Below are 144,179 nucleotides of genomic sequence, written 5' to 3'. Positions count from 1 at the left end.
GACCTGCTTCTCCAATTTTATCAGTCCCACACTACAAGGCAATTTTAATACCTTCAGGGCATCTAAGAATGGGTAATAATTGTCTCCCAATTGAAATAAGTTCTTTTGATCTAAACGATGTCTTTATAAAGCCCAACAAAAACTGTGGGAGGTACAGCACCGCACCCCACCTCCTCACATTGCAATTATGTCGAAGATAGTTCAGTTCTACCTTCTAGATACAGTCATTGCAGGGCAGGATCAGTGGGAATTCTATACCTCAGTCCTTCAATTCTGTAGCGAGCAGACATTAGCAGCACTCTCATAACTAAATAGTAACCAAGCTACAGTAATGAGCAAGAGAGTAGAAATAGTTAACCTGACAAGCTTCCCTTCCAACTATGTCACAGTGAAAATAATGGCAAGAATGATCAGGATAGCCTTTGGGCTACCTTTAATTGAATACCACTTGTTTTGTTAAACTTTTCCAATGCCATATTCCATACTGACAGTCTACGCAGACACTTACAAAACAAAATTGTTCAAAGTAATTATTCAAGTTTTAATTACCACAAGCTTCTCATTCACGCCACTGCTTTACAAAACTTAGATCTCATTTATAATAAAGCATGTAGTTAATACTCAGCACAAATATCAGACAGACGTGTAGAGGCAGCCAGATTGCACACAGCAAGGTCCCACAAGCAGCAATGGGATAAATTGTCTTGACTTAGCAGGTAAGACCATGAATGAACACCTCATCCAAAAACCAGCACCTCTGACAATGCAGCACTGCACTTAAATGTCAGCCATGTCAAGGTTATGTGCTTAAGTCTTACTTTTACAGCTTTAATGAGGGTCTCTGCACTGATATGATCATCACAGTCAGGGACTTCATACAAGAAGATCTCCTTGGGGTGGGCCTCCCTTCCCAATAGTTTCTGCTTTGTTTTGGGTATTTCATCAATACGAGCAAACCACTGGACCACTGCAGACTTGGTGAGATGTTGTTGGGTACCTGGTGAGGAAAATAAACCAACACCAATTACGAGGAATATGAAAAACTGAAGCTCGAAATGTTTCAAACAGTATATTAAAAGGAGAGACCAGGGTGTGAAGTTTCAAATTAAATTATCTTCAACACAACACTGCCATAAAGATGAATTCCTACTTTGCACAACTTTTGTTTTGCTAGTACAGTAAACTGATATTAAATAAATATTACATACATTCCTGGTACTGCTGCATAACTTTCAATAGTTCACAGTAAAGTGCTAGGAGAATGCTACGTGTAGATGCCAAAAGGCACCAAATATTCATGAGCAAGCCTTGAACCGAATATTTGTCTCACAACTAATATTTTTTGAATAAATGATTATTTCCTGTAAATGCGAGGCGACTTTTCAGTCCATTACAAACATTCAAAGCAGAAGCGTACATGGTTTCCTTACCATCCTCAAACAACTTTAGCAGTTTAGCTACATACGGTTGATCCTCATCATCACTTTTGACAAAAACAAAATCTCCAATGTTGATGCAATGTTTGTTAGAAGTTCCTTCGCATTCTATCTGAATACCTCTAAAGAAGCAAAAATATGTAATTTTACAAATACGGAGTACGCAAAACATATTATGTCCCTTCTCAACAACTAACATGCAGAAATTGTACAAGAAATGAATTTGCAGCAAACATTTCTCTGCAAGATAGGAACATAGGAGTAGGAATAGACCATTTGGCCTTTCAAGACTACGCCACTATTCAATAAGATCATGGCTGATCTGGTTGTGGTCTCAGCTCCACTTTCCTGTCTGCCTCCCCATAACCCTCGACTCCCTTGCTTTGCAAAAAGCTGTCCAGCCCTGCCATCAGCCGGCTTTCATTACTTCCTGCGGAAGAGAATTCCACACGCCAACAAACCTTTGGGAGAAAAAAAGTCTCATCCCTGTCTTAAAAGGGAGACTTCTTATTTTTAAACTATGACCCCTAGTTTTAGTCTCCCCTACAAGAGGAAACATCCTCTGGGTATCCACCCTTTAAAGTCCCCTTAGGATATTATATGCTTCAATCACCTCTCATTCTTGAAACTCCAATGGGTAGAGGCCTAACCTGTTCACCATAAGACAACCCCTTCATTCCAGGAATGAATCCAGTGAACCTTCTCTGAACAACTTCTAAAGCTATATCCTTTTTTTAAAATGAGACCAAAGCTGCACAGTGTTCCAGGTGTAGTCTCACCAAGGCCCTGTATAGTTGCAGTAAAACTTTCCCACTTTTATGTCCCATTTCCCTTGCAATAAATGCCAACATTCCATTTGCCTTCCTAATCACTTGCTGTACCTGCATACTAACTTTGTGATTCATGTACTAGGACACCCAGATCCCTCTGAGCCACCAAGTTCTGCAATCTTTCTCTATTTAAATAATATACTACTTTTCTATTCTTCCTGCCAAAGTGAACAAGTTCACATTTTCCCACATTTTTCTCCAACTGCCAATTTTCTGTCCACTCACTTAACCTGTCTACATTCCTTTGCAGACTCTCGACCTCCTCTTGACAACTTGCTTATTTTCCTACCTATCTAGGTGTAATCGGCAAATTTAGCTAGCATATATTCGGTCCCTTCATCCAAGATATTCGGTACCTTCATCCAAGTTATTAATATAGATTGTAAACAGTTGAGGGCCCAGCATTGATACCTGTGACACTCCATTAGTTACAGCTTGCCAGCCGAGAAAGACACATTTATCACTACTGTTTCCTGTTAGTCAACCGATCCTTTATCCATGCTAATTTGTTACCCCCTACACCATGTACTCTATCTTGCGTCATAACCTTTGATGTGGTACCTTATCATATGTCTTTTGGATGCCAGCAAGGATTACATGATAATCTCACCTTCAGTTAATAGCAACTTTGCGATTAAAGGTTTTACAATTGCAACTCTACCATTTTTACAGAAAATGCTACTCTATTATCACCCTGCACTTAAATATCCTGTAATCAACCACTGGGAAACAGGTGGAGCAACATACCACTCAAATGGGAGTTATACAATTTCTCATGTAATGAATTATCATTCCAAAAAAGGGAGAAGAGTCATATGAAAACCAAAAGTAAAAAAGCACCATGGTAATTTTGGAATATAGCAGACAACTAAAATACAGGCAAAGTGTCAGTCATGGGTCAGAGTTATTTTCTACCAGAGTCAAGAGGTTATGGGTTCAAATACCACTCCAGAGGCTTTGCACAAAATCATGGCTGCCATCCCAACGCAGGGCTGAGGGAGTGCAGTACTGTCAGAGGTGTTGTCTTTCGGAAATGACATTAATCGGAGGCCCTGTCTGCTCTCTCAGGTGGGTGTGTAAGACCCCATGTTTATTACAAAAGAGCAGTGGAGTTTTCCCCGGTGCCCTACCAATAAAATCTGTTAATTGAAGCAAGCAGCTCTAAAGGTTCAATTTCTATCTTTGAGTTTTGGGAGAATGAGCTCAGTGATAAATACGTTATTGCTCAATCTCCCAGAAAGTCTGTAAAAGTGACATGTTCAAAATGTTAATGTTCCAGTACTATAATCCTAGACAGTTTACAGCTGAGGGGTATATAGCTGAGATTTTCCAACTGGGAAGTAAATTTAAGTGTAAATCCACACAATGTCACTTTGGATGCTTAAAACATGAAGATGTCAAAAAACTTGTAAAATGGACATGTGGCCAGCAAATTAACTTCAATATAAAAGTGTGAGATAGTATATATTGGTCAGAAGAATAAGGAGGCTGAATATTCCTTGGAAAATATGTTTCAAAACGAGGTAGAGGACAAAAAGATCGGCGGTGGGGGTGGGGTGGTACAGATAGGCAAAACATAAAGTACATAAAGTAGTGACACAAGTTAGCGACGCTATAAAAAAGAAAACAAAGCACTGGGGTTCACTTCTGTGGGTATGGAATTGAAAAGCAGAAAAATTATATTACTTTGATCAAAACGCCCTTGGAGTATTGTGAACTCCACATTGCACAATGGATATAGAACCAAAAATTATTTACTAGAACATTACCAAAACTGAGACGTTATACCTAACAGGAATGATTGAAAAGACGGAGGCTCTTTTCTCCAGAAAGACGACTGATGGGTGACCTGATAGAGAAGGGAAAAAAAGCTTGCATTTCTAGAGCACGTCTCACAACCTCAGTATGTTTCAAAGTGCTTTACAGCTAATGGAGTACTTTTGAAGCGTAATCACTATTATAATGTAGGAAATTGAGGGATAAATATGGGTCAGGATACAAGGGGCAGTTCCCCTGTTCTTCTTCAAAATAGTGTTATTGGATCTTTTATGTCCACCTGAGAAAGTCTTGAAGAAAAATATTTGCCTTGAAATGTTAACTGTCCACGGATGCTGCCAGACCTGCGGAGTTTTTCCAGCACATTTTTATTGAAGGTCGACAGGGCCTTGATTTAGCAACTTCATCCAAAAGATGGCACCTCTGACAGCACAGCACTCTCTCAGTGCTTCACTGGAGCGTCACAAGATTTTTGTGCTCAAGTCCTGGAGTGGGACATGAGCCCACAACTTTCTCACTCGGAGATGAGTGCTACCCACTGAGCCACAATTGGCACCAGAGGTCTTCAAGATGATGAAAACATTTGATACGATAGCCACTAGCAAATAAAATCAAAACTAGGGGCCAGCAATACAAGACTGTCACTAATAAATCCAAAATAAAATCCAAAAAGGGGTTTAGGAGAAACTTATTTACCCAATGTTGTTAGAATGTAGAACTTGCTACCTCAGTGAGTAGTTGAGGCAAATAGCTTAGATGCATTGAAGGGACTGCAGTGGTTCAAGAAGCCAGCTCACCACCACCTCAAGGGCAATTAGGGATGGGCAATAAATGCTGGCCTAGCCAGTGATGCCCATATCCCGTAAATGAATTTAAAAAAAGCTAGATAGCTAGGAAATAAAAAGGAATAGAAGGACCTGTTGATGGCATTACATTAATGTTCATGTGGTGCATAAATATCAACATTGGTCTTTGGGCCAAATGGCCTGTTTCTGTGCTCCAAGTACTTTGACCATTTGCCAGATGCCAATCTTCAGTCAATTTGATGCACTCCACGTGATATCAAGAAATCACAATGCATTGGATACTGCAAAGGCTATAGAACCTGACAAAATGCCAGCTACGCTACTGAAGACTTGTGCTCCAGAACAAGCCGCACACCTAGCCAAGTTGTTCCAGTACAGCTACCTGATAAAGTGCCAACACTGGCATCTACCTGACAAAGTGGAAAATTGCCCAGTTATGTCTTGTCCACAAGAAGGATAAATCCAATCAAGCAAATAACCGCCCAGTCTACTCACAATCATTAGAAAAGTGTTGAAAGGTGTTGAAAGGTGTGGTCAACAGTGCTATTGAATGGCACTTACTCAGCAATAACCTGCTCACCAATGTTCATTTTGAGTTCTGCCAGGGTCACTCAGCTTCAGATCTCATTTGAGCTTTGGTCATGAACAGAGAGAGTGACTGTCCTTGACATCAGGGCAGCATTTGACCGAGAGTGACATCAAGAAGCCCTAGCAAAACTGAAGTCAATGGGAATCAGGAGAAAAATTTCCATCGGTTGGTGTCATACCTAGCACAAAGTAAGATGGTTTTGGTTGTTGAAGATCAATCATCTCAGTACCAGGATATTACTGCAGGAGTTCCTCAGGGATTGAGACAGGGTCCTACCATCTTCAGCTGCGTCATCAATAACCCTCCCTCCATCATAAGATCAGAATACCCAGCCTCTAACCTGCTCTTGTAGCCATAGTATTTATATGGTTGGTCCAGTTAAGTTTCATGTCAATGGTAATCCCCCAAGATATTGATGGAGAAGGATTCAGCGATGAAAATTCCTTCTGATTTTTACTGATGATTACAGTGTTCATTATGAATCATCCATGACTCCTCAAATACTGAAGTAGTCGTGCTCACATGCAGCAAGACCAGAACAACATTCAGGCCTGAGCTGATAATTGACAGCAGCATTGGCACCACACTGGTCAATTATAACCTCCAACAAGAATGAATTTGATCATCTTCCCATGACATCTAACATTAGCATCGCTCAATCCCCTATCAACATCCTGGGGGCAGGGCTACCATTGATGGCATGTAACTGACCTCCTGACTCCCCAACACCTGTCCACCATCTACTAGGCACAAGTCAGGAGTGTGTTGGAATACTATCCACTTGCCTAGATGAATGCAGCTCCAGCAACACTCAAAAAGCTCGACACCAGGGGACAAAGCAGCCAAGCTGCATCCAGTAAACATTCCCTCCCTCCACCGCTGACAGTGTCATCAGTGGCTTGTAGTCAACTCCTTGTTATCTGAATATCTCCAAGCTGAGACTTCATTGCCTTCTGTGGGTGCTCTCATGGCTCCAAAATCCACGCAAGTATGGACATCCACAGAACTGGCAGTTCGTGTTGTTATTGTTAATACTTCGGGGAACTTCTGCAGCTGCGTAACTTTTGGCCTTCCTCTGGGCATGTTGGATGTTGTGCAGCAGTGTGTACCATCTACAAGATGCAGCAACTCACCAAGGCTCCTTAGGCAGCACCTTCCAAACCCTACGACCGCTACCACCTAGAAGGACAAGGGCAGCAGATGCGTGGGAACACCACCACCGGCAAGTTCCCTTCCAAGCCACACACTATCCTGGCTTGGAACCACATTGTCATCCCTTCACTGTTGCTGGGTCAAATTTTTTTTCATTATTCATTCACAGGATGTGTATGTCGCTGGCTAAACCAGCATTTATTACCCATCCCTAACTGTCCTTGGGAAGGTGGGGAAACCTTCTTGAACCATTGAAGTCCATGTAGTGTAGGTACACCCACTGTGCTGTTAGGAAGGGAATTCTAGGATTGATCTGGCTAGTCAAAGGAACAGCCATATAGTTCCAAGTCAGAATGGCGAGTGGCATGAGGGGAACTTGTAAGTGGTGGTATTCCCGTGTGTCTGCTGCCCTTGTCCTTCTAGATGGTATTGCTCATGCATTTGGAAGGTGCTAAGGAGCCTTGGTGAGTTCCTGCAGTGCATGTTATAGATGGTATACACTGCTGCTGAGCATTGGTGGTGGATGGAGTGAATGTTTGTGGATGGGGTGCCAATCAAGCAGGCTGCTTTATCCTGGATGGTATCAAGCTTCTTGAGTGTTATGGGAGCTGCACTCATCCAGGCAAGTGGATGGTATTCCATCACACTCCTGACTTGTGCCTTGTAGACGGTGGACAGGCTTTGGGGAGTCAGGAGTCGAGCTACGCGTCGCAGGATTCCCAGCCTCTGACCTGCTCTTGTAGCCAGTATTTATGTGGCTAGTGCAGTTCAGTTTCTGGTCAATGATAGCCCCCCAAGATGTTGATAGTGGTGGTAATGCCATTGAACATCAAGGGTAGATTCTCTCTCTTGTTGGAGATGGTCATTGCCTGGCACTTGTGAGGCACAAATGTTACTTGCCACTTATCAGCCCAAGCCTTGCTGCAAATGGATATGGTCCACCTCAGTATTTGAGGAATCGAGAATGGTGAACAAATCATCAAACATTCCCACTTCTGACCTTATGATGAAGAGAAGGTCATTGATGAAACAGCTGAAGATAACTGATAGGACACCAAAATCCTGGAACTGTGGATGTACCTACACCACATGGACCGCAGCAGCTCAGCACCACCTTCTCAGGGGCAATTAGAGATGGGTAATAAATGCTGGTCTAGTCAGTAATGCCCGCATCCCACGAATAGACTAAATAGAAATATAGCCAGTATACGGTAACATTAGGCGATCCTGATGGTCACATTCCCAGATTTCAGTCTCTGAGGTGCAGCTATCCCATAAATTACATTCCCTGCAAAGGGAGGAAGTACAGTTTTGACTCACTCATAATCTGAATGCCGCAGTTTGCGATTCACATGAAGAGGTTTTCCTGCCCAGGTGTAAACGTATCTTTCACGCTCCTTCAACCTGGTTAAATATTTGGTCATTTCAGGTGCGATTATGTAAAGTTCAGGTTATAAAATATAAAAACTGAAATAAAATCTCCCGCCTGAAGAACAGCGGAACTAATTCCAGCCGGAATCTGCTCTGAAGAAAGTTTAAATTAAAATACACTTGTAAATATTCGAAACACAGTTAAAATCCGCTCCGATCCAGCCGGTTCTTGGCTATTTCCTCCCGCGCTGCGCTCCAGCTCCGCTACTTCCAGCCCCAATGTTACATTTTCGCGCCATTCCGGTCAGCTGAGGCATTGCGAAGCATTCTGGGTGCATTTAAATTAATCAGAAAACACAAGAGGCGTCGGGATGTCTGCCCGGCCGCGGGGGGCGCTGTGGCGAGATGTCTGCCCGGCCGCGGGGGGCGCTGTGGCGGGATGTCTGCTCGGCCGCGGGGGCCGCTGTGGCAGGATGTCTTCTCGGCCGCGGGGGGCGCTGTGGCAGGATGTCTGCCCGGCCGCGGGGGGCGCTGTGCGGGATGTCTGCCCGGCCGCGGGGGGCGCTGTGCGGGATGTCTGCTCGGCCGCGAGGTGGGGGGCGCTGTGGCGGGATGTCTGCCCGGCCGCGGTGGGGCGCTGTAGCGGGATGTCTGCCCGGCCGCGCGTGAGGGGGGTGCGGGAGGGCGGTGCTGTGGCGAGATGTCTGCGCGGCCGCGGGGGGGCGCTATAGGGTGGGATGTCTGCGCGGCCGCGGTTGGGCGCTGTAGCGGGATGTCTGCCCGGCCGCGCGTGATTGCGGGGCGGGAGGGCGGTGCTGTGGCGGGATGTCTGCGCGGCCGCGTGGGGGCGCTATAGGGTGGGATGTCTGCCCGGCCATGGAGGGCGCTATAGGCGGGATGTCTGCCCGGCCATGTAGGGGCGCTGTGGCAGGCTGTCTGCCCGGCCGCGGAGGGCGCTATAGGCACGATGTCTGCCCGGCCGCGAGGGGCGCTGTGGCGGGATGTCTTCCCGGCCGCGGGGAGGGCGCTGTGGCGGGATGCCTGCTCGGCCGCGGGGGGCTCTCCACTGGATACTAACTGAGGCGCCGCAGTGCTTGCCGGGATTGCAATGGCGAACCGGACTGTGAAAGATGCTCATAGCATCCATGGGACCAACCCGCAGTATTTGATCGAGAAAATCATCCGCACCCGCATCTATGAATCCAAGTACTGGAAGGAGGAATGTTTCGGGCTGACAGGTAGGGAATTGGGCTGGGGGATCAAGCCCTGTGCTTCAGGACATGATTGTGGCTGAGGGAGGTCTGGGCCGCTTGCATTGCGGACTGGAGCAGGCTCTCAGTTGCACTGATGACTTTTCATATTTCCAGCAGAAACCCCGAGCTTCAACCTGTTCTGGTTTGTGAGTAGAGGCCGCAGTGCTTTTGATCATTGCTTTTCAGCTGGTTTTGGATTTTCGGAACAAGAATTAAAGCTGGTTGCCGAGCTTGAGTGTGAAGAGAGCGGGGTTTTATATTAAGAGTGAGATTTCATTCTTTTAACACACCCACACCATCAACATAGTCTCGAAGTAATGTTTGACAGCACGAATGGAGGTTGTTTGGCAATAATAGAAAGGAGGCATAGGTTTGCAGAATGGACAAACATTTGGACGGTATAACTTAATGAGGTTCTATCAGTTAATACATTTTGGGGAAAAAATTAGGAATGGCATAATTCGCAAGCACAGATGGGTCTAAAGTAGAATTTCTTTTTTGAGTGGAGTGATGCCAGCAGTTTTGAAAGGGATTGTGACTGACAAAAGGGAGCCCTGAAGGCCAACTAATACAGGATTAGTAAAGGGAGTTGAATGAACAAATTGAGGGAATAGAACAAGTGGTGGGTCTCATGACTAAATTTCAAGAGGGCAAGAAACTACAAAAAGACTGCAGTGCAGCACTGGAGTGACAGAAAACAGGTTTTAGGGGTAAGAAATAAGGGAAAAAAGAGAACCCACTCCCTCAAAACCCTAAGATGAAAGCAAAATACTGGGGATGCTGGAAATCTGAAACGAAAACCAAAATTAGCTGGAAAAACTTAGGTCTGACAGCGTCTGCGGAGAGGAACACAGTTAACGTTTCGAGTCTGTATGACTCTTCATCAAAGTTCTGATGAAGAGTCATACGGACTCAAAACGTTAACTGTGTTCCTCTCCACAGATGCTGTCAGACCTGCTGAGTTTTTCCAGCTATTTTTGTTTTCCCTCAAAACCCTTGTTTCTCTAATTTAGACCTTATACAAATCCTTTTATTCCCTTATTGATGGTGATCTTTAGTCACTTGAGTCCAGTTCCTGCTCTGTCTCTCCATTTCTTTTTCCACCTTCAAAGGTTTTCTCAAAACACATTTTTTCATTGAGCTTTCTCTGCCTCACTTCCAAATTTTCCTTGTCATGGTTTGACATTCCCTATTGCAGTAGGACATTTTCTACGTTAAAGGCACCAAATACATTCAAGCTGTTGTTGCTTCTCCCCAGATGACCTGGCATGCAGCACAGGAATTATCCTGAGATTGCTCCCTGCATTTTAACTTGATGCCTAATTCCTCAAATGCCCATTGTAAGTTTTCCAACCTGTTCTCCTTGCATCATTGAACCTCAATATTCACTCTTTCTTTCCAACATCTTCCCCATTACGTCATTTACCCTTCTTAAGGCAGTAGAGTTTCTGTAGTGCTGGTCATGATTGTTTACAATTCTGTTTTTTCCTCTCAAAAATCATCCACATCTCCACTTGCCCTTTGCAACATTATCACTTTAATACAGTAACTATTGCTCAACGGTACACCATACGTATATAGACATCAGGAATTTCCTGCAGTTCTACACCTAACTCACTCTCTTTTCTGCATGTTTCCTCATGTTCACCACCCCCCACACTAGCCACTGGGACCCTTCCTCTGCCTTACTTTTCCTCTCTTGTTGCAGGCTGGCTATTCTTTTGTAACTTTGGGAACCCTTCCTACACTGTTGTAATGTGGAGTCAGACTGTGTAAGTTCAGTAACTTCGAGAAAATGTAATTTCTACCACCCATTGTTAGCTTAGATGTTCATAGTTCTGGAAACTTTCATATTGTGTAAGTTCCACATGACGTTTATTTCAATTTTTCTTCCATCATAAATTGACACATATTTTGGAAACTCAAATAACAAAGTATTTTCAAGATAATAACAACAAATTGTGTATAAGCAAGTTGTAAAACATCCCAAAGAACAATAAGGAGCATTATTAAGTAAAATTTGACATTGAGCCATATGAGAGATTAGGGGAAGGTGACCATATTTTGGGCAAAGAAATAAGTTTTAAGAAGCTGTCTTAAAGAAGGAAAACAAGGTTCAGAGGTGAAGTTTGCAGAGGGAATTCCAGACCTTATGGCCTTGGCAGCTGAAGACGCAGCCTCCAATGATGGAGTGATTAAAATCTGGGGTGCTCAAGACTGCAATTGGAGAAGTGCTGATGTCTGAGAGGGTTGAAGGAGATTACAAAGCTAGAGAGGGATGAGGCCATCGAGGGATCGGAAAAACAGGAAGCAAATTTTCAAATCTTGGTATTGCTCGATTGGGAGCCAGTGTAGGTCAACGAGCACGAGTGATGGATGAACGGCATTTGGTATGAGTTAGGATACGAGTTGCAGATGTTTGGATGACCTCAAGTTTATAGAGAGTAGAACGTGAGAGGCTGAACAGGAGTGTGGTGAAATAAAGCAGCAATATTATGGAGGTGGAAATAAGTGGTCTTACTGATAGCATGGATATGTGGTCATAAGCTCTCGGGGTCAAATATGACACCAAAGTTGTGAGCAGTCTAGCTCACCCTCAGATAGTTGCCAGGGAGAGGGATGTAATGGGTAGCTAGGAAATGGAGTTTCTGGTGGGCATCAGAGACAATGGCTTAGTTTTTACCAATGTTTAGCTGCTTATCTGGTATTGGAGCTGTCTGACAATTTAGAGACAGTGGAGGGTTTGAGAGAGGTGGCGGTGAGGTAACAGCTGGGTGTTGTTGATGTACACATGGAAACTGATGTGTTTTCGGATTTTATTGTCGAGGGAAGCATGTAGATGAGAAATGAGGCGGTGGGGTGGGGACAATGATAGGTCCTTGAGGGACACCCGAGGTGACAGTGCTTGGGTGGGAAGAGAAACCATTGTGGTGATTCTCTGACTATGATTAAATGAATAAAAATGGAGCCAAACAAGTGCATTCTCGCCCAACTAGGCAGTAGTGGAGGATGGTGTGACCAACAGTGTCAAAAGCTGCAGATAGGTCGAGAGGGCCAAACTGGGATATTTAGCCTTTGTCACAGTCACATAGGATGTCTTTGTGACTTTGATAAGTGAGGTTTTATATTGTGGCAGGAGTGATTGGAGTTCTGGGAAAGATACACAGGCATTTAAGAGGTGACAGTATGTTCAAGGACTCTGGAGAAGAAAGGGAGGTTGGAGGTGGGGTTGTAGTTTGCAAGGATGGGAGGGCTCAAGGGTTGCTTATTGATGAGCCAGTTGCACTTGTGTTAAATTCCAGTTCAGACCAAACTTTATTTACTCAGCTGCATTTTCACTGTTAGCTTACACCTTCTTTGTTACAATCCACACAAGTCTAGTGTAACATGTTTCTAAGTAACTTCATTTGTTTAGGTGTTACAGCAGATTGATTGAGAAGTTGTCTTATGCTGTAGAAATGTTGTAACAACCATTTCTTCTTTGCTTCTTAGCGGAATTGGTTGTGGACAAAGCTATGGAACTGAAATATATTGGTGGCGTCTATGGTGGGAATATTAAGCCTTCACCATTCCTTTGTCTGACCCTTAAGATGCTTCAAATTCAACCCGAAAAGGATATAATTGTTGAATTTATAAAGAATGAAGATTTTAAGTACGTATGATTTATATACGATTAAATCACTTGTAAACTTATCAATTCCAATGTTCATTGTCCAATTATGGTCTAAAATAGAGGTCAAGGTGGTGAGTATGCTGAAGTATAAACAATTAGCCACAGTTCCTGGTTCCAGTTACTGTTTGGTGTTCCCTGATGGAAAATGCGCATATGGTAACTATGATGAGAACAAATTCATGCTTGGCTGCAATGCAGTTCTTGGTTGAATATACAAGAAGAACACCAATTTGAGGCAGCTGTGCATGTGAAATATCTGTTCTTCAGCATGCGCTTTCAGGAATGGAGGTGGAATAGTCCTGAACCCGCTTTCCAAATATGATGAAACTACAGAAAATAAAATTTGATAGTCTTTATTATGGGGAGGGATGAATTAATGAGCATTGGAAACTAGTTACCCTGTGTAATGACATCAATTTGTCATAAAACCTCCAGTGCTTTCCATGTAATATTTTATCAAGTTATTTTACTGTGCCTGCTTTCCTAACGCACAGCCAAGTTCTTTGGTATCTAATGTTATTAGATTTTGTAAATGAAGGAACATGTTTTACAAATGAAGAACTTGGTAACTGAAGTTTAAGATCTTTCAATTTGTTTTCATCCCAGGTATGTCAGACTGCTGGGTGCATTGTACATGCGATTGACGGGCTCGGCCATTGATTGTTACAAATATCTGGAACCACTCTATAATGATTATCGGAAAGTGAAGAGGCAGAAGAGAGATGGAGGTAAAAATTGCTCCAGCTATGAGTAAAAGTGAGATCTAGTTGTTTTCCAGAATTGAGTGCCTTGTGGGGTGAAACTTAGAAAGATTTCTTGTTTGGAGCAAATGTACTTCAACAGTAATGATAGATTGCAATGATATGATATTGCTTTATTCACAATAGCTTACTTAATAGCATATCAATTTCTAATCTCAGTTCACTCACAAATATTCACCCTCAGTACTTTCATTTTTGAGTGTTAAATCCTTGAAAATTATTGCAATCTCCTTGATGGACGTAAGCTAAACCAGTTCAGAGATCTGGTGATTTGAATCCCGCTTGATGATCTTGTATTAAGCCAATCTACTGTAAAATTATTTTTCTTTTACTTGACATTGAAAATTGCAGGTAGAGGATAAGTTATGAAATTGCCTCAAATGCTTTAGGACCTAGATTTAATTCTAGCTGTTTGAGACTATTAACTTTCTTCCCAAGTTAGTCAGTTCTTAAATGGCACCAATGAGTGCTCACTACTTTACTTATGAATAATTTATAAATTAAAATGAAACTTCAGGTTTTGATGTATTATTTTTGTTTATCTTTTTTTTTCTCCTCAAGAATTTGAACTTATTCACGTGGATGAATTTATGGATGAGTTACTCCATGAAGAGCGAGTTTGTGATATTATCTTGCCCCGACTTCAGGTACAGATTATATTGAATATGAAATTCTGTATGTTCTGTTCTCTCCAATTAATTGTATTTAACATTAGGGAAGTGAAAATATTGACCTCTTTTCCCCTCAACTCTTATTGAAAAGTATCAGGTGGGATTAGGATTGGACTCGGCTACAACACACCACTGCCTTCCCCACCCCACCCATGAATGAATAGCTTGCTAACATTTAAACTGTAAGCTCACACATAAACGGTGGCTACTATGACAAAGCACCAGAGGGCTGATGGTGCCCATAAAGCAGAGGAGAGGAGAAAATCTGGGGTCAGAATTGAATACGCTAAATTGTGTCTTGCAATAAAACATCGTTTTTCATTCTATAGTTAATGCCATATAATTTTTTTAATATTGAAGGAATAGTTTATTTTATGTGGTACATACATGATTCCTTTAAGATAAATCTTAACTACTGACATTCGACATTTGCAGACATCATGCACAAGGAACATGATCACTACTATTATATGATTTCCTGTGGGTTAGGACCTGAATAACCAAGACCAAGGGCAGTCTTTAAATCAAGCATGATGAGAGGTGGTGAGAGGGTGTAATTAGGCAAAGAGGCAGTATCAGAGGAGGTGGTCTTAATGCTGGGAAGCTACTTTAGGGTGTTAGGCTGAGATCAATATCAGGGGTTGTCACATAGGCCTGAAAAATACCTTGGAGTGAGAAACCGGGGGCCAGGAAATGATGTTTGTCAAGTGGGGTGAGCTTGAGGACCTGAAAGGTACCTCGTTGTTATAAAGAAGACGTTAAAACTGAAACTGCAGCATCACAAACTACCACCTTAATGAGCAACACCTCAAATATGACTGGAATCACTAGATGTGAGCATAGTTAACACTGAAAGCTTATGGACATTGCTGACATCAGATTTTTAAACAGGTAGGTGACAGGACATATTGATTTTAATGATTAGTATTTGTCATAGAGAGGCACAGTTTATAGAACTAATAGAGGGTGAAGACTTCACACTAGTGAACCACTTACTTACCTTCCTATCTCTTTTAATAGATCCACAAACTACATAAGATTTACTTTTTTTTGCATAAATGCTCATGATCTTCTAAAATAGTGGAACAAATCTTCAAAATATTGATCGTCCTCATGTCTTCTTGTTATATCAGTTCTGTGCTGGCATCACGTGCAAAATTTGTTTTGTTCGCTTGCTAGATTACAACTATATCTGTTACTGTAGGTGAGTAAATTGTCAGCACTCTGAAGGATGCATATTTAATTGGGAAAAGGCTCTGACACTACTCTTGTTTGCATAAGAGACTGAGTTCATTTCCTGTTCCAAATAGGGAAGTTGCCTGGCACAGGTGAGCCAGTTATATACAAGGTTTTGATGTAAGTGGAAAAACTAACTTCTACACTTTACACTGGCTAAGAAGAAGGAGTAGTTGAAGGATGAATTACTGTATGCACTCTGTTTAATTTGACTTTGTCTGTATCCAAGCTGCATGTCTACATTGTGACTTTAAACCAACATGGCACCAGCATCCTAACTGGGTAATCTCTGGGTTGAATGTCTACTTTTTATTTTACTGTGTTCTTTGGACATGGGCGATGCAGCCCATCCCTAATTAAACTGAGATGTTGGTGGGCCTTCTCCTCTAATCACTGCAATCCTTGTGGTAATGATGGTGTTAAGAAATTCTAACATTTTATTCATGCCAACAAAGGAACCAAGTCAGGTTGACTTGTGATTTGGAAGAAAGCTTAGAGTTGTTGGTGTTCCCATTGTATTGTTGCCATTTTCCTCTGTAATAGAGGTCACAGGGCTAGCCGGTGCTATCAGGGTAATCTTATTAGGTCGATACAGTGCAAGTGGTTAACACTGCAGGCGTAGTGCATACACTGGTGATGAAGGGGTGGATACTGAGATCAGTGGCAGGGGAGTCAGTCAAACAACTGTTTTGTTCATAGTATCAAGTTTCCTGACTCTTTCAGATGCTCCTTCCTTCCAGAAAGGATGTGAGTATTCCAGTACATTCTTTACATGAACCTTTATAGCTGGAGGAGAAGCATTGATGAACTTGGCAATGGTGCACCTGTGGTTGGGCCTTTTCTTGTTGGAAGTGGTCATTGCCTGGCACTTGGGTGATGTTCAATGTTGCCTCTCACTTGTCAACTCAAGCCTGAGTGCTCTCCAAGTCTCGCTGTAGGATTGCATTGACTGCTTCGTTATCAGAGGAATTGCTAATGGTAGTAAACATCAAAGTCATCAGCAAGTAGCCCCCCATCTGATCCTATGATCAATTGAAGATCATTGGTATGTTTGACGGTGATTGGGCTAAAGAGGCTGCACTGAGACAGATGACAGAATTGCTTGTGATTTTGTCTGATCAAATAACTTACCGTTGCTTTCTTCTGGAGTCTCAAATGAATGGTCACTTGGGCAGGTACCCTATATGACTCTGTTCAACAATAGAACCATAGTCCATTAAGAGTCTTGCCTTCAGTATTTGGAAGGGGGAAAGAAAATTGTGGGGGTGGGTGACAGGAATCCACCCCACGATAGTAAGTTAATGCTAGTTTTATCCTCTGAAAATCCCATAACTTGGGATTCTGTAGGTAGAAAGATAGTAACAGTAGTTTGCATAAGTGCAACAATGGCTTGAGTTAAGTGTTTCTTGATACTGTAAACATATTTTTGAGGTTTTTTTGTATGTAAAAAGGTAACCCTTTGCTAGATGAAATTGCTATCCGCAACATAAAAATAAGCCTTTAACATATTCCAAATATCCATTCTATATGTTATGAATTTTGTAGCTACAAAACTTTCATTATGCTTGAGCAATTTGTAATAATTGGTGTGAATCTGCTTTAAAATAAGTTATTTTGATCGTCTAGAAACGCTATGTGTTGGAAGAAGCAGAGATGCTGGATACACGAGTCAGTGCATTAGAGGAAGATATGGATGATGTAGACACCAGTGAAGATGAAGATGACGATGATGATAAGGTTTATATACAACTAAAGGGTGTATTCTAAATATTATATATTTGTCTTTATTGTTTTAAAAAAAACTCACTTCAACCTCTTTCCAGGGGATGTATTTAATGTCCTTTCATGCACATTTAAAACATAATTTTTTTTCGGAACAAATTGTTTGGCCCAAACGAAGCTGTTCCATTAACCTAACTTTTAATCAAACTTTGGTCTTCCTTCCAGCATGCTTTAGAACCGAATGCATACTGCATACCTAAGAAATGATCCATCACATTTGTAGCCGTAAAAGAAAAGCTTATGTATTGTTACTAAACTGCATAATTTCCTGTCGATCCATATTTCTTTTAAAAATAGGACTGATACATTTAAATATTTCTGAACTTCAAAACTAACTTGATTCCAGCATAGCTTAAAACTACATTTGCCATTTTTTAAAAAAAAGAAAAAATAAACACTTGTGCCAACTTGATGGTTTTTTTCAAATGGACCCTTTCAGTTCTCAACATGTTTGTGCCAGTACTTTTCTCTCAATATTTATAACGATTTTTTTGAATGACCTTCAGTCTTCCCTGCCTTCTCTCCTCAACCCACCTGTATCCCATCTCCCATTCGGCCAGGCAAAAAACATTTCCTGAGTTTCTATTTGAAAGTAGCTTTTAAAAGCAGTTACATTTTTAAAACTACTTTTGTTTACATAATTAATTTATGTCAACTATGTCATTCACCTGATTGCAGTGTTTTGTGTAATTTTGATTGTCTATGTACGTATTCAGTACAGGATGAATGGCAAAATGTATTATGTAAATGTTAATTTGCATTCATAATTTCCTGCACATTAAATGTCAATAACCTCCAGGGTGACAGAGTTCCATCACCAGAGCCTCCACGACGAGGCTACCGTGATCTTGATCGGCCTCGAAGATCCCCATCTCCACGATATAGAAGAAGTCGAAGCAAAACACCAAGGCGGTAAGAAAGCAGCTGCAGTCTTAACTTTTTAATAAATGAAATAAAATACAAAATGCTGAATATTCACAATCAATTCAACAGCATATGAGAAAAGGAAAGAATAATTTGCATTTCAGGTACATTTCAAGACCCTGTGTATTTCAGTATATATTTTTTCAGATTTACAGTATTTTATCTAATTATTTTCTATAAGTTACGAATTCGTGGTGATACTTAATTATGCTAGCAAGTTGTGGTAAATCTTTTCTTTTAAGATGTATTTTGTTGGTGTTTAGAATTTATCAGCAGTGTCAAAGCATGCAGATACAAGAACAATTCATAACAAATTTGGGAAAACAGACCAACACAAGTTAAAGTTACAATTATTGTAATAAAGATACGTTTTCCTTTACATCATGCTAAAGGAATTATTCAAAAGTAATCAAATTCTTAATCTTGTATTTTACAGGCGAAGCAGGTCCCCCAAGAGAAGGAGGTATGGCGTTTTTTTAATTCATTGTCATTTATAGGTAGTAAATGCAACCATTGTTTTTATTTCTCATTTGATGTTTTTGTTTTACTGAAGCCCATCACCACGTCGTGAAAGACATCGCAGCAAAAGTCCCAGGCGTCATCGTAGTCGATCTAGAGACCGTCGTCACAGATCAAGATCTAAATCTCCAGGTATAATTTTTTTTACTTGTTTTCAAGTCAACAACTTGCCATTTTCACCTCGAGAATGGAAGCTTGTAGACAGCCTTTATGTTTGGTGACTAATGTCTACAGAGAAACCTGTAAGAAGGATTGTCTTCATGTGTTCTCCCTCGTAATTTATTGTGATAGATGATGGATAGTCTTTTAAGGTGATATTTGTTGTAACTGACTGGCTTCTTGTGTTAGTATTTAAAGGAAATGTAGATATGGTGTCTATGGAGTTCTTTGTTAATGAAATCCAAAATTGACTGGGACAGCCTACACCTAAAAATATCTTGAGGGGAGATTAACCAGAACTGTGGGCAGGAGTTTAAATGAATGGATGGAAGAGGGAAGCAATAAAGAATATACAGTTTGAAGGAGAATGTAAACCTAAATGTACTGAATGGTTGAAAGGTTAAAGAAGGAAAGCAAAATAGGGAAAATTGTCACATCAAGGAAATTCAAACTAGAATTGCAAACTATACACAGTTTAAAAAACAAAATTGAGAATCAACATTCACTGATTAAATAGAAAGTCACTACATTAATAGGAGTGACTGTGCCAAAAATCCTAAAATGTTTACTTATTTTAAATTTTCATTAATTTAAGCTTGTTATGTGCATTATCCGTGTGGTATGTTCTAGATGCTGTGTGTGTCTGGGATGAACACATATGCACTAAATAAGCCCAAGTACTTGTGCTTGAGTTTAAAGTTTCTCAGCTTGTTTATGTGTATGATAGCGTGGTGGTTATGTTACAGATCAGCAACTGCCAAAGGCTCAGATTCATGTCCAGAGAACATGAGTTCAAATCCCACCATGGCAGTTTGAGATTTTGAATTCAGTTTTTAAAAAAACTTCGTGTAAAAGCTGGCAGCACTAAAAGCGATCACAAAGCTGGTGATGGCTATAAATATGGTTCAGTGATGTCCTTTATGGGAAGGAAACCTGCTGCCCTTACCTGGTGTGGACTGTATGTTACTCCAGTTCTACACAAATGTGCTTGACTCGTAACTGCTCCCTGAAGAGACTTTGGGGATGTTTCTTAATATTATAAGTGAATTGCTATCTTTTTTGCGGGGTGCGGTGGGGGGGGGGGGGGGGGGGGAGAATGTGTTTTTGAGAACTGTAGAGACACTGTTTTGCCATTTAATGTGTGTTTCTGTCACTGATACTTATTACATTTTTCAAATAGGCCATCACAGAAGCCACAGACATAGAAGTCATTCTAAATCACCTGAAAGGTATTATTATTTTTAGACTTTTTTTTTTCTAATTAACTCATAGAGTGAATGCATTATTTCTAATAATTTTTACACTAATTTTAGATCAAAGAAGAGTCACAAGAAGAGTCGACGAGGAAATGAATGAAGGTGGTATATAACTACAAATACACATTTCCAGTGTGTCACAAGACCTATGTGTAGATATGACTGATATATCCTAGTCTTATGTTGACAATTTGTGTACTTTTTGTTCATTCTGATTTTAAGATGCAACAATTCCACTTGACATGAAAAAACTATGGTAAAGCTGTTCTACAGCTTTCAAGAGCGGGCAGAAGATTGACATTACTGCTAATATTTGTGAATATGTTGAGTGCTTTCTGAAGAAACTAGTTTTTATTAGCGATGATTTAGGTGAAATTTTGGTTGTAAATATGGAGCAAGTTCATTGCTTAATAACATTTGGTAAACTTGATTATTAGAAGTGATGAATAAAGCAATGGTTGTACAAAGATTTACTTGAGACATGTTATATTCCATTCTTAAGTCTACAAATGTTAAATGTCAAAGTTCAAACTGTTTCAAGAACCAAGAACAAATACTGTGGAAAAAGTTAATGCCATAAATGTCCTGTGTACTAAGGCACACTAGCAATTGTGAAAACTAGCTGACCAATCACAATATGATTGTTTCTCATTGGCAAAATTCAGGTTAGGAAAGCAAAAAAAACCTATTATTTCTTTTGGGATGTTAGAAAAATTTTGTAACTATTTAAACCTTTTGTATATGCATGCACATTAAACCTGTCCAAAAGGCCACCTTTGTATATTGAGCAGTGAAGGTTCAAACCAGCAATAAATGATCATTCAAATTTGAAGCTGTTTCATTCTTCAGTGTTTTATTTTGTCTCACTGAGCTAGGCATTGTTATACTACTACAGAAAACATCTATGGTTTCTAGAGTTTTATCAAGATCTATAAACAGTGGAAGTATATTTACCTCCCTCTAGTAGTCAGGTCTAGAGTGAAGAACAGTCTTCTACCAGTAGTGTTCTAACACTTGATAAATCAAAGATTTGAGAAAGAAAGAACTTCTATTTATACAGCATGACCATAGAGCATCCAATTGTGTCGGTGAAGTACTTTTAGAGTCTAGTCACTATTGCAATGTGATAAACATGGCAACCAGTTCGCACACAGTAAACTCCCACAACCAGCAATAAGATAATGACCAGATTTTTAAAAATTATGTTTTAATGATGATATTGGCCCAGATACGAAGCAATTCCATGGACTCTTTTATATCCACTTAATAGGACAGACAGGTCCTGGTTTTAATGTCTCATCTGAAAGACAGCACCTCAGACAATACAGTGCTCCCTCAGTACTGCATTGGAGTGTCAGCCTAGATTGTGTGTTCAAATCTCTAGAGTGGAGCTTAATCCCATTCCCACCTTCAAACTGATGGAAGAAAATGACAGAAAGAGTTCAGCTGGTCCACTAAGCTTGTCCCATACAGTCTTCTTGTAATTAAGCATTATGACCCCAATACTCTCACCCACCAGCAGCCATAGGAGAGGCAGAAAATAAACATTCCTAAAAACTTAGACAAGTTCAGGGAAAAAGATTTCTTGGAAATTCCTACTTCCAAAGACGGTAAGGCACATTGAGAATCACTATTAACCCCTTCTAATATCCATGTTAAAGGGTCCTTGTTCTCTCCCTGATTACATTCCAAAACTACATTGGCTGTGAAGTGCTTTGGGGTCATGAAAGACACTAGGTACATTTAAATATGTTCTTAAACACAGAATATTAATAATATGAGATAGTCGTTTGGTAGTACAGAACTTGAGTATTGCTGAAAAAAAAAGAGATGTCTTAAGTTTTTCGTCTTGCACTCATCAGGTCACTTTGCAAGAATACCAATATAAGGGGAAAACAACAATTTATACTATGTGAAGAAAGTGCAATGCCACATGCCAATCAATCAGCATTCTCATTGACCTAGGCACCGGAAACAGCTACAGAAACTCAGCCCTGTCGACCCTGTAAAGTCCTCCTTACTAACATCTGGGGGGGCTTGTGCTAAAGTTGGGAGAGCTGCCTCACAGACTAGTCAAGTAACAGCCTGACAGTCATACGGAATGATACCTTACAATGTCCCACACGCCACCATCACCATCTCAGTGCAGGACAGACCCAGCAGAGGTGGTGGTACAGTGGTATACAATTAGGAGGGAGTTGCCCTGTGAGTCCTCAATATTGATTCCAGACCACATGAAGTCTCATGGCATCAGGTGAAACATTGGTAAGGAAACCTCCTGCTGATTACCATGTACCATCCCCCCTCAGCTGATGACTGAGTACTCCTCCATGTTGAACACCACTTGGAGGAAGCACTGAGGTTGGCAAGGGCGCAGAATGTACTCTGGGCGGGGGACTTCAATGTCCATCACCAAAAGTAACTCGGTAGCACCAGTATAGACCAAGCTGGCCGAGTCCTAAAGGAGATAGCTGCTAGACTGGGTCTGTGGCAACCTTCAGTTGGTGAAGGAACCAACGAGGGAAAAACCAATTTGACATCATCCTCACCAAACTGCCTGCCGCAGATGCATCTATGCATGACAGTATCGGTAGGAGTGACCACTGCACAGTCCTTGTGGAGACGAAGTCCCGTCTTCACATTGAGGTTGCCCTCCATCATGTTGTGTGGCACTATCACTGTGCTGAGTGGGATAGATTTTGAACAGATCTAGGAACTCAAGACTGGCTAACCATGAGGCGCTGTGGGCCAAGAGCTGCAACAGAATTGTACTCAACCACAATCTATAACCTCATGGCCTGGCATATCCCCCACTCTACCATTGCTACCAAGACAGGGGATCAACCCTGGTTCATTAAAGAGTGCAGGAGGGCACGCCAGGAGCAGCACCAGGCATACCGAAAAATAAGGTTTCAACCTGGTGAAGCTACAAAACAGGACAACTTGCTTAAGAAGCAAGTGATAGATAGAGCTAAGCAACTCCACAAACGACGGATCAGATCTAAGCTCTGTTGTCCTGCCACGTCCGGTCATGAGTGGGGGTGGGCAATTAAACAACTCACTGAAGAAGGTGGCTCCACAAATATCCCCATCTTCAATGATGAGGGAGTGCAGCATATCCAGTGCAAAAGATAAGGCTGAAGCATTTGCACAATCTGGAGGCATAAGTGCTGAGTGGATGATCCATCTCGGCCTCTTCTAGAGGTCCCCAGCATCACAGTTGCCAGTATTCAGCCAATTCGGTTCACTACGTGATATCAAGAAACAGCTGAAGGCACTGGATACTGCAAAAACTATGGGCCCTGAAAATATTCCAACAATAATACTGAAGACTTGTACTCCAGAACTTGCCGTGCCCCTAGCTAAGCTGTTCCAGTACAGCTACAACACTGGCATCTACCCAACAATGTTGAAAATTGCCCAGGTATGTCCTGCACACAAAAAGCAGAACAAATACAACCTGGCCAATTACCGCCCCTTCAGTCTACTCTTGATCTTCAGTAAAGTGATGGAAGGGCCCATCAACAGTGCTATCAGGCGGCAAGGAGCCCTAGCTTGGTGAGTTCCTGCAGCACATCTTGTAGATGATACACAGTGCTGACTATGTGGAGGGAGTGAATGTTTGTGGATGGGGTGCCAATCAAGTAGGCTGCTTGCACTTGTCAGCCCAAGCCTGGATATTGTCCAGGTCTTGCTGCATTTGGTTGGGCCTAGGATACTACGCTGAGTAACTGCTGCAGTGATATCCTGAAACTGAGGTGATTGACTTCCAACAACCACAACAATCTTCCTTTGTGCTAAGTATGGTTCCAACCAGTGGAGAGTTTTACCCCTGATTCCCGTTGACTCCAGTTTTGCTAGGGCTCCCTGATGCCACACTCGGTCAAATGCTGCATTAATATCAAGGTCAATCACTCTCACCTCACTTCTGGAGTTCAGCTCTTTGGCCCTTGTTTGAACCAAGGCTGTAATGAGATCAGAAGCTGAGTGACCCTGGCGGAACCCAAACTGAGCATCAGTGAGCAGGTTATTGCTAAGCAAGTGCTGCTTGATAGCAAAGCTGATGATCCCTTCCATCACTTTACTGATGATCGAGTAAAGACTAATGGGGCAGTAATTAATGGGGTTGGATTTGTCCTGCTTTTTGTGTACAGGCGGACCTTTCCACATTGCCGGCTGGATGTCTGTTGTGGCTGAACCGGAACAGCTTGGCGAGGGGCATGGCAAGTTGTGGAGCACAAACCTTCAGTACTATTGTCAGGGCCCATAGCCTTTCTGTATCCAGTGCCTTCAGCCATTTCTTGATATCATGTGGAGTGAATCGAATTGGGAGAAGACTGGCATCTGTGATGCTCGAGACCTCTGGAGGAGGCTGAGATGGATCATCCACTCGGCACTTCTGGCTGAAGATTGTTGCGAATGCTTCAGCCTTATCTTTTGCACTGATGGGCTGGGCTGCTCCATCATTGAGGATGGGGATATTTGTAGAGCCTCCTCCTCCAGAGAGTTGTTTAATTGTCCACCACCATTCACGACTGGGTGTGGCAGGACTGCAGAGTTTAGATCTGATCTGTTGTTGTGGAATTGCTGAGCTCTGTCAATCAGTTGCTGCTTATGCTTTGGCACACAAGTAATCCTGTGTTGTAGCTTCACTAGGTTGACACCTCATTTTTAGGTATGCCTGGTGCTGCTCCTGGCATACCTTCCTGCACTCTTCATTGAACCAGGGTTAATGGTAGAGTGGGGGATATGCTAGGCCATGAGTTTACAGATTGTGTTCAAGTACAACTCTGCTGCTGCTGATGGCTCACAGCGCCTCATGGTTGCCCAGTCTTGAGCTGCTAGATCTGTTCTAAATCTATCCCATTTAGCACAGTGATAGTGCCGCACAACATGATGAAGGGTATCCTCAATGTTAAGATGGGACTTTGTCTCCACAAGGACTGTGCAGTGGTCACTCCTACTGTCATAGACAGCTGCATCTGCACCAGGCACATTGGTAAGGATGAGGTCAAGTATGTTTTTATCTCGTGTTGGTTCCCTCACCACCTGCACGCAGACCCAGTCTAGCAGCTATGTCCTTTAGGACTCAGCCAGCAGTAGTGCTACCAAGCCATTACTGGTGATGGACATTGAAGTCCCAGAGTACATTCTGCGCCCTTGCCACCCTCAGTGCTTCCAAGCAGTGTTCAACATGGAGGAGTACTGATTCATCAGCTGAGTGGGGGTGGTACTTGGTAATCCATGTTTGGCCTGATGCCAGCATTACTGCAGCTCATGTAAGCCAGACCAGGTGAGATTTCATTCCCTAAAGGGCACTAGTGAACCAGGTAGGTTTTTATGACAATCAACAATGGTTTCATGGTCATTATTAGATTCTTAATTCCAGATTTTTTATTGAAGTCAAATTCCACCATCTGCCATGATGGGATTCAAACCCAGGTCCCCAGAGCATTACTCTGCGTCTCTGGATTACCAGTCCAGTGACAATACCACTATGCCACCGTCTCCCCTCCGTACACCCTAGTGACATCCCACCATCCTTTCTTGGCCTTGTTGCAGTCTTTGTCTTGGCTATTGACACCATCCTGCTCCAACGTCTCTCCTCTGATATCAACTCAGAAAGATTGCCTTCACTTGGTTTCGCTCTTAACTATTGTAGCCAGAGAGTGTCCAGCAATAGCACTTTCTGCCCCACACCATCATTGAAGTGCATCAAGAATCTATGCTTGGCTCCCTCTTATTCCTCATATAAAAGGTACCAATCCCCCCAGCAACATCACCCAAAGATGTACCTTTGGATTCCCCAGGTATGCTAATGACACCCATTATCTATCCACCGTCTCGACTCCTCTGCTGCTTCTGTTGTCAGCAGGCTAGTCTGACACCTGGTCTTGGCTGAGCTGCAATTTTCCTACAGTTAAACATTGGAAAGACCAAAACCATCATCTTCAGCTCCTGTAACAAATTCTGTGCCCTTGCTGAAGACACCATCCCCCTCCTTGGGCCTTATATCAAGTTGAAATTGATTGCTCCCAACCTTGGTGTCCTATTTTACTTGAAACTGAGCTTTGTTTCCCACATCCTTGCCATCTCAAAAAAGCACCTATTTCCATCTTTGTAACATTATCTATCTCTGCCCCAGCCAGCAACAATCTACAGTTAGGCCTCACTTAAAGTTGTGTTCCTTAAAATCACGACTTTTAGTGAAAAAACTTTAAGTGAATCAAAGGTTCTCATAGGAATCAATGTTAAAGCCAGAGTTAGGTTCCTTTGGACATTTCTAGCCTGGAAAATCCCACGTACAAGTTGAAATATTGTCCCGTACATGTGTAAAGTAAAATAAATCACCAAATATAAAATAAATACTGTATAAATTCAAATTAAATATCAGCAATCTTTCTTTCTTCTTAGGCAGTCCCTCAGAATCGAGGATGATTTATTTCCACTCCAGTTCAATGGGTTCTGAGATGGCATGTACAACCTGTAGACTCTGTCACGTGTGGGCAGGTGGTGCCTGGAAAATTAGTCAGATGAGTTTTTTGCACTCTGTGTGTTGCCTTGACTTTGCCTTTGCGTGTGCCTGACGAAGTCCCTCTGCATTGGGTGCCCTCCCAAATGAACCTTCTCCCATTTTGGTCAGTCACCATATTGAGATGTTTGACACCTTCAGGGATGCTTTAAGAACATTTCTGAAGCATTTCAGAGGAGGTGGATTTGAGTGATTAGTGCCCCGATGCTGGGCATGTTGACTTGAGAGAAGCAAATGGCTTTCCTAGAGCTTTAAAACTGCCTCTCCGCCTCACTTGCTGCAGAATTGAACAAGGATGGATCCAAACTAGTTGTCGAAATTGGGACAGCCAGCCCAGCTGAATTGGTCCCAGTTGACCTGATCCTAGTTGGGCTGCTGAGATTGTTCCAGTTGGCCTGTTGGATTGTTCCCAGTTGGCGAGCTGAATTTGTTTCAGTTGGCCAGTTGAGCTGGTTCCAGTTGAGACTGGTTAGACTGGTTAAATTTACTGGCCCAACTGGTTCCATTTGAGACCAGCTAAACTGTTCAAAATTACAAAAAGGAAAATCCAAAAAATTAATTCACCCATTCCAATCACATAAGAACTACTAATAAGTCAAAGAAATGACCTATGTGTCAATGTGTGCTGTGGAGTCAGTGAAGCATAAAACACTATTGACTGGACTGTGCTGCAAGTTTATTGTGATGCAGAAAAACACAAAACACATAAGCAAAAACCAAATAAATGGCGCAGAAACCAAAAAAAACCTAACCATAGTTAAAGTGTAATTATGTTAAATTACAGCTATCATAATGCAAAACTTGAACAGTATTTACATTAATAAGACAGGATGGTTCGTCTGATTTCAGCCTCCCAATTTTTGCTGAGATGCTTATACTCTTGACTTCCCTGTAAGGAGGGAAATAAACAGTTAAATACATAAATTGCAGAAACCAAAGCAGTTAAACACAGATAGAGTGAAGAAATGTTAAATTGTAGCTGTTAATCAAAATACAGAACTTAGGCATTAGATGTTAGTTGGTTCACTGGATTTTTGTCTCTAATTGAGGTTCAGAATTTTCTCAGTGATGTAATTATTCATTTTTCTGAACTTTTTCTTAAAAGCCTCCTCACTCAGCCCCTGGGTTTGGAGTTGGCGGGTGAAACATGCTGCTAAAAAGAGAAAAAGTTTAAGGTTGAAATTAAAAGTTGGGGTCTTACAAAACAGGTGACAAGAGGCCTCCAAGCTGACCGCCTGCTGAGAGAAATTGCATCTTCTATGCTGCCTGCAATAAAACAACTTTAACAGCCCCATTTGTTTACCCATTGCTTCTTAGCAGTTCATCCCCATGGAAACCCCAGTTCATTTGGGCATTTCTTGGAACCTAACCATAATCAGAAGACCAATTAATCCTATTTCAGTGCTTCTCAGTTAACTAAGGGGACATTGCATCACACAAAAAGAAAATACAGGGTTTATGTGGCATTAGCTTTGATACATTTAACTTCTGTGGTGAGAGCAAAGACTTCCCAGTACTGCCCATGTTCACAAACGGTGGGCATGGTCTTCCACAGACTGACCTTCCCTTCAGTTCGTCGGACCCCCAGATATCAACAGCCAAGGACCTGATGAATAATGAATTCATCCTTAGCTATGTGCCCTATTCCACACACTCTCCGGTGTCACAATACCATCTGGCAGTTTTACCTGTAAGTAAAATCAGGGACATACTCTGTAAAATTGGAAGATAATACAGACTCAGATTAACTACAGAAGCTACACGAGGTTATTCAATTGTTCAGTCTCACTGAATGACAAATCCTTAGTAATGGAGGCAAGTTTAATACTTTACCTATCATCATAGTGATCCATCACTTTTTGTTGAAACCAAAATTGATTTTCAAATGTTTTGACAATTAATTATAAGAATCATTACCTTGCCATTAATTGCAGTGTGCAACTGCTCGCTGGCTTCTTGGTGCTCCATTTAGGAACTTGCTCAATGTGCCTGGGTGGTGCTGGGGATGCAGGCATGTCCAGCCATCTTTGCTTGCGTGGTGCTGGGGGCCTATCACCTCGCCTAAGCATGTCCAACATTCTTGCTGCAACATGATGAAAAATAATCATTCATTTTTCAGAGTTGGAAGGTCATTTGCGCAATTCCAATTTAACCTATCATGCTATGACATGGCAGATGATGATCAAATCCTCGAGGGAAACTTGATCATGCGGTCACAACTGTTTTGTAATTTGTATTTTATTTCGTGCCCTGAATTCAGAAGTAATAAGACTACCACGGCTTCAGAGGTTTTTAGAAAATGAAATTAAACATTAATTAACAAAAGAAAAGATTTCAAGCACATACATAGGTCTACAAATTACTACTATAATAACTCCTAAAACCGCTAATTAATCTGACTCCCAGTTACACCTCCATTAAGGCAACAGTAAAAACAAATAGATTTAAATAGACCCAGGCAAAGCAACAGAATACCCTGGATAGGAGAATTTAAAGTGAGTTTTCTCAGCTTCAGTTCCTGTGGACAGCAACTTGATACACAGAGACTGGAGGCCTTTCACACTTGTTAGATCTCAGAATTCCTTCTCTCCTCTGACACATAGCCTCATCTCCTTTATACATGTTTCCCCCTTTTAGTGTAAATTCCATTGTTCCCATATGTTTTTGCAACTTTACTTTTCTCATAATATAAATCTTTCATAGTACTAATTTTATCAGTAACCTTTGGGAAAAATAAACACACTGTTTGGCGTAGCTTCTTCTGGCTGGGTGTAACATCTTATCATCTCTTTGAAATTCAAACTAACCTAATTTATCTAAAAATGCAAATTTTCCTTACACCTCACATTCTAAAACTTCAGCCAAGTTTAAGTATTTCGCATTTCAAACCTAGATTCTTTTTTCAGTCAAGCTCTCCATATTCCCTGGTGCCAGACAACTCACTGAAGCCACTCTCCTCTCCAACCCTCCAAACACACATTGTAATCAGCCCCTCTCCACCCCTCCACCACACACTCACACATGCCCCTCATCCCAAACATTTAAGAAAATATTTAAAAGCAAGCATCATTTTAATTGTCCAGAAAAAGTTACATTAAAGCTACTGATAACCATAATGTGATGAGTTTGTGACAATGAAATTTGACACAACTTTAAGTGGCTTACAAGTTCGGCCTACCATATTTTACTATTTACATCTTATGTAACATAGGGACTGTTAAAGTGTTAAAACAAGAGGTAAACTTCAAAATAAAAAAATTTGCTTGAAATTATATTCAGATTTTGAAAAATAAAAATAAACTATTGCGCTGAGTGTTTCTACCATTATGAAACCTCCTTTAATTTTCTTCTAAAGACACTGACTCATGTGTGGCATTGTTCCATGCCACCAGCAACCCTCTAGTTTTTGGTCCAAATGGACATTCTTTACACGTAAGCTTAGACAACAAGTGGCAGCTGGTTACTTAGTCACAAGGGCCAACACAGTCAAGTATATGCTGTCCTCAACCTAATTTTGCACGAATCGGTCGTGTAGCACTCCCACCCCGTGTCTAATGTCTAACCTGCCTATCACCAACATCTGAAGTCCAAGTCGACTGTGCCCCTTCTCCCTCCCAATGTCTGTTGTCCAAATCCCCTACCTCCCAATTTCTTACATCCCCCACTCCTTAATATCTGATGTCCAACTCACCCCAGGTTTCAAATGTCCAATTCCCACACCCCTTCCACTGATGTTTAGCTCACCTCCACCCTGTTCCCCAGCTGCCTACCTGCCTGTCAGACAGCCAGCCATTCAATCTAACTGGCTGCAGCCAGGAAACCGATAAAAACATTTAAATCAGGCTCTGCTGTTAAATTCTGTAGAAGCTCCAGGAAACCCATACTTCTTAGACACTAAATCTCGCTCCCCACCTCACAGTTATTATCGTGGCCGTTGTCTACTCTACAGCCACAAGCAATCAGTTCCATGGTAAAATGAAAGCAGGATGTGCTTTGGGAAGGCAATCAGATGGGGCCCTACCTTAGCTTACTTGGGAAAAGTATTTAGATTATTAGTTGCTTCTTACTTTATTCAAAGACAGAGTTGTTTATGGAGCAGAGTTGGGAACAAATCCTTCTCCCTTCCTCCCTCACATCACTAATCGCAGCTCCAACTCCGGAATCTGCATGGCCGACCCTGTAAGGAGCTGTGATTGCCCCACACACTGATAGAGCACTCACCTCGCTCAAGATAACTCAGTATCATTAGAAGCGAAGAGGACCAAATTAGTCTCTTCCAGTTCTCTGGAAGTGGTTCGTGTCGTGGATGCAGATGACAGCTGGATCCAGTCTGACGTATGCCTTAGTTATAGCTTTTCTGGGCATGCTCTGGCCTTGTTACCACCAGGGACTCCCTTCTGTTCTTTAATTTTCTACTTCTTCTCCTTGGCCTCACAGAAGATGTTATCACAAATCATTTAGTGCAGCTGAAAGTATCCTGCACAGTGGCCAGTGGGACTGGTCAGAGTAACGGCTTCAAGTTCTCCAATCACAGGTTCCCTCTTTCCTGCCCTTGCTGCTCCTCCAATCACAGATTCTGTTTCTGGAGGAACAGCAAGATCAGAAGAAAGGAAATCACTGCTCTACTGTCAGTTCCCACTCTCAGCAACTGTCAGTTTAACTGACAGTTAATGGTTTAAAAAAAACAGTTGCTGAGAGCGGGAAAGATGCTTGGGCAGCTTTATGGTTGGCTGGCAGTTCCGAGTTTTTTTAAAAGCCTGCTGAAAAACCAGGAAGTTCCTGAAGGTCAGTAGCAGCAGTTCCTACTTGCAGCAACTGTCAGTCAAACTGACAGTTCTGATTTTCTTTATATGTTGGTCTTTTGGGTCCGGAGGTTGGAAAGGAAGATGCCAATGGCGGATTTCCAAAAGTCCAATATCGGAAATCTGCCATTTGGTGGAAACTTCTCACCCTGGTAACATTAAATTGAAAGTATCTCACCTATTTTTGACAATTCAACAATTTCCTCCTGTAACTTGAGGTTCATAGCCTCCATATTCTCCACCTTTCAGTCCAGATTCTCCACCTTCTGCTGGAAGGCTGCTCTCTCTTCTTTGAGCCTCCTGGGTATTTTCACCTCTTGGGACTGGGAAGGCGCAGGCTAATGGGCCAGGCACAGTCTGCTCTGGGAAGTTTTCACCTCCAGCTGCTTCTTCTTGGATTTATTATCCTTATACAAATGTCCCATTGCAGCGATTCTCTCTCCCTTTATCAGATTGAGCTGTTTCTCTTGGGCCTCCCTTATTTGGACAAACTTCGCTTTCTGCCAGAGAGGAGATATTAGAAAATTTGAAATCGCAATCATCTAGCATTGATTTGAGATCTTAAGCTATCTACAATGGAAATCAACGAGAATTACCCTGTCTGCCCGCGCATCCTTGAGTGCCCTCTTGGTGCTTGCCAGGGTTGCCAGGAGTGTATCTTTGCTACTGCTGTCAACGACAGTGGTGTCCACAATATTGGGCACCATGAGCCTCGAGCTACTCTGCACCTTACACCTGATCTCTTTATGGAACTCTATGGAGAAAGAACAATGCTACATTTTACAACGTTGCGCACCACGCGTTTTAGATTTACCTGTCTAGTCATTCAGGGCATATCTTACATTATCTGGCAAATAACAAACTTGGTTTCAAAAAGACAATTGATCACAATCTTGGCCCTTAATGAAAAGCTAATTCTACCTGACAACATGAAGATTTGAGCCTTGTAGAATTCCTCGTCTGGATCTCCGTCCCTGGGATCCAGCGGATCAGGTACACCTTTGGCTGGTGATAGATGTTTCTCCTGTAACAAAGAGGTGTTATATTCTAGTTTGTTAGGTATTGAAGAATTCAGCGAAAAAATATAGAGCGATAGTACATCTTGCTGTGAAAGAAGGGGTGTCAAGCAAAAAATAGAGCAAAACTGATACGTGAGTCCGTTAAAGGAGCGATGTTAAAACAACTCCATAGGCTCAGAAATATCTCCAGTAGACTTTAAAATTCTTAATTCTTTTCTTCTTGACTCTCTATATTTCTCTTGCCCCAATCCCTCTCAATCAGTGTAAATTCAAAAAGATGATTTTTCTGGCTTCCAGATGATCTCCACCCTGCATGCAGAAGTGGAGGGGGCGGGGTAGGGGGGTGGTACTCATTACTGATTGACAATCACCCTAGTCAATCAGCAATCAATTCCAATTAAAGCTGGCCAATCAGGGAGTAGTGGACATGACCTTCCTGATCTCCACATCTCTCTGCCTCCTGCCTGCTCTGTGGGCCATCCTCACAGCTTCCTGTCCGCTCTGTGGGCCATCCTCACAGCTTCCTGTCCGCTCTGTGGGCCATCCTCGCAGCCTCCTGCCTGCTCTGTGGGCCATCCTCGCAGCTCCTGCCAGCTCTATTGGGCCGTTCTCACGGCCTCCTGCCAGCTGCTCTGCGGGCCATGTCGCTGCCTCCCGCTTCATGGGCCTTCCTGACCTCTTCCCCACCCCCAACCCCTTTTGTTTCCTGACACTTAAATCGGGAATACCGGCTCTTAAATATTTATAATCCAAATGACTTAAAGCGGGCCAACTTAAAGTAAGGACTTACTGTACTAGTGAAACCTTCATCTATGACTTTGCGTCAGCCCCAGATTCGGCTATTCCAATGCTCTCCTGGTTAGTGTTTTATCGTCCACCCTCCATAAGCTTCAGCTTATCCAAAACTCTGCTGCTTGCACCAAATCCTGCTCACCCATCACACTATTGCTCGCTAGCCAACATTGACTTCCAGCTCCACATCAAATTTTAATATTTTCATCCTTGTGCTTAAATCCCTTCATGACCTCGGTCCTCACTGTTCATTACCTCCTCCAACCCTAAAACCCTCTGAGTTCTCTGTATTCCAACAGCACAGCTCTGCTTTCTCGTGCATCTCATATTGGCCACTCTACCTTCAGCTACTTGGACTGATGTTTTGCAATTCTCTCTCTAAAACTGTTTGCTTCTCCACCTCATCCTTAAAACCTGTCCCATTTACCAAGCATTTTGTCCCCTTCCTAATATCTCCTTCTTTGGCTCGGTGTCAATTTTTATCCAAATAGGTCTTTGTGATGTGTCTTGGGACATTAAAGATGCATGAGGAATCTAGAGCAGAGTATGGCTAAAGATGTTTATCCACAAGCAGATTCCCTTGGTGTTTCTGAGAGTGTGTCAGTAAAATGTTTTATAACATAAAAATCAAACCCTTTGATTTATCATGATAGAATAAGTAAATTTAAATTTTTATTACAAAATATGTAAGTTTTATCACTACTTTTATGTGGAAATTGTGATTATATCCACATTTTTAAGAGTCTGAAAATCTCTTTTAATGATTATTAGATGATTAATTTAATTTTATATTTTAAATTTTTACCAAATGTCCAGAATCTATGGTAGTCCTCTAGCTCAGTGCTTCCCAAACCTTTTCCCGATTTGACCCCATTTTAACGCCTCAGACTTCATTTGACCCCAGAGTGAAAATTTGGGTGCTACAAAAGTTGTTGAACAGGGGCTGTGGTTGTGGGAGAGGGAGGCTTCTATTGCTGAGCAGGGGGTCTTTAGTTCTTGACCAGGGAGAAGGAGGGGTGAGGGGTCAGGCAACAGGTGTTGATTTGATGAAAAGGCAGGGTTTCTCCAAAAAACACCTACCTATTCACAAGCTGTTTTTGCAGCAGCAATCGGGCCTCAGAGGGGAGTCATTAGGCCGCGCCCACCAACAAAACAAAACACATGCAAGCATTTAAAGGAGCCCCGCTCCTGTCAGAAATCAATCCGAACTCCATGGTAGCCTTGCTGTCTTGGAGCTCATAACCTCAAAATCTCACCTCAGAACCACAGTTGGGCTTTGGGAAGCCCTGCTCTAGCTGGTGTTCTGGGCTTCAACTATGTGGGTGGGGGAATGATATGATTTGGGACTGTAGGGGTGTGGAGAAGTGTTGGGTGAGAATATTGAAGAATAGGCCCTTTGATCTTGGTGTAGTGATGGTAGGATTTGAGATTTAAGAATGGTGTATTGGAAGTGGGACTTGGATGCTGCAGAAATGGGAGTAGGGTGCATTGATGCAGGATGAAGGAGCAATAGGGAGGGATTATTACAGTCTCAGGAAGAGGTTGTGGTTGGAAATGACTGGAATGGGAATGTTAGAGGTAAATCTGGAATACAAATTAAACAGGGTAGGACAAGGTGACAAATTCAAAATAATAGGGCAGTTCTATTAACAAGATATCACACTGATCAATGCTTGGAATGGGTGAATAGGTAGTGTAGAAGAGGGCAAAACTTTGGAATAATTTGTTGGAATAACAATTAGTTGCAGCAATGGATGGATGAAGATGGGTTACATGACCTTGCTCACCCCTAAGTACCTTGTGATCTTGTAATAAAAGTGCAAGAAATACTTATAGCTTAAAGCTGGTTGGTTACAGCTGAGAATATAATGAAAAGAATTTCCCCAGCATTAGGGGTGGCCTTGGTGGGAGTGACAAGAGATCGTAGCAGGAAGAGACAAAGACATGGGTGACAAGGGCACATATAAAACGAATAAAGAAGAATCCAAGCTTTTAAGCTTTCATATTTCGCCCCCCACCTATCTCCCTCAGCTCTACAAATGTGCTTCCCCAGCAGCAAGCTGTTGAAAGTGTCATTATTCTTTACTATATTCTGTATGCATTTTATATAAGGGGATGGAGGAATCCTTTCAGGATTGCACCACCGCCCCCCCCAACCCATGCAAAGACTGATGTTGAGTAAGTGCTTATCATGGTAAAATTGTTAAGAGCTTAAGTAACTTCAAGCCAAGCACAAGGCTTTTGGGGGTATCTCAGTAAGGCAATGGTACAGGTGGATACAAAGCAACTGCATGAGTGGAGTGAGGTGTGAAGGAGGAGGTTGTGGGGAAGTACCAGGGAGTACAGCAGATGGGTCTAATTTTAACAATCCTCAGGAAGAAGACCATGGAGACTCTGCCTGAAAGATGGATCTAGAAGGAGTCATGGTATAATTATAAAAGTATATTTAAAAAAAACTTAAATGTGTCAAAAATAGATAGTTCCAGCCTATCAAGTCTTGATTATCAGTGGCACATAGTTTTGTTGTAGTAAACATATCACATGCTTTGGATACCCTCCCCCCCTCCGCCCCCCAGAGTAATCGGAAACAAACAGGCAAGGTTGCAAAGGGAAGATTGTAGCTTAAGATATTGCACATCTTCTTGCTCAGGGAACATTAATTTACATTGCTTTCACTGATCTTCAGAAGATTTTCAGCCTACTTCCTCATGGCAGTCAGGAAGATGTCACAAGTTGTAGCAGTAAATAATCAAGTCCTGGATCTTATCCAGTTTGTACATTCCAGGTCCAAGATTCATATATGGGTAGATAGTGACTCAATTAATTGCCCTTCCTTGAAAGATTAGTTTGTCCACTAATTTGTCCATTCTCACATATTCAAGTCGACATATTAATCATTAAAGTGTTTCAATTTTTTACAAGCATTTTTGGAAGAACTATCCTGTTTTTTCCATTGATGATATTTAGTTTTTTTTTCATATTCATGGGCACCTAATGCAGTCCACTCACGTTTTGACCAATGAGTGAATTACTTTGATAGGAAGAAAGAAATTGCAATTATATGGTGCTTTTTATGCCCTCATGGTGCTTTGAAGTGCTCGCAACCAATAAAGTATTGCTGTAATGTAAGGAAACACAGTATCAATTTGTACACGGCTCCATAAACAGAAATGATTTAAATGGCCAGATAATCAGTTTCAGGTGTGGTTGAGGCATAGAAGTTGGTTAGGACAGCAGGAGAATTTCTCTGTTCATCCTTGCATAGTGCCATGGGACCTGTGAGGGCAGCCAAGGCCTTCTTTTCAACGTTTCATTTTAAAGACAGCACCTCCAACAGTACAGCATTCCCTTAGTGCTGCACTGAAGTATCAATCTAGTACTGTGACATCAGTAATGGGAAAGATGCTTGAAGACATCATTTGTTTTTATTCTTTCATGGGATGTGGGCGTTACCGGCAAGGCCAGCATTTGTTGGCTATATCTAATTGCCCTTGAACTGAGTGGCTTGCTAGGCCATTTCAGAGGACGGTTAAGAGTCAACCACAATGCAATGGGCCTGGAGTCACATGTAGGCCAGCCCCAGGTAAGGATGGCAATTTCCTTTCCTAACGGTCATTAATGAACCAGATGGGGTCTTACAACAATAGTTGTCAAGAGTTACCATTTATATTCCAGATTTATAAGTTAAATTCCACCACCTGCAATAGTGGGATTTGAACCAATGTCCCCAGATTCTAGTCTGGACTTCTGGATTACTAGTCTAGTAACATTACAACTATGCCACCATCTCCCTTAAATAATGCATTACATGATTATTTGGATGGAGTGGTGAGGAACATAATTGAGGACACCCAACATGACTTCATTAAAGGTGGTCATGTTTTACAAATATAAATGTATTTTTATTAAGAACTTACTAAGACGGGAAGCCGAGTAGACATTGTCTACTTAAGACTTTCAAAAAGCATAAAGTACCATGCAGGAGACTTATTTATAAGATTAAAGTCTCTGGGATTAGTAGTAAAATGTTAAGCTGAATAGAGATCTGGCTGGCAGATGTGGGCAAAAAGTATTTATAAATGGATTTAGATCTGTTTGGAGACCGCTCATCATGGCATTACCCAGTGATCAATGTTAGCACCATTGCTCTTTACTATTTTTATTAATGATCTGGATGTAGGTGTTGGGAGCAAGATCAACAAATTTGTAGATGATACAAAGTGTGTGTTTTAGGACTGTACCCAATGCACAGCTGCTTCAGGTAGATCCTAATGTGTTGGGAGATTGGGTTATGAATAATGATGTTTAAATCGGATAAATACTGTATTATGGACGAGGGAAGGGTGAATGTTCAACATTCATATACCCTTCAGTGAAAAGCACTAAATGTGGAGAAAGAGAGAGATCTGGGTGTTCCAAAGCCTAGATCTCTCAAGGCACATGAACAATTCTGTGAAGCAATAGCTAAAAGAAATGGGGTATTGGGATGCATTCATAGGACATTGATTCTAAAACACAGCATACCATTTTGTCCTTGTACAAGAATTGGTCAAACTTCACTTGGGACACTGTGTCCAGGTTTGTTCTCCTCAATTACAACTACAGGCAGGAAAAGACCAGCTGGTCCACCAATTCTGCACCACACCATGAAGATTGATCATGATCAAAACGCTTTCTCCTGCTACCCCAAAGCATTGTAACCTCCTGGGAGAGCCAACACAGTGAGGCTGGGGAATTAATAATGGAAAACAAGGAAATAGTGGAAGCACTTAACAGGTATTTTGTGTCTGTCTTCACTGTAGAAGACTTGGAAAACTTCCCAAAGATACTTGAAAATCAAGAGGTGAAAGGGAGAGAGGGTCTTAAAACAAGCACCATCATCAGGGAAAAGGTACTGGGAAAACTATTAGATCTAAAGGCTGACAAGTCCCCAGGATCTGATGGACTGCATCTTAGGGTCTTAAAAGAAGTGGCTACAGAGGTAGTAGAGGCATTGATTATAATCCTCCAAAATTCTTTAGATCTGGAAGGGTCCCAGTAGATTGGAAAATAGCAAATGTAACACCTTTATTCAAGATAGTTTAAGAAACTATAATCCAGCCTAACATCTGTCATAGGGATAAAAGCAAAATACTGTAGATGCTGGGGATCTGAAATTAAAACAGAAAGTGTTGGAAAAACTCAGGTCTAGCAGCATCTGTGATGGGAGAAACAGAGTTAATGTTTCGAGTCCAATATGACTATTCTTCAGAACGAAAGAGAGGTAGAAATGACCATTCCTTTTGTTCCACCTGACTCCCTCCCCCTTTTTCAATGGATAAAATCCATCATATTTCTAGCTCTCTTCAGTTCCAAATAAGTCATGCTGGACTCAAAATGTTAACTCTGTTTCTCTCTCCACAGATGCTGCCTGACCTGCTGAGCTTTTCCAGCACTACCTGTCATAAGAAAATTGCTAGAATCCATTCTTTAATGAGGTTATAGCAGGATACTTAGAAAATCATAATGGGATCAGGCAGAGTCAACATGGTTTTGTGAAAGGGAAATTGTGTTCAACTAATTTATTAGAGTTCTCTGAGGAAGAATAAGTAACATGGATAAAGGGGAACCTGTAGATGTGGTGTACTTGGGTTTCCAAAAGGCATTTGATAAGGTGCCACATCAGAAGTTGCTACACAAAATAAGAGCTCATGTGCAGAGGGTAACATATTAACATAGATAGAGGATTAGTTAGCAAACAGGAAGCAGAGAGTAGGAATAAATGGGTCATTTTTGGGTTGGCAAGCTATAACTAGTGGAGTACCACAGGCATCAGTGCTGGGGCCTCAACTATTAGCAATCTATATGGAAGAAAGAACCGAATGTATGGTAGCTACATTTGCTGATGACACCAAGATAGGTAGGAGAGTGAGTTGCGAGAGGAAATAAGGGGTCTGCAAAGTGATATAGATAGGTTAAGTGAATCGGCAAAAAATTGGCAGATGGAATATAATGTGGGAACTTGTCCACTTCAGCAGGAAGAATAAAAAAGCAGCATATAATTTAAATGGAGAGAGATTGCAGAACTCTGCACTAGAGGGATCTGACTGAACTGGATCATAAATCACAAAAAGTTAGCATGCACATAGAGCAAGTGACTAGGAAGACAAATGGGATTGTTGACATTTATTTCAAGGGGAATGGAATGTAAAAGTAGGGAAGTTTAGCAACAGTTGTACGAAGTGTTGTTGAAACCACATCTGGAGTACTGTATAAAGTTTTGATCTCTTTATTTAAGAATGGATATAAATGCCTTAGAAGCAGTTCAGATAAGGTTCATTTGACGCATACCTGGGATGAAGGGCTTATCTTATGAAGAAAGGTTGAACAGGTTGGGCCTATATCCATTGGAGTTTAGAAGAATGAGAGGTGATCTTATTGAAACATGTAAGATCCTGTGGGGACTCGATAGGGTGGATACCAGGAGGATGTTTCCTCTTGTAGAGAAATAGGAGGTCTCCCTTTTAAGATGGAGGTGAGGTAATTTTTTTTTCTCTCAGAGGATCATTAGCATGTGGAATTCTTTTCCCCAGAAAGCAATGGAGGTTGGATAATTGAAATTATTCAAGGCTGAGTTGGATGGGTTTTTGATAGACAAGGGAGTCGACAAGAAAGTGGAGTTGAGGCCACAATCAGAACAGCTATGATCTTATTGAATGGTGGAGCAGGCTCAAATAGCCTACTCCTGCTCCCAAGGTCTATGTTCCTAACAGGTGATAAAGGTGAATATGCAGATTTCAGAGGTGGATTGTCAGGGGGTTAGGGTAGAAAGCAAGTAGTTATGGAACTGGAAGTAGTTATTGTGATCAAGAGGATGTGAAGTTGAAAACAAAGCTCAGTGTTTGGTAGGCTGCTGGAGTTTCGGTCTGCTTCAACCTGAGACACTGGTCAAAGAGGGGGCTGCAGTCATTGACATGGTAGTGAAATTCATGGTGGTCGTTGAAGATGACAGCTTTGGTCTTTCTGATGTTTAACAGGAATAGATTAAGACTCATCCAAAAACTATATTTCAAATAAGCAGTTTGACAGCAAAGCAGGGGGGTGGGGGGGCGTCAAAGGAGGTTGTGGTGAGGTAGAGCTAGTTGTCATCAGTGTGTAAGTTGCTAACAATATCACTTAGGGACAGAATATAAATGAAAAAAAGGAAGGAGTAAAATAGATTCTTGTGGGATTCAGCAGGTTAAGCTGCAAAGGAGAGAAACCAATGAAGATGCACTGGCTATATTTATATGGATAGCAGTTGAGGTCAATCCAAAATCTGGATAATGAAAGAAAGACACTTCAAGAGCATAGCACGGTTAAGTGTTGAACACTGCTGAAGGGCTTTGGGGGGAATAATGCACAATGGTCACAATCATAAAGGAAGATCATTTGTGACTGATTAGGGCTGTTTTGGTGCTGTCAGGAAGGCAGGGGCCACACTTGAAGGATCCAAAGAGCGAGTTTCAGGAGCGGTGGGATAAAATTGGGAGACAGAGCTGGACGTTTGTTTTTTGCAGCAAAATGTAAATGGACATTCTCAAAAAATGAGTACACTCAGTCCTATTACAACTTAAAAACACAGGACACCGCCTGCTGCAAAGCTGCTGTATACAGATCTTTCACTGAGTTGGGTTCCCAGGCACTTCTCTTTGCAGCATGCTTCCTTTCTGTAACCAAATACTCACAAGGTCAGGATATGCCAGTCAGTGCAAGGTGACAGTTTTGGTGTAATGGGGAGCTCTTTATCCAGCATACATTACACCAAAGAAACTGGTCTATCTCTGGGATTGAAAGCTTGGGTAACTCTATCCCAGCAACAAAATGTTTTCTTTGCTGCAATGGATGCTGGGTAAAGAACTCTCATTCTACTGATTTTCTTTTTTACAGTTCATACCATTTTTAAAATAAGATCACCTGTTAAAAAAGATAGCTGATGCCTATGATGTCCCTATGGTGTCTGTAATTTACAGGCTTCACTGTAGCGTATTTCTTAAGCCCAACGTAATAGTCAATTCACTAGTTGAGGAACAAAGGAACAGGAGTAAGCCATTTCACTCCCCCATCTCCCCCCACAGAGCATGTTCTGCCATTCAGTGAGATCACAGCTGATCTATGACCTAACTCCATATACTCGCCTTTACCCAAATCCCTTAATAGCAGCAGTGTGTACCATCTACAAGATGAACTGCAGGAATTCACCAAGGCTCCTTAGACAGCACCTTCCAAGCCCACAACCACTATCATCTAGAAGGTCAAGGGCAGCAGATAGATGGGAACACTACCACCTGGAAGTTCCCCTCCAAGTCACTCACCATCCTGACTTAGAAATATATTGCTGTTCCTTCACTGTCACTGGGTCAAAATCCTGGAACTCCCTTCCTAACAGCCCTGTGGGCGTACCTACACCACATGGACTGCAGCAGCTCAAGAAGGCAGCTCACCACCACCTTTTCAAGGGCAACTAGGGGTGGGCAATAAATGCTGGCCCAGCCAGCAAAGCCCACATCCCGTGAATTAATTTTTAAAAAATGTTAGTTAATGAAATTCTGCTAATTTCAGATTAAAATGAACAACTGACCTAGTATCAGCTGCTGTTTGTGGAAGAGTTCCAAATGTTCATAATGTTTCTTGCTGTTGACAAATGAAATACAGAATGAATTAAATTGATCCTATTAGATGTTGCATGCACTAAACTTTGGCAGTCCAGAGAGGAAATAATTATAGAAAAATACCATTTTTTAAAAAGCTACAGTTTATTTTTAAAAGGCATTTGGCACTATATACTTTTGCTCTGAATGCAGCTGACCATCTTTAAACCATATTTTCTTTTTTTAAGAACCATATACAAAGTCTGAGGCAGCCAAAGTATGAATACAACAAAGAGAAAATAAATCCAGTTTTTTTAAAAGCTTTTTTTTTACAGTTCCATCAGCTTCAAACAAAAAATGATTTTGCCCCACCTTCAAAAATGGGAGGCATTAAAATAGATGTGATCTGTATCATAAGTCACATTGTGATGCATCACAACAAAAAAACTAGTAAAAATTACAATCAGGTTTGGTCTATGTACAAATCATACAGTTTAAAAACAGTCTTAAAATAATTTCCTGCTCCCCTTTCCCAAGTGAGTAGGGTTCGGTAACTGTGTATCATGGTGTGGAATTCTTTTTAAGTCACTTCTTTTGTTGAATGTAGTTCATCCGTATTCTCCCTTGCGGCATGATTGGAAAATGCTGGTTACTGTGGATCGTAGGACCTGTCAAAATAGAAACATTTACAGGTTTTACAGATACATCAATTTCAGATCTACATTATGAGAATGTAAATATTGCATTCATGTTGTTTCCATCAAGTTGAAAAATTGAAACTTCAATTGGAATAGTATGTTCAAAAAATCTTTGCACAAGTGTGAATGGGACAAAAGTCAATTGTTGCAGATGCAGGCAAGTTGCTTTGCATATTTGAAAGAAGTTTTCTGGAACTCACCATTATTTGGATGAGAAATTCAGTTTGCTGGTTGTAAAGTTAGGTGCCATCTTCGCTTACTGGTCTGTGTGGCTCAGTTACATGCTGCTTTTGCCAAATGAACCAGCAGCAAGACCTAGTTCACTCAATCTATAAAATACTACAGATTTCGTGGGGTTTGATCCTCCCATTCCCTGTCCTCTTGATTCTGCTCGGTGTTGATCTTGTTTTTATTGAGCTTCCACATCACAATTTACCAGTACATTTGCAGTATTCTGCACTATATCACAGAAAGGCTTGATCGATTGGATGAGAGAAGGAGAACAGAACCAATGCACTTAGGGATTATCATCCATTTAGTTGTAGGTACAATTTCTACAATTCATAAAATCTTGGACCACAGAACTGATACTTGTGAGTTAACATGAAAAATTCCTGGCTTCCCAAGGTCCATCATTATTTGGGTGGAATGTACATAAAGGCCACTAAATGTAGGGTATACTTTCTTTTCTCAAACCATTTACAACAATATCTAGGGAATACATATAAAGTGAGAAGTAATACTCCTATATTTACCTGCCATATCACTTTGCAATAGTTAAACCTAATCAGAATGGCTTGCTGTTATTGGTACCTTGAGAATAGTAGGATTTGTTCTGCTGAGGATAGTTCGTATTTCCCTGCTGAATGAAGTTCTGAGGCATTCTGTAAGGCCACGGTGCTTGAAAATGAGGAAGAGGATGATGCTCCCAAGGTATGGGTGGAGGATTTAGTTTTGCAAATTGTCCCTGAAACCTTTGATCTATGTTTCCATGGAGGAAAAAAAGTCAAATGTTTGTTGTAAGACATGATTGCTTAAAATTAACATTAAGAAGCCTATAAAGTGCATTCTTTTGTCCCCTTTGCAAACTGGGTGGCATGTAATTCTTCCTTAGTATTATTTCCTCTGTAATAACATATTTAACCTTGTAGCAGGGTAGCTTGTTTAAACATTTTGTTGCAAGATGTACTTACTTTACTTCACCAACATAGTTAAAAACAACATTCTGTCAGAAGTATGAGCAAAATATTAATACAATACGAAATAGATATTAGAGCAAAACACACTGCAGAGGGTTTACTGAGAATTTAATGCTATCAGTGATAATGAGCTAATATAAAAAAAAACATTGTTATTTAAGGTGGAAAAGAGAGGGGAATGAGAAGAAGCAAATTATAGGCTAAATTACCCTCTAAAAATAGCCCAGAATCCTTTATCAGTCTCTTTTTGTTTCTGTTCGTGCTATTTTTGCAGTAGTAGTAATAATTGTCACAATAAGTTTTACTGTTGGGATCCCTTAAACATAAAATATTTTTAAAAAATAAACACAAAGGGCTTGAAGTCATTTTTTTCACTGGTCTAATTTTTATGAAATGAGTACTGATGGTGACAAACTATAGGACTTGTGTGTAATTTATACTGTAATTTTATAATCTGAGTTGCAAAATATTGCCAAGATATTCAATTATGCAGGAAGTATTTTGCTGCTTTTCTGGTTCTCTAGAATTTCCATATGAGATGAAACCACAACTTCTCCCAAAAGCATGATTAATTAATTTGCTTCCCTTCTCTTTTGAGGCATTAACTCTTGCTAGTGCATGATTCTGCAAGTGCCGGTAACCTTACAGTTCCCATTCTTCACATGTCAGGTAGACAGCATCAACAAAACATTGAATCAATCCCATCTTCACCTGACATCAATATGTATACCAATCAGTGGTCTGGCATGGAAAGGGCAAAGAGCCAGCCAGCTTCCAAGAATAACTGTAGCACCTAATAACTGTCCCAACCAAAATCAGCCAATTCAGCACAGGTTGGACATCTTCTGGAGTTTACCATTGAGGAAGTGCTACATCACAAGCTACATCTTTGAGCTCATTTATTATTTCATTTGATAATCTTGCCCCTCATTATTTGTTATTTGTCATCTATCCATAAAGGAAATGCATTTTTGCTCGATAACGTCTGACATAAAAAAACATAATCATATGTATTATAAAATTGTTGAAAGAACTATAAAGCTACACTTAAGCATGTCCATTACAGTGCATATTAGAAGAATAGTAGCTACATATTAATATAATGAGAAAAATAAATATACCTGAAGTTCCCAGAGTGCCATTTCCCACTAGTGTGCTGCGAGTCATGTGATTGTGCCACTGTCCATCGTGAGGAGTGTTGGAGATACCCATGGGCCTGGCAGCAGGCTGAGCAAAGATGATACTAGGATCATTGAGATTCATACTGTTGGGATTAGCTGTGTTGCTACTAGACCGCATTGGGAAAGTAATGTTGGGATGGTTACCAGATGCAGAGTGAAGGACAGCAGGCCAAGAGTTAGTGGGCATTTGTACCTGGTGCTGTGGTTGGTGTGACTGTATTAAACCCAGGCTGTGTAGATTGGAATACTGACCTGGGTGAGGCTGAGGATATGGAAACAAGGGCAATTGAACCTGATGGGTTGGTTGAGCAAGTGTCTGTGCTAGCTTATTTTGAGAAGCAGCTTGTTGGGTCTGTGGATGGGAAACAGAAGCTGTTTGAGATGAATTTGGTGTTAATTGCTGATGTGCAGTTTGAGGAGAATAAGAAGGCGTCTGATGTGGTTCTGACTGAAAATTAGAAACAAAAAAGCAATGAGACAGACTATTGCTGCAGTTAATGGATTTCCAGTTTCTAACATTCTTTCACTAAACCATGTTTTAAGAGGGGAGGAAATAACTTACAAAAATATTGTGTGTGGGAAGGATGGGGAAAGTGATAATTGTTCTAAAAGGATTTATCTGATATACCATTTTCAAATACAAATATGTCACTACAACTGTTTAGCTGTAAGTACAGAGATTCCCACATATCTGTGATACTATTCATTACCATGTAATATTGATAATCTCAGTTACAATCAGGGGTTTGCCCCGGGGTATCAAGCTCTAAAAAAATGTTTTTGAGCGCAAAGCTACAAATGGCAATTTCAATGTAGAGTCTTCTATGCAGGAGAAAACCCTGTGCAACTGTAGTACTTTATGAAAGAACCAGAAACAAATAACTCACACATTCCGAGGGTTGCCTGGTACATTGTGGGAAATCCTGATGATGCCCTGAATGTGATGCTGATGGCTGGGAAGTTGTGACTGTCTGTATATTCGCGATATTTCGTGTAGCCTGAGGAACTTTAAGACAAAAAATAAAATCTCTGTCCGATACCAAACATGACAGTTACAAATGATTATTTAATATTGAATAATACTGTTACTCCTGAATTCTTGCAGTTTTAATTACTTAACCCTTCTTTCCTTTTCTAATTACTTCTTTATTTTCCACTTAAGTCTTGCCTTCCTACACCATCTTGTCAGACTACAGAACCTTACCTGAAAAAGGAATGGATTTGAACCATGCACTAATAGACTAGCAACAAAAGATCATATTAACACTGCTCAGGATAATTGAGCCTTCAGATTTATCTTTTTCACTGCTAGGAAATGCCTGGCTTCTTGCCAGTTCACATGCTGTCACATTGAGATTGGGAATTTACCACGCACGGAACAGCAATTCAATCAATGCTGCACCACTCTATTGCACAAAAATCTCAAGCTCCAAAAGAGTGCATCAACCCACCCTGGAATATTTTAGTATATGCAGTGTATGTACCTATTTATACTTAGTTTCTTCAGTCACTTAATTTCTCTATGCACTGTTATCCCCCTCCCCCATCAATATGGATATTAATTTCTAGTATTGTTGTTAAAGGACTAATAGAACTGAAACCTGTCTCTCCCTTGATGATTTAGTAGGAAAGCATATCACATGTCATGCTACATAAAAACCAGGAAGTTCAATTCCTGCACTGTAAAAGTAGCAATGGAAGCACTCAGGAGAAGAATAAAGTGGCAAGTGAGGTCAAAGACCATAGAGAAGTCAAGAAGAAATAAAGTTCACTGTTTAATTGTTAACATTCACTAAGGCAGTCTCCATGACATGGGCTGTGTAAAAGAAGGACTGAAGAGATTCAAACAGGAAGTAACGGGAGAAATGGCACTAAGTTGGATGATGATAATACATTTAAGAATCTTTAGATATGAAGGGTGTTAAAATTATGAGGTTTACAAGATTGTTATGGTAAAACAAATACACCCTCGGGAGCTAAGAATCACTTTGGATTGATTCTGGGAAAATTGAATGTCTATGTAAAGGACAGTGTGAATACACCTGTGAAGAGTTTTTTTTCAGTTGAGCTAAAAATAAGAAAGGAAGGGTATTCCTTTCTGCTGTTTAAAGTGTAATGCTCCCAGCTGATGTTGCTACTGGACAAGTCAGAACCTGGTTTGATAGGTAAAGGCAAGATATTGTGGATGCTGGAAATCTGAAACAGAAACAAAAACAAAAATGAAGAGCTCTGAAGGAGAGTCATACAGACTGGAAACGTTAACTCTGTCTTTCTCTCCACAGATGCTGTCAGACCTGCTGAGTTTTTCCAGCATTATTTGTTTTTGCTCCTGGTTTGATAGACCGTAACTTATTTTTTTGTTTGGAAACGTGGAGGGCAGCTACTGAACAGAGTCACAGGAGTCAGCTGGTGAACTGTTAGCAAAGAATAAAACATTCATTAAACAACAAAAGATAAACTATATTACAATACTCCTTCACCCACAGCTATACCTTTACAGACATATACAGATTTGTAAGGATAACACAAGTTACAAAAGCTATTTTATACTCTAATGTTCACAGTAACTACACAGTACAGGTAGACCAACAGGCGACCTGTGGTCAGGCACACCTGAACAAGTGACAGATGCCACCCCAAATAGATGCTATGGATCTCTCATCAACTCCCCCCAGACGTCTGTCACACCGTGAGCCAACTGGTCTTACTGAACTCCATCTTTCACATGAGGGTTTCCAATCTCCACTCTCGAAGAACCCATTTTGGAATCTTCTCCCAAATGACGCTTTCTCTCAGACATCTTCCACAAGGGTCTACCTCCAGGGTTTTGAACTCTCTTCTGACGTTCTTCTCTCCTGTATTGCCACGCGCACTCAAGCTTTGCCTTCCACACACTCACTCTCTCTCAGATATACAGCCGTGCCAACAGGATACCATTGTAAAGAGTTACAGACCTTTGGTTGTCTCCTTGGATCTTCTGGCTTCTCACAAGCCTATTTTGCTATAAGTCTGTGTCCTGCACACAGGGGTTTCCAATTTCCACTCTTGAAGAGCCCGCTTTGGAATCTTCTCCCAAACGACGCTTTCTCTCAGACCCATTCCACAAGGGTCCACCTCCAGGGTTTCGAACTCTGCTTCCGATGTTTCTCTCCCCTGAATCGCCATGCGCATTCAAGTTTTGCCTTCCACGCACTCTCTCTCTCTCAGATACTCAGCCATGGCAACAGGATACCATTGTTTCACATGCCCATAGTAAAGGGTTACTGACCTTCGGCTGTCTCCTTGGATCTTCTGGCTTCTCGCAAGCCTATTTTGCTTTAAGTCTGTGTCCTGTAGCTTTCTCCCTTTAAGCTTGGAGCCTTCCTCTCTCCTCCTCACTCTTATCTTCACTTAACAGGACCTTTTCCAGGCTCCTGTTCATCCTTTGACTAGAAGGCCTTCTTGGGTTCCCCCTTCTTCTGTTCTTTGGGGAAGCCTGCTTCCTGCAGGTCCCTCCTGTCCAGCATCTTCTTGCTCCTGTTTCCAATTTTAGTTAGGACTTGCTATCCGTCCCTCTCCAATGCTGCTTCTGCTGGCAATTCCTTTCAATCTTAGAGTACACTGACCAACTGAACTCAAACTGCTTTTGGTTTCTTTGTGTCTGTGTGGGGCCTCTCTCTGGACCCCTGTTGCTAGGCAACAGCACAGTCTTTTCTACCTTTTGTTTGCTTTAACTCCCCTTCAAGAGTCGTAAACCTCATTAAAATGCAGGCATCTTATAAAGTGAAAATTAAACACAGAATCTCCCTTTCTTAACACACAAAAATAGAAACACAATTTAAACTTTATTCCTAACACCCACAAACATAAATACAACCTCCTTAAATTCTCCAGTTTCTAACAAAAGTATAAGTTCCCTTCAAAAATAGTGTTTAATTAACTGTGCTTTAGTCATTTGTTACAGTAAAAGTTTTAAAACGTGAAATCTTGATGGGTCATTATTTCATCTATTAACTGGAAGCTCAAATTTCTTTTTAAAAGTTATCGGTCACAACAGGATCGTAACAAAGGTTGTTAGAGATGGGGCCATAGTTGGGAGAGGACAGAGGGATCCAGAATAGGCTTTTTAAAGGGGGGTGGTGGGGGGACGATGCTAGCTGTTTTGGTGATGCCAAATGATTGATCACGATGACATCATTGGCCTAAGGACAGATAAAGAGGCCATCAACTCCTGTGTAATATTGTTCCAGAATTTCCTAAACTCTTCAGCCTCACTAATCACCCCTACATTTAATAAACTATTATTTCAGTCATACCTTGGGCCATATCTCCTAACAGTTCCCCACTGCTTGGTGTCTATCTTCTCTAAAGCGACCTGAGGTTCTTCTCCTTTATGGGCACTATATATATATACTTTGGCCTTTTAAAGAATTTCATAGAAGTCAGAAGCATCCTGGAATGACTCACTCTCCAATTTTCTGTCCCTCTTGAAAAAGAATAACTACCTTTCATCTTCTTGACTGTGCTACTAAGATTGGGCATTCAAACAGGTGAATTGCAGGCACAAATCTACATTATTGTTCTTTGCATCAATGCACAGCATCACTGAAAACTGTATCTTAGAAGTACTTTTTCTTGAAGATTTTGAAGGAATAGAAGCAGTTCTAATCTGAGCACGTACAAAAATACCATAAGGTAAAATACAAATACTTCTTTTTCACCCAACCAAATAGTTTATTTACCAGACACAGTGTTGTTCCTTGGTCGGGCTGTTCTGTATTCTGGACAGTCTCTTCTCATATGACCAGTGTCACCACAGATAAAGCATCGTTTCTCTCTTAGTTCTTTTTCTTCTTCCTTTGAATCCTTCTCTTCATCTTTCTCGTTTTCTTTCTTCTTCATTCTTAACACAATATATATGTAGTCAATATTGCAATCCTTTAAGTTAAAAATAATAGCAAGCAAGGATGAATTTAGGGTTGCCACCCGTCTCAGTTTTGACTGGTTTTATTAACAAGTTTTAAAAATTTCAAATATTAACAAGCACCAAAAGGCATGGTTTTCCAGGTTTCTAGCATTTTTTTTGTCCAGTATTGCAGGAGTTACAGTAAAAGATCAAAACTAATTGATTCAAACTATTTAAATGACCAAAAATCAAAATTAAGTTCTCGTCATCATCAGGGAAGATGAGTGGGAGAGGGAAGGGGGAGAGGAAAGACAGAAAGCAAGGAAGACAGAGAGTGGAAAAAAAACATAACATTTTTAAGAGAAACTTCTAAGCATGCTGCAGGTGCTGTGCAGCCATGTCTACTGTTTGTTTTTCAATATGACAAAAATTGGGAATCCGAAGTCCATTGAAAAGGGCATTTCTTAGATCAAATAATAGAGGTTGAAAACTTCTTCAACAATTCAAACTGTCAACTTGGCTCAATGGTAGAAATCCCACCCAAGTCAAAAAGCGTGGGTTCAAATTCCATTCCAGGGTTAGAGCGTATAATCTAGTCTGATGTACTATGGGAACACACATGTCAGAGGTGACATGTTTTGGTGAAATCTTAATCTCTATCTGGCATAAGGAATCCTATGGTACTACCTGAAGACCAGCAGTGTCCTTGCCGATTTCCATTATTCAGGCAACACCATGCTCTCATGTGTTCCCTTAGCCTCTTTCTGCTAGCTATCTTCATTTATCTCATTTTCTGTTAGTGTGATCTTGCTGCTATGCAATTCAAAGCTAATCAATGGGCTGTGAAATGAGTTGAGATAGTCTGAGGACATGAAAGGAACTAAATAAATACAAGCTGTTTCTTACCGCCTCCTCTTTGGACAGTCTTTCATGTAATGTCCAATTTTCCCACAAATACGACAACATCTATCATTTGGTGCCAACTCCCCATCAGTCAGAATTTTCGAATCAAAAAAGTAATCCTAAAAAAGTTATTTCCACAATTTCAATTTTGTTGATCACATGATCATGGATACAAATTTAACATGAGAAAACTAAGTTTGCTCACTAAATGACCAACATTAAGATCTAGAGAAATAGAAACAGTTTGAAACAGGTTTTTCATAATTTTAAAAAAAAAATCAGATGTCCAAGTTTTCCTTCAGTTCAGTTTCTGTCTTCTTGTCTAATTTTCATTTGCTTTATCTCATTAACTTTCTTCATTCTAATTATTTGTTTTTTTCTACGTTTCTTTACATTCACTGCTTACCAAGTCGCATTTTGGCGTACCTTCTATTCTCTTAGCACCTTTTCCTTCTCCTTCTCCTCAAGAGAGCATAAACTCTCACTTCTGCTGTAATGAGCCCATCTCAATCCTACTCTACGTTATCCTTTTTCCTTCTCCCTCACCAAAAGACTTTAATCTCCATCTCAACTTCCTTGTTCTCTCTCCAAATGAATTGCCTTCTCCAAACATCTCCATCCAAATAAGTTCTCCTATTCATGTTGTTGGCCATTCTCACTATCTCATCATCTCCCGCAACCTCTACACACACTCAATGTATCAATCACCAACAAGACACCATCTCCAACTAACTTCACTGTATTCCGCACCACCCATATCCCCCATCCTCTCTCAATTAAAACTTTTCCTAAACAGTCATGAATAATATTCAAATGTCTGTAGTGCATCATTCTCGTAGATCAAATCACAGATTTCAACACGATCAATGATGCCACCATCCTAAACTTTCCTTCCGCTGATGTCCAGATTGATAAGAGTTGGTTCCAGTCTCACCTATCTCTAGTTTTAGTGAGAGCAGTTAAGCCCACTTTGGAATCCCCTGAGGAATGCATCCTTGTCCTCTTCTTCTCATCTGCATGCTACCCCTTGTTGATGTTCACAGGCATGGAGGTCAGATTCCACAAGTATGCTATTGACATCCAGCTCCACTTCCCTACTACTGCTCTGTACTCCAATGTCTCTGTGCTATCAGATGGCTTGTCTGACAATCAATCTTGAAGGAGTAGCAATTTCCACAGAAAACATTGTTTATCTTTGGGCCCCATGACGACTTCATTCCTCCTTCGGCTACTGTTCAAAACCATAGCATCCTATTCAACCAATCACCAATCCAATCACAAAGACTGCCTATTTCCATGTCTGTAACTCTTCCCACTAACCTCAATTCATTTCTGCTGAATCCCTCATCCATGCTTTTCTCACCTCCAGAATTCATTACATTGGTGCTCTTCTGACCAGCCCCCCATCCTCGATAAACTTCAGCTCATCTAAAACTCTGCTTCTCATCCTATCCCACGAAAAGCTCTGCTGCTCATTATCGCTATCCTTGCTGGCGTGTACTGGCTACCAGTCTCCCAAAGTTACAAATGTAAAATTCTCATCCATGTGCATAAATCCCTCCATGATTTTCCTGCTCTTTATCCCTCTCCAATCTCTACAATTTCCATTACATCCCAAATCTCTGTTCCTCTAACTCTGGCTTGCCCTCCTTTTCCAAATGTTGGAGGCCAGGCCTTCAGCAGCATGGACCTAACACTCTGGAATACCCTTTCTATCACCTTTCTGATTCTCCACATTCCACATTTCCTTTTAAGATCCTCTTTAAAACCCACCTCTTTAACCAGGTCTTTCATCATCCCTCCTAATCTGCCATTCTTTTGTTTAACATCCATTTTTCATCATGCTTCTTAAGTGCCAGCATGTTTTTCTACATTAACCCTGCCATATAGCCATGTTTCTGTTGTTGCTCAACATGGCTCCTTTCCTGCAGGTTTCCCTTTTCTTCTTTCTCAGGGTTTTTTTTACTTTGTTTCTTTTCTATCCAATATCAATGTCTATTCAGTCTCCATGACAACACATTATGGACTCCAGCAGTGGAGGTTAGATGACCATGATTATCTCCATAACTTTCAACCCCCTGATATTCCCTTCTTTCCATCATATATATAGGTCTCAGGATCCTATAACTTCAGCTGTGAGAAAAATAGGTTGGGGTTGAAATGGACAACAAAAGGACAGTAATACCACATCCAAAAATGGGTTGAGGTTTGTTTGTAAAAATTTGGTATTTAATAAACATGATGACCCCATGGCATCATCAATTCAGCTTTTTTTCACTGGGTAAAACCCATACAGACACCAAACACAATATAATATGAAACATAGATATTATTTACAATAGCCATATTTGATATTATTAATGGTAACGAATAACATTGAATTTACTGTACAGAAACAGGCCACTCAGCCCAGCTAATCTATGCCAGTTTTTATCCTCCACTTGAGCCTCTTCCCATCCGACTTCATTGAACCCTATCTGCATACCCTTCTATGTCTTTCTCCCTCACTTACTTATCTAGCTTCCGTTAAAAGCAACAAATGCTATTTGCCTCAACTACTCCTTGTGGTGGCAAGTTCCTTATTCTAACCAAGAAGTTACTCCTGAATTCTTTATTGGATTTATTACTGACTATCTTATATTTATGGCCCCTAGTTTTGGACTCCCCAACAAGCGTAAACATTTTCTCTATGTCTACCCTATCAAATCCTTTCATAATTTTAAACCTCTTCTACATCCCTTAGTGAAATCATCATAGACAAATATGTTTTGAAATAATTACAATTTTATATTAGCTGGTCAAGCAATAAAATGTGTTATTGCAGCACTGTGAGGTGACATTACTGGGGTTCTACTTAGTAAAAGTTGCTGGGATTGACAATGCATGTCTTATTTAATCAACAAGAAAGAAGAAAGGTAGAGTAAAATAATTGTATTTACATACTGTTTCCATGCCAGGATGTGGATATACAGGTGTACCAAATAACTTGCGTCCATTAATAAAAGCTTTCATAATAAAGTTGGTCACTGCAAAGACAGCAAATATTGGTATCGGAGCTAAGTTCATGCCTTTTGATGCAAAAAAACTTGTCAACAGCCCAAAAGAAAGAGGACTTACTTTTCCTTGAGACTCCAGCACCAAGATTGTGATTCAAGTCAAAAGGATCTGGAAAACAAGCTCTGGCATCAATGCATCATGTTTAAGATGGTATTAGCTCCCTTCATTCATTTATTCTGCTATCACAGAAATATTAGAATATTCTAATAATTTTGCAACACTTTTATCTATTTCACCTTTTCGTACTTCTTTCAGATAGTGATGTGCCAATATAGAAAATCATTCATGAACAGTTGACAAAGCAACATAAAAAAATACTTGGTTATTTTAGTTACAAACAACAATAATGAGAATAAAAACCAGCAGAAAATACCTTCTGCTTATTAACCATCATATAAGGGCAAAAATGGGAAGCTTACACTTTGGGGAATTGAAATGTGCAGCAAAATGTTAGGTAGCATCATTATTTATGTTCATCAAAAAGATCAACTAAGAGATGACAGCGACAGCACATGCTTCGTTCCAAAGAGTTTCCAATGTTGGTCAGATGGACAGCAGAAACAGTGAATGGACGCCAAACCCTTTTACATGGAAAGAGAAAGCTGGGAGGTATGTTGACTCAGTTTTAAATCAGCTTGAACTAGGCTTTTTCATTCCTACCAAAAAGCAGGGCAAAAAAACACTCAAAAAGCTATTGCAAAACCCAAACATTCATGTCATATAGTATATTAAAAAGTTTATCGGTTTCAGATGGTTGTAAAAACAACTTGTATTTACATAAGCACGCTTAACATAGTAAAACGTCCTAAGGGACTTCAGACAAGTGTTTATAAACAAAAATTTGAGAATAAAGAGATATTAGGATGGGGATGAGCACAAACTTAGTCAAAGAGATAGGCTTTTAGGAGGACCTTAAAGGAGGAAAGAGAGGAGGAGGAAAGAGAGGTGAAGGGGTTTAGGGAGGGAATTCCAGAGTCTACAGCCTTGGCAGCTGAAGGCTCTGCCACCATTGGTGGAGTGATTAAATCTGGAATGTGCAAGAGTCCAGAATTGGAAAAATTGGAGGGTTACAGGGCTGGAGGAGGTCAGAAAGATGAGGAGGGCAAGTCCATGGAGGAATTTGAAAACAAAGTGCTGAATTTTACTGGTCACCAGGTGACAAGAATGGAGTTGGGAGGCAGGGAGGAAGTTAGAGGACAGCAGTAAAATAGCAAGGAGCTACACCGGGGTAGCTTCCCATCGTAGTTCTGCTGCCAGGGAGGCAGGCGGCCAATTTACATAATTAAAGGCCCTATTTAGGTCCACCTTATGGGGCTGCCAGTATTTTGGGGTGGACTCCTGCCAAGTGGGGAGACTTCCAGCTTCATGAAGTTGGCCAAGTCCAGTGGGGGGAGGCATCAGAGCCAGAAGCACCATGTTCCAAACAGAAGGCTGCAAGCAGGAAAGGCAGCCCCTGTGGCCCCAGTGATCTCTCCGGAGGTGTTTTCCATCCACCCCGTGCGGCCCACTGCCTTGGCCCTGGAAATTTTAATTTGTACTTGCCTGTCTAAGGGCACCTCCATTGTGCAGTGCCCCGAGATCTCCAACCTGCCTCAGTAACCTCCACTCTTCCGGTGGAACTGCTGAAGCTTCAGAGCTACTGCACCAGGAGCCCGCCTGCCATCCTTAATTGGGCTGTGGGCTCGCAGGTGGCCAATTAGGAGGCCTCCTTCAGTCAAATTATTGAATTAGCTCTGCTCACAGCAGGGCCCGTCTCAGGCTTTTCAGCCCAACAGCAATGTCCTGAAGCCCACAGTGATCAGTTACAGCACAAATGATCATCATAAGTCTTCAGGAGAAAGGACTGGGGATAGAACAATAGCCATAAATTGAGGGATGTAGGGGAAAGTAACGAAAGGACACTGGGTTGATGGTCCAGTCTTGTTCAGAACAATAATGATAATAATAATGAGTTGTTGCTGGGGTTCAAAAGGACAAAGCAAAAATCTATCTGCTTAAAAAGTCAATGCACATAATAATTACAGTTGGTCTGTAAAAAGATGGGAGTGCAACATGTTCCCGAGTTCTGTACTGATTCTAGTCCCTAAAACAATGCATGATAATCCGTTCTTGGAATTAGTGATATTATATCAAGTGAAGCAGATAACCAATCGATAATTGAATAAATAAATTGAGCTAAATACCTTCTATAGCGATGCATTTTGAAGTCCATTGCTTTTCAAATGTTGTTAAAAGTTTTTTCTGTCTGATGCTAATAACATACTCCTTGAAATCAAATTCTTCAGTATAAAATCGCAACAGGCCTAACCAAAGTTCACCCACTGATTCTTTGTTTGTCCCAAGTTCAGGCAACTTTTTCTTCTAAAGCGTGAGAGAAGAAATATTCTTAATAAGTTATTCAGTGCGATATATGAAAAAGGTTTACAATATTGAGCTGTAAAGCCAGGCACTTAAACAAAGTAATTTAGCACAATTTCCCCAAACTGTAGAATTATCACATTGACCACGACAAATACATTTTTAACAAGGAAGAAAGCAGTTCAGAATCTAGTTCTAGGAAATTAAGCACTGAAAAGGTTAGTTAGCATTGAAAAACTTAGGTGGAACTTAAAATGGAAAAAGCTCTGGGCCTGATGGCATGCATCCTAGAATACTAAGCAAAATAATTGAGGAAACCAAGGCTCTGACCACAATCTTTCAAACATCCTTGCACATGGAAACAGTGCCAGAGGACTGGAGGATTTGTAACACCTGTGTTTAAGAAAGGAGATAGGAATAAACAAGGTAATATCGAGTGGTCAGCCCAACATTGACAGCGGGTAAACCTTTCGAGACATTATTACAGGATGAAATTAAAACTTCGGAAAAAAACAGTTATTTCAAAACAGCCTAAATTTACAGATTTCTAAAAGGCAAATCATGTCCAACAAATTGAGTTCTTTGAAGAAATAACAGAGTGCATTGATGAGGAAATTTATCAACTGTTAAGTGAGGCAGTAGACAGTGGACGTTACATTTGTACCTTAAAGAACAAAGGGGATAAAAAATTTTATATGCTGGAAGATGTTAGAACATGGGATTGATAGCCTATTGAAAAGTGTTGGAAGCAGGGTTCATGTGAAAAAATGTTTAGAAAGAAACCACTGAAAGGGTATAAGGAATGGTAAAAGTAGATAGCTTTCTCCCCAAAAATCTGGCACAGATACGATGAGAAAAGTTACCATCTTATGTGTTTGTAAAACGCCACAGTTCTAAACAATTTCAAGAAAACTTTCCATAACTTAAATCCCAATAATCCAGTTACATTACCTTCAAGGTAAAACATGGATGTAATGAATCAAAAATAATATATTACCAGTTCTTCAACATCATCAAAGAAGAAGGCATTCCATCCATCTACCATTCTCTGCGGCACTTCTTTTCCATCAAAAATCTACAAAGAATTGGTTTTGGCTTTTAAGCTCAGTTTAGAAAAATTCACATATACAAAAACAATGACGGCCCCAGTGCTTTGGATATTAAGTTTGATAAAATTTCCCCCAACCATGTTGTCTATTGCATGATTATTTTTCCAGAATACTCACAAAACATAATAATACCCGTTACTGAATTTAGCTACTGTTTTGCTGGTCATCATTGGTACCGACAGTAGCACTGCTTGCCAGTGTCGCATTCTAAAATATTGTGTTCCACAAACAGAAGCAAGAGTTCAGCCACTATGGTCACGGTACATAAAAAACACTTTCCAACTCTTAAAATAAGAAAATCTCAAACTACAATTAAAGTATGCACTCTGCTGGAAATGCAATTGCATTGGAGGACTGGCAGAATAATTTGAGTATTTATACTAGTTGAAACAAAGATATTCTTTCTATTCCAGGATCACAACATTAGATTTTTAATCAGTACTTAGAATTGCCCATTAGCTTAAAGTTCAAATTACTTTTAAGAATCAAGTTGGTGTGCATCCACACTGCCTGAAAGTTTTCAGTCAAGTTAGCTAGATGATCAGAAAAGGTTAGATATAACTCTATATTGGGCAGTAACATTCACAGAAAAACAATATCCTATAAAAAATATAGGTTGTGATTTTCCGTGAAATCGACAAAGTCCAAAAGCAGGCAGGGAAATTGGCGTCTGACCCATTGATGGCAATGGCGGCATTTTAAGACCATAAGAGGTAGGAGCAGAAGTAGGCCATTCAGCCCATCGAGTCTGCCCCGCCATTCAATGAGATCATGGCTGATTTGATAATCCTCAACTCCACTTTCCTACCTTTCCCAATAACCCTTGATTCCCTTACTGATTAAAAATCTGACTATAAGACCATAAGACATAGAAGCAGAGGTAGGCCTTTTGGCCCATCAAGAATATTGTGAACGATATTGAATATTGAGAACGCCATATTGTGCGTCACTTTGTTGAAAGAATTGAGAGGCATGGGTTTCACGTCGGATCGCTGGCAGGGCGGCCTCTGATTCGCCCGCTTTGCCGTCACCTCAGCTCTTCTGTAATCCGCCCGCCATATTTAAAGGTTGCTCCTGCACAGAACTAGCACTTTCTAAGGGATCGATAGCTGGTGGAAAGTCATGGCATCCAAAGGGAGGAAACATGCTGCCCCGAAATTCAGTGACGCCTCTCTTGAGCACCTACTGGTTGCAGTGGAGGCCTGCCGCAAAATCCTCTACCCCACCTTGCTCTGAGCAAAGAACCTTCATCCAAGGTGACAAATCCAGCATGGGAGGCAGTGGCAGCGGTGGTGAGTGCCAACGTCCTACAGAAGAGGACAGCCACCCAGTGCAGAAAGAGGATGAATGATCTCCTCCGTTCTGCCATGATAAGTCACCCTTCTCATCACTCTCAACTCACAAACCCATCACACATTCACAGGAATCTCTGCCAGGTCAAGGATCATCACCACTCACTCACTCACTCACAAACACCGTCATCTCTTCTGCAGATCGTGTCCTCATCCCATCCATGGCACCACTCACCACCCACACATGCCAGACATCCTTCTCATCTAGCCTGGCAGGAATCCTCCTTACACTCTCTCCATCTATCTTCATGCAGGACAAACTGGCTCATAACAAAAAGGAGGTCCCAGACTGGGGATGGAATGCCTCAACTGAAGGTCCTGACTGTCTTTGAGAACAGAGCCATCCACCTGGCTGGCGAGGATCTGGACTGTTCCTGTGCTGACGGTGAGGTTTGCGGTGCTCAACCAAGTGAGGATCCTGCACTACAACATCCATCAGACAACCATGCTGTGAGTGATATCTCCTGTTCCACAGTCCCCTGTCATGCACTAATGATCTTTCTTTACTTATGCAGGCACACCTGGGAAGCATCCGGGAGCGTGCATGACTCAGCCCTCCACTCAAACCCCAAAGACACCTCGGAAGAGGAATCTGATGACACCCTAATTGAAGGCCTGTCACAGCTCTCACCCACACCCTTCAACAGTGCAGACACACACACCTCAGCAGGACCTGGCTCTCGAGTAGCCTCAGGGTCACAATCTGGTGAGCGACAGCACACGGTCTGATCCACAGCAGGCGGAGGCAGGGACATCCCAGGGTGCCAGCACTAGGAGGACAGCTGGAGGCCAGGAATCTGGACTCAGTTCTACCTCAGGTGCTGGAGCTACAAAGACAAGCTCGGGAACATTGGGAAGGGATGTCCTTAGATTGCAAGGCACGATGGAAGAATCTGCCATCCTTCAGACCAAAGCGATAGCGCTGGCATGCCAACACGCCGAGGTCAACATTGATAGGGTGGTGGCCACCATGGAGACCTTGGCGCAGGACATCAATGCTGCACTGCACTGCTGCAGGAGATGCACTCCATCGCTGAGGAACTTGCTGGCATCCATCAGTGTCAATGTGAGGGGTTGGGGGGGGTCGAGGCATCTCGAGCTCACTCCAGCTACCCCTTCCTCTCAAGGAGTCAGCCAGGGGCCCTTGGGACCCATAGGGAGGAGGATCAGCAGGTGCACACTCCGGGGCCACCCACCGAGGTGACTCTGGGAGTGACTGGCCCATTCGAATCCCCTCTTTCTGTGACCCCTGCAGCTCCAGCTCCGCAGACCGAGGAGGGTGGCACTGCCACACAGCAGGACCCCGAAAGCAGGCTGGGGCCCTCCAGGTCTCAGCCCTCCAGAGGACACCCACCAAGATCATCACAGAGAACAGGGCATAGCAGTCAGAAGGCCGCCTCCACCCCCGCTGTGGATGTCAGTGATGCACCAAGACGTAGTAGCAAGGTTAGGAAAGTCAAGCAGATGTAGTTGCACAATGTGGGCATGGGTGTTAATCACTGACATATAATGTTCACCCATGTAAATACATTCAATCATGTCTCATTGTTATGATGAGATGTGTTCATGTCATTCAGAAGTGAAACCTTTGGTCCCTGCACAAAATGAAGTCACGAGTCACAGTCCAGGGCCCCTCCTCTGTGCAGTGCATGACCTTCTGACCACAGTGATTGTCCTGTCCCAAAGTCAAAGCCCACCTCAGTATGCCTGCACCTTGATGTTGACTGTGTTTACTGCAGGAATATCGTGCCCTAGTGTTATGATATGGCAGGTGGTATTTGCCAGGTTGACCAAATAAACAAGGGAAACTTGGCCAAGTTATTACAACGATTTTGCAATTTGTATTTATTACAAGAAGGCTTGTGCACCGAAGTCAGAAGTAATGAGCCTACTGTCACCTTTAGTGATTTTAAAGACTAAATTAAAACATTTATTAACAAAAGAAGGAAAAAATTAAACACACACACAAGATTACAGTTTAACAGTTCCCAAAATTTTTACTTAACCAGACTCCCAACTACACACCCCTTTAAGCCAACAGTCCAAATAGGTTCCAAACTTATAAAGTCATCCAGCAATTTTACCACAAGCACTCATTGGACAATGGACTTCCAAAGGCTTTTAACACAAGTTTGGTTACTGTAACAGCAAACTTTTGCAGGGTGGCTAGAGGCTTTTCCCAAGTCTGTTTCACATGGTACACCTTTCAAGATCTCACAAGGCCACAGCTCAGCCTTCCACCCTTCTTCAAATATATTTTATCCCTTTTATAGAGTCATAGAGGTCTACAACACAGAAAAAGGCCCTTCGGCCCATCGAGTATGCGCCGGTCAAACAAGTACCTAACTATTCTATTCCCATTTTCCAGCACTAGGCCCATAGCCTTGTATGCCATGACATCACAAGTGCACATCCAAATACTTCTTAAATATTATGAGGGTTTCTGCCTCTACCACCCTTTCAGGCAGTGAGTTCCAGATTCCCACCACCCTCTCGGTGAAAGAATTCTTCCTCATATCCGCTCTAAACCTTCTGCCCCTTACCTTAAATCTATGCCCCCTGGTTATTGATCCCTCCACCAAGGGAAAAAGTCCCTTCCTGTCTACCTTATCTATGCCCCTCATAATTTTATACACCTCAATCATGTCCCCTCTCAATCTCCTTTGCTCCAGGGAAAATAACCCCAGACTATCCAATCTCTCCTCATAACTAAAACTCTCCAGCCCAGGCAACATCCTGGTAAATCTCCTCTGCACTCTCTCTAGTGCAATCACATCCTTCCTATAATGCGGATTCCAGAACTGCACGCAATACTCTAGCTGAGACCTAACCAGCATTTTATACAGATCCAGCATAACTTCCCTGCTCTTATCACAGAATCACAGTGCAGAAGAGGCCCTTCGGCCCATCGAGTCTGCACCGACACGTGAGAAACACCTGACCTACCTACCTAATCCCATTTACCAGCACTTGGCCCATAGTCTTGAATGTTATGACGTGCCAAGTGCTCATCCAGGTACTTTTTAAAGGATGTGAGGCAACCCGCCTCCACCACCCTCCAGGCAGTGCATTCCAGACCATCACCACCCTCTGGGTAAAAAAGTTTTTCCTCACATCCCCCCTAAACCTCCTGCCTCTCACTTTGAACTTATGCCCCCTCGTGACTGACCCTTCAACTAAGGGGAACAGCTGCTCCCTATCCACCCTGTCCATGCCCCTCATAATCTTGTACACCTCGATCAGGTCACCCCTTAGTCTTCTCTGCTCTAACGAAAACAACCCAAGTCTATCCAATCTCTCTTCATATCTTAAATGTTTCGTCCCAGGCAACATCCTGGTGAATCTCCTCTGCATCCCCTCCAGTGCAATCACATCCTTCCTATAATGTGGCGACCAGAACTGCACACAGTACTCCAGCTGTGGCCTCACCAAGGTTCTATACAACTCCAACATGACCTCCCTACTTTTGTAATCTATGCCTTGATTGATAAAAGCAAGTGTCCCATATGCCTTTTTCACCATCCCACTAACATGACCCTCTGCCTTCAGAGATCTATGGACACATACTCCAAGGTCCCTCTGTTCCTCAGAACTTCCTAATGCCATGCCGTTCATTGAATACTTCTTGGTCAAACTACTCCTTCCAAAGTATATCACCTCACACTTCTCAGGGTTAAATTCCATCAGCCACTTATCTGCCCATTTGACCATCCCTTCTATATCTTCCTGTAGCCCAAGACACTCAACCTCACTGTTAACCACCCGGCCAATCTTTGTGTCATCCGCAAACTTACTAATCCTAGCCCCCACATAGTCACCTATGTTGTTTATATAAATGACAAATAAGAGGGGACTGAGCACAGATCCCTGTGGTACGCCACTGGACACTGGCTTCCAGTCACTAAAGCATCCTTCTATCATCACCCTCTGCCTCCCACATCTTAGCCAATTTTGAATCCACCTTATCAAATTACCCTGTATCCCATGTGCCTTTGCCTTCTTTATAAGACTCCCATGTGGGACCTTGTCAAAGGCTTTGCTGAAATCCATATAAACTACATCAACTGCACTATCCTCAGCTATATTCTACGCCTCGGCTAATAAAGGCAAGTATCCCATATGCCTTCTTAACCACCTTATCTACCTGCCAGACCTTAAGGGACCAGTGGACAAGCACACCAAGGACCCTCTAATCTTCGGTACTTCCCAGGGTCTTACCATTCATCGTGTATTCCCGTGCCTTGTTTGTCCTGCCCAAGTGCACCACCTCACACTTATCTGGATTAAATTCCATTTGCCACTGATCAGCTCATCTGACTAGCCCATTTGTATCATCCTGTTATCTAAGGCTATCATCCTCACTATTTACCACCCCACCAATTTACGTGTCATCTGTGAACTCACTGATCAACCCTCCTACATTCAAGTCTAAATTGTTTATATATACCACAAACAGCAAGGGATCCAACACCGATCCCTGTGGAACCCCACAGGACTCAGGCAACCAGTCGCAAAAACACCCCTCGACCATTATCCTCTGCTTCCTGCCACTCAGCCAATTCTGGATTCAATTTGTCAAATTGCCTTGGTTCCCATGGGCTCTTAACTTCGTTATCAGTCTCTCATACGAGACCTTATCAAATGCCTTGCCCTCATCTACACACCTGGTCACCTCTTCGAAAAATTCAATCAAATTGGTCAGACATGACCTCCCCTTAACAAAACCATGCTGACTGTCCTTGATTAATTCCATGCCTCTCCAAGTGTAGATTAATTCTATCCCTCAGAATTGCTTCCAATAGTTTCCCCACCACTGAGGTTAGACTGACTGGCCTGTAGTTCCCTGGTTTATCCCTTCCTCCCTTCTTGAATAATGGTACCACATTGGCGGTCCTCCAGTCCTCTGACATCTCTCCTGTGGCCAGAGAGGTATTGAAAATGATTGCCAGTGCCCCTGCTATCTGCTCCGTTGCCTCACTCAACAGCCTGGGATACATTTCATTCGGGCCTGGAGATTTATCTACTTTTAAGCCTGCCAGACCACTTAGAGCCTCCTCCCTTCCTATGCTAATTTCTTTAATTATATCACAGTCCTTCTGCCTGATTTCCATACCCACGTCGTCCCTTTCACTTGTGAACACTGACACAAAGTATTCATTTAGAACCCTACCTATGTCTTCCAGCTCCACACACAAATTACCACTATGGTCCTTAATGGGCCCTACTCTTTCCCTATTTATCTTCTTACTCTTAATGTACTTGTAAAAGAATTTTGGATTTTCCTTTATTTTACCTGCCAATGTTTTCTCATGCCCCCTTTTTACTCTCCTAATTTCCTTTTTAAGTTCCCCCCTACACATTCTATACTCCTCTAGGGCTTCTGCTGTTTTGAGCCCTCGGTATCTGCCATAAGCCTCCCTTTTTCTCTTTATCCAATCCTGTATATCCCTCAATATCCAGGGTTCCCTGGATTTGTTGGCCCCACCCTTTATCTTTACTGGAATATGTTGGCCCTGTACTCTCCCTATTTCCTCCTTGAATGAGTCCCACTGCTCTGACGCAGATTTACCTAAAAGTAGCTGCTCCCAGTCCACTCTGGCCAAATCACTTCTGATCTTATTAAAATCAGCCTTCCCTCAATTTAGAACTCTGATTTCTAGCCCAATCTTGTCCTTTTCCATAACAATCTTGAATCTAACGGAGTTATGATCACTATCTGCAAAATGCTCCCCAACTGATAGTTCTACCACTTGCCCAGCTTCATTCCCTAAAATTAAGTCCAGGATGCCCTCTCTCTTGTAGGACCTTCTACGTACTGGCTTAAAATGCTCGCCTGGATGCATTTTAAGAATTCCACTCCCTCTAAACCTATCATACTATGACTAACCCAGTTAATGTTGGGGAAGTTGAAATCCTCCACTATTATTGCCCTATTATTTTTACACTTCTCTGAAATTTGCCTACATATCTGCTCTTCTATTTCTCTCTGACTGTTTGGGGCCTATAGTACACACCTAGCAATGTGATTGCTCCTTTTCTGTTCTTCAGATCGACCCATATGGCTTCATTTGAGGAGCTTTCTAAGATGTCATCCCTCCTTCCTGCTGTAATTGATTCCTTGATCAATATTGCGATACCCCCTCCTCTTTTACCTCCTTCCCTGTCTCGCCTGAAGACCCTATATCCTGAAATATTGAGCTGCCAATCCTGCCCCTCTCTCAACCATGTCTCTGTGACAGCAATGACATCATACTTCCATGTGTTAATTTGTGCCCTCAACTCATCTGCCTTATTCATCAGACTCCTTGCATTAAAATAAATACCATCCAATCTTGCCAAACTCCCTTGTGCCTTAACTGGCCTATAAATTCTATGCCTTCCAGGCTCACTTGCTCTCTCTTCTAATTTTGGCTGTCCATCTCCCCCTGCTGAACCTCCTCTCAGGATCCCAGCCCCCCCCTGCCAAGTTAGTTTAAACCCTCCCCAACAGCACTAGCAAACCTCCCCGCAAGGATGTTGGTCCCATTCTGGTTCAGGTGCAACCCGTCCACCTTGTACAGGTCCCACTGCCCCCAGAAAAGGTCTCAATGTACCAGAAATCTAAAGCCCTCCCTCCTGCACCATCTCTCTAGCCATGCATTCATCTAGACTAACCTCCTTTGATTTGTAAATCCCATTGTTTCCATTTGTCTTTAGAAGTTACTTTTCCCAGAATATAAAATCTTTCATGTTATCATTATGGCCAGCACTTTTGGGAAAAATTAACATAATAACCTTGCCTTATTTCTCTTGCCAGTTGTAAAAATCTTATCATGTCCCTTTGAAAATCAAACTTATCTAAAAATGCAAATTCCATTCACGGCATATCTGCTGGCCTCACCCTAGCTTTGCTCACTTCTTTGATAATTTAAACCTTGCAATCCAATCGTCTCTAGTTTAATTAAATTAGCTCCCCGCACAGAACTACACACACATACAAGCCTGTTTTAAAATATCCCATAGTAATATTAGGAAAAATATGATAGTTTCTTGATACTAGTGTTGTTGGGTCACGTGATGTTGTGTGCGCTCTGGGCACCTTTGAGGCGGTGCTGTCCCCCCTTCTCATCTGCATTCTGGACAGATGAAGGTGTAATGCTGAAGGGGACAGGAGATTTTGCATGCAAAAGGATCAAATACTTTTGAAGTCCATTTTCCCACTGTATTCCAGCAAGTTCTGCATGAAATTAGACTGTGCACATAAGCACGAGTCCGATGACCTCTACCAGATTCTCCCAGTTGCTATCTTGTGCTTTCAGGAGAGTCCTCACTGCATATCATCCTCCTCCTCGTGGAATCTGGCTGCTATTGGGGCCTCACAAGTACGCCTGCCTCGAGGTCAGAGCAATGGCCTTATCGCCTGCATCCCAAGCTTCCAGGGCCTCATTACCCTCCTCCCTTTCCACTTCCTCCTCATCTGAGGAGATGTGCAGCTCCGCCATCTCATCATCTAGGACCCTTTGCATCGCCAGGTTGTGCAGCACACAACAAGCCACGGTGATGCATGGCACCCTCTGGGGGGTGTACTGGAGTGCTCTGCCAGACCTGTTGAGGCACCGGAACCTCATTTTCAGGATCCCAATGTCTGCTCCATTAAAGTCTGTGTTGTGGCATGAGCCTTGTTGTACTTTCTCTCAGCTGCAGTCTTAGGCCGCTGCACATGCATCATTAGCCATGTCCTCTGTGGGTAGCCCTTGTCCCCGAGGAGCCAGCCCTACAGCCTCTGTGGACCCTGGAAGATGAGAGGCATCTGAGGATGTCTGAGTTGTGGATGCTCCCTGGGTATCATCTGCAAACCTGCATGATCCATTTGTCATGGTCGCAGACCAGCTGAACTTTGAGCGAGTGGAGGCCCTTGCAGTTCACATACTGGACTGCTTGTTGCTATGGAGATCTTAGAGCCACATGGGTGCAGTCGATAGCATCCTGCACCTGCGGGAAACTGCAAATCTTAGCAAATCCCAGTGCTCGTTTCCTTGCTCGCCTGATCTTGGTTGAAATTGACAAAGTTGTGTGCCTTGGCGAAGATGGCGTCCGTGACCTCCTGGATACATTTGTGGGTAGAGGCTTGAGAGATCCCGCACAGTCACCAGTGGAGCCCTGGAAGGAGCCACTGCCATAGAAATTGAGCGTGGTGATCATTTTCAATGCCACTGGCAGTGGATACCCTTCGAGTACCCAAGACGCCAAATCCTTCAGAAGGTGGCATATGTGAATAACCAGATCACTTGACAATCGCAGTCTTTGGCGACACTGGTTCTCACTCATCTGCAGGTAGGACAAGCACCATTTATATACCCTGAGTCTAGCAAGGCACCTATTAATGATGGCTCTCTGTGGGTCTTCCTCTACTTGTGGAGGTACTCCTCCCTTTGCTGAGCCAGGTGCCTCCGTCATATTCTTCTCCTTCTTCTATCCTGCCTTTAAGCCCTGAGGCAGACAGCAAAATCACCAGGCTCCATGCTCCTGATGGTTTCCTCACTGCAGTATCAAAGAGAGACATGAGGGTCAGCATATGTCTCCTAAGGACTTCTCTTGGTTAAGTTCTATGGTTCCAGCTGCGTCTCAAAGCCCCATTACAAATGCTGGAGAGTCCTGGCCACCACTTGGATGGCCTGTGTTTAGCTTGCTTGATGCTTGACCAAAACCCTACCAACCTCCGCCCACACCACATGACCGAGTGGCGACAGCTTTGGTCATTCAACTGCATCATGTGCTCTCGGCTCAGGTATTATCCTAACTCCCATGCAAAGGCTGTGCGGTTAGTTTGGGCCATAAGGGTCACTGCTCAAAGCCTGAATACCTACAAAGCAAGGGGTTCTGAGCACCTCTCTCAGTGTCTGTTCCATGCCCACCTCTTGCAAGGATATCCTCTAACTTGCCCAGTCACCTAATTGTTCTGCAGCCCCATAAAACTCAGGTTATTTTGCAGTCTGCACCCAAGGGGTTAAAAGTTCAGGAGCAATCAGTGGCACGATCAGGAATTTGTGTTGTTTGAGTGGGCATAATTGTTTCAGAAGCCAGACTCCAATCATGTCAATGGAGTTGATGCTGAACAGTCTCAGCTGCGGAAGAATGCGCAAACTTGAAATGCTTTTCCAAGTGCCTGGCTGATTTCTATTCCCCACCCTGGCACATGCCTGTCTACTTCCTTTAGTCTGTGCTGCCTTGCCCCTGCCCCCACACGGTGCCCACCACCCCCCACCTGGCCCCCCAGCCCTCACACTGGAGCCTGGGACCCGAAGCTCTCCTTGGTGCTGTCTTGGTCCCCCTGTCCATCCCGCACTGAAGCCCTTGTCCCGGCACTGCACTGAAAGGCAGTCGGGGAGAAGCTGTTTTGGAGACTTGCCTGCAACTACCCCCTGAATCCGCGGTGCCACTTCCTTGAATTCCTATAGGGGATCCTCGCGAGCGCTGCGCTAAGCTGTGTGCCCTCACCCCTGGGTTCCCCTCCAAGTTCAGGTTGCCAAGTGCATGCCCTTTAAAGGCAGTTGTAAATCACACCGTTCTGAAGTCACACCGGCGTGGAATTCAAATTGGACTTGGGGGGTGGGGGGGGGATGATTCCGGCATGTGGCTACAATAATGAGATGTAAACTTCTGAAAATTAAGTTCCCAATGTTTGGCAGTGGGAAACACAGCCCGCCATTGACAGGGGGAGGAAAGAATCAGGTCCTGGAATTAAGTTGCTGGGAAATGCGACTAGGGCCTTCTCATGAGATTTTCCAATCACTTCGCTGAACATGCTTGGCCCAATCGGGCATGGAAAATCCTGGCCATAGTCTTTTGCAAATAATTTTCTGGTTTCTGATAACAGAACTGTTCAACCAAAAACATTCTGCTATGGTTTTTGCACCAATTTGTCTTATCCGTGAATTGTACAATCAATTATTGTCCTTGGTGGATAAACATGGGGAAAAAGCATGTCAGACCAAGTTAATAGGTACAAAGGGAAAGAGAAATATTTTGTTTAAAGCATTGACCCTTTAATATAAGAAAATTATATAATTCCCAAATATTTTGACTTCTTATTTTTAAAAAAGTTATCTCTACAATGGAGACCTCAGTTACAGCCCTCCTCTCCACTTGGCCACTCTGATGATCTTAATGACAGGATTTCTACCAAACTGATTCCATTGGAAATAGCAGAGTGGAATTTCTGACTGGTCCGAAAGCTGCTGGAGGTCCCAGAAAAGCATGTGACAGATTAACAGCCCCATATAATTGAGGACGCTGGAATGATCTAACCGGGAGGGAGACACTGTCGCTGCCTCCATGCTGTTGTTAAAACTGACAGTTGTTTTGAAAAAAATATACATTGATATGATTTCCTTAGTAGCACTTTGGAAAGAAATGTAATCTCTATACTTTCCTTTCCCTTTAACTACCACAATTCAGTGGATGTATATTCATTCAGCAGATACGTATTTTGTCTGTACTGACGGGACAGCACTTTGTATGTATATTTTCAATACAGGAAACTATAAAATGTATCTACATTTGTCACATGAAGAACATTAATACTCACTTCTTGAAGAACAGGAATAACTGGTGGCTTTCTTTGCTGTAGAAAGTAGAGCACCATGAGGACGTAGGCATATGAGGACAGGCTTCCTCTTGAAGCATCACCAATATCACAACGCTATAAAGAGTGCATGTTTTCAGTTAGAAAGAATACTGAAACAAAAAACTGCTGAGATACTTTTTATGATTCATCAATTTTCCATTTAATTTTAATACTTATACTTCAAAAACTTCACCTTATCCAATCAGATGAAAACTGGAGAGAATGCGGATATGCTCTAATCATGCCTCAAATCCAAGTTGACAAGGACATTGAACAGAATTGACCTTCCCTCAGACCCATTCCCCTGGTTGCTAGTTCTGTTACCAATGAAGGACAAGGGCAGCAGATGCATGGGAACACCACCAATTGCAAGATCCCCTCCAAGCCACAAAGCATCCTGACTTGGAACTATCTCTGTTCCTTCACTGTCACTGAGTCAAAATTCTGGAACTCCCTCCCTAACAGCATCGAGAGTGTACTTACACCATATGGACTGCAGCAGTTCAAGAAGATGGTTCACCACCATCTTCTCAAGGGCAATAACGGATGGGCAATAAATGCTGGCCTAGCCAGCGATGCCCACATCCCGTGAATGAATCAAAAATATGGTGCAGGTTCCATAGGTGAGTGTAACTGTCACTCGCAACATCCTTGTTATGGAAAAACCCCATCTCTTTCACCATAAACATGGGATATGTCTATAAGTGCTTAATCCAATAAAAGCATGTGATTTATGACCACTGCCTAGAACTGGTAGGTAGCAAGCTGTCTGGAGTCTCCTCCTTGAATTCCTTTCCAACAAGTTCTCTCTAACAAGTCACAGAATGTACTGCTTTAAAGCAAAGAAACAGTTGATGCTAGGCAGAACAAGACAGTACCACCATTGGTTCTGATGAAAGGTCATCTCAACCTGAAACGTTAACTTTCTTATTCTCCACAATTGCTGCCTGACCTGATCTACTGAGTATTTCCAGTATTTTTTGTTTTGATTTCACAATTCCAGCATCCATTTCCTTTTTGTATTAGTACCACGACTGGTCTCCAGCTGTTCATCAAGAGTGAAATTACCCAAAACATCCATCTGGGTATTGTGCTTCCCTTCCATACACTGATTCTGAAGTGTGTTAAACTGTTGCATGAATATAAACAACTGTGTCATTGCCATTAATGTGTCCTCTTGTAAATGTTGCATTGAGAATGTATACAACGACACTATATCAATGCGAAAAGATGTTTGAGTTTTCCGTTAGTAATTAAAAGTTTAACCGTTTTTCTATTTCATGATGGGCTTTTTGAAATTGTTTTAATGGAGAAGAAAAGACAGATGGAAAAGAATTAGAGATGGTGAATGTAATATCTTTTTTTAAGCAGAAGCTACAAATATAGAATCTAAAATTTGCATAATTGAAGCTGCAGTTTCTTTTTCCACTATCCTATTGATATCCTATTCCAGCTTTACATTTAAGAGGCTGGGCAGTCATAAAATTAATATATATGCAACAAGCATTATTTATTGATGCGCTAATTTTAAAATATATTAAAATCATTAATCAGAGGTTTTCATCTACATCTGCAAAAGGACCCTTTCTTCTCCTCCCATTATAAGACTTAATAAGTTAACTGGAACACAAGATCAGTGGCTGAAAGCATTTGCTGAGTTTCATTATCTATGGTATTCTGTATGTATGCATGTCTTTTGATGAATAGCATTACAACACTGAATCATGAAAGACAGCATACAGTATTGTGATAAATCATACTGTTCTTTATAGTAATTTACTACAGAATTAGATTAGTGTTATAAGACATAATAAATAGTAGCAGGAGTAGACCACACAGCCCATCGAGTCTGCTCTGCCATTCAATACGATTATGGCTCCCCATATCCCTTAATTCCCTGAGACACCAAAATCTGTCTATCCCAGCCTTGAATGTATTCAATGATGGAGCATCCACAAACCTGTGGAGTAGAGAATTCCAAAGATTTACAAAAGGAAACTTCAATTTATTTTTACTGTGACATTAAGATGCAATTCTTGTAATCAAATAGGTGAAATGGGAAATTGTGTTTTGCCCTATTTCAACGTTACTTTTTCCCTGCCTTAGAGCTGAATGCCGAGTCAGGATCCCAGAACTTTGCCAGTTTGTAATTGGCCAATACGTGCATGTGAATGGCACAGGCTCTTTAATGTTACATTTACCCTTTGATGATGCCAAATTTCCATTCAATGCCTCCCCCTGGTGAAAGAGTCAAAATTAGGAATTCTCATTGCAGGGAAATATTGGTGCAAGCCCTGGTATGCTGCTACAGCACATTTCATAGGATGCTCCAGTCTACTATTTCCCCTTCTACTTTTTCATCTAATTTAAATACAAACAAAACAGCCCAGAACAAGTATAGCAATACATGACCAAATGCAATGAGTAAGATAAATCTATGACAAATACTTGTAAACAATATTGTAAATTTACCTTGGCAAATACCTTCATAGTGTATCCCAAATATTTAACTCTAGGATCAATAGCAGCATATGTAGCCAACATCCTTGTGTTATGCTGGGCCTGTAAAAAGGATCCCAGTGTTATTACTGGAAGCCTTGCAACATTACAGATTGAATACTAGCCTCACATTAGATAAACATACAAACCATATTTTTATAATCATTTCAATTACAGAATTACTTACTAAACAATATTCAACTTTTGTTCCAATGACAAATTTCTATACTTAACATGGACCCAGGTATATCTGTAGGAAAAAGCATCCAGATTTCCTTACCAAAGTGTTGTACAAGCTGATATCTCCTTCCAATCCACTCTGACGGTGTTCAAATTTTACAATAGGCACTTTAGCTGTTGTTATGGGCAAGATGTTTCTCAAACCTATCAAAATAGGAGATATTCATTGCTGAGTACAAATTGCTGCAATGTTTTCCTTAGTGTTAATGATTGATCTTGTTATCTAAAATAAAGATGAAAATTGGTTTACCATCAATAAAACACAAACTGAAAAGCAATAGACTCAAGTGTAATAATTCATGCAAATAAAATGCAGGCTGTAGAAAAAACTTAGTAACTTCAATAATGAAGATTACATTTCTTCAAAAGTTTAATTTTCTTGTCTGAAACAAAGCACCTACCTGGATGCTTTTTGAGAACTTTTGCCAGACCTTCAATTATTTCTTTACAATTGAGTTTCTGTAAGAAATTAAATGCATTTCTATAGTAAGACAAACAAGTTTAAAGCAAAAGAAAAATATCCACTGACATTAACATCTATAATAAGTACAATGTATTCCAAAATAATTTCAACAAGCCCCATCCAACAAATGTATGCAACTTATTCAACCACATTTATTGTTCAGTATTATCATGGTTGAGGGTTTCATCACCTAGTGATGTAATGCTTTAGTAATGCAGCAAATTAAGGCTTAAGGATCAGATGGCATAACTACTTTGAATCTCCTGTGTCGCCATTTGTATTTCTCTGTGAAAAATTTCTTCTAACACAAAGTCATTAGTGGAATAACAAGTATCTATGAAAGATTCAATCCACAAGCTCATTGACTCATGTATAGATTTTTATTAGAACATATTATAATTTTATGAAAAGTAAACAAATTCAAGGGTGGCTATATTTTGAAGATGTACCATCTTGGTGATCATGGTAATCTAAGGTGGTATGCTTGACTAGGGGACTAAAGGGTGACTAAAATACAAGATTTTTAAAAATTCATTCATGGGATGGGACGGTCACTGGCTAGGCAAGCATTTATTGTTTAAATGGTCTTACCTTAGAATACAGAAGCTTGAGCAATGACTAACAGGGTACATTACATGTTGGTCATTTGTATATGTTTCATTTAATTGCTCAATAGCCTTTTCATGCACTGGTAAAAATCACTATAAATCAATTCCATACTCCTATTACGTTGTTTAGCAACTATCAATTGTAGTTCCAAAGTATTTCACCAGGGTAATCTAAGGTGAATAACTGGTTTACAATTCGGTCTGGAGGATGACTTGGGGAAACAGAAATCAAGACACTGAAAAAAAAGCTTTCAGAATCTTTACTGTCCACAGGAGGGGCAGAGATAGCACGTGCAAGGAATGGTATTTCCAACAATGTAAAATCCCATTAACATTATACTTCAGTAGTTTTAGCAACAAATATGAACTCACATGCACTGGTAAAGCTTGAATTCAAAAATTTATATCCCATATAAATAACCACATGGGGCCAGTGAGCCAATTTGTGATACAGTAAACACATTTTAAACACCTTGAAATCAATTTTACAGGTCTGTTGAAAATAAATGGCTGTAAGGGCGCCTGTCATAAAATGTTAAATAATATAAAGAGAAATAAGCCTGTTTTTGGTCTCACTCATTTGTTCTTTGTTCAGTTTATTTTAGAACTGCTGGGTGGAGTAAGCAGCACTCCATAGTGTCATAAAAAGCTTTGTACAAAATGAGCACAGCCTAACTGCTTTTAATCACCAGTTTAATGTGCTAACAAGGAACAAGTGGAAGACAACAACTATTGAGGATGTAAGGGGAAATTCAATAGACTATATATTACTCCATAAAGAAAAACTGCATTAAATTCTCCATCAGTTAACTGGGAAATATGAATTCTACCAGGGCAACTTTGATCTATTAGCAATTTTTAAAGAAAATTTTGCTGCACTGAAGAATAGTCTGATATTCTTAAAATTAACCCTTATAACTGAATGGTAATGAAGTGTAGTGGTTGTGCTAATAGCCTATTAATCCAAAGGCGTGGACTAATTCAGAGAACAGAGTTTAAATCCCACCATGACAGTCTGAAAATCTGAATTCAGTTTAAACACAATGTAGAAATAAAATGCTGCTATTATTAAATTTAATTTGGTGCAGTCACACAGGCACATGAACAAATTCAAGTATATAATTCTAATGGGCAAATGGCAGGGAAATTAGAGCTGAACTTATTAACATAGACCAGGGGTAGGATAAAAGCAAAATACTGCAGATGCTGGAAATCTGAAAGAAGAACAGAAAATGCTGGAAAAACTCAGCAGGTGCGACAGCATCTGTGGAGAGAAAAACAGAGTTGACGTTTCGAGTCCGTATGGCCCTCCTTCAGTATTTTAGGATTAAGGCCGGGATCCTGGCACTGGGGTCAAATGGGGGGGTCACTGCTCCACATGTGTGGGAAACAGGTACCCGACAGTGATTTTCCATGTTTAGGCCGATTAATAGTCAGGCCCACTCTCGAAGCGGAAGGGCCAATAGGAAGCTCGGAAGGAGCTGCAGCCTGCCATTTCAGCAGATAGAGATAGAGAGGCTGCCTCCAACTTGATGCACCTCTTGGTAACTTTTAGAGCTTTCAAAATAAAAGATGGCCACACCAGACCACCATCGTAGAGAGGGAACAGAATGATCTGCGACTGAAGCTGAAGCCAGGCAGTATGGAGGGCCTCAAATGGACCCCCCATTTGACTCCGATGTTAGGGTCCTGGCCTTAAACCTAAAACCCTGAAGGAGGGTCATATGGACTCGAAACGTCAACTCTGTTTTTCTCTTCACAGTCTGTGCTAGCTTCTGGCCTGCCATTAGGAAGCTACCTTGAGGCACCTGGTCTAGTTCCCTACACCTTGGGGCCCAGAGTCGACCTCAGGCAATTGGCTGTAATAGGTCATTTACTCACTTTTACTGGCTGCCCACTCCCATATGGAAACAAAAATTCTGTCCTCGGGATAGAACATTATCTGATAAATCTAGCAACGATAAATGAACAAATACACTTAGAGACCCATGCTGGAGCAAGGAAAATAAAATAATCTCAAATGGATTAGCAATTCTATTTAAAAAGTGTTCATGCCAATACAATTGCTATTTCCACTAGCTACCTGATTGTCTGTGTTGGGTGCCCAACATAACATGCTAGAACACAACATTCATAATATGCTTGCTAACAGAAGACAAAGATAAACAATCAACCAGCTCAAATGTGAATACCCTATTTTTTTAATATTGAATATTGACTTTAAACTGAAAGCTCACCTCCCAACTGGCCATGAGGGAAATTGGGAGATCTGAATTCCTTCATAAATTGTTCTATGATGCTATATTATTGGTACTCCTTGCTCCCCGTTTTCCCAGAGAGTCCTGTGCCCTTTGGGAAAAGCCAGTCCGACCAAGTCACCTCCCTCCATTTCGCAATTCAATTGCTTTTACACCCTGAAAACAAATCTCACCTCTGCAGTCTCATGGCCTTCCAAAGTCATGCATATGTCCAGGTCGCTATCGCGAAACCCAAATCCATTCTTAGATGATCCAAACAAGCACAGCCTGGCCTTGTCTATACTCAAAAAAAATATATATATAAATATTAGTCATTACTGATGCTGGTATTATCCAACAATACTGCAAACGAAGGGGGAGGTGAAGGGGGAAGTTCGATAGAGTTCAAAAGGAAGGGAAGGGGGGTGGCGATGGAAGGGCAAGGGAGAAACAAGGGGAGAGGATGCGGAAGAAGGGGGCAGAGGAGGGGGACCAGAGATTGAGAGGAGAAACAGTAAGGAGGATGAGGATGGGGCACAGAAAATGGCAGCAGATGACATCTCAGTTGGATCCAGGAGTTAGCATAGGAACAGGAGAAGGATGGTCAGCCCCTCAAACATGTTCCACCACCATTCAATTTGCACCATAACTCCATCTATTCACCTTAGTTCCGTAAGGAAGTGCTGATGGTGGCATTAAGGTAGGAAAGCAGAATGTGATAATAGCAGAACAAGGGTAAGCACTCTGGAAAAAACAACATGAACAAGTGACAGATGGCCCTTGTGGGGGTAGGGAGAGGGGAGGGGACAGTGGTGGGGAAAAAGATCAAAATGGGATAAAAGCTGGGGATAAAACAATGAATAAAAATGAAAATAAGTGGATAAAAAATAAAAATTTAAAAATAAAAATGAATATTGAAAAAAAGGGTGAGGATGGAGGAGAGAGTTCATGATCTGAAGTTGTTGAACTCAATGTTAAGTCTGGAAGGTTATAAAGTGCTTAAACGGCAGATGAGGTGCTGTTCCTCCAGTTTGCGTTGGGTACCTCCTTTAGCCAGTACCAATACCATTAACACCCCTTTGTCCTTTTGTTCATGACATCTTTGTCAATCTCTCCTTTGCCCCTGCCTATCGCTGGCCTTCTATCCAGTTTCACCTGCTTCAGTCCCCCTAAACAGTATAAATTTCATCACATTTTTACTTCTCTTTAGCTCTGAAGAAGGGTCATACGGACTTGAAATGTTAACTCTGTTTTTCTCTCCACAGATACTGTTAGACCTGCTGAGCTTTTCCAGTATTTTCTGATTTTGTTTCAGATTTCCAGCATCCGCAGTATTTTGCTTTTGTCATAGTAGAAAGTCTGTTCAGTGCATTTCAACTGAGCTGGGAGCTACTGCAATGAGTGAAGGAATGTTGAGAATGAATTGAATACTGATGTTGATGGGAAAACTCTGCACGTGTTAGTAAATTCAGATGGCATGTGTAATGGATGAAATCAGGTGAAGAGATTAGGCTTTTTTGCTCTTGGATATTAACAGGAAGGCCATTAAAGTTCAGCAATAAACAGGGAGGTGTATTGGGAGGACCTATTTGGAAAATATTTGGAAGAATTTAAATATTTCTTACAAATGTTCCCACTTAGCCATAAAATTAATACTTAAATATATTTCTCTAATAATTAGTGTGCTTCCTCCTCATAAACAACATGAATGAATAACCATTACATTAGGGGAAGCAGACACATAATATTAGGACACAAGCAGAAAGCTTAAAATTTAAAATTTCAATCACAATGTTACCTACGAGGATAATGAATATCCAGTGAAATGTTAACACATTCAGAGGATTTCCCATAATCAGAACTAGGAATATAAATTCTAATACACCTTGAAATGAGACAGGAGATGGGTAGGGTTTAAAAGAGAGAAGAGAGCAGGTTAAGAAGGGAGTGGGAGAATGTGGTGGGGAGAAGAAATGGCAAGACGGAAGGCAAGAGAAGGTCGGGGTGGGAGTGAAAAGAGGGCTGAGGTAGAGGGAGGGAGTGGGGCAGGTAGAGGGCTTGGAAGAGGAACAGAGACAAAGAGCTCAGGGGAAGGCAGAATGGGAGGCAGTGGGGAGAAGAATGCAAAGTGGAGGGATCAGAGGCATGCAGAGTGGAAGGTAAAGCAGTGGTAGGAGAAGGGACAGGTGGTCAAGGGTCAGAAGATCATTGGGGAAAGGTGCAGGAGTTATGGATGTAAGAACACCGAAAGAAATCATTTGGCCCAACCAGTTCGTGTTGGTGTTTATCTTTCATAACAACAACAGTCCAAGCCTCATCGGACTATCCTATTCCCATATCCCTTTATTGTGTTCTACTTCAACCAACTATTCAATCTACTGTTAAATGCTGGCATTGTCTCTGCCTCAATCATTAAGTTTAGTAGTGCCATAACCATATAACTCTTGTGTAAAAGTGTTTCTATTGCTATCTGTCCTAAATCTGTTGTATCCAATTTCATATTTAGGACACAATGCCACAAGTTAAAGATAAGGAAGATTACTTGGCCCATCTAGGACTAATGTCCTTTAGGGAAGGAAATCTGGTGTCCTTACCTGGTCTGGTCTACATGTGACTCCAGACCCACAGCAATGTGATTGACTCTTAACTGCCCTCTGAACAAGGGCAATTAGGGTTGGGCAATAAATGCTGGCCTAGCCAGCGATGCCCACATCTCATGAATGAATAAAAAAAATCTAGCACTTCCACGTCATACTATGCCACTGCTTGACAAATTCACACTGGCGTAATGAGAGATGCTTTTGCAATAGGTTTTACTATAAAACTTGCTGCGTATATATACTCTAAGAATGCGGCTAAGACTGGGTGCCAAAAGCACTGCATTAATAAATGGGATCAAGTATGATGCATTAAAATTCTAGAAGTTACCATCAAATTCTTTACGAATAAATCTTTCCAAACTTGCTAAGGTTTGTTCTCTATTTTGTTCCTCCAGAGGTGAGAGTTCATCTAAGGATAAACATGTTAGATTTTAGTTATTCATCAGGCTTTATTTATATGACTAAAAACAAAATCAATATTACTGAGATATACACAATCAACTGGATTTACTTACAGATTACAGATACATAATGAAGATAGTTAACATTTCTTCCTTATTTATTTATTGTTCAAATACAAAAATATGTAGAGATGCACAGTTCATGATTTGAGACCTGCCTTTAAGGATTGGTGTAATAAATAGCTCAACTTCTTTTAGAAACCAAGTGTCAATCTGTAACATCAATCCATGTAACTGGTTTCTGCTTGTAGTGAATTTTGCACCTGTGCCAGTTTTCCTGAATTGTATTGATCTAATACTTTTCATTGATATTACTGTAAACCAACAAGTTATGAAGTCAGAGGAGAACCTCCAATCAGCTAACACAAACAAATTGGGACAGACAAAATAACTATCAAAAACATTCTTTTTAAAGGTGATTTTTTTTTTCTAGATTGTTGCAAGTACAATAGATGCAAGTTATAATACTCCCCCTACCCTCCACAAGCTGTGCATCTCATCTGTTCATCAGCCCAAATTTATCCACATTTTATGTTTCATTACATTCCTGCTCCCCAGGCTGCAGTACTGTTGAAATATATAAAGTCTGCAGTTCATTCAGTGCATCATTTAAAAAAATATATTTCCTAACTCACTACTGCTAGAACAACATTACAATAAAGACATCTTATTTTATTTCATTAGTGCTGCACCTCAGGTTAGAGAATGGAAGGAAAGTGGCAAATTTTGGGAGTGGAAGGAAAAAACAGTAATTTGGTAGGGAACATCCTAATATGCTTGGAAGACAAGGCACAGTATTTTGTGACTTATTGTGAGCAAAACCATGGAGAAACAACAATGTTTAATAAAGTTTTGAAATTATCCCAAATGGCTACCTCAATTGTAGCTTAACTCCTGACTTTGGTCAGTGAAGCTCCCTGACGCTAAACCTCTGGGTTTTAAAATAGCAATGGTTTCGTGGTTATCAACAGACTTTTATTTCCAGATTTTTATTGAATTTCACCTTTTGCCATGGTGGGATTTGAACCTGGGTCTCCAGAGCAATACCCTGGGTCTCTGAATACTAGTCCAGTGACAATATCACTATGCCACTCTGAAGCTGCTCTGGCATCACTCAGTAGTAAAGTTGAAATCTTCAGTTAGAAAGCACCCAAATCATCATTGGTGCTCTTTTCCTGGCTGAACAAGGCTATACAGAGCCTAAAGGCATTATATTTATTTAGATTTCATACCTAATGTTCTACCTGTTCTGCATTCTTTTCTGGGCTGGGTGGATGTGCTTCTTTTTAGCTTTGGTTTCTGGAATCTGATCCGAAAAGCTCATTTCCTGGTTTATATGATGTGCTCAGATGAAGATTATTTGCTTTGAGAATAACCTTCCATTGCTTTCCATCCACCAAACAATGAACACCATGAGAAGCTGAGACAAGCTCCTCACCCTTTCAAGTTATGCTTGGTGGAAAGGCACTGAAAAAGGCATTACTCTCAGTAGTGACTGGCAAGGTTTCCAAAGAGGATTTGCTGAATTTGAAGTTAGAATAAGCCTAACATGAAGCCAAGTTTCAATTTAACCAGAACACTGCTTCAATGGAAAAGAAGAAAATGTTGTGTTGTACTGCAGGTATATTAATGGTGGCACTCAGTAATATACACGATTTCAAGATAATACCCAGATAGCAACCAAAATTATAGCTAACAATAGAACAGAACTTACAATGCGTCCAGTAAAGAGAGTGAAAAAAGATTCAAAAAGAAAAAAAATCCACCACTGAGCAACCAAGTGCCAAGCAATAATGATCAATTGCAGCGAGAACCTAACTACCTCCCTTGGCATTTAACAGCATTACCATCACTGAATTCCCCCACCATCAACATCCCGAGGGCTCATCATGATCAGAAGCCTAACTAGACCAATCACATAAATACCGTAGTTACAAGAGCAGAGGCTAGAAATTTTGCAGCAAGTAACTCACCTTCAAACTTTCCAAAGCCTTTCCTGCCTTGTGCCTTGTAGATGGTAGAGTGTGATGGAATACTCTTCCCTTGCTTGGATGAGTGCAACTCCAATAACACTTGAGAAGTTCAACACCATCCAGGATAAAGATGGGATTGGCACCCCATCCACCATCTTAGATTTCTTCCAACACTGGCACGGTGGCAGTGTATACCATCCACAAGATGCACTGCAGCAACTCGCCAAGGCATCTTTGACAGCACCTCCCAAAACCGTGACCTCTAATGCTTGGGAGGACAAGGGCAACAGGTATGTTGGAACACCACCACCTGCAAGCTCCCCTCCAAGTTACAAACCATCCAGACTTGGAAATACATTGTTCATTCATTGTAGCTGATCAAAATTGTGAAACTGTCTACTTAACAGCAATGTAGGAGTACACCTACATGGGTTGCAGCAGCTCAAGAGAATTGGGGATGGACAATAAATGCTGGCCTTGCCAGCAATACCCACATCATGAACAATGAACAAATAAAAAAAAATCACAATGTTATTTACAGAATGCAAAGATAGGGAAGCATTACATTTGGCATAGCAATGAGCAGAATCTTATAAGGTAGATTATCTCTCTGACTGATTCTACTCCTATATGCCCTAGCAAGGCAAGTGAATAAGCACGAGGAAGAATTATTCACTGCCAATAATGAAAAATTGGAGGATTTAAACTTCCCCATAATAATTTATAAAAGCAACAAAATGCACCTCACAGGTCACCAGGAACTTGAGATGTAAAATCTGATCTTAGCTTGTGAAGGTATTCGAGAGAATGCAGAAAAGAGTCACGAGAATGGTTCTAGCAGTAAGGAACTTCAGTTATGAAGATAGACTGGAGAAGCTGGGACTGTTTTTCTTGGAGTAGGCTGAGAGGAGATTTGATACAACGTATTCAAAATCATGAGGGGTCTGGATAGAGTAGATAGGGAAGAACTGTTTCCATTTGTGAAAGGATCAAGAACGAGAGGGCACAGATTTAAAGTAATTGGCAAAAGAAGCAAAAGCAACAGGAGGAAAAACTTCTTCGCGTGGCTAGTGGTTAAAGTCTGGAATGTACTGCCTGAAACTATGGCGGAGGCAGGTTAAATTGAGTCATTCAAAAGGGAATTACATTGTTATCTGAAAAAGAGTGTGCAGGGTTACAAGGAGAAGGCAAGAGAATTGCACTAAGTGAATTGTTCATTCAGAGAGCTGGTACAAACATAATGAGCCGAATGGCCTCCTTCTGCGCTATAACAATTCTGTGTTTATTTGTGCTTGTACTTCAAAGAGTATCAGTTCCAGTTCTACAGGAAATGGACTCATTGGGGTGAATTTTGCATTTGAAAATCAGGCACGCTACCCAAATCCAGCGTGATGACGTTGGGTCGCCAACCTGACGTCCTCATGCCAGTCTATGAGAATATGGAAGAAGGGCGGGTGCTGAAATCACAGCTCGTCTGCTATTTTTAGAAACTAATTAACAAACTATTAAGCTTGTTAACAACCAAATCATCCACAATTATATGTTGCTTGCCCTTTGGATTTTCAGGCGTAGGATCTAAAAAGGTTTGGGAGTATTTTACTGTAGCTGTGACAAGGCAGCACAAGGGGGCAGCAGGCAACGCCTGCTACCAGGGTTGAATGTACCAGCAGGTTCTGCTAGGGAAGGCGGCACTGTCTGTATGATCTTTAATGATATTTTAAAAATCTTTTTTTGTGCCTTCAAAATAAATAATAAAAACTGACTCTGAGAGCAAAGGGCCTTTACAATTCTAGCCATGACCGCAACATTACCCCTCTGTCTCATGACGTACCGGCCTGCAGTGCCGATTCTCCGAATCCTCACACTGAGATGCTAATCATATTACAATGTGAATGTAGCTGCAACAAAAATCCAACACTATATTATTTATTATGTTAATTCAAGTCACAAGAGTTTACTATGGTGTGGCATTTAAAAACAGGCATGAGAAACTGGGCCTGATGCTAACCGCAAGCTTGGAAGGGAGCAAGGGAAAGAGTTTGCGGCTGGAAAGCATGCTTCCTATGCGGCTATAACTGGTTGGCTTCTTGCCGGGCAGCCACTAATTTGCTGCAACACGCTTTATTCGGCATGTATAAAGGGCAGGAACGAGAGTCAGTGTACTGCACACTTCCGGGTCGGCCTCCCACACCCCGCCAAAAAACATAAAATTCACCCCATAATTTCAGTTTTTGCGAAATATGCACTCTCGTAGGAAGCAGCAAAGATAAGAGTAAACTCAACTTTACAGTTCAAGAACTAGTCTCAAGCTTTTGTATAGTACCAACACACAACTCATTGCAGTATCTCAACTTCTTGCATTCCATCAAACCTTCGGTAATTCAAAAATTTTGCATGAATTGGTTGCTTGTCTTTGGAGAATATTGCACTGATAATGGTACATTATTGGGTTTGTTTTGTCCACATGAAAGTAAAATGTTTTACAAATATTATGGAGACAAATGGATCACATATTTTTGGCACGACTGAAATAAATCAAGTAGTGCACCAACACTGGCTCAGTATTTCTCCACTTAAGATGGTAGATCATTTTCACAGAATCTCATAGTGCAGAAGAGGCCCTTCAGCCCATCGAGTCTGCACCGACATGTGACAAACACCTGACCTACCTACCCAATCCCATTTACCAGCACTTGGCCCATAGCCTTGAATGTTATGACATGCCAAGTGCTCATCCAGGTACTTCTTAAAGGATGAGGGGCAACCCGCCTCCACCACTCTCCCAGGCAGCGCATTCCAGACCGTCACCACCCTCTGGGTAAAAAACTTTTTCCTCACCTTGAACTTATGTCCCCTTGTGACTGACCCTTCAACTAAGGGGAACAGCTGCTCCCTATCCACCCTGTCCATGCCCCTCATAATCTTGTACAGCTCGATCAGGTCACCCCTCAGTCTTCTCTGCTCCAACAAAAACAACCCAAGTCTATCCAATCTCTCTTCATAACTTAAATGTTTCACCCCAGGCAACATCCTGGTGAATCTCCTCTGCATCCCCTCCAGTGCAATCACATCCTTCCTATAATGTAGCGACCAGAACTGCACACAGTACTCCAGCTGTGGCCTCACCAAGGTTCTATACAACTCCAACATGACCTCCCTACTTTTGTAATCTATGCCTTGACTGATAAAGACAAGTGTCCCATATGCCTTTTTCACCACCCCACTAACATGCCCCTCCGCCTTCAGAGACCTACGGACATACACGCCAAGGTCCCCTTGTTCCTCAGAACTTCCTAGTGTCATGCCGTTCATTGAATACGGTGTACTGTGTCAAATTACTCCTTCCAAAGTGTATCACCTCACACTTTTCAGGGTTAAATTCCATCTGCCACTTATCTGCCCATTTGACCATCCCATCTATATTTCCCTGTAGCCCAAAACACTCAACCTCACTGTTAACCACCCGGCCAATCTTTGTGTCATCTGCAAACTTACTAATCCTAGCCCCCACATGGTCATCTATGTCGTTTATATAAATGACAAATAATAGGGGACCCAGCACAAATCCCTGTGGTACTGGACCCTGGCTTCCAGTCACTAAAGCATCCTTCTGTCATCACCCTCTGCCTCCTACATCTAAGCCAATTTTGAATCCACCTTATCAAATTACCCTGTATCCCATGTGCATTTGCCTTCTTTATAAGTCTCCCATGTGGGACCTTGTCAAAGGCTTTGCTGAAATCCATACAAACTACATCAACTGCATTACCCTCATCTACACACCTGGTCACCTCCTCAAAAAAGTCAATCAAATTTGTTAGGCATGACCTCCCTCTGACAAAGCCATGTTGACTATCCCTGATCAAACCAAGTGGAGGTAGATTCTCTCCTTCAGAATTTTCTCCAATAGTTCCTCTACCATTGACGTGAGACTCACTGGCCTGTAGTTCCCTGACTTATCTCTACAACCCTTCTTAAATAGCGGAACCATATTAGCTGTTCTCCAGTCCTCTGGTACCTCCCCCGTGGCCAGAGAGGAATTAAAAATTTGGATCAGAGCCCCTGCGATCTCCTCCTTTGCCTCCCTCAGCAGTCTGGGACACAAATCATCCGGACCTGGAGATTTGTCCACTTTTAAGCCTGCCAACACCTCCAATACGTTGTCACTCCCTATATCAATTTGCTCAAGAACCTCGCAGTCTCTCTCCCCGAGTTCAATACCTTCATCCTCATTTTCTTGGGTGAAGACAGATGTGAAGTATTCGTTCAACACTTTACCGATGTCCTCTGGCTCCACCCATAGATTGCCTCCTTGGTCCCTAATGGGCCCTACTCTTTCCCTGGTTATCCTCTTCCCATTGATATACTTATAGGATATCTTGGGATGTTCCCTACTTTTACCAGCCAGAGCTTTCTGATATCCCGTCTTTGCTCTCCTAATTGCTTTCTTAAGCTCCACCCTGCACTTTCTGTACTCCACTAATGCCTCCGCTGATTTGCTTCCCTTGTACCTGCTAAAAGCCTCTCTTTTCCTTCTCATCGTATCCTGAATATCTCTGGTCATCCATGATTCTCTGGGCTTGTTACTCCTTCCTGTCACCCTAGAGGGAACATGTTGAGCCTGTACCCTCCCCATTTCCTTTTTGAACGCCCCCCCACTGCTCCTCTGTAGATTTCCCCACAAGTAGCTTGTGTCCCAGTCTACCTTGGCCAGATCCTGCCTTATTTTACTAAAATCCGCTCTCCACCAATCCAAAACATTTTTTTGCAACTTGTCTATTTCTTTGTCCATAACAAGCTTAAATTGTACCATGTTGTCGTCGCTATCACTAAAGTGCTCCCCCACCACCACCTCAGCCACCTGTCCGGCTTCATTCCCCAGAATTAGGTCCAGCACTGCGCCGTCCCTTGTTGGACCCTCTACATATTGACTTATTTTCTGTAAGTCTAAAACATTATTCAACAATGCTTACGTCACTAATTAAACAATGACACTGAACTTACCATAACATTTTGTGCAGACTAGATCAAGAATTTGTCTAAATTTATTTATCATAGGTGGCAAAGGTTTCAAATCGATCTTTTTGAAATCCTCTGGGCAATCGTTCTTTGAATGTCCATCTCTTTTGCAGATGCTGCACACAATTGTTGGGGGCTGAAGATGACAGGAAACATTAAATTAAAATACTCGAAGAATAGTTATTACCATTTTAAAACTGCTGTAATACTCATACATCAAAATAAGATGGAGCATCAATATTATCTGTCACCAAGTGACGATACTTCTAAATGTTGAATTGCTGATGTCAACTTTGCTGCTGTACCCTGGTATCTCCCCACAAGGATGGAGACAAAAGTGAGAAAGTTATCTCCAGCCTGCTTGCTGCCAAATCATAGAATGCATCTCCTCCAACCCAGTGCTACCAGAGCCTTCCAGAGCACTTTAATGGTATAACTTTTAAATGCCGACACAGTGCACCTATGTTAGTGGTCTTTTGTGAAAACTCTGCAAATTACATTTATTACATGGGGCAGAATTTTGCTGTCGACGAGCAGGGGGCAGGGCCCGCTCGCCGACGCGTAAAATGATGCGGGATGACATAGGGCAGAACCTCCGATGTCATCCCGCCTCATTTAAATTTTCAGGAAGGCGGGGGCGCAGCAAAATCAGCTGCTGACCCGCTGACCTGTCAATGGTCAGTTAAACAATTAAAGGACCTGCCTGTCAAACCTTAAGGTTGGCGGGCAGGCCAGGAGTCCCGGCGGCAAATAGAGAAAACATGAAACCTCATCCAGCGACGGGATGAGGTTTCATGCAGGGTTTTAAAAATTTTAATTAAGTTTTTCTATAAATTATGAACATGTCCCATCTCATGTGACATTGTCACATGAGGGGGACATGTTAGGGGATTTTTTTTTCCTATTTTTAATATGTTTCAAAGTGGAAGCGATCTCCCTGAGGCTGCACTTAGCCGCATAGCGCTTCCTGCCGGACGTCACGCTGGGCGGGCCTTAATTGGCCCGCCCACGTAAAATGGCGGTGCGGCCCGCTTCTCCGGCGGGGATCGGCTCCCCACCCGCCGGAGATTAGGTTGAGTCCCCCCCGCCCGACAGGCAGAAAATTCTGCCCATGGAATTTGCAGATAATTTGTTTTAGCCCAATGCGCTCAATTTATTACAAGCATTTGTGGCATAACATCTTTGTATTAGTTTTAGATTGTGATATTTCTATATAAAATTTCCTGCCTTTAGTTTATAACCCTAACGTATGAGATATTGTATTTCTATCAGCCTTACAAGGAGTTCAAAATGTCCATATTTTAAATGATTGGGCGAAATAACTAATTTCAAGTTAACCATGCTGATTTGCGCAAATATAGGTAATTTGGAAAAACTAATTATCATAAATCACCAATAACCAAAACCAGTTATTCTTCCCACAATTGAGAGACATCCAGCAACTGCTGAAAAATGAATATTTTCTGATTTCTTCAGAGGTCATGTTGATTCCTCAACCAACTGGATAGATACCTTAAGTAACAATTTTAAACATAAAATATGAAATTGAAATAATTCACAAAAACTAGCTAAATTTTACCCATAAAATTGCTTAGTTTTCATTGGCAGTCCATTACGTTTGCCTTCCCTAGGGGTTGAGCTTTTCAGCTCCTTACTGCAATTTGCATTTTTCCCCGGGGTCTCCTTCCTGTGCGCCTCTCTGCATCCCACAAATTCTAACTCAACTAATGACAATTTCAATCCAGCAACACCGAAAATAAAGAAAATACCAATCTTTAGATGTTATAGGTGCTGACAATCCTCCCAAGATTTTCTTTGCTTTCTCTTTTTTCCCTTGCTAAGTGACACTGATTTTTCTTCTTTTTCCTTCTGAGATTTGCTGTGATGAATTTTGCAATTCAGGACCATAGCTCAAAATCCTACTGCTCTATTCTTGGCCAGTGCAGTCACACTGTGCTAACCACATGCTTGTTTCCTATTACAAATGAAATTCCCTCTCCCTGCTTTCATGGAGCTCCCAACATCTGCTATGTTATCATGGTTCTAAAATCCCCCTCAAGTGCTCGCAGATGCAAACTATCTCTTACTGCCTTATTCCAGCGGTCCTAAAGCACTACTTAGAAATCACAGACTATGTACTCTATCTTCCCTCCCTGGAGTGCTTCTGGTATTCAGCTGCTCTGGACTTCCCTTCCCCCAATTATTCCTAGACCTTCTTCCAAATAATCGCCAAGTTTTAGAACCTTTGATCATCCTCTCTACTCCATAACTGAATTTCAGACCATCCAACTCTCTCCCTCCAATTACTCCCTCTCAGGCTGTAGCATTACCCATGATTGTAAAAGTCAATCTCTATTTTTTCTCAACCATGCATGCTACAAAAACATCCAGATGGCCTACCCTCACTCAATCCAGCACTCATCTCCAACTAGTACACATTGGCTGCTATCTTCTAGTATACCATAAATTAAATCAAGAAATTAAAACTAGATTATATATTTGGACAAGATATTAACTAAGAATATCAAATGCAGTTGATAATTTTGAAGTGCAAGGATGAAAACCTCAATAAAAGGATTCACTTTCAATATTTTTGAACCACTAAGTATACTTTACACTAAAACAGATTCTACTTTAGTGTTTCTACTGCATTTAAAAGATATGCATTTTGGGCTCGAGCTAAGTGGTCAGTCTGGCTAGGCATCAATAAAAGGAGATGAATCAGAGAATACACACAGATCCATCTTCTACGAAGATTTTTGAAATGTGACATGGTAAACTAAACAGGAGTTTGTGTTGTTGTGATCCTTTCATGCATTTAAGAAGTTTCTCCAAAAGAAATCAATTGTCTAGGTATGTCACATTTTTAAATAATATGAAGTCCTGCAGTAGTTTTTGATTTCAATATATCTGTTTAAAAATGCATTCTTTATAACTATAAAACTTTTCTAAGCCTCTTGACCAGTGCTCTTATTTGTGTGGCCGAGGCCCACCTTCAATACATGATACTTCAATGCCCAGTTTCTGATTGCAGCACTTTTACTTCATTATTAAAAATAGTTAAGTGTTAAAGTGGGGGAGGACTGTGGTCAGAAACATCACTTCAAGCCTTGAAAATTTTGTGCAAACGGGGATTGGAATTGAGGGTTTTGCAACTGCAGCTTCAATTGGGAGCCTAACTTACTTTAAATATAGGGACATATTTTCTCAATAACTATACCGGATTTTGCAGAAAGTGGGAAAGCAATGGCACTCATCACTGACCCTGAAGAAAGCTGCCCACAAAGGTCTAGTGATTTCTGTGGTGTGGATTTCCCCTTTCCTGACGGCAGCTTAAATCTGATGATAAATCCACGGAGGTCTCCAGGCATGCAGCATAAGTGATGTCAGTAAGCAGCCAATCACACTGAAGTATTCTCACAGATAGCGAACCAGGAAGTTTAAAGCACTGAATCCCTTAACTCTTAATTTTAAATTTTGGATAGTGAAATAAATGATGATGATTGGATTAAGATTGAAGTAAAAAAAAAACAAACATTTTTAAAAATTAAAAATGTGGATTTTTCTTATCATTATGGAAACATTTAACATTCCACAGATATAAATTTGATTTTTAGGGCGAGTGAGCGTGGTTAGCAGTTATAAAGTTAACATGCTGTTAAAAATCGTGCAACACCTCATTGAACAATATAACTTTTCAAGGATTTTTTACCACAAGCCTAACTGTGTAACAGTGGAAGATCTCATCAATGGAAGGTTTCTCATTGACTGAAGTCTGAGGGACCTCAGTACCATACCCTTTGGAAAAGTTTAGAATCATTGACAACATTTCTGGATTTTGCGTTATTCCACAAATGTGCAGCTCCAGAAGTTGCTGACAGTGGAGTAACAGCAGCAATTGCTGACAGTTTCACTGTCATTACCACTGCAAAATCCAGGCTGGCACTCTTAAATAAGCCCACTGTGGGGTCGTATCCTAGAACATTTCCTGAACTTAGAGGAGTGACACATTTCTGCTTCTAGATACAAGGAAGAACTCTATTCTTTCTTAAAGTTTGCACTATAATACATAACACAGTACATGGAAATACAGAGGATAACTTGCCTTTCCATTTGTTAGAATGCTTTTCTCAAAGACATAATGTAGTTCCCCTGTTTCTGATGCATTTCCAGTGTCATCAATAACAGCGCAGCTAGGAGCTTCAGTTTCTGTTGTGCAAGTTTGTGAGGTAGTTGAAACACAACTGGCAGTGCAATTTGTTCCTTCTGAACAATGTGCTCCTAGTTTGCAACTATCTTTATGTCTATGCAACTGCAACCTGGCTGGTGGCATCACATTTTCCATGGACCCATGTCCTAACTCTTCCAGACCTGCCTGCTTTGAACAACTCTCTGAAGGATCAGCCACCTCCAGTGTTCTAGTGAATTGTTCAACTGAATCACAACTGAGTAATCTTTCACTTGGATCTCTTGTACAGTTGTCGATCTCTGGTTTCTCCAGGTCACATTTTTTAAAATTCACTGCAATTCCACTGTTGGAAGATGAAACACCCTTCAATTCCAAATGCTCAAAATCCTTTTTAACATTTGCAGTAGATTCAACACTTGTGTTAGTATATGCTTGTGTTCCACAGTCACTAGTTCCATTTGTCATTTCTCTATCGGTGGAAGGTTCTTTAACATGTCTCCCTACTGCAGTTCCCTTCTGTGGCAGACAACAGTTCCCTGAACGTTCTTCAGATTTTGCAGGCTTTTTATTGTTGACTTTCCCTTTTTTTCTAGCATCTGGTTTTAACTTGATCCCATCTTTCATTTGAGGAGATGCAAAATATTTATATGCAGTCCTAAATCGTTCCAGGATATATTCAAACACCATCTGGCTGTTCAAACTCCGAGCAATATTTCTCTTTAGTGCAAAGGGGTCTATTTAAAAAAAAACGTTAACACAGCAATTATATTACAAAACATTTTTCCTTATACATCAAGTGTACTTGAAAAATACTTTCAATGGCATTTATAACAGAACTCTCAGAAATCTTAAGTTATTACTGCAAGGCCATCAATATGACCTAGTATGGAGATGATCTAGAACATGGGCTGGCAATCTGCTGATCCGAAGATGCAGGTTCATTAAGGACTCGTGCAGCTCCTGACTTGATCAATGGAACACGTTTTGCAACCTGTCCAGACATTAAACAACTCTCCAAAGAAATCCAACAACAGAAATTGCATTCAAAGATTTTTTTCTCAATTCCTACTTTTGGCATCCATCTTCTAATTTAGGCAAATATGAACATGCTCATCTCCCATCTCTGTCTTGTTTGTCATTATGATTGGCATTTGAGTAACAGATTGTGGTTTTTAAGATATTGCTGATCATGACTAAATTTTAAAAATGGTTTTCTTGTAATTAACGTTGCCGACCCCTGGTCTAGGATATCTTTCAAAGTTTTGAAACATGTTTAAATTATTCAACTTCTGTGTATTATGTTTTATTCTGGAGATATGTGAAGTGTAAAGAATTTAATTCTAAGATCTCAGTGCATTTCAAAGGGAAGACAAAAATAAAGCTATTCTTCACCTCTACCATCTAACACAAAATTTGCACAGCAGTAGCCATGTCTTCTATTACTTTCATGTTAGGAATTACATTGAGAGAACAACCTGAAGCATACAGGCTGGGAGAATTAAAATAAACTGAATGGAGGAAAATACAAATAAAAAGGTTTACAGTAACATTTGAATTAATGATTTCCTCTGCAGAGCACTGTTATTACTTAAGAGTAAATACAGTCTTCTTACCTAGAAGGGCAGGCTTTAATTCCAGGTTAAACACACAGTAGACGAAATTTGTTTTGAGAGCTAGCACAAAACAGGCAATAGCGTATCGGCAGCCTGTTTTACATGCTGTCCAAAGTTCTCTTCAGTGAAAGTCAGACGAGAAGAAAATCGGACAGCGTATAAAACAGGCTGTCGATTCTCTATTTCCAATGCACTACCACACAAAATGAATTTCACCTCCAAACCTTCTCTTTGTCTCTCACTGTGCCTCTATGAAAGGAGTCAAGTCAGACACAAATCACTACCTAATGTAAGTTCAGCACTCAAAAATGTCCCGGAAGCCTAAAGGCAATTCAGTGCTTCCCTATGAAATACAAATGCCCCAGCAGTGCAGCAAATTACATTTAGGCACATTGATATTGTAAATAACAGGGTCTCTGTAATAATGACATTTCATCTTCAGAAAACTGGCACAAAAACTGTGTGTACCGATGACATGAAAACATAAGAAACAGCAGGCGTAGGCTATTAGGTCCTTTGAGCCTGCTCCGACATTCAATAAGATCACGACTGATCTACCTCAACCCCACCTTCCTGCACTAGCCCCATATCCCTTATTTCACTTATTACCCAAAAATCTATTGACCTTGGCCTGTGCAGTTATCACCCCAGTCACATAAGCAAATTTTACTAACAAGGCTCTTCCTAGGAGAAGTAGTAAGAGAGAAATACATTTTGAAAACACTTTTCAAGGGTGTTATTTTAATTATTAACTTTAACCTATCATTAACTCATAAAATGCTGCAGTCACCTTCTGGCTGGGTTTGGCAATAGGCCACATGCCTGGAGTGAGGCTTGAGCCTACAACCTTCTGACTCAAGAGATGGGAGGGTTGCCACTGAACCAAACTGGTATTTGTACTAAGAGAACTGAAAATAGTATAAGAGGGTCCATTTGCTGATGCTGACAGCTTGAACTTAATTAGTACCCTTCAAAACCTCAGCTCATTTCCTCCCTCAAAAGATTTTGTACGATCTTATCATTTTGGAGGTTGCAATTTGTCATTCACTTCATCAGAAAAGTAAGCTTTAAGTGGTTGATGAGCATTCCATTTATTATACATATTAGATGTCATTTTAGGTATATGTTCACCTCACCCTCAATGGCTATTCTCCTTTTCGGCCAGTTTTTATGCTCTCTTGATACAAGATCTTTTACCCGTATACAGATGACGTATTCTTCCAATGCAAATTCCAGAGTGTAAAATTTCAGTAATTCTAGCCAGAGGTGTCCAAGAGAAACTTGATGCGTTGAACCAAACTTCAATGCAGCCTAAGAAGAAAATGAGTAAGTGCGATAAATGATTTATGAAAAGTCTCTTCAGGTCTTTGTGTGAGTAAACAATCAATTTAAATTTTCAGTACTAGGAAGAAATCAGAGTTGTGTCAACATAACAACTTAAACTAATCTCACTGCAAACAGAAAGTTACCTCCAAATTAGGCCCTACACTGGCCAAATCTCAGCAGAAACTGCACAGGTTTAGCTGTGAGTCAATCTACAATAGAGATAATTAGAAAGTTAATTTAAGTAATTACTGGTTTGTGATACTGTGCTATCTACACATAGAGGTGGTAAAAATCTAAAGCCATATATTCTAGCTATGCTCACTGTTTGCACTTCTGCTAGTTGGATTTATTGCTCACTTATTTTTGTCATTCTGGTCAACTTCTCACTTTAAAAGTTTCTCATTTAGAAGAGTGGGGTGTGGGTTTATACACAGTTACCACCCAGCAATACAGTGCTTAAATCTATACAGAGTTTCAATGATGCAGAGTATTATTGTTACACTTTCCTCTTCAGAGACAAAGCAGTATTACACCGAGTTGTCCAGTTAACAACCTTCAACAAATTTCCTAATGTGGGGATAAAAGTGTGAATTTTATTGAGAGATGAAATTGCAATTTTAACTATTTGGACTGGAAGTTCAACCCTTTAATCGAGGGATTTTTTTTACCAATTCAATATGCCCTGATCATACGCGGTTCATGGTTAATACTACAATAAAGTAAGATTGAGATAATTTTACGCTAAGTTCTAATACTTGCACTACTCAACACATAGCAGAAACCTTAGTAAAAACACAGAATAGTACACAAATTATAACAGTGTGTCTTTAAAAAAAGAGGATATACCGCACTTACTTTGCCTTGTTTTTCCTTCAATGAACTACTTTGGTTGTTTGGTTCAGTGATTTCTGTTTTTTTATTTGAAGATTTTCTGTGATCTGCTTTATTTGAGCTTTTACCATCTCCATTGCTTGTGTTTTTTGTTTCTCCAGAGTTTGCTGGTCTGTGCTCCCACAATATATATTCATCATTCTGTATTCCTTTCAGGTGATACTCATCGATTCTTTTCAAGTCAAAACCTTCAATCTAAGATTTCAAAAAAGTGACAAATAAACTTTCCCCACCAACTCAAAATTAAAACTGGGGGAACAGTTTATGGCACACATTTTAAGAAAGACTTTCGGGTAGAAATACATCTTGGTTGGTGGCGCAAAAAGGGCAGGAGCAGCTAATCCAATACCACCCATTTTGCACCAATGCCTGATACTAGTTTCCACACCACTTTGTCTTAGTTGCACAATAGGGGGAGACAGTGCCATTGAGGTAATGTTGCTGAACTAGTACACCGGAGAACAAGACTAATGCTCTGGGGAATTTAAATTCAATTACTAGAATCTGGAATTGAAAGCCACCAACAGTGATGGTGACCATGAAACTATAATCAATTGTTATAAAAACCCATCTGGTTCACTAATGTCTTTTAAGGAAGAAAACTGCCATCATTACCTAGTCTGACCTACATGTGACTCCAGTTCCACAGTAATGTGGTGCATTCTTAACTGCCCTCTGAAATGGCACTCAGTCCAAAGGCAATATGGGATGGGCAACAAATGCTGACCTTGCCAGTGATGCCCACATCCCATGAAAAAAAAAATGCAGCAATATGTGCTGCTGTAACTTTAGGAAAGTTTTAGTTATGTGATTTGATATTTCTAATGTTTTTCATAAAAAACTAAAGAGTTAGACATGAATCAGAGGAAAACAGAATGAGAGTTCCTTTTAGAAAAGTATAATGATCCTCACCCATGAGCCCAAGTAAGCTGGCAAGAGAGGTTCATGTCTTTGTTGAAGAAAGAAGATTACCATCAATGTAAATGAATAGGAGGGAATGCCACCTTCTGCTTGACAGTCTATGTGGCACACCTAAAATAAGAAAGGATTTGAAGGATGTTAAATAGGTTATTGTAGATACAGCTTATTACAATCTAATGTTTTCTAAATATTAATCAGTGAAGATTTGTTCCATCACCTAATGACTGTTGATGGAGCAATATGAAAACTAGTAAACAATTTTATACAACACTTTAAAATACGTTTCGAGATGCAAGGAAAAATGGAAGTCAAGCCAAAGGAGAAATGTTTGTGAGGAATGGCCGAAAGCAAAGTCAAAGGGATGTATTTTAAGCAGGGTCAAAAAGAAATGGAGGAAAGTGGAGACGCAGAGGAATTTAGGAAGAGAATTTGACAGCATGGGGCCTATGCAATTGAAAGCAGGCTCACCAATGCTGGGATAAAGAAAGGAGGCTGTGGAAGAAACCAGTAGAGCAGAGGAGTGGTGAGTTTGGGGAAAGTTATAAACTGGAGGAAGTTACGAAAATAGGCAGGAATGAGGCCAAAGAGAGATTTAAAGAAAAGGGAGAGAATTTTAAATTTGAAGTTTTGTAGGACTGGCACTTAATGTAGATCGGTAAGTATAGATGGGCTAGTGGGAATTGGTGCAGTTTTGGCTGAGAGAAACAGAGTTTTGCATGAGCTGAAGATTATGTTGTGTGGACGGAGAATCTAGTGAGGAGAGATATTGAGTACTCAAGTCTGGAGAAAACAAAGCTATGAATGAAGGTTCTACAGCAAATGAGATGAGGTAGGAGCAGGCAATGTTATGCATATGGAAGTAGGTGGTTCTTATGATGTACAGGATACAGGGATGGAAAATCAGTTCAGAACCAAACAGGAAAATGAGGGTGCAAAGCTTTGGTTCAGCCTGAGGCAGCAGCCAGGGAAAGGGATTGAGTCAATAACAGGGGTATGGAGTTCGTGCCTGGACTTTTGCTCTTTCCAATGACTAGCTAGAAAAAACTATAGCGCATCTAAGACTGAATATTAGACATGCACGCAGATAGTTCAGAATCAGTGGAGGGCCTGGACAGATTGTGGAGAGGAGTCATCAATATATACATGGAAATTGAACCAGTGTCTTTGGATAATATTGCCAAGGGGCAGTTTGCAGATGAAGTGGTCGATAGAACCAAAGATGGATGTTTGGGAGGCTCCTGAGGTGACAACATGAAGGTGAGAAGAGAAGCCACTACTAGAGGAGCTGCAGGTCTTGATAAGCAATTCACTATTTCAGAAGTACAGAGAGAATTAATTAAATAGTTTTTTAGAAAATAAGATTCAACGGCCGCGAAACTGTTAGCATTCGCCATCATTACTTCTCTGAAACTTACAGCAACATCTGGAGTCTGCACATGCACAATTAGATGTGGGAATCCAGAAATTGCTGTCAGTGATTCTACATTTCCTCAGAGTGCACTGTTGATAGGCCCCAGAATGCAGTCAAGTAGAAATCACTGACGGGCAAAAAATTATCCTTTTATGCTATTCGTCACGCTGTAAAGCCCTTATTAAAATTAGGCCTTGTTGAATGAAGTGTAACTAAGTTTTTAAAGTTCCTAATTTCTCCTGAACTGCCTCGCTGGTCCTGAAAAACTAATTTCATATCTGTGGAATATCAAATTTCTCCATTAAAAGTCAGTACATTTTACGTCCTGATTTGCTTCTGAGAGAATAATTCATTGTAATTGACTGCTTACCCTGCTTGAGGACATCACTGCAGTTGGGCACCTGAACATCCCCTTGACGATGCCAGATTCAAAATAATGTTAGGAAAGGGGAAATCCAGGCCACAGAGATTGCTAGCTCTTTGTGGGCAGCTTTCTTTGGGCTCAGTGCCAACTGCTATTGCATCATGGCTGACTGCGAAATATGGGCCAACAGCGTTTCAGTATTGCTGAAGAGGCAACCGTTGTGCATGGTGTGGTACTGAACCATACATTTACAATAGTCCTCTGCCAAAGCAACCCCCCTACAGTACTGCAATGAAAATGCAATCTAAATTATGTCCCTAAGTCCGAGAGTAGGGCTTAAACCCATAGCTATCAGAATCAAAGACAGGAATGCTACCAATGAGTCACTCTCCTATTTGCCTGAAGTGTACTAGTAATTTTTGGTTTCAGTTTATTACTATGTTTTCTTCCTCTCATTTCCAAGTGAGAGAAAACAGCACCTATATCACAAACGACTGAAGGCAGTAATCATCCAAATTTTTGAGAGAATTCTCCATTGCAGAATTTTTTTTAAGGAACATATTCCAGAATGATGGACTTAACTTCAACTATTTGGCTGAACAATACACCCCTCTAACTAATAATTAATAAAAGTACTTCAATCATTAAAACTTGAATAATATTTAGCATACAGCTGTGAATAACTTTTTGAATATTAATTCCAAATGTTAGAAGAATGGCTCAGTTTACCACCATCGTGATTAAGGTGAAAACATTTGATTCAGAAGGAAAATGCTCACCCTTGCCCAGCACCGAAATGCTAAAACCAGTGGGATCAGTCGAGGCTCCAATTTGGCCAGAGCTGCCAGTAGGTTAGTAGTAAGGCAGGCCACATCGTTCCCTGCACTGACTTTACAAATCAGATCACTGCAAGGGAAGAGAATACGAACATTCTGAAAACATCTACTACAGAATACTGCATTTAAAAGAATAAATTGATTTTTTTTTTGCATGGTCTAGTAGCTATAATCCAATTGTTAGGTTTTTGACCAGCAGCACAAGTTTGAATCTCCGTTTTGGATGCAATCATTCCTCCATAGGATAGGTCATACGAACATGCGAATTAGGAGCAGGAGTTGGCCATTCGGCCCCTCGAGCCTGCTCCACTATTTAATAAGATCATGGCTAATCTGATTGTAGCTTCTGTATTATAAGGGTATCTGGCATAGCGAGAGTTAATGTGGGACTGTGTTAGATTGATTCTTGATTGACGAGGGAGTCAAAAGGTATAGGGGGAGGACAGGAAAGTAGAGTTGAAGCTGTTGTATGTTCCGTTCAGAAGGCCTCACAAAGAGGTTTGAGCTTTATATGGTTGAACATCAAGTGTTGATTGATAACACATAACTATGTACATAAATACAGGGTATAACCCAAGCTATGAGTTAACTCCATGCTTGCTTCTATAGAAGTCTCTGTCCAGTCCACAACTGACTCTAGTCTCAGGCCATGTGTCTCTTTACATCGCATTGGGCAGTACTGTTTTAATATTTCTCTATTTTTTTACTTTTCTTACCTGTCAGTAGTGAGACAGCACTTTGCCTCAGGGAGCAGTGCGTTCTTTCGCACGCATGCACGAAAGAGTTCACTTTGACAGATGGGGAATCCCTCCACCCCCCGCACAGCGGGCAGGCCACTGGGCGGGTCTTAATGGGCCCGCCCACTCAAAATGGCGGCGGGCCCTGTTTTGGTGGCGGGAGTCGGCTGTACGCCCGCCGCCGAGCCGGTGGGGCTCCACCACCTTTTCAAGAAGAGAGTTCCAAAGGCTCATGACCAGCTGAGAGAAAAAACTTCGCTCATCTCCATTTTAAATGGGCAACCCCTTCTTTTTAAACAGTGATCCCTAGTTCTAGATTCTCCCACAAGAGGAAATATCCTCTCCACATCCACCCTGTCAAGACCCCTCAGAATCTTATATGCTTCAACTGAGTCACCTCTTACTCTTTTAAACTCCAGCAGATACAAGCCTAGTCTGTCCAACCTTTCCTCAAAAGACAGCCCACCCATTCCGGTTATTAGTCTGGTAAACCTTCTTTGAACTGCTTCCAAAGCATTTACATTCTTTTTTTAATAAAGTGACCAATTCTGTACACAGTACTCCAGATGTGGTCTCACTGGTGCTCTGTATAGCTGAAGCATAACCTCCCTACTTTTGTATTCAATTCCCTTTGCAATAAATAATAAGTCTATTACCTTTGATAATTACTCGCTGTACCTGCATGCTAGCCTTTTGCGCTTCATGCACTAAGACACCCAGAACCCGCTGCATCTCAGAGCTATGCAATCTCTCACTATTTAGATAATATGCTTCTTTTTTATTCTTCTTGCCAAAATGGACAATTTTCACATTTTTCCACATTATATTCCATTTGCTAGATCTTTGCCCACTCACTTAACCTATCTATATCTTTTTGTAGCCTCTTTATGGCCTCTTCACAACGTACTTTCCTACCTATCTTTGTGCCATCAGCAAATTTGGCAACCATCCCTTCATCCAAGTCATTTATATAAATTGTGAACAGTTGAGGTCCCAGCACTGATTCCTGTGGCACACCACTCATTACATTTTGCCAACCTGAAAAAGACCCATTTATGCCTACTCTCTGCTTCTTGTTAGCCAGCCAATCTTCTATCCATGCCAATATGTTACCCCAATACCACGAGTTTTTATTTTTCGCAAAAACCTTTGATGTGACTCTTTATCAAATGCCTTCTGTTGGAAATCTAAGTACAGTACATCCACCAGTTCCCCTTTATCCACAACTCCAATAAGTTGTTTAAACATGATTTCCCTTTCACAAAACCTAACATAAAAAGCAATGTACTCCCCCCACCCCCATCACCTCAACCATCTGCAGGGTGCCTCAGAGTACTTACATGCAAGTCAACTTGCATTTTTAATATTGGTCAATGCCTTTCAGAGAAAGGTGAGAGGCAGTCTACATGATTATAATTAAATCAACACCTTCATGTTAAAAAGCATGTTTTTGCAAATTATATATCCACTGCACAAAGGGAATACAACATGTACAATTATGTGATACAGAAAATATCTTAGAGATTTAAGAATTCTGAAAGCTGGAAGTCTGCAATGAAAACAAGCAAAAATGCTGTAGATGAACAATGGGTTTGTCAGGAGCCAAGACAGAAAAGTAATTGCTCAGATGGAAACCTTTCATTTGACTGGACCTTCAAAGATGGTCTGTACAAGTCATTCTGAACTCTCAAGATATTAGGTCATCCCCAAGAGTCAGGCATAAACCAGTTGTTTTTTAATTCATTCATGGGAATTGGGTGTCGTTGGCTAGGCTAGCATTTATTCCCCATCCCTAATTACCCTTAAGGTGGTGGTGGTGAGCAGCCTTCTTGAACCCCTGCAGTCCCTGTGGTGGAGGTACACTCACAGTGCTGTTAGGGAGGGAGTTCCAGGATTTTGACCCAGAAACAATGAAGGAACTTCCAGGTGGTGGTGGTGGTGTTCCCATGTGTCTGCTGCCCTTGTCCTTCTAGATGGCAGCGATCGTGGGCTTGGAAGGGGCTGTCTAAGGAGCCTTGGTGAGTTCCTGTAGTCCATCTTGTAGATGGTACAAACTGTAGTCACTGGGCGTCAGTGGTAGAGGGAGTGAATGTTTGTGGATGAGGTGCCAATCAAGCAGGCTGCTTTGTCCTGGATGGTGTCAAGCTTCTTGGAGCTGCACTCATCCAGGCAAGAGGAGAGTATTCCATCACACTTCTGACTTGTGCCTTGTAGATGGTGGACAGGCTTTGGGGAGACAATGCGATGTAGGTGCAGAAGTAGGCCATTCAGCCCATCGAGCCTGCTCCACCATTCAATGAGATCATGGCTGATCTGATAATCCTCAACTCCACTTTCCTGCCTTTTCCCCATAACCCTCGATTCCCTTACTGATTAAAAATCTGTCTATCTCTGCCTTGAATAAGTTAACAACCCAGCCTCTATAGCCCTCTGCGGTAAAGAATTCCACAGATTAACTGCCCTCTGAGAAGAAATTCTTCCTCATCTCTGTTTTAAATGGGCGACCCCTTACTGAGATTGACCTTGTCAAGCCCCCTAAGAATCTTATATGTTTCAATAAGATTGCCTCTCATCCTTCTAAACTCCAATAAGTGCAGACCCAACCTACTCAACCTATCCTCATAAGAAAATCCCTCCAGACTGGAATCAACCTAGTGAACCTCCTATGGACTTTCTCCAATGCCAGTATATCTTTCCTTAGATAAGGGAACCAAAACTGTTCACAGCATTCTAGATGTAGTCTAACTAGTACCTTGTATAGTTTTAGGAAGACTTCCCTATTCTTATACTCCATTCCCTTTGAAATAAAGGCCAACATTCCATGTGCCTTCCCTATTACCTGTTGAACTTGTATGTTAGCTTTTTGGGATTTATGCACACTGACTCCCAAATCTCTCTTTGCTGCAGCCTTCTGCAGTCTTTCTCCATTTACATAATATTCAGCACCACCATTCTAATCTTCCTGCCAAAGTGCATAACCTCACATTTTCCCACATTATATTCCATCTGCCGCTTTTTTGGGAGTCAGGAGGTGAGTTACACGCCACAGGATTCCTAGCCTCTGACCTGCTCTTGTAGCTACAGTATTTTTTAATCATGCTGTTTCTCATTTTGTATTTTCTATACATTCTAAATCATTTGTAAGCAACTTCCATGAACATTCAGAAAGGAATAAAATAAATGTTTCACTATAATTGTGGCTTTCACAAACCTTTTTATATCCCTGCAGAAGATAATTGGAACTTTGGCATGGAAATCAGACTCGACATCTGAATATAAAGCTGGAAGGTAAAATTTTAAATACATTAAGGACACAGGTAGGAAGAAAGTGTACACAATTTAAAGAATGACTTATAAATAATGGATCTTATATTCCTCCAATTTCAAAGCTGATATGGTACAAAAAGTTTAAAATAAAGCATAATGGTTGCAAGATCTAAATGTTAGTTAATTCTATTAAAAAAACTGCAGGCAATTCTGGAACAGAGGCAATGCTACACAGAAAAGGATAAGGTTCCAGCTAAAAGTAAAATACTGCAGATACTGGAAATCTGAAACAAAAACAAAAATAGCTGGAATAACTCAGCAGGTCTGACAGCATCTGCGGAGAGGAACAAGGTTGATGTTTTGAGTCCGTATGACTCTTCATCAGCACTAAGGAAATAGAGAAATGAGGTGAAATATAAGCTGGTAGAGGGGGGGTGGGACAGGTGGAGCTAGATAGAGGGCCAGTGATAGGTGGAGGCAAAGAGGAGGTTGCCAAAGATGTCGCAGACAAAAGGACAAAGGGGTGTTGATGGTAGTGATATTATCCACTTCTTAAAATAATTTATAATTTTTAAAATATATTTTTCTTTTCCCACCTATTTTTAAATTTATTTCGATCTATTGTTTTATCTCCACCTTTTAGCCCATTTCGATCCCTTCCCCCCACCCACCCCCACTAGGGCACTTGCTTGTCCTGCTTTCTACCCTTAATGTTCCCATTAGCACATCCCTTAGATAATATCACCACCATCAACACCCCTTTGTCCTTTTGTCTACACATCTTTGGCAATCTCTTCTTTGCCTCCACCTATCACTGGCCCTCTATCTAGCTCCACCTGTCCCGCCCCCCCCTCTACTAGCTTATATTTCACCTCATTTCTCTATTTCCTTAGTTCTGATAAAGAGTCACACGGATTCGAAACGTCAACTGTGTTCCTCTCCGCAGATGCTGTCAGACCTGCTGAGTTTTTCCAGCTATTTTTGTTTTTGTAAAGGAAAAGGTTCATCTAGTTTGTCTTTTTAAATTAGTTTGTAGGAAGGCCAGCATTTATTGCCCATCCTAATTGTTCTTGAAGAGGGTGGTGGTCAGCCACCTACTTGTGGTGTAGATACACACACGGTGCTGTTAGGCAGGGAGTTCCTCTCAGGCATACTATACTTACATTAGGCGATGTCTCAAATTACTCAAATACTGTAACCAAAAATGTTATTTTCAGAAAGAAAATCAATCTAATTTGTATTTTAATAAATCAATACTGCTAACTGCTCACCAACTGCCTCCATCATCTCCCTAGGGAGCCCGTTACCTAAATCAACCAATTGTTCAATGGAATATTGTATCCACAGGTTAGTTTTCAATTTACCCTTTCTTCAAGCACAGGCTGTACCCACTAGGCCTGTTCTGGACAAGGTGCAATTGCTTGTTAATAATATACATTATTTAGTCCCTTTAGACTCATAAAAACAACAATTATTTCACCTCTCGACCTCTGCTTTTTGAGTGAGAACATGGCCATTTAGTTCAATGATCACTACAATCTTTATGTATGTGATGTACACTAACTGAATATGTGCTGAAAAGAAATGAGAAACCAACATTTAACCTAAACCTATAATCAAAATTATGATGAGCAAAATTACATAAACTGATTTTATTTTGTTTAAGTATGTTCAGAAACCTTGGCTGATACCAACATAAATTAACGAACTTTATACATGACTACATCATCAAATTAGTTTATGATTAGCCCTGTTTCTTTTTTGCAAATCTCCTCACATCATTTAAGGCCAACTTGCACTATGCTCCCTTAGGAATACAGAGGATATTGGCAACAAAGTTCCAGACCCAATGCCTTGCTGCAACTGGACAGTAGGAACTGCTTAATTATGAAGTTTCTTTTTGCCTACCAGTGAAGAAGTATCTGGCCTCCACTTGACACAACTGAATGGCCGTAATCAGGAACTTGGCACATGGAGCTCACTTTATGGCTCCACCCAATATCCCCACTATCTTCACAAAAATACTGTTTATAATAGTCAAAACTTAAAATTATCTGAGGTAGTCAGTGAACTTACAACTGTTTTTAATAATATCCAGCACTTGTATCAAAACATCTGGCTGATTTAACTGCAAAAGAAACAATAATGAACAAAACTAAATTCCCACAATAGAGAGAGGAAGAATCATGCAGCAAATTTTTAAACCACTGTACTTTGCATAATATTAAAATGCACCATTTTATTCATAGTATGTATTATACGTTATAGGGCAGGTGGAGAACTTACAGTGCCATTGTATTGTCATTCTAATCAATTCAAGGTTACATTAAAGAGAAGCTTATACCGAATAAATGTTATCACTCCATCTCGGGGATGCAGAAGTCATGAATCTGAATCAAAATCCAGATTTCCTAAAATATTCCTAATTTTCTGATACATCCAAATCTTTTACCAGGTTAATTTCACACTTTCCATTTACTTCCATGTTCTGTGCGCTATGCAGAGCTACAAGATTTGTCGTCTCCAAAATAACGGACAGTTAGTGTTCCCAGTCAGTGCCAGGGTTATGAAAGAAATTTAGAGGGCAAGGCAAACTGTGGAGCTCTCAAACATGTCAGGCAGCAAGTTCAAGGGTGTCATCGGAAGGTGCCTGTGTGAGGGTTCTCTTGTGAATGTGAATGATTTGTTTGGCAAGGATCAGATGTTAACTTTGACAAGAGGGTTGTGGTAGAAGAAACCAAAAATTATAATTTATTTTAAAAACATCATTTTATTTTAAATAGGGGGATGAGTTAATGACCAAGGTTGAAGCCTATAAAGTCTAATTCTGTGGCACTAGAACATTGGTTAAAAATATTAACACTATGCATGCAGAATATATCTATCATATGACTCATATGTATACGTTAAAAAACATTAACGGAAACACTTTGTATCACTTACATGGGAGGGAAATTTTACATCAATGTTGATGTCACTAGTTTTGAAAGCAAACCTTGTAAGACAAGAGCCATACAACCTCAGTGAGCAACCTGTAAAACAAAAAAGCAAAATAAATCAACAGAGATTTATCTAGTCTCATCTTGTGTCATTGAACATTCTAATGCATTAATACCCTTTCTATTCCTTTACATTCCTAAAAAGAAAGCTGGCATTTTGGCATTCTTCAACTCTAATCTTGGCAATTAGTGCACAACTTCCCTCTATTATAACTAGCACTAAATTTAACTCTCACGCTACTGCATCCTTCTGCTTCCTGGATTACCATCACATCTCTTGTCCTGACTGTTTCCCTTCTATGTCCATTTTCAAGCCATTTTCAATCTCTCCTATTCCCAGTCCATCTTTTCATCTCCTTGAAGTTCACTTGTATTCACTCTATCCTTCAGAAAGGTATGATTACATTTCCCATAGTGCTATTATACTGGCATCACTGCTTTCTAATTTATCAAAGTTACTATTAACTTTCAAATTGGCTGTTACCTTGGATCTCTTAGTTTAATCCATGATGACTGGTATGGACAACACATGCAGTACAAATCAATGTTTTGCATATTCAAATTTGAAGATGTGTGCTCATGGACAGTAGACAATATTCCACATGATCTGTTTGTGACCAGCTGGAGAACCATAACACAAAGTAATTCACACCTGGCAAATGTTGTTGAATAATTTTCTCCATCTCGTTCACGATATTTTCCCGGACTTGGAAATCCTGCTCAGAAATCCCTTCTTGTTGTGCAGCCTGTAACACGGCAGAATTTAATGCAGCCAGGTGGTCAGGTGTTGGTGGTATCAGGTTACGAAGCTCATTTTCTTCTTGTTTCTCCTAGAGGCAGAGAACAGGAAACAACCATTCACGCCTTGAAAACTAACAGTGCTATTTCTGTACGGCTCAAACATATTTTTAAAAATCACGATACGATTCTTCCTTGGATAAAATATTCTATCTGACAGGGTGGCTGTATTGAAAGAACTTGCTGCAAGTGCAAAAGAGTAAACATTCTAGGATAAGTTGCAAAACTACGACAAATGAAAGTACTTACTGCAATATTTTTCTTATGTCGTTTTTCTTTTATATGCTTATGAGCTCCCTGGATATTTTCGATGTGAACTAGGCAAAGTTTGCATAGGTACTGACATGAAGGATATTCTGATGAACGCTTTGAAACAAAAAGTAAATATAACAAAGCTTCAGTATGACTAGAAATGTTATAATATAATGAATTATTAGCTTGTAAAGAATATTTAATGATGAGTATTGCTGTCAATCGATTGACAGATCTAGATTACAAGAAAGTCACAAAGATCTTTCAAAAAAAGAGAAGCAATGCCTGATCTTGCCAGGAAAGGTGAGGCCATGTTTGTGTATGGGCATACGAACAGTGGTGTAACCCTAAGAGCACCATTATGAAATTCTAGAACATTATATGCAGTTATTTCACCTGCACACATTATCATTTTTAGTTTTGCACTTGCAAAATATCATTACTGTGGACATTGAGAATAGCCACACAAATATTGCAAAATTATTAAACACAAAACTTGTATATTTTACCAATTTTACAATTATTATAAATTACCAAATCTGCAATATATTCATAGAAAACAAATTAATGCAATTTCTAGAAAAAAATTGGATAAATCAGATTCAACCTTCAGGTAAAATTATAAGCTGGGATTGCAACAGTTAAATATTACAATACTTAACAGTTTTTCTAGTGGAACCTAGATTGGTGTGCTACAGACAAAAAGCACTTTTCAAATTCAATATCACTGGGAAATGATAATTCCAGTTATAATTCCCTCACCACCCTCCTCTTTTTGCTCAGATTTTTTTTTAGAACACTGGTGTCTTATATAAGAACATGAGAAATAGGGGCAGCAGTAGGCCACTCAGCCTTTCAAGCCTGCTCCGCCATTCAATGAGATCATGGCTGATCTTCTACCTCAATACCATTTTCCTGCACTATCCCTGTATCCCTTGATGTTCTCAGTCTTGAACATATTCACTGACTGAGCTTTCACAGCCCTCTCGGGCAGAGAATTTCAAAGATTCACCACCCTCTAATTGAAGAAATTCCTCCTCATCTCAGTCCTAAATGATTTGTCTCTTATTCTGAGACTGTGTCCCCTGGTCCTAGACCTCCCAGCCAAGGGGAACATCCTTCCTACATCTATCCTGTCGAGCCCTACAAGAATTTTGTATGTTTGAATGAGATCACCTCTCATTCCTCTAAACTCCAGAGAATTAAGGCCCAGTCTATTTAATCTTTCCTAATAGGACAATCCCTCCATCCCAGGAATTAATTTCATGAACCCTTGTTGCACTCCCTCTATGGCAAGGATATCTTTCCTTAGGTAAGGAAACCAAAACTGCATACAATACTCCAGGAGTGGCCTCACAAAGGCACTATATAATTGCAGTAAGACATATTTTTTAGAAAAGGTTCAAACCTAACAGTTGGAAAGATGCGCTTGCTGAATCACTGACTTACAAAATTTAAAACAATTTTCAATAGTCAGTTGGGGATTCTTGTATTATTCCACAAAATAGTAAGAGTTTTGAAGTTATTCAATTTTTCTAAGAATTAAGATGAAAATACAAAATTGACAGGCGGGAAAAGACCAGCTGGTCCATCAAGCCCTGCCCCATACCTCATGATGGATGGAGCATCATAATTAAACATTTTCCAGCTAACCCCTACACCCTCCCTTGCAACCAAACAAAATTTAGACTGCATTTATAATGAAGTTATTTTCTTACTATTCAAATAAAAAGATTATTGAAGGCTACTAGGTGTCAGCTGTGGTTCAGTAGCAGCATTCTTGAGTCAGTTGGTTGCAGGTTCAAGTCCCACTCCAGAGACTTGAGCACAAAACCTATGCTGGCACATCAATGCAGTAGTGCCATTTTTTAAACCTCCTTGTTGGGGTCCAAATTTCAGTAGTTTTTTTGCTCAGTTGGGGAAGGATCAAAAAGAAGCCAAGCACCTCCTCATGGGTGCTCAGAGCCATTGTGATTTACACCAAATAGGGAAGCCATATGGCCCACCACGCTTCTGCTGGTTCTTTGCCAAAACAATTCAAAACCAGTCAGGAATAGTGCAACACATTTATTTTTCACTCTCCTCAGCGTCTTGCAAAAAGAATCAGTTCTGACAGTTCATGAGCAATAACGTGACAATATTAATATAATTCTTTGACCAACAAAACAGTAAGGAACATACTCCGCTACAAATCCTACCTTATATTGTATTATAAAAATCTGCCAAAAATTTACATTTGTCCAAAAGTCATTATTATTCATTCTTGGTTTTAAGTTAACTTTAATGCTATTGTAACTTGAATTGTATTTTCAAAGCAAATCATGTCCTACTTTTTCCAGACGAGAGATATAATCCCTCTCTAGCCTTTCCTCTGCTTGTTTCAGTCCAAGCTGTTGTTCTGCTGTCATTTTAGACTCATCAATCACCGGTGCGCTTTCTGGATTGTCTTTCTCTAAAGGATGTGCTTTGTTTGCATTTGCAGCAGTTGCTTTACCTGTAAATATTACAAATGCACAATAATAATTTTGATACACTTTTGCTCCACATGAAAGCTAGGACAGATAAGACCAATATGTAGCGAATTAGACATAAATCCCGTATCGCTAAAACCTGGAAGCAAATCCAGCCCAGAAGTTTTTATGCCTGGTAGCTACAAGCATTCTTTGTGGAATTAGTTTGGGTAGTTTGAATTCACGAGACTATAGCACAAAGCAACTCACTAATTCAGCACTAAATTGCACACTCAAAGGTCACAGGATGCTGTGGAAAAGTGATAAGTATTATTCCGACATGATAAGGTTGCTCTTCTGAGGTTCTAACTGAGGCACATTGTTAGGGAAGAGCTAGAAGAGCTTTTTCCAGCATCAAGTCATAGCATACCTTGCACAGAAATGCCTGATGCACACTGTAGGTGCACAAAGCTGATAGAATTTGATTCTCTAGCTGTAACAGTACTCACAAAATTTCAAAAGAAACATATTGTTGAGGATCTCGGTAGTGCAGTGTGCTACATATTACCATTTCTCCCAAAACCTGTGATCAAATCCAAACCGACATGAAATAATTTTTCCATCTTGATCCAGGTCCTAATGGGAATGGGGTTATAGAATAAGACTGTCCTTAATTTGGAACTACTTAGCCAACTCACTCAGGGGAAATAAGAAAAAAACCCTGTCACTTAGCATTTAGCTGTTACACTTGATGAATGCTTAATAATAAGAATGAATGCTGAAATGGTACTAATATCACTGGTCCTAATGAGTACAAATAACTTAAGAGGAAAAATAACATTGTCTCATCAATGCTATAGAGTGCATTTTTTCTCAAATTCTCTATGGATCTATTTACACACCTTAACATCATGAGGCTGATTATTTGAATGCTCACTCACAGTCAATGAGGCTCCACTCAGAGTTCACATTGGAGAATTAGTCTTTATACGTTCTATCAAATTCCATAAGTCATGTTGCTTTCATTTTTGCAATTTAGTTAACAACCATACCATATTTCCCCTAATTTAACTATATTTAATGATACACCAATTGACCATGTAATCATATCTTGCACCTCAATTCCAATGTGCTACTTTCATTTTTCAATATTAAAGAAGGTAACTATGGTATATTTTCAATATACAGCTGTGGAGTGATAAAGATACTTCTAGCATTATGTTTGGATTAGTTTCCTTAACTCAGTCATGTTTCCTGGTTTCTTTTTTATGTTTATTCCACATTTCTGTTGTGCTTTTTATTTGTGGGAGGAAAAAAGGGGTAAACAAGGGTCTTGTCTATTAACTTTATTAAAATAAAAGTAAGTAGTTAATATACTGGGACAGCTGTCACACTGCTTGTGCAACATCCAATACTGGATGAACAGAAATTTCCTCCAAATGTATATTGGGAAGACCAAAGCCATTGTCTACTGTCCCTGCCACAAACTCTGTCTCTAGCCATCAATTCCACCCCTTGCCTTGGCAATTGTCCTAGGCTGAACCAGGTCATTTGCAACCCTTATATTATATTTGACACTGAGGTGAGCTGGTTTCTGGTCTGGCAAAACATCAACTTTTAAATTCTCATCCTTGTTTCCAAATCACACAATGGCTTCAATACTCCCTATTTCTGCAGCCCTCCTCCAATTCTGGTCTCTTGTACTGCGCTCTGGCAGTAGATAAAAGGGATGCAGCTATCAATAAGGCAAAAATAGAATCCATTTGGATAAAGATAAAAGATTATAAAGGATCAATCACACTAATAGGTGTAGTCTACAGGCCACCAAACAGTGGATAGGAGGTGGAGGAAGAAATATGCAGACAAATTAGGGAGTTGAGTAAAAAAGGCAATTAGGGATGGGCAATAAATGCTGGCCTAGCCAGCGATGCCCACATCCCATGAATGAATAAAAAAGACACAGAATAGTAATCATGGGATATTTCAACTACCCTGATATTAATTGGACAAGAGAAGTAGGTAAAGGGGTTGAGAGAATGGGGCTCCTACAATGTGTGCAAGACTCCTTTCTAACCCAATATGTAAAAGCCCAATAGGGGAGGATTTATTGTTAGATCTAGTGATGGGGAACGAACCTGGGCAGGTAAGAGAAGTAAAAGTAAGGAAACATCTAGCTAATCATCTCCAAAATATAATACCTTTAAGATGATAATAGAAAAGGACCTAAATATTAAAAAAAACAAGCTAATAGGTTGGAGAAAAGCTGATTTTAACGGATTGGGAACAGAACTTGGGAAAATAAAATGGGCAACAATAGTGGCAAACAACTATTTAGAATGACAATGGGAAACATTAAAAAAGATATATAAATGCTTGGGAGAACAGAATTTGAATATTGCCGAAAAGAGCTGCTAAAGCTTTTCGTCTTGCACTCATCAGGGCAAATAGAAGAATGCCAAATTTCAAATGATCACAACAATTCATACTACAGGAGAAAAGGGTGTTGATTGGTTGGCAAGTCGACTTTGATTAGTTGAAGCATTACCATGGAGAAAGCAACGGGAAACTATGGGCTCCCCATGATTAAAGATTTGAACATATTCCTATTGTTTGCAGAGAAGGGTCCCTGCGTATAAATGTATGTCACTTCCAGCAAGCATAAATAAGCCACGTTGTGAGTTTGACTAATTATCTTAAATGAAGACAGAAAGTTGTGAAAAAACTCAGTAAGTCTGTGGAGAGCAGAAGAGTATCACATCTAACAAAATATCTATGTTAGATGTGATTCCGATATTTGGCAGCACTTACTGAACAATCCCGAGTGTGCTAGCAGCTATACTAACAACCAATTTAAGATAATTAGTTGAGCTTGTAATGTGATAAAAGCAAAATACTGCAGATGCTGGAAATATGAAACAAGAGCAAAAACTGCTGGAAAAACTCAGCAGGTCTGACAGTATCTGTGGAGAGAAAGGCAGAGTTAACGTTTCGAGTCCGTATGACTCTTCTTCAGTTAGTTCTGATGCTGTCAGACCTGCTGAGTTTTTCCAGCAATTTTGAGCTTGTAATGTGGTTCATTTACACTTGCCAGAAATAACATGCATTTATATGTTTGTACTGACGAGTGCAAGACAAAATGCTTCAACACCATGTCTCTCTTTTCAGCAATATTTAAGAGTGTTCAACTGATTGCAGGAAAAATATATTCTGCTAAAAGAAAGAACCAAACAGTAGTGGGACTCCATGGATGAATAAAGATATAATTTATAATATAAAGATATATTGTGAGTTAGGAAAGAGGCATACATTAAGTACATAGTCAGCAGAGGGGTGCATAATAAAAGCAAACGCAAAAAATTTGTAGAGAAGCTAAAAAACAATTAGGAAGACAAAGAGGAATTAAGAAATTAAATTAAGGAACACAAAACGAAACAATGGCTTGACACTTCCTCCTACCTCCCCTTGGAGCATGACCCCCACCACTGAACATCAAGCCATTGTTTTCAGGACTGTCACTGACCTCATCTCCTCTGGAGATCTTCCCTCAACAGCTTCCAACCTCATAATCTCCCAACCTCGGACGGCCCGCTTCTACCTCCTACCCAGAATCCACAAACAGGACTGTCCCGACAGACCAATCGTGCCAGCCTGTCCCTGCCCCACAGAACTCATTTCTTGCTATCTTGACTCCATTCTCTCTCCCCTTGTCCAGTCTCTTCCCACCTACATCTGCGATTCCTCTGATGCCCTACATCATATCAATAATTTCCAGTTCCCTGGCCCCAACTGCCTCCTCTTCACCATAGGCGTCCAATCCCTCTACACCTCCATCCCCCACCGGGATGGTCTGAAGGCTCTCCGCTTCTTCCTTGAACAGAGGCCCGAACAATCCCCATCCACCACCACTCTCCTCCGTCCGGCTGAACTTGTTCTCTCACTGAACAATTTCTCCTTAAACTCATCTCACTTCCTCCAAATAAATGGTGTGGCCATGGGTACCCGCATGAGCCCCAGTTATGCCTGTCTCTTCATGGGGTATGTGGAACATTCCTTGTTCCAGTCCAACTCAGGCCCCCTCCCACAACTCTTTCTCTGGTACATCAATGACTGCTTTGGTGCCGCTTCATGCTCTCGTCTGGACCTGGAAAAATTTGTTAATTTTGTTTCCAATTTCCACCTCTCCATCATTTTCACATGGTCCATCACTGACACTTCCCTTCCCTTCCTTGACCTCTCTGTCTCAACTTCTGGTGATAGGCAATCAAGTGGGCTGCTTTGTCCCGGATGGTGTCAAGCTTCTTGAGTGTTGTGGGAGCTGCACGCATCCAGGGAGTATTCCATCACACTCCTGACTTGCACTTTGAAGATGGTGGATAGGCTTTGCAGGGGTGGGGGGGGGGGGGTCAGGAGTTGCTCTCCGCAGAATTCCCAGCATCTGACCTGCTCTTGTAGCCACAGTATTTATATGGCTAGTCCAGTTCAGTTTCTGGTCAACGGTAACCCCCAGGATGGTGATGGTGGGGGATTCAGCAATGGCAATTCCATTGAATGTCATGGGGAGATGATTAGTTTCTCTCTTGTTGGGAATAATCACTTTTGGCACTTTTGTGGCGCAAATGCTACTTGCCACTTACCAACCTAAGCCTGAATGTTGTCCAGGTCTTGCTGCATATAGGCATGGGTTGCTTCAGCATCTGAGGAGTCACAAATTGTGCTAAAATATTGTGCAGTCATCAATGAACATCCCCTCTTCTAACCTTATGATGGAGGGAAGGTCACTGATGAAGCAGCTGAAGATTGTTGGGTCTAGGACACTGCACTGAGGAACTCCTGCAGCGATGTCCCGGGACTGAAACGATTGACCTGCAACAACCACAATCTCTGTGCTAGGTATAACTCTAACCAGCGGAGAGTTTTCCCCTCAGCCAAATGCTTTGATGTCAGGGGCAGTCGCTCTCAATTCACCTCGAGTTCAGCTTTTTTGTCCATGTTTGGATGAAGGCTATAATTCAGTCAGGAGCTGAGTGGACCTGGCAGAACCCAAATTGAACGTCAGTGAGCAGGTTCTTGCTGACTAAGTGTCGCTTGATAATCGCTTGACTGCAGCAGTTCAAGAAGGCAACTCACCACCACCTTCTCAAAGGCAATTAGGGGTGGGCAATGAATGCTGGCCTAGCTAGTGATGCCCACATCTTATAAATGAATTTTTAACAACTGTCAACAATCCCTTCCATCATTTTGCTGATGATCAAGAGTAGTCTGGCTGGTAATTGGCCGGGTTGGATTTGTCCTGCTTTCTGTGCATAGGACCTAGCTGGTCAATTTCCCACATTGCTGGTAGATGCCAGTGTTATAGCTGTACTGGAACAGCTTGGTTAGGGGTGTGGCTAATTCTGTTTTCAGTACAATTGCTGGAATGTTGTCAGGGCCCACAGCCTTTGCAGTATCCTGTGCTTTCAGCCATTTCTTGATATCACATGGCGAGAATTGAATTGGCTGAAGACCGGAGTTGGTGAAATGGAGCATCCACTTGGCACTTTGTGCTGAAGATAGCTGCAAATTCTTCAGCTTTGTCTTTTGCACTGATGTGCTGGGCTCACGCATCGAGGATGGGGATATTTGTGGAACTGCCTTCTCCTGTTGTTTAATTGACCACCACTGTTTACAGCTGGATGTGGTGGGACTGCAGAGCTTAGATATTATCTGCTGTTTGTGGAGATCACTTAGCTCCGTCTATTGCACACTGCTTTCGCTATTTGGCACACAAGTAGTCCTGTGCTGTAGCTTCACCAGGTTCATACCTCATTTTTAGGTATGCCTGGTGCTGCTCCTGGCATGCCCTCCTGCACTCTTCATTTAACAGCGTTGATTCCCCTGGCTTGTTGGTAATGGTAGAGTGAGGAATATGCCGGGCTATGATGTTACAAATTGTGGTTGAATACAATTCTGCTGCTGCTGATGGCCCACAGCACCTCATGGCTGCCTGGTCTTGGGTTGCTAGATCTGTTCAAAATCTATCCCACTTAGCATGGTGGCAGTGCCACACAACACGATGGGTGGTATCCTCATCGTGAAGGCGGAATTTCGTCTCCACGAGGACTGTGTGGTGGTCACTGCTACCAATACTGTCGTGGACAGATGCATCTACGACATGTAGATTGGCAAGGATGAGGTCAAGTAGGTTTTTCCCTCTTGTTGGTTTTCTCACCCCCTGCTGCAGACCCAGTCTAGCAGTTATGTCCTTTAGGACTCAGTCAGCTTGGTCAGTATTGGTGCTGTGTGTTCAAGAAAGATAGGGAAGGAGACAGGGGTTGAGGGGTGGCAGTAATGATTAAGGAGAACATTATAGTGCTGGAGAGAGGTTGTTCTAGAGGGATCAAGGACAGAATCTATTTGGTTAGAGCTAAGAAACAATAGAGGTATATAGAGGTTTCGAGTCCATATGACCCTTCTTCAGAGCTCTGAAGAAGAGTCAAATGGACGCGAAACATTAACTCTTTTTCTCTCTCCACAGATGCTGCCAGACCTGCTGAGTTTTTCCAGCACTTTTTGTTTTTATTTAAGATTTCCTGCATCTGCAGTATTTTGCTTTCATCAGGTTCAATGGCTACTGAAATGGTTCAGTGTAGATCTGCAGGCTCTGCCACATGCGGGGCAGGTGGTGCTTGAAATGGGTAGATGGGGTATTTGGAGATTTATGTGCTCCTTCCGCTGCCTCGAATTCATCTCTTCACATTCCACAAGTTTCTCAATGTGTTTGTTGCCTTTCCAAATGGGCTTTCTCCGTTTTGATGGGTCACATGGCAGGGCTTTGCATGAGTCGTCAGTACGTTTGACCTCTTCAAGGGTGCTTTGAGGACAACCCTGAAGTGTTTCCGCTGTCCTCCCGGGAGTCCCCTGACGCAACCAAGTTCCGAATAGCGTAAAGAGCAGAGAGGAGCAAGAGTTTCTAAAGTGTCCTCAGGACAATTTTCTACATCAGTATATTTCCAAGCCAATGAGGGAGGAGGCATTGCTGGGTCTGGTTCTGGGGAATAAGGTAGGAGAAGTGATCAAGTGGAGACGAGCAACGATTTCAAAGGAAATTGGAAAGGCATTTGAGAGAAATAAACTTCCAGGACTACAGGAATAGTGCATGGGAATGGGACTGACTAGATTGCTCTAGAGAGAGTTGGCATGATCTCGATGGGTTAAATCATCTCCTTCTGTGCTATGGTGACTCACTATTCTAATTGAATAGCTCAAGTGTTGTATAATTCACTCCCGCTCCTATTTCCTTTGCTATAAATCCAAACTTCCTGTCTTCAAAACTGCCATGTTCCAGAAGAAAGTGAACAATACTTAAAGCCATGAAAATAAAATTATGAGCAGAAAACAAAATACAGATTTTTTGGATACACTTAAATGCAATATTTAGTGTGATAAGATAATAGCTGTACTATTGTTTAGTGACTACTTTTAAAATCAAAGTCACTAACTGATATTCACGACTTGTGAATTACTGTAGTTGTATCAGTGCAGTAAGTTTTATGTTGAAATTGGGAAATTTGAGCTAGGTAATGTATGAAGAACATCCATCTTAATGCTTTAGTGAATCCACAGCCACCTATTTCACCATAAAATGCATTGAAATGTTTTATAATGATCATTCGTAGATGGCTACAATAAGTGACTGGTCGTTTTCTTTCTCTTTCTGCTGAAATTTGTACTCAATATAATTGATGCTTGTTCTAGAGAATGGAATATATTATTATTTCAGGTACCTAATGTCAGCATCAAGCATTCCTGAGTGAGGTATAGAGTATTTTGATGCAGAGTAAAGTTCCTCCTACTTTGCCACAACAGCGTATCTTCCTCTGAATCTCGAAAGAACACCTCATTTCCATTTCCCATACCAGCCAATCTTGTGGCTTCTTTTCCAAGTTTGCCACTATAATGCTAAATTAAGGGCTCACAGCCACTAGAAATTAGATTCAGACAGTTCACACAGGACTCTTACAGAGGCAAAGACCCTTTGCACCTCTCAATCTGATTTAAATTCAAACCCATGTACAAGAAGTGAAAGGACAGTGTGCTAACTTACGCACTTTCCAGTTCCCTAGACCTGCATTTGAGCAGGATTCTGTTTTTGTCACTGAACTCAATCTAAAGATACAGGTTACTGCACATTAATGTCCAACACACTGCCATTGTTCCAAAGCAATGGTGCAAGTGATGAGATAATTTGCAGTGAAACATAAAAAGGTATTTCACACTTACCTATTTATATCACACATGAACTTGCTGAAAAAATGTCACGAAAAACTCTTCTGACCTCAGAATAATTGTGATGGGAATATTTTCACAACGAACAGTGAAGTATCACTAAGTTTCATTTGCAAGCTGCCAATTATGATATAAATTTATAATAAGTAACTATCTGTTTTATTTGAAATAGAATTTTAGAATAATCTACTTTACCAGAAACATCTGGCTTCTTTTCCACTTCTTTAACATCCTGCATGGTCTTCCCAGGCGAAATGCTGTCATCACTATTTGTATGCACAGGAGACTTGTTTGGCTGTGCTGCACACTCCAATTTCGTCTCTTCCTTTGGTTTCACAGGTAAACAATCCTTTTCATTCACAGCCTTTAAACCACTGCCAGTGTTAGAGTTTGCAAATTTCCCAAGAGGTTGCTGCTGTGTCTTAACTTGCTTGTGTTTTATTTTCTCAACTGACATCATTCCACTTGCTGCCCGGCTTCCTTGGCTGTGACCTTGATCGTGTATATTCCGTACTCCTAAATTCCTTGAGCTAGCTATACAATTTGGCATGTCTTGTTTGCTACTCCTGCCCAATTTCATGTCTGCAACTTTTTCATTGTTCTTTCTTTCTATTAGTTCTTCATTCCATTTTGACTTTTTGTTGTTCCAGTTTGAAACAGTTTTGCCATTGTCTCGAGAAGTGCCCTCAATTAGATTTTTCGAAGGTCTTTGTTCAATGTCATTCTGCACAGTAACTTTCAAGTCCTTACCTTCTCCACGTACAAGGCGAGGTGATTTCCCAGATTTGTACACTTCATCCTTAATGTTTTTAGCTTCTTCCATTGTTACAGCACACAGTATTCTTTCTTTCTGCCAACAGCCAAACTTCTTCCCACTTCAAAAAATTAAAATCTCTCTTAGTCAGTCACTTAATTACAGATTGATGTAGATCTATAACCCAGGGGAACAAACAGCTTTTGTTGAATTCCTGTTAAAAACATAAGCAAAACATGTTAAGGATTTAGCGATTACAGACGCTTGTACAGATGCACTCTTGAGCTAATCAGTCCAGCCAGAAAATTCTGAATTGCATAAGCAATAAGGATTGACAGGTCAATAGTATTTAAATAGCGTAGTTACAAATTGGCATTTCGTTAGCACCCAATGAAGCTATTGGCAGTCATTTCGAAGTCACTAAAAGTAAAAAAAAAAGTTGCCAAAAATACAAAAATCTGGTTCAGACTACACCATTCATTTAAAAGAGGGGATGATTGAATATGGTCTAAAAAACTTAAGGAGCTTCACTTCACTAAGGTTAAAAATGAAAATGTTATTCAGAGATAAAGTAAAAAATCTTTAAAAAGAACTTAGATCTGATTACCTTCAAAGAATATTCCAGGATAAAGTGCTATTGTCATTTTCACCTGAAGGCACACCCTTGTTGAATACACTGTTGTAAGGAGTACAAACAAACTTTCCAGTTTTGTTGTATTTGTTCTGAATTGACAGCTATTTAAGTAACTTGTACTGGAAGTAAAGCATAAAGGGTGTTCTTGCTAAAGTCAGTGCTGGCAACAATTAAGATTGCTGAACAACATTATTGCCAGGTTATTAGTGTATTTGGGGAAATAAAAATAGAACATGATATTTAAGCACCAACATGTGCAGCATCAAAGAAAGGTAGATTATGTATTACTGCTAATAATTCCCAAACCATGACTTCTCAGTCTGAGCCATGAGTCTGTGTGATGCTTCCTCAGAGCAAGGGGAAAGAGGAAGAGTTGTTTCTGTTCTTATGCACCAGCCAGCAGTCAAATCATTCTGACTCTGGCAGAGGCTTAGGAGAGAGTCACTTATATCTATCCTGTGAACATACCCTGGAGAGTAAAATGGGAAGGGGAGGTACCTAAATAGAACTATGAATTAGAACCTAGCAATCAGTCAACTAGATTACTCAATTCCAAAACAATAATAGTTATCAAAATTCAGTGCATCTTGTCAATCTAATCAAACCTTCCCCAAAGCAAGAAATCACACAATATTGAGGTTGCTGAGCAACAGTTGATCTCAATGAGTTTTGTTTTGCAACTCACCTTGTATATCCAACACCAGATTCGTGTAACAGTAGTATGATATGATTTGCTGTTGCAAAACATTTAAAATAAAACTACATTCAAAAGGCTTACTTATGCTGTGATTGTTAAGCGTATGGGAGTCAGAGCCAGATGCTTTATGTTATGAAACAATAAACAATTGTAAACATTTGCTAATATATCTATAGGTCTGAACCAGGCAGATGAACTAAAAGTGGAATTTATAAAGTGTCTAAAGTATCACTATGATAGAATAAAACTTACCAGTTGTATTAAATCTGACTCCAATACATTTGAAGCAGCCAACTTATTGTACTGTAGCTCCTCCCAGCAATTTTTCTGGGCTCAAGGTCAGCATAATAATTCATTGTGATTGCAGAACCACAAGGCCACACAGACCTCTACACGCCACCACTAGAACAAAATGAAGAGAGATGCTAAATTGTGTGTGAACATCAGTGACTGAATAAGTTTCATATTTAAAGGTGAGCAACTTTTTAAGCATATATTTAACGTTAGGTTATTCTTCATTAAGACACAGTTTAAATTCAATTCTGATCCAGCTGTCCACCTTACTGCCACAGTTTTAGATTTAGGAAATTCTACACTGAAATTTCAATCTCTGGCACTGAAGCATTTTTAATTCTAAATATTTCCTCATGCCTGATATCTACATGATTCTACAGCAATTTCATCTAGAAGGAAACGAGTTGCAGGTATTGGTACCAGCTGTCATTGTAAAAACAAAAGCAGACCAATAAACAGGATCAGACTATGATCATTTGTAGTGCACAGCTATAGTTGGCTCAACCTGCCCAAAAGCATAATCACAGTACTGCATGTCTACCTGACAGCAGGCTTAAGGTGAGGAGTTCACCCAGTAACCGTAAGACTGCAGCTTGCCACACCACAATGTACTGGAATGCTAGTGAAATGAACCTTTTACTTACATTATTAAAAATTAAATTGCAAACAAATTCCTCACTCAAGATCATGGTTAATTGTGTCTTCAGGGATTGCTGCGTAGCTTAGACACAGTCCAATTTCTCCACAGAACTAAAATTAATTTTACATGACATTGATGAATTAAGACAAGTGGATTGGAGGAGGATGCTTGTCAACGTTTCGATAGAAAACAAATGAAAGACTTTTAAAAGAGTGATGGACATGCAGGGCAAATACATACCCCGGATAAACAAACTCAGACTTAGCAAGTATCACCCAAAATCAAGTCACAGGGAAAAAGTATAGAAGGGTATAAGAAGAGCCAAAAGGTATCTAGCCAAAAGATATCTAGCAAAAAGTAGAGCCAAAATGTAAGAATAAGAAATGCTTTCGATGGTACAATAGCAAGAAGACTATCTGAAAAAAGGCAAATGGGCTTGAAACTGACAATGAGCACAAGACAATAACTATCCTTAATGATAACTTCCTCAAAGGATTCACCAGGAAAGAGATAAAGAACATGCCCTCTCCCAAAATTCACGACCAATATAAATGAAGGTGAATTCCTGGACAAGCTGATGGCTTTAAATAAATAAATCCCATTGGTTAGATGTATTTATCTCAGTGCTGGCAGAGATAACCAAGGAGATTTGTGAGGTGCTAACAACTATCATGAAGGAGTCAATGAGCGCAGGGGAGGTCCCAGTAGATTGAAAACAGTCAGACATTGTACCAATATTCAAAAAGGTGACAGAACGGACAGAAGCAATTGCACACCCATTAGTCTTTAATGATTTTTGTCAATGTGCGTGTCACTGGCAAGACAGGCATTTACTGCCCATCCCTAGTTGCTCTCGAGAAGATGGCGTTGGGCCTTTGATTATTGGGAGTAATTCTGAACATTACTAAGCTGTTGTACAGATAAATAGCAGTGCCAAGGCTTAAGATGGGGAAGATCCTGTCTAACCAATTCCTCAATGATTTTCGATGAAGTGACAATCTAAGTCAATTGTGTTAAACCCTACGACAATACATGCTTAAGACATGCAAAATTCCACCCTAAAGACCACAAATGAATCTTAAAATGTGAGGATTTAGGAAGAAATAACTGTGTGATGGGTATAGTTTTAACTATCACAAAATAGTTTGGAATAAAAGTAATATATGCAATTAAAATAAGGAATGTTTTTAAAAATGCATTCAGGATTGCTTCCTGGACCAGTACTCTTTAAGTTCAACAAGGAGAGAAGCAGTGCATGATTTAGTTCTGAAAAATGAAGTGGGGCAAAAAGCCCTTGGAAGAGAACAAATCGGAGCCAGCAACCACATTTTGGGTTCAAAATAAGAACAGAAAAGATAAGGGTTTTAGACTGGAAGGCAGCAGAATTGAGCAAGCAGGCCATAAAGTTTTTTGCTAAACATACAAGGAAGCACAAAAATAGTTAAAGAGGGAGTAGGACCACTCAGGAATGGAGGGAATATAACTGTGGAGGACCAAGATACAGTGAGATATTAAATAAATAATTTGCATTTTTTTTTTTACAAATGATGGTGTAAGTGAGGGTATAGGTATACTAAAGAAGAATATGAAACAAATGTCAGTAATAACTGCTAAAACAGAATGGCCTGAAAAAAATAATATGATACAAGATGGATAAGCCACTGAGTCCTGATATTATGCACATTAGGCTGTTAAAGGAAGTCAGATAACGCAGGACCTGGCCACAATTTTTTAATCCATAAATTTGCAAATTTTGCTGTTGGACTGGGGAGTGGCAAATGTAACACATATTTTTCGAAAAGCCAGAAGAGGTTAAACCAGATAACTAATTAAACCACCATCATTTGTGGGCAAATTCCTAGAACCTGTAATGCAAGATAAGATTTAGAAATGCATCGGTTAATCAAAAGACATCATCAACTTGTTGAAAGCAAGTTGTGTTTGACAAATTACTAATTTCTTTTAAAGAAATGACCAATTCAACAGATAAAAGCAATGCAGTAGATGTACTTCATATGGATTTTCAGAAGGTGTTTAATAAGGTGTCACACAAGGGGCTTGTCGGAAGAATTCAGGTGCGTTACACAGGAGGAAATATAACAGGGTTTTGACTGATGGACATGGTCCAAAGAGTTAGGGTAACTGGATCTTGTTAAAATTGGAGAAGGGCTGGAAGCAGTTTGCCCCAAGGGTCAATTATTATTTAGTGTATGCAAAGTTGGCACATAATGGCATCTGTCCATCTCGGGAGATGATGGACTGCGCCCAGGGTCTATGTCACTTCTGGACTGAACATCATCTGTTGTGGCTCTAAAAGTTGTTTCGTGAGTGGAAATCCCTTCCACAGGTGAATACTGTTGGCCTGATGTTTTTCCCTTCTGCCATTTGTTTGTTTCTTTTGTTCTCTTTTTTTTCCACGCCCTTCCTGACTGTTTGTCTCCAGTCACTCCAGTCAGCAGGAAGGACTTCCCATGCATCAACTCCGATCCTGGTCAGCTTGAGGTCTCTCTTGCAGACATCCTTGTATCGCAGATGTGGGTAGCCTGTTGATCTCGTGCCAATAACAAGATCGCCATAGAGCGTGCCTTTCCGGATGCGGCAGTCATCCGTTTAGCTCACACGATCCAGTCAACGCAGTCACTACTACCTCAAGAGAGCAAACATTCTGGGGATCCCTGGACACGAGTGTACTTCCATATTCAGCAATCTGTCCTGCCAGAAGATGCCCAATATTTGCCTGAGGCAGAGGAGGTGGAAGCTGTTCAACTGGTTTTCCTTGGATTGCAAAAATTGCTCATGCTTCACTACTGTAAAAGAGGGTGCTGAGAAGGCAAGTCTGGTACACATGGAGCTTTGTATTTTCGGCTAGCTTGCTGTTGGTCCACACTCAACTTCTCAAATTTGACATAACAGCTGCAGCTTTGGCAATGCTGGTGCCGATTTCAGGATCAAGGCACAGGGTGCAGGTAATTATTGATCCAAGGTATATAAAACTGTCAATGACCTCCAAAGTTTCAGCCATATTAGGGCATTGTCATCATCAGCATGCATAGAGCGTAGGCCATCAGATACTTTAATCAGTGGGTATGATTCATCATGAGAAATTATTTATACTTGATGTCACCAAAAAGGCCCCATAAGTGGAAGAGTGGCTCACTAGCATTCCTGTCTTGGAGTCAAGGCAGCTATGGGTTTAATCCCCATTCTCTGACTTGGGGACATCATTTAGACTAAAAGCTTGATTGTAGTGCTGATGGAGGGCAGAATTATCAGAGAATTTTTGCAATATATACTGCTCAGTACCATATCCTACACTACAACTGCCTCCTCAGCAATAATCAAATACTATCGTATGGGTGGGAAAGTGGAGTTTGAAGATCATCCATGATCATTTTGAATGGTGGGGCAGGGGCCATGTGGCCTACTCTTACTCCTATTTCTTATGTATATATGTGAAGGTTTGAGATGCCCTGTCCCTCTAATTCAAAATTGGTTGAGAAGCACCCAAACACAACATGGCCAGTTAATCCTAGTTGATGGTCTATTGGGTCAAAGATGAAATGGTTAACTATAAGAATCTGGTGTCCACTCTTTATTCCAGCAAGTTGGTAAGGAAAAGTCAAAAGAATCAGGAAAGGCTGACCTATGATGGGTATCTCAAAGAGCCAAGCTTTTTGTTCGTGGATAGAACAAATCAGAATAAATTCCACATAATTGGGTCATGAAATCTATTCAGCAATTTTGCATCTGGATCATAATGATGTGGAGGAGCTCTATTACAGAGGATTGGTAACCACAGGAGGGGAGTAAGTTGCAATGTCCGTATCAAAATGCGTAGTGGCATGTTATTATGGATCCATCTTTAGCGAGTGAGCCCAAACAAGTTATTCCTCAACTGAATAACAGCATGCAAGAGCAGATGATCATAAAATAGGAGTATTTAATTCCCAGATTGGGCCGGAATATTTGGTGATATGATTATTTCAAATTTTGATTTTCTCACCAGTTTTAAGTACAGTAGATGGTTTTTGCAGATGAGTGATCACACAAGTAAACAATATGCGTATCATTTTTAAAAAGATGATCATTTAAGATGATAGTGAGTTCATGGTGTGACACCAACATTTTACAACTGTGAAACAGAGATGACAGAGATCCCTCTTTGTGGTATTTGAAGATGCCATATCATTCATAACTTTGCCATTATTTCCATGTGATGCTGAAGGGTGAAGAGTCAAGAAAGGGCCTACTTTTGTTCTTTGTGGAGACATGAAAAAGTGAATGAAAAATTCACTATGATTAGTTGACATTGAAATTGAGGTGTGCTAAAATGTAGGTGTTCATTTTAGATTGCTCAGCAAATACAGTTTAGTCAGTTCAATCCCTGCTCATTTTTTGTACATTTCATTTCAGCTGTAGCTATAGCGCATTCAACAATTTGTTGTAAATAAGACAATGATTAAAAATACATGTCTTCCTGACACATGCAAAGTGATTTGAGAAAAGGTTTAACTTTTATATCTTCCCTTTACAGCATTATCTGTACAAAGCTGTCAAAATTTTTCACATACAACAGCTAGCATACATCTGCTGCTAACTTTGTTTTTCATCCTTTGATTGATGCTGGCTTTAGAAGGAGCAAAGCCCAGCAGTATATGTAAACAAATCAAGATTACAGAATTTATTTTTTTGCTGAGAAAAGTTGGATATTCTAAATGATGGTACCAGAAATGAAACTGTCTTACTCTGCCAATGACAGAAGAAAGTGAGTGGGATAACAACTTTCCAATGTAAGCTACTAAAGCAAATATTCTAAGTTAAATGTAATTTACATTGTGGATCCGTTGTGGCAGCACAACAATAGAGTGAATTTTTAGAATGCACAAGATATAGATGCACATCATTTCCAAATTGTAATAATGCTTTTGGAGACTTTGGTATTATCCATTTGCAATCCAGAGTAGCTTTGATAGAGAAGTGATCACCTAAGGTTTAGGATGGTCATGGAAAAGGACAGGGCACAATGCAGAGCAGGGATAATCAATTGAGGGGAAACCACCTTCAATGGGATGAGAGTACATCTGAGTCAAGTGAATTGGAATCAAATTTTGGCAGAAACACGGTGGCTAAACAATGGGCCACCTTCAAAGAAAAGGTATTGCAGGCAATATCAAAGTATATTCCCTTGAAGGTGAAAGGTAGAACAAATAAATCCAGTGTCCTGGGTGACGAGAGAGATAGAGGTGAAGATAAAAAGGAAGAATTGCACGTTTGGCTAGAAAATACAATGAGAATCAGGCTGAATATTGAAGGGCCAGAGGGGAAGTGAAGATTAGGGCCAATTAGGGGCAAAAATGGGGTCTTGCATGTGGAAGCTGGAGAAATAGCGGAGGTATTGGACGAGTACTTTGCACCTGTCTTTACAAAGGAAGAAGATGCTACCCAGGCTGAGGTAAGAAGTGGTAACTGGTGCACTAGAAGAATTTACAATTGAGAAGGAGGAGGTGTTAGATAGGCTACGATGAAATGAAAACAGAAAATGCTGGAAAAACTCAGCAGGTCTGACAGTGGAGAGAGAAAAAGAGTTCAACGTTTCGAGTCTATATGACCTTCTTCAGGGCCCTGAACCATTGAACCATTTCAATTGCCATCTAACCTGATGAAAGCAAAATACTGCGGATGCTGGAAATCTGAAATAAAAGCAAAAAGTGCTGGAAAAACTAAGCAGGTCTGACAGAATCCGTGGAGAGGGAAACAGGGTTAACATTTCGTGCCTGTATGACTCTTCTTCAGAGCTCTGAAGAGTCATTTGGACACAAAACGTTAACTCTTTTTCTCTCTCCACAGACCTGCTGAGTTTTTCCAGCATTTTCTGGTTTCATTTCAGATTTCCAGCTTCCATAGTATTTTGCTTTTATGTTAGAAAGACTATCTTTACTTAAAATGGATAAGGTACCAGGACCGGATGAGATGCTACTGAGATGGTACTGAGGGAGGTGAGAGTGGGAATTGCAGAGGCACCAGTGATAATCTTCCAGTTTTCCTTAGACAGGGGACGTGCCAGCGGACTGGAGAATTGCTAATGTTACACCCTTGTTCAAAAAAGGATGCAAGGATAAAGCTGGCAACTACAGACCAGTCAGTCTGACCTCAGTGGCAGGGAAACTTCTGGAAACTATAGTTCAGGATAAAATCAATAGGCACTTAGAGAAGTACAGGATAATTAGGGAAAGCCAGCATGGATTCATTAAGGGAAAATCATGTTTAACGAGCTTGCTGGAGTTTTTTGAGGAGGTAACAGAGAATGTTTATAGGGGAAACGCTGTTGATCTGGTGTATATGGATTTGCAAAAGGCATTTTGTGCCTCACAAGAGACTTGTAAGCAAAATTCTAGCTCATGGAATAAAAGGGAAAGTAGGCACTTGGATAAGAAATTGACTCAGTGACAGGAAACAGAGAGTAGTGATAAATGATTGTTTTTCAGATTGGAGGAAGGTTTGTGGTGGAGTTCCCCAGGGGTCAGTGTTGGGAGCCTTGTTCTTCCTGATATAAATTAATGTTCTAGACTGCAGTGTACAGAGCATGATTTCAAAATTTGCAGATGATACGAAGATTGGAAATGCTTTCAACTGTGATGAGGATAGTCTTGAACTTCAAAAGGACATAGACATGTTGGTGGATTAGGCAGGTAATGACAGATGAAGTTCAATGCAGAGAAGTGTGAGGTGATCCATTTTGGCAGTAAGAATACGGTGAGACAGGAGAAATCTCTCATGGAGGTGCAAGAACAGAAGGTCCTCGGTGTAAACGTACATAGGGCATGTTGAGAGCGCAGTTAATAAAGCATATAGTATCTTGGGCTTTATTTATAGGGGCATCGAGTACAAGAGTAAGGAGGTCACGTTGGACTTGTATAAGACACTAGTTAGGCCTCATCTGGAGAACTGCATCCAGTTCTAGGCGCCCTACTTGAGGAAGGATGTGAAGGCATTGGAGAGAAAACGGAGGAGATTCACACAAATGATTCCAGGGATAAAGAACTGTAGCTATGAGGATTGATTGGAGAGGTTGGGGCTCTTTTCCTTGGAAAAAAGGCAGCTGAGAGGAGACTTGATAGACGTATTCAAGATCCTTAGGGGTATGGACAGGGTAAATAGTGAGAAACTGTTCCCACTCAAGATAGCATCAAGAACTAGAGGACACAGATTCAAAATAATTGGCAAAAGGAGTGAATGTGATGTGAGGGAAAAAAATTTCACCCAGGAGGTGGTTGAAGTCTGGAATGAACTTCCTGAAAGGGTGGTGGAGGCAGGTTAGATCAAGGTATTCAAAACAGAATTGGATCGCTACCTGAAAAGAAATAATGTGCAGCGTTACGGGGATAAGACAAGGGAGTGGGACAAGGTGGAATGCTCTTTCAGGGAGCCAGTGCAGACTTGATGGGCCGAATGGCCTCCTCCTGCTCGTTCACTTTGGCTTATCTGATTCAAATAGGTATCAAAGATTTCCCCTTTTTATCAACACTAATGTCCAATTTAAAAGTAAAATTTAAAATAATTACTTTAAAGTTCATCTGACCAACAACGGACGCGGGGAAAAGATCAAAAATATTTAATGGGGATTTATGGAGGAAATAAGTTGTGTTCAAAAATAAATACAAAGCAGTTTCGCTCCACGTAAACACACACCCACCCACCCACACACGAGTAGGATTAATAATGTTACACAAGCAAGAACAGATCACATCAACTGGCCAAAGTACAACCTCCGGGCCGATAACACTTGTGGCTCACTGGGTTGGTTGAGACGCTCTTGGATTCACTTGGGTTAAACGCCCTCACTTTCTCCAGAGAGGGCGGACAGAGTAAATAACATGTCCCCCCCCGCCCCGGTTCTTTAAACCTGTCATTGGCCTAAAAGACAGAACAAACCGAAAGCGCTGAAATCCCTGCCGCCAGCAGCGCACCGGGAGCCAGTTGGTGATTTATATATATATTTAAGCATCATGTATTGTCCCTAACCCACGCTCAGACCTTAGACTCTTACCGGCAGGGTCGGCCAGCGCTCCCCAACGTGTCCCACCATTTATTTATTGGGCTAAAACCTCCCGATCACCAACAGGCCATCCACAAAACTAACAGCGCGCAGGCGCAGGCACTTCCGGTGGCGTCACAGACAGAGACTCCAACATCCGCCAGCAAAAAAACTACAAAACCCGTCAGGCTGCGCGACACACGGCCCGGGGAGGAGGGAGGTGGTAGGGGTCGCGCCTGCGCATTATACCTTAATGATTTCAGCCGTGCTGAGAACGCTGCATAAAAGTGGTGACCGGGGGACCAAAAAACGGGGCATTAGCTTTCGGGTGGGAGATAACTGCAATTTATGTTCCTGGTCTCCAGCCGGTATGCCCCCAGCTTTAGCACACAAGTTGGGTGCGAACTTGGTCTGTTCTGGGATTTCCTTCCCGCTGCCATTTTCTAGAACAAAGGGCCACAGTCTCAGGTTACAAGGCAGGCCATTTAGGACTGAGATGAGGAGAAACTTCTTCACTCAGAGTTGGTGAACCTGTGGAATTCACTACCACAGAGAGCTGTGGAGGCCAAGTTATTGAATATATTTAAGAAGGAAATAGATAAATTTTGAGACTCTAAAGGCATCAATGGGTATGGGGAGAGAGTGGGTGTATGGCATTGAGATAGAGGATCAGCCATGATCATAAAAACAAAAAACTACTGCGGATGCTGGAAATCCAAAACAAGAACAGAATTACCTGGAAAAACTCAGCAGGTCTGGCAGCATCGGTGGAGAAGAAAAGAGTTGATGTTTCGACAGGGTCATGTGGACTCGAAACGTCAACTCTTTTCTTCTCCACCGATGCTGCCAGACCTGCTGAGTTTTTCCAGGTAATTCTGTTTTTGTTTCAGCCATGATCATGTTGAATTGTGAAGCCGGCTCAAAGTGCTGAATGACCTACTCCTGCTTTGTGTTTCTATTTTTTATTTACACTCTCATATGATGTAAGTGTTACTGGCATAACCAGCATTTGTTACCAATTCCTAATTGCCCTTGAACTGAGTGGCTTGCTGGACCATTTCAGAGGGCACTTATGAGTCAACCACACTATTCTGGGTCTGGAGTCATATGTAGGCCAGACCAGGTAAGGATGGCAGATTTCAACATTCCCACTTCTGACCTCATGATGGAAGGAAGGTCATTTATAAAGCAGCTGAAGATGGTTGGGCTGAGGATGCTACCCTGAGGAACTCCTGCAGTGATGTCCTGGAACTGAGATGATTGACCTGCAACAACCACAACTATCTTCCTTTGTACTAGGTATGACTCCAACCTAGGGAGAGCTTTCCCCCTGATTTCCATGGGCTCCTTGATGCTATATTCATTCAAATGCTGCCTTAATGTCAAGGGCAGCCACTCTCACCACCCCTCTAGATTTCAGCTCTTTTATTCCATGTTTGAACCAAGGCTGTAATGAGGTCAGGAGCTGAGTGATCCTGATCCAAACTGAGCATGAGTGAGCAGGTTATTTCTAAGCAAGTGCCACTTGATAGCACTGTTGATGACCCTTTCTGTCACTTTACTGATGATGGAGAATAGACTGGTAGGGTCGTAATTAGCCGGGTTGGATTTGTCCTTTTTGTGGACAGGACATAGCTGGGCAATTTTCCACATTGCTATTTAGATGCCAGTGTTTTGCTGTTCTGGAACAACTTGGCTAGGGACGTGGCAAATTCTGGAGCGCAAGCCTTCAGTACTATTGCCGGAATATTGTCCAGCCCCATATCTGTTGCAGTATCCAGTGCCTTCAGCCGTTTCTTGATATCATGTGGAATCAATTGAATTGGCTGAAGGCAGACATCTCTGATGCTGGGCACTTTGGAGGAGGCTGAGATGCATCATCCACTCTGCGCTTCTGGCTGAAGATGTTGCGAATACTTCAGCCTTATCTTTTGCACTGATGTGCTAGGCTCCCCATCATTGAGAATGGGGATATTTTTGGAGCCTCCTCCAGTGAGTTGTTTAATTGTCCACCACCATTCACAATTGGATGTGGCAGGACTGCAGAGCTTTGATCTGATCTGTTGTTTGTGGGATCGCTTAGCTCTGTTTATTGCATGCTGCTTACATTGTTTGGCACACAAGTAGTCCTGAGCTGTAGCTTCACCAGGTTGATACTTCATTTTTAGGTATGCCTGGTGCTGCTCCTGGCATGCCCTCCTGCACTCTTCATTGAACCAAGGTTGATCCCCTGGCATGATGGTAATGGTAGAGTGGGGGATAGGCCTGGCCATGAGGTTACAGATTGTTTCTTGCTAAATTTCTCCCATCTCTCCTGCTGGGATTGTTTCCACAGCAGGAGCTGGGGCATCTTCAACACCAACCTCACCCAAAGTGGCCATCATTTATGTAAGTGCTAAACCTAAACTGACTTTCATCCCACATCTGATCAGTTTCCCAAGGCTGAATATTTCCACCTATGACCGAATCGGACAATTGTTACAGTGCAGAAGGAGGCCATTTAGTCCATTGTGTCTGGACTGGCTCTGAGAATGAGCAATTTAGCTGGTGCCATTCCCTCATCTTCTCCCGATAACCCTGCATCTAGGGAACCATAATAATAATAATGGAACAATGCAGCAGTAGAGGAAATACTAAGATCTATTATTAAGGATAGTGTACTTGGAAAATCACTTCTTGATTATGCAAAAGTCATTTGTTTTATGAAAGGGAACTCGTTTACTGTCAAGCATAAGGAGCTTTTTGAGGGTGTAACTAGCAGGGTAGATAAGGGGGCATCAGTGGATAAAGTATATTTGGATTCAGAAGGCATTCGATAAGGTGCCACAAAAGAGGTTTCTATGCTAAATTAGGCCTCATGCCATTGAGGATAATATATCAGGATGGATAATTAGCATGAATGGAGGATTGATTAGCTAACGGGAAACAGTTGGCATAAATGGGCCATTTTTGGGTTGGCAGATGTGACAAATGGATTGCCACAGGGATCAGTGCTGGGGCCTCAACTATTTACAATTTATATCAATGTCGTTGATAAAGGGACTGAATGTATATTTGCAAAATTTGCTGACAGCACAAAGATAGGTACGAAAGTAAATTTGTGAAGAGGACATGAGTTTGCAAAGTGACATAGGATGAGTGGGCAAAGAATTGGCAGATGGGGTATAATGTGGGAAAATATGAACTTGTCCACTTTGGCAGGAAAAATAAAAAAGCAGCATATTATTTAAATGGAGAGCGATTGCAGAACTCTGAGGTACAGAGAGATCTGGGTGTCCTGGTACATGAATCACAAAAAGTTAGTACGCAGGTACAGCAAGTGATTAGGAAGGCAAATGGAATGTTGGTAGTTATTGCCAGGGTAATGGAACATATAAGTAGGGATGTTTTGCTACAGCTGTACAGGATGTTGTGAGACCACATCTAGCGTACTGTGTGTAGTTTTGATCTCCTTAATTAAGAAAGGATATAAATGCATTAGAAGCAGTTTAGAGAAGGTTCACTCAACTGATACCTGGAATGGAGAGGTTATTTTGAGGAAAGACTGGACAGGCTGGGCTTGTATCCGTTGGTGTTCAGAAGATTGAGAGGTGATCTTATTGAAACATACAAGATCCTGAGGGGACTTGACAGGGTGGATGCTGAAAGGATGTTTCCTATTGTGGAAGAGTCCAGCATAGGGGACACTATTTAAGGGGTATCCCAATTAAGATGGGGTTGAGAAGAAATTTTTTCTCTTGAAGTTTGTGAACATTTGGAACTTTTTCCCCTGAGAGTGGTGGAGGCAGGGTCATTTAATATTTTTAAGGTAGAGATAGATTCTTGACTAACAAGGGAGCCAAAGGTTATTGGTGGCTAGACAGAATGTGAAGTTGAAGCCACAATCTCAAGAAATGCCTCCCCATCTCTGGCTAAAATGGGCGCGCCTTTACTCTGAGATAATGCCCCCTGGTCTTAGACTCTCCCACAACCTCTCAGCATCCACCCTATCAAGCTCCCTAAGAATCTCCTGGGACTTTTCCAGAATCTAGGGATTCTTGGAAGATTACTACGAGTGCATTCACTATTTGTGTAGCAACTTCCCTTAATATCCTAGGGTGCAACCTATCAGGTCAAGGGACTTATTAGCCTTTAGCCCCATTAGTTTCCCTAGTGCTTTTTCTCTAGTGATAGTTATTTTATTTATTTCCTTCCTCCCTTTTTGCCCCTTGATTATTTAGTATTTTTGGAATGCTATTAGCTTCTTCTACCATGAAGACTGAAGCAAAGTATTTATTCAACTCCTCTGCCACTTCCTGGTTCCCCATAATTATTCTCATTCTCTAAGGGGCCAATGTTCACTTTGGCCTCTCTCTTCCTTTTTATATATTTAAAGAGATTCTTACTGTCCATTTTATGTTACTTGCTAGTTTACGCTCAAAGTTTATTTTCTCCCTCTTTTTTTGTGGTCATCTTTTGTTGGTTATAAAACTTTCCCAATCCTCTGTCTAACCACTAATCTTTGCCACATTGTATGTTTTTTCTTTCAATTTGATACTATCCTTAACTTCCTTGGTTAACCGTGGTTAGTTTATCCTAGAATCCTCCTTTCTCACTTTGTTGTGAGTCATGAAATATTTTCTTAAATGTCTGCCATTGTTCATCAACCGTCTTTTCTGCTAAACTCCTTTCCCAGTCCACTCCAGCCAACTCTGCCCTCATTCCTTTGCAATTACCCTTATTTAAGTTTAGCACAGTTGTTTCCAACCCAAGTTTCTCACTCTCAAACTGAATGCTAAATTCTACCATTTTATTGTCACTGTTTCCTATGGGATCTTTTACTCTGAGATCATTTATTAAACCTGCCTCATTACACATTACCAGATCCAAAATAGCCTGATCCCTGGTTGGATCCACAACATATTGTTCTAGGAAACTCTCTGGAATACACTCTATGAATTCTTGCTCGTGGCCTCCTATGCCAATTTGATTTTCCCAATCTACATGAAGATTAAAGTCACCCATAATTAATGTACTGCCTTTTAATTCTTGTCCTACATTATAGCTACTGTTAGGGGTCCTATAGACTACTCCAACCAGTGTCTTCTTCCCCTTGTTATTTCTTACCTCCACCCATATGAATTTTACATCTTCCGATCCAAGATCATTTCTTGCTATCGTACTTATTTCATCTCGTGCTAACAAAGCTACCCCACCACCCTTCCTTCCTGTATGTCCTTTCGAAAAGTCATATACCCCTAAATATTTAGTTCTCAGCTTTGATCTCCTTGTAACCATATCTCCATAATGGCTATGAGATCATACCCATTAACCTCTATTTGTGCTGTTAGTTCATTTATTTTGTTCTGAATACTACGTGCATTTAAGTAAAGTGCCATTAATTTTGCCTTTTTACCATTTTATCCTGCTATGATCCTATTGGCTCTTTTTTTAATGTTTGTACAGTCTGTCCCTTCCTGTCACATTTAGGTGCAGCAAGCAATTAGCAAAGCAAATGGTACGGTCGCCTTTATGACAAAGGAAATTGAATAAAACACTAAAGAAGTTTTACTGCAAATATTTAGGGCCTTGGTGTGATCACACCTGGAATAGACAGTTTTGGTCTCCTTACATAAAGAATGAAATACTTGCATTTTGAGGGATTGCAACAAAGCTTCACTAGACTGCCTATTGGGATAAGGAGATTGTTCTATAAGGAACTATTGAGTAGATTAGGCCTATATTCTCTAGGATTTAGAAGAATGAGAGGTGATGTCATTGAAATTTATAAAAATCTTAAGGGGCTTGACAGGGTGACTACTCCAAAATGTTTCTTCTGGCTGGGGAATCTAGAGCTAGGGGTCACAGTCTCAGAATAATCAGGGTTGTGAATCTTTGGAATTCTGTACCAAAGGGAGCTATGGATGCTCAGCCTTTGAATATATTTGACAGAGAGTGATAGATTTTTGGATACTACTGGATTTGAGGAATGTGGGGGAATGGTGTGGGAAGATGTAGTTGAGATAGAAGATCACCCCTGATCTTATCGAATGGCAGAAAACATTTGAAGGCCCCAATGGTCTACTCCTGTTCCTGTTTCTTATATTCTTGCATAGCATTGTTCCTTCATTAGTGCTGAATTGAAATGCCTAGTTAACAGCATTTGTGGAGAACCATTACTACAAAGACTGTAGCAGTTCAAGAAGATCCACGTTGTCCATGACAACTAGGAATGGGTAATCAATGCAGCCTTTCCAACATCATCCACATGCTTTGAAGAAATAAAAAAAATGATTTCATCAAAACAACTTAATTGGGGGGACTTCCCTCAGGATCTCTATGCCAGCTGGAAAGTTTGTTTTTACAAAAATCTCAATTTAAGATGAGTTTAGCATTTACATCTATCAAAAGGAATATTGTGAATCAAAAACGCTCCCTAGGCTTTACTTGCCCTTTTGCTTTGTGCCAAAAATTTATTAAACTAAAAAGTAACACAGTAACACAAACAAAACACTTTTTTTCTAAAAAATGTGTAAATTATGCATATTTTTATCTTTCATTTTTGAGTGGGATTGAATACAAAGCTTTGAGTGATAGAGGACAAATATGATACATCTGTTATTCAAGATATTTATACAATAGATGGATCCAACTGCATAGAGCAATATAACAAAGTCACAAGTGCATTTTGATACAGCTGCTTGATAAATAAATGTATTCAATAGATACAACATTCATGTTTACAGTATAGGTATAAATAGAACAAAATTGTGTTAAACTGGGAAAACTTAGAAACAACACTCGAGCAGACTTATTGCAGACTAAGATAATGTGGGTCATCTTTTCAAAATTAGTTTCCAATGTGAGTCACTGTGCAACCTCTTTCACCAGGAAGCATCAGTGGCAGCTGGAAGCAATGCCTGTCCTTCCTGTTGCAAGCATTGGTCCAGGTAATGAAGAAAATGGGCTGTAAAATCCAACTAAAATAAATATGCTAAAGATAAAACAAAATACACCTTGGTCCTATTGTTCCCATAATTGTGACTGCATGAACAGTCCAAATTACATTGAATATAAGCAGAAGAAGAGGCCATTCTGCCCAACAAGTCCATGCTGCTAGTTATGCTCCAAGTGCGCCTCCTCTATTCTCTTCTGCTTTATTCTCTTCCTCATGTGCTTATCCAGCCTCTCATTTATACTGTTCACCTCAACCACTCCCTATGATAGCAAGTTTGACATTCTTACCACACTCTGGATAAAGAAGTGATTCTTATCTCGATGGTCCCAATACTGGCCTCTCACCCCTACAACCAACATCAAGTATTAGGTCTAGCAGAGATAACATTTCAAGTTCAATATGACTCTTTGGAAGGCTCTGAAGAAGAGTCATATTGGACTCGAAACATTAATTCTGTTTTTCTCTCCACGGATTTGTTCCCCATACCTAATTTGAGAAGGTGGTGGTGAACTGCCTTCTCGAACTGTTGCAGTCCATGTGGTGTGGGTACACCTCCAGTGCTGTTAGAAACGGAGTTCTAGGATTATGATCTAGAGACAGTGAAGGAATTGCAATATAGTTCCAAGTCAGGATAGCACGTTGCTTGAGGGGAACTTGCAGGTGGTCGTGTTCACATGTATCTACTGCCATATCCTTCTAGGTGGTGGAGGTCCGGGTTGGAAGGTGCAGTCAAAGGAGGCTTGACAAATTGCTGCAGTGCATCTTGTATATAGTACACGTGCTGCCACTGTATGACAGTGGTGGAGGGATTGAATGCTTAAGGATGCTTAAGGTGGTGGATGGGGTGCCAATCAAGCAGGCTGCTTTGTCCTGGGTGGTGTCGAGCTTCTTGAGTGCTGTTAGAACTGCACTCCAACAAGTGAAGATTATTCCGTCACACTCCTGCCGTGTAGGTGGTGGACAGGCTTTGTGGAGTCAGATGGGGAGTTACTTGCTGTAGAATTCACAGCGTCTGACCTACTCTTGCAGCCACAGTATCTTATACAGTTGGTCCAGTAAAGTTTTTGTTCCTTAAGTTTTTCGTAAACTCCACAATGTTGATATTGGGGGCTTCAGCAATGGTAATGCCATTGAATGTTAAGGGGTGTTGGTTAGATTCTCTCTTGTTGGAGATGGTCGTTGTCTGCAACTTGTGTGACACGAATATTACTTGCCACTTATCAGCCTAAGCCTGAATGCTGTCCTGGTCTTGCTGCATATGGACAAGGACTGCTTCAGTATCTGAGGAGTCACAAATGCTACTGAATATTGTGCAGTCATTGGCTAACATCCCCACTGCTGACCTTACAATGGAAGGAAGATCTTTGATGAAGCAGCTGAAATGGTTGGTCTAGGACACTAGAGGAACACCTCCATCGATGTCCTGGGACTGAGATGACTGACCTCCAACAACCACAGCTATCTTCCTTTGTGTCAGGTACGACTCCAACCAGTGGAATGTTTTCCCCGTATTCGCATTGACTTTAGTTTTGCTAGCACTGCTTGATGCACACTTGGTCAAATGCTGCCTTTATGTCAAGGGCAATCACTCTTACCTCACCTCTGGAGTTCAGATCTTTTGTCCATGTTTGGACTAAGACTTTAATGAAGTCAGGAGCTGAGTGACCCTGGCGGAACTCAGACAGAGCATCAATGAGCAGGTTATTGCTGCCCAAGTGCTACTTGATAGCAGTGTCTATGACACCTTCCATTACTTTGCTGATGATTGAGAATATACTGATGGGGTGGTAATTGGCCAAGTTGGATTTGTCCTGCCCTTTGTGGACAGGACATAGCTGGGCAATTTTCCACATTATCAGGTGGATGACAGTGTTGTAGCTAAACTGGAACAGAATAGCTAGGGACGCGGCTATTTCTGAAGCTCAAGTCTTCAGTATCACTGCTGGGATATTGTCAGGACCCATAGCCCTTGCAGCATCCAGTGCCTTCAGCTGACTCTTGATATCACATTGAGTGAAGCGAATTGGCTGAAATCTAGGATCTGTGGGTTGGGCACCTCAGGAGAAGGCTAAGATGGATCATCCACTTGGCACTTCAAACTGTAAATGATTGCAAACGCTTTGGCCTTGTCTTTTGCTCTGATGTGCTGGGCTCCCCCCATCATTGGGGTTGGGGATATTTGTGGAGCCTCCTCTCCAGTTAATTGTTTAATTCTCCAGCACCATTCATCACTAGATGTGGCAGGACTGCAGAGATTTGATCTGATTCATTGGTTGTGGGATCGCTTAACTCTTGGCAATCGCATGCTGCTTCTGCTTGGCATGCAAGTAGTCCTGTGTTATTGCTTCACCATGTTGAACCCTCATTTTTAGGTGCTGATGCTGCTTTGAATCTGTTGGAGAAACTGGCTGATGTGTCCTTGTCCTTCAGTTTCTCTATTGCAAATGGCCGTTGTGACTTCATGGTTCTTGCCTTCTTCAATTTCAGTTGGATCTTGCTTAACACAGGGTGGCGGTCTGATCCTACATCAGCACTTCGACAATTCTGGATGTCTTGTAGGCATGTTCTCCATCTGCTGCTGATGCTTATGTAGTCAATCTAACTCAAGGTGTCACCATCTGGAGACCTCCATGTCTTTTATGGATGTCCTTGTGCTGTGATAATCGATGTTATTTTAAAAAATATTTTTGGGGAACGCTGTGTTGTTCTGTAATGAAGGCTGGGTGTCTGTTGTTGGGGAAGGAAACAGTGAAAGGAGTTAATTATTAGTTAACAACCTAAGTACCCATTTAGTTGCATAAAAGGGATAACAGGTAAAACATGTTTTGTCTGTGAAGAGTTTTATGACCAGTAATAAAACTCTATCTGAAGGAGTCTGTCTTGGTTTTGGTCTTCATTTCCAAACAACCATTGGAGATTAACGGTGGCAACAGAGGATGGTTGCTGCTTCTAAGTAGAAAGATTGGAAACTGAGCTTTCTTCAGACAAAAGACTGTATTTGGAGTTAACTTAAAGAGCAGAGTGGTTTGGAGTCACTCAAAAATGGCTAAATCAAAATGCAGAGTTTCGAGGTATGATTACTCACCAATGTTTTCTGAGAGTGAACCCTATGAGCAAGGGAAGAATGAAGTAACTATGTGGACACTGGTTACGTCCTTACCATAGAAAAAACAGGGAATGGCCTTGGCACACCCATTACCATACAAAAGCAAAAGATGCAAAGTATTTTCAGAGTTGGATCCTGAGCATTTGGACACAGATGAAATTTTGGAAATATTATTAGATTTTATGGATAAGATCTATCAAAAAAATAATTTATTAAGTGCTTACGAAGCATGGTCAGATTTTGACAAATTTAGAAAGTTGGGGGATAGTTCCATAGAAGATTACATAATGGAATTCAGTAGGCTATATGAAAGATTGCAAATGCTCCATCTAGAAAATCAGTGCTGGCATTTAAGTTACTAGACTGTGCCAGAGTATCAAATATGGACAGGCTTCTAGTTGTTATAGGAGTTAAATTTGCAGAAAGACACTGCTGGAACAGATGTCAGAAGCTCTTTAAAAAATCCTTGCAAAACATTCCTTTCCAGCTGCATTCACTGCACAAATGAGCCATTCGGCGGTAAGACAGAAAAAGGAGGATACAATGGTAATGGGATGGCAAGATCGTCTAGAAACAGGATGCAGGCGTCAGTACAAAAGGAGATTTGTAACTAGAAACACCTTTGACAATTAAGGTAGGAGAAAATAATTAGGGAATTACAACAAAAGAATGAACCCCAGAAATGCCCAGGGTGTGGTCAATCAGTGTTTCAGATGTGATTCAAAATACCATTATGCAATGAACTGTCCTAAATGGTATAATAAGGTGTTCGAAATTAAACATGAGACAGAAGACTCAGAAGAAGATAGAGATATTGACCAAAGAAAGAGCATTGTATTAGTTGCAAGAAGTTTCATTCCAGTGATGAATATCTTGGTTGCAGAGTTCTTCAACTGTGCGGTGCTAGATAGCGGATGCACATCTACAGTCCGTGGAATAGATTGGTTAAAATGTTACCTGGATTCCTTAAATGAATAGGATCAGAATAAGATTAAAGAATTTGAGAGTTCTACCAGTTTTAGATTGGAGATGATAATACCTTAAAATCTTTAAAAAGGGTAGTGATTCCCTGTTAAGATAGCTGGAGTCAATCATTTCATCAGCATGGATGTAGCATCTAGTGAAATACTGTTACTGTTGAGCAGGCCATCGATGAAGAAAGCGCAAATGAAGCTGGACATGAGAAATGACAAGGCCATCATATTTGGCAAACCTCTGGATTTACGATTTATGCAATCTGGACACTGCAGTATTCCTTTAATGAAACCTAATTTTTGTACTAATGAGATGAAGGAAGTGTTATTCGTGCTAGGGGATAGGAATGTGGGAGACAAAAAGCTAATTGTATTAAAATTGCATCGGCAGTTTGCCCACCCTTCTTCACAAAGATTAAAAATTTTGCTAAGGGATGCAGGAATAAGGGATGGAGGGTACAGTAAATTTATGGAGGAGATAAGTGATGGATGTGATATATGTAAGAAATACAGAAGAACACCGTCACAGCTGTCGGTTAGTCTACCCTTAGCGAGGGATTTCAATAAAGTTGTAGCAATGGATTTAAAGGTGTGGGATGAAGAAAAAAACATTTTTATTTTGCATTTCATAGATTTGGCAACTAGGTTTAGCCAGTTGACAATCATATACAGTAAAGAAAAGAAAATAATTGTGGATCAAGTAATGGAAAAGTGGATAGGGACTGGATTGAGACCACCAGTGAAATTCCTCACTTATAATGGGAGGGAATTTGCTAATGATGAACTTCAGGAAAACATGTCATGTTTCGTGCGAAAATATGAATGTAATAGTTATGAATACAGCAACAGAAAGCCCTTTTAGTAATGGAGTGTGTAAAAGGAATCATGTGGTGATAGATGAGATGCTTCGTAAAATATCGGCAGATAGACCAAGCTGTAAATTAACATCAGCTCTAGCATGGGCTGCCCATGCCAAGAATTCACTGCAGATGGTTGGGGGCTATAGTCCATATCAGTTGGTTTTTGGTAAAAGCCCCAAAATTCCTTCAGTGCTGAGTGATCATCCCCCAGTTTGGAAGGGAACTACGATTAGCTCTACCTTCTCTAAGCATTTAAATGCACTACACGTGGATAGAAGAGAGTTACTTAAAGCTGAAGTTTCAGAAAGAATTTGGCAAGCTCTAAAGCGCACTGTATGACCATCAGAAACTACTTTTAATCAAGGAGACATGGTATACTATAAAAGAGAAGGACTTAACAAGTGGAAAGGCCTGGGAAAGGTTATAGGTAAGGATGGTAAAGCAGTCATTTTACTGCATGGGAACCAGACTATTCGGGCACGCTCGTCGAGGTTAGTTGGTGTGGATTACAAATTTGCGGGTCCTGAAAGGGTTGTGGGAAGGGGCGAGTAACCATGTACTTCTCATGCCCATATGTTGCATGATTGTGAGGACCAGGTAGCTGAAGTTGACAGGGTGTCTGAAGATGGACACACTGATTTGGCCAAACAAGATGAGGCGATTTGTCCCAGAGGACAATTGCTGAAAGCTGGCACTAAAGTTAAATACTTGCCAGAAGGGGCCAGTCATTGGCAGGATGCGACGATTGTAGGTAAAGCAGGGAAGGCCACTAGAAAATATAAAAACTGGTTAAATGTATGAGATAAAGGACAGGAGATTAGGCCTATGGATTGGGAACATGAAGTACAAAAATGGAAGGCACGGAAACACAGTATCAGTTCAGACAGTGGGTCTGGGAATGAACATGCCTCTAAGAAGAGATCGCGAATGGTTAAAAGAACATCTATAAATGGGAGAGGAAGATTAAACAGTTACAGTCCGGAGTGTGATAGAGGATGTAGCTTAAAGAGGTCAAGGAATATGGCACAGACTGGTAATGCTACAAGGAGCCCATGTGATCGAGCAGTCTTAGTAGCTTCAAACAAATTAGACGATAAATTAATCAAGGATGCCAAACAGCAAAAACTACATACTTGGAAAGTGTTTGGGGTATACACAGCTTGGTCTATCTGCCAATATTTTGCGAAGCATCTCATCTATCACTGAGTGATTCCTTTCACACACTCCGTTACTAAAAGGGCTTTCTGCTGCTATATTCATAATTATTATATTCACGTTTTTGCCAGATAGGGACAACTATCTCTGTCTCATAGATGGATATTCAAGGAAATGGTGCTTCCTGGTGGGACTTATAAAGCTAAAGCCATGCTAGTGGCACAAGAGTTTGAAGAAAAATTGGGTGACCATGATATAAGAGTAGTTTGACCAATGGCAGGAAAAGTTATTCCGAAGATCTTTTTGACTCAGTTAGCTACAAATGCTTGGGAATGTAAGTCCATTGACATTAAAGCTGCCTTTTTGTAGGGACATCAACTTCAAAGTGAAGTTTTGCTCAGTCTACTGAAAGAGGTGCCAAATGCAGAAGGGATACTCTGGAGGCTAAATAAATGCGTATACAGTTTAAATGATGCCTCCGGAGTTTGGTATTTCTCAATGAGGTCAGTTTTGTTAAAGTTGAGCTGTCTTCAGTTAGAAGCAGACCCGGCAATGTTTTACTGGCACCATGGAGGGAAACTTGCAGGCATCTTTATGATGCATGTGGATGATCTTTTGTGGGGTGGTAGTAGCGAATTTGAAACGGTTGTCATTAATGGGCTCAGAATGGAGCTTAAAATTGGAAGTCAGACTTCTGGTGAGTTTAAATACATTGGATTGGAAATCAGGCAGAGTGGATCACACGTCCTTTTACATCAGCAATCCTACTTAGAGAATGTCAATCCCATTACAATTAGTCGTGTTAGAGCCTCCCAGAAAGGCACAGTGGCTTCTGAAACAGGAAAAGGGGAACTCAGAAATCTAATTGGGCAACTCAATCGGTTAGGCAAACAAACAGGGCCGGATGTCAGTTTTGATGTTTTGGAATTAAGCACTAAAACGAATGATCCCAAGGTTGAAGAAATCATTCCAGCAAACAAAACATTGACAAAATTAAAAATGGAGCAGTGTGTTTTGAAATTCCCATCTTTGGGTAATCTTAGAAAAATGAAACTGCCTTCAGTGATGCGTCTTATGCAAATCTATGTGATCGAATTTTGAGTGCAGGATTTATGATATTTCTCATGGGGGAGGAGGTAAATGTTGCCCTTTGGCATGGGAATCTAAAAAGATACGAAGAGTTGTAAAAAGTACATTGGCAGCGGAGACTCTCACTATTGTTGAGGTGGTAGATATGGCTATATCAAAGTTGCTGGCTGAAATTTTAAATGGGAAAGGGTGTTCAGGGACAGTACCTATTGAATGTTTTATAGACAATAAGTCACTTTGGGAAAATGTTCACTCTATGAAGTGCGTTAACGAAAAGAGATTGCAAATTGATATTGCAAGCTTAAAACAGATACTTGAGAATAAGAAGATTGCCAAGATCAAATGGACTGATAGCAGCTATCAATTATCTGACTGTTTCACCAAAGAGGAGCGAGCTCTAAGAAGTTATTAGAGATCCTCAAAGAGAGATGTCTTTTTCTTTAAGAAGACAAAAAAGGAATACTCATTTTGTGTAGACATATCTATACATGTGTTATTTTTTAAAGAAGGGGGAATAAGGTGAATTTATTGAATGGAAAATATATATTGATGCTTTTTTATGATTATATAAACTTAAGGGTTACTTTATTTTTAAGAGGAGGGAGATCTGTGGGGGAAGGAAACAGTTAAAGGACTTCAATTGCTAATTATTAGTTAACATCCATTTGGTTGCTTAAAAGGGATAACAGGTGAGATAAGTTTTATGTGTGTGTGGGGATGGGTGTGTGTTTTAATTAAGCTGGGCAAGAGATTAATAGGGGTCAGGTTGTCTGGAGGGTTTCAAACATGAAAAGGATAGAGGTGTTAAGTTTGAGGTCCAGGAAAATGGGTTAAATTTAACATTCGCATCTTTAGATAAGTTACAGACATAAAAGATTTCATATTTGGAAGGATTAGAGTTTCAAAGAGGTGTGAGAACAATGGAGCTGGAAATGAAAGGGGGTAAAAGATATTTTACAGTTACTGAAGAGAGCTTAGTGGGAGATAGCTAGAGCTGTTTGAGCTGTTGTGCTATAACTGGAGCTCTGGGCTGGGAGAGGATGCCATTTGAACCAGCCATCCAGTCAAGCCAGAAAAGTCGTAGGCTGCAACAAGCAGTTTTATTTTCAAGTGGATTCCACCACAGAGTGGAAGAGGGTACAGGTCACAAGGTATGCCTTTATTGAAGCTACAGCCGTTTGCCTTGTGTAATGTTACTGGATTTCTTTTATAGCTAACACTTATAAGGGAGTATTGCCTAGAGGTGTTTACTTGTGGGCCTAACCAAGTAGACAGTCTTTTTGGGGAATGTTTTGTAAGACTAACCTTAATTGTGTAACTGTAATCTTGTGTAACTGTAATCTTGTGTGCTTAAGCTTTCTTTTATTCTTGTTAATAAAAGTTTTACTTTTAATTTTTAAGATCCCAAAAGTGTTACTGGACCGTTTACTGCTGAGATCAGTATGTCTCCTTTTTGTTTTCAGAACACAGGAAAAGGGTAGGGCCTGTAAGAGAAGTTTTCCTCTGGGATTTGGTTTGCACAGCAAATAACACTGGCTCTGGCCATAACAAATTTGGGGGCTCTTTACAGGATTATTGAAATTCATCAATTGGCGTGGAGTTTGTGAATCCAAGCAATTCGAGTACGAGAAGAACACTGAACTCAGGAATTTTGTGTTGAGGGGTTTTAAAGTGGTTAGACTGAAAATGGCTTTGGCCGTTACAATGGGCAGAATTTTCCCAGAATTGTACTGAGTGCAGTAGTGGGCGGGTAAAATGGAGTCTTACCCACTGATGAAAATGGTGGGTTTTCACGCCGTATCGTCCCGAGCCTGCCTTATTATTTATGCATTCCTGGGAAACACATCGTTTCCATGGCGGGCTATCATTCGCCCACCTGTCATCACCTCGCCGTTGCATCATGCCAGCTGCTGTCTTTAAAAGGCAGCTGCCAGAAAGTGCTCATCGCCACCAGCTCACCACCGCTGCCTGAGAGACACAGCCAGCAAAGGAAAAAAGACTGCAGCCCCCCCGCTTCGACGACGGGTCCCTAGAGTGACTGCAGGATGCCGTGGAGGCCCGCCGGGATGTGCTCTACCCCGCTCTAGCTGCAGGATGGGCAGCAAAGTCACCAGCCTGGCTTGGGACGCAGTGGCAATGGTGGTCAGCACCAACACCCTGCAGGGGAGGACAGCCACCCAGTGCCGCAAAAGAATGAATGATCTTCTCTGTTTTGCCAGGGTAAGTCACTCTTTTCATCACTCCCAACTCACACACTCTCAAACCCATCACACATCCACAGGGCCCTCACTCACTGCCAGTGCAAGGGACATCACCATTCACTCTTTCACATACACCATCATTGTCCTCATCCTGTCCATGGGACCACTCACCACCCACACACGCCAGGCATACTTATCATCTGGCCTCGCAGGAGTCCTGATACACTCTCCCCATCTCTATTCATGCCGGACAAACTGGCACACAACAGGAAGGGAAGGTTGCAGACAGGTGGAGGGATGCCGGAGATCAAAGTTCTGATAGAATTCGAAAACAGAGTCATCCAGCTGTCCGGCGATGACTGAGACTGGTCCTATACTGATGGTGAGTTTGGCGCTGCTCTACCAACTGAGGATCCAGCAGTGCAACATCCATCAGACAACCATACCATGAGTGATGTGTCCTCTTTCAGGGCTCCACCAAACTAGTCCAGGCTTTGGAACCACATCTTCAGCATCCCAATGGTTTGCCCCACCAAGTTGTTAGCTGCTGCATGAGTCTCTTTATAGCGTCGCTCTGCTGCAGTCTGAGGCCGCCGCACGGAAGTCATCAGCCATGGCCTCTGCGGGTAGCCCTTGTTCCCAAGGAGCCAACCCTGCAGCCTCTGTGGACCCTGGAAGACTGCAGGGATCTGCAAGTGATTCAGGATGTAGGCGTCATGCACACTCCCTGGAAACTGTGCGCATACCTGCAGGATGTGTTTCTGGTGGTCACATACCAGCTGCACGTTCAGTGAATGGAAGCCCTTGAAGTTGATGAAGTCCACCGAGTGTAGCAATGGAGACATGAGCGCCACATGAGTGCAGTCAATCGTACCCTGCAACTGTGGGAATCCTGAGATCAGGGCGAATCCAATGGCCCTTGCATCCTTTCTGCCCAGATCTCAGGAAAAATGCACTAAGTTTTGTCCCATGGAGAAGAAAGCATCTCTGACCGCATGGATGCATTTGTGTGTGTCGGACTGTGAAATCCCACAGAGGTCACCTATGGAGCCCTGAAAGGAGACATTGGCATAGAAATTGAATGCTGC

At 41.1% G+C, this 144,179-nt stretch overlaps 4 protein-coding genes across 7 annotated transcripts in view; 1 reads left to right on the top strand and 3 right to left on the bottom strand.

Moving 5' to 3' along the window:
• The window catches only part of orc1 (origin recognition complex, subunit 1), a 31,513-nt gene extending 23,256 nt beyond the window's left edge, over nucleotides 1-8,257 (bottom strand). Inside the window, exons 1-3 of the mRNA XM_078561104.1 lie at nucleotides 7,910-8,257; nucleotides 1,431-1,558; nucleotides 819-997 (exon numbers count right to left, since the gene is read on the bottom strand). Of these exons, the coding sequence (XP_078417230.1) occupies nucleotides 819-997; nucleotides 1,431-1,558; nucleotides 7,910-8,013 (411 nt within the window). The 5' untranslated portion in view covers nucleotides 8,014-8,257. The remainder of the gene's footprint in view (nucleotides 1-818; nucleotides 998-1,430; nucleotides 1,559-7,909) is intronic.
• Nucleotides 8,258-8,618: 361 nt separating this feature from the next.
• Nucleotides 8,619-21,026, top strand: prpf38a (pre-mRNA processing factor 38A). Of its 2 annotated transcripts, none has more exons than XM_078561101.1 (10): nucleotides 8,619-9,198; nucleotides 12,706-12,865; nucleotides 13,493-13,614; nucleotides 14,209-14,294; nucleotides 17,181-17,291; nucleotides 18,136-18,248; nucleotides 18,697-18,723; nucleotides 18,814-18,911; nucleotides 20,119-20,167; nucleotides 20,252-21,026. In XM_078561101.1, the coding sequence occupies exons 1-10, from the start codon at nucleotides 9,069-9,071 to the stop codon at nucleotides 20,292-20,294; spliced, it is 939 nt and encodes a 312-aa protein (XP_078417227.1). In that variant the 5' UTR covers nucleotides 8,619-9,068; the 3' UTR covers nucleotides 20,295-21,026. The 2 variants fall into 2 exon arrangements, with proteins under 2 accessions (XP_078417227.1, XP_078417229.1); XM_078561103.1 differs by having other exon boundaries at nucleotides 9,038-9,198; nucleotides 20,417-21,026.
• A 5,824-nt stretch (nucleotides 21,027-26,850) lies between these two features.
• Nucleotides 26,851-42,071, bottom strand: LOC144692354 (uncharacterized). The gene is made up of 7 exons (XM_078561100.1): nucleotides 41,939-42,071; nucleotides 32,450-32,552; nucleotides 32,125-32,282; nucleotides 31,707-32,028; nucleotides 28,644-28,809; nucleotides 27,543-27,615; nucleotides 26,851-27,247 (listed from the first exon to the last, which is right to left on the bottom strand). The coding sequence occupies exons 4-7, from the start codon at nucleotides 31,759-31,761 to the stop codon at nucleotides 26,978-26,980; spliced, it is 564 nt and encodes a 187-aa protein (XP_078417226.1). The 5' UTR covers nucleotides 31,762-32,028; nucleotides 32,125-32,282; nucleotides 32,450-32,552; nucleotides 41,939-42,071; the 3' UTR covers nucleotides 26,851-26,977.
• Nucleotides 42,072-42,094: 23 nt separating this feature from the next.
• On the bottom strand, nucleotides 42,095-126,910 carry tut4 (terminal uridylyl transferase 4). 3 transcript variants are annotated; one of them, XM_078561098.1, is made up of 31 exons: nucleotides 126,782-126,910; nucleotides 118,053-118,202; nucleotides 115,911-116,683; nucleotides 107,331-107,494; nucleotides 104,998-105,114; nucleotides 104,603-104,780; nucleotides 103,895-103,983; nucleotides 103,028-103,079; nucleotides 100,896-100,965; nucleotides 96,891-97,017; nucleotides 94,328-94,447; nucleotides 93,380-93,610; nucleotides 92,335-92,509; nucleotides 89,502-90,319; nucleotides 85,382-85,532; nucleotides 78,272-78,352; nucleotides 75,538-75,641; nucleotides 72,437-72,494; nucleotides 72,076-72,179; nucleotides 71,769-71,858; nucleotides 69,258-69,371; nucleotides 57,227-57,304; nucleotides 56,055-56,232; nucleotides 53,932-53,979; nucleotides 53,758-53,840; nucleotides 50,818-50,933; nucleotides 49,748-49,908; nucleotides 45,914-46,032; nucleotides 44,967-45,474; nucleotides 43,460-43,627; nucleotides 42,095-42,616 (listed from the first exon to the last, which is right to left on the bottom strand). In XM_078561098.1, exons 3-31 carry the CDS (start codon nucleotides 116,536-116,538, stop codon nucleotides 42,534-42,536), a joined length of 5,013 nt encoding a protein of 1,670 aa, XP_078417224.1. In that variant the 5' UTR covers nucleotides 116,539-116,683; nucleotides 118,053-118,202; nucleotides 126,782-126,910; the 3' UTR covers nucleotides 42,095-42,533. The 3 variants fall into 3 exon arrangements, 2 of the variants coding, with proteins under 2 accessions (XP_078417224.1, XP_078417225.1); XR_013579309.1 differs by lacking the exon at nucleotides 44,967-45,474; XM_078561099.1 differs by lacking the exon at nucleotides 71,769-71,858.
• Nucleotides 126,911-144,179: the final 17,269 nt, after the last annotated feature.

This window comes from Cetorhinus maximus, chromosome 17, assembly GCF_964194155.1.
Source record: "Cetorhinus maximus chromosome 17, sCetMax3.hap1.1, whole genome shotgun sequence".
NCBI lineage: Eukaryota > Metazoa > Chordata > Chondrichthyes > Lamniformes > Cetorhinidae > Cetorhinus > Cetorhinus maximus.
This window is presented reverse-complemented; position numbering and strand designations above follow the sequence as displayed.

Coding starts and splice junctions, on each gene's coding strand:
- prpf38a (XM_078561101.1), top strand. CDS start 9,069: ATGGCGAACCGGACTGTGAAAGATGCTCATAGCATCCATGGGACCAAC. Junction 18,249..18,696: donor CGAAGCAAAACACCAAGGCG/GTAAGAAAGCAG, acceptor TGTATTTTACAG/GCGAAGCAGGTCCCCCAAGA. Junction 18,724..18,813: donor AGGTCCCCCAAGAGAAGGAG/GTATGGCGTTTT, acceptor GTTTTACTGAAG/CCCATCACCACGTCGTGAAA.
- LOC144692354 (XM_078561100.1), bottom strand. CDS start 31,761: ATGGAGGCTATGAACCTCAAGTTACAGGAGGAAATTGTTGAATTGTCA. Junction 28,810..31,706: donor TGTTGAATTGTCAAAAATAG/GTGAGATACTTT, acceptor ATCATGTTGCAG/CAAGAATGTTGGACATGCTT. Junction 27,616..28,643: donor ACACTGCAATTAATGGCAAG/GTAATGATTCTT, acceptor CCCTCCTTACAG/GGAAGTCAAGAGTATAAGCA.
- tut4 (XM_078561098.1), bottom strand. CDS start 116,538: ATGGAAGAAGCTAAAAACATTAAGGATGAAGTGTACAAATCTGGGAAA. Junction 69,372..71,768: donor CTATGAAGGTATTTGCCAAG/GTAAATTTACAA, acceptor CACTCTTTATAG/CGTTGTGATATTGGTGATGC. Junction 53,841..53,931: donor TGCTGGAGTCTCAAGGAAAA/GTAAGTCCTCTT, acceptor CTGTCTTTGCAG/TGACCAACTTTATTATGAAA.